The following is a 142,227-nucleotide window of genomic DNA, read 5'->3' on the forward strand; positions in this document are numbered from 1 at the left end:
CTCCACGCGGCTAAGATCCCTCCGCGTTCTCTCACCGCTTTCCTCCTCCTCCTCCTCTAAACCGAACACTCCCCCCGCCCTCCCGCACGGTCCGTCTCGTGCGGCCTCCCCGACCACGTGACGTGACGAGGCGCCCTCTCTCTCTCTCTCTCTCTCTCCCTCCCTCTCTCTCCTCGCGCGCGCGCGCGCCGCCGCCGTTTCTTTCTCGTCACGTGGCCGCAGAGCTGCCGGCTGCCGGAACTACGTCACGCGCTCGGGCCTGGCTCCTTCTGAGTCCGCCCGCTCGGAACTTCGGTTCGAAACAAAACAAACCGCGGGGGTGGGAGCCGCCGGGGCCGCTGGGGGGAGGGGGCCGGTGAGTGACGGCGGGGCGAGGAGGTGGCGGCGGTGGCGGTTGCCAAACAGGCGGGGCCTGGCCGCCGGGGGAGGGGGGGAATGGTGAGAGGCTGGGGGAGGGCGGGGGCAGGTGAGGGGGCGGCGCCTGGGGCCCCGTAGGGAAGGGCCCCGCCGGGGGGCGGCGGGCGGGTCCCGAGTGGGTGAGGGTTGGGCTGCCTCATTCCTTGGCGTGGGTGTGCAGAGAAACCCTCCCCCCCCGCCGCCGCCCGCGGTGTTGATAACCGTGCTGGTTTGAGGAACTGTCACTGTGTATCGGTCCCCCCTCCCTTAAGTCCTCCCTTGGCCTGGGAACTTCGTGCCCCTTTTTACACAAAGGAGCCACAGTGGCTGTTCGGGGCCTGGTGTTAAAACCTGGTGGAATTCCTATTGTTTCCTTGCAGTAGTAGAAAAGAGCAAGAGTCCAGTAGCACCTTAAAGACTAACAAAACTATTTTCTGGTAGGGTAGGATCTTTCGTTTTGTTAGTCTTTAAGGTGCTACTGGACTCTTGCTCTTTTCTACTACTGCAGACAGACTAACACGGCTACCCAGTGAATTGTTTCCTTGCGTGCTTGCTTGTGCTTTTGTGTGCTTCACCTCGGGGCTTGACCTCTTGTGGTATCCTTCCCCCCCCCCCCATATCTTTCTGTGTAGACGGGCACACACCGATGCCTTGGCACAGATTGCTCTTGTCAAAAGGGTGTTCATGCATGTGCCAGCGAATTATGTTTGAATTTGAGTCGGGTCACCAGAGGAGCCTTTTCCCAGGGGCATGGGATAAAGTGTAACAGGCTGGTGATGTGCCTTTTTTAGGTTGTGGATGACACGTGGCTTACTGGAAGAGGACCGGGCAGGAACAAGGCTGGAGATGTAACCTCTGCTGTTCCTCCCAAATAAAAGTCTCCAGGAGCAGGTGGTAGATATTATTGTGGCATGTGGAGCAGGCCAAGTGCTGAGAAGTGGGAAGAGATCCTGAAGTGCGGGTAGCCAAGAGCTTGGTTAAGTCAGCACAGTGAAAATAGCATGGTGCAACTACTTATGCCGTGGCATGAGCTGAACTGAAGGCCAACTAGATGCCTAGAAGAACATGTGATAATGAATGGTGCCATAGTAATTTACATGAATTTGCAATTCATGCTGAAATTGACTTGCTTATCAAAATTGGCAAGCCCTTCTGGAAGGATGCTGTGGTAGGTAGGAGTGCTTATGCCTTTTCAGGTGGTGTAAGTTTTTGTTACTGCCTGTAATAAACAATCTGTTTGGCACACAGGCACCTGGAAGCAATTAATTATCATTTGTTTTATATAAACACTTCTAATCTGTTATCTCAGTAATCTTTAGAAGAAATCTGTGTAGTGGGCCAGGGTTCTAAAATTGCCATGTTTTGACTCTTGTTCTCTGTACTTGTGATCCTGCATGAAGCCTTTTCGTGAGTCAAGGTGGATGTTGTTGCACATGCTGTTTTTTTTAATCAAATGCAAAATGTTTCCAAAATTGACCTATTGTTCTAATTACCCCAGTGTTGATGGATAAAACTGGCTGCTTAATGCTTTTCCCCTTTCTTTCCTTAAAATGTTCGCTTTTATTGAAGTTATGTTGAACCTCGATGGTTTTGATTTATTAATTTTTGAAAAGATTATATCCTGCCTTCTCAACTGAGTTCAGAGTGGCTTCCAATATCATAGTTAAGGGTGTAATAAACTAAAATCAGTAATAAAATGGCAACAAAATGGAGCTGGATTCCCTTAATAAATTAATGCATTGGAGGCAGGTCAGGAAGTACAATACTTTTTCTCTAAACCACCTCTTCTCACTTTCTAATCTTGTATTCTGCTCCACTTCACTAGCTTCATTTATGTACACATAGACAGATAGGTATGGGATTTTTGATGACTGAAGGCATGTTGTTTGGAGATTGGACAGAACTTGCTGTCACATTTATGTATACATTGGTTCATATACTTTTTAGCAGTGAAAGGAATGCATGAGAGAGGGGTGCTGAACGTTCCCATGCTTAATGGAAAGGATGAAGAATGCCTGCCACAAACGACTGAACGGAGTTTAGTTGGGTGCAGTTTAGTTGGGTGCCCAGAGTCCCTCTCATATATTTACTGTTGAGGATCCCCCCCCCCATTCTTTCTTGAAAAGAAACATTTGCGTCACTTGGGCTGTGTTGTACTGAGAGGCAAATATTATATTCACATTTAGTAAGGAGTCTGTTTCTGTTCCTGTTTTATTTTTTGCCTTCCTTTGCAGTAGGTGGCTTGGCTTGCCTGAGTAGTCTGGCAGTATTTGCTCTGCAGACACCTTTGTGGCACACCCATTTTCTCATTGTGGCATGATGGGTCTTGGATTTCTAAGGCTGATCTGTGGAGAGATTATCCTTCCTTGGCAGGGGTTGAGCTGTACAATGTTTGAATTTTCTTCAGTGTGGATCTTAAGGAGGAGAGAGAAAATGGGAGGTGGAAGGATTTATGAAAGGTAAAATTTTGCATTTCCTGGGTGTATTGTAGCACCTGAAGTATTCCAGATAATAGGTGGGCTTCCTGAGCTAAGTGGCAAAAATTATTCCAGGTGTGTGGCAGAGGGCCATCTGAATGGGTGACAGTTCTGGGGGGGGGGAGTTCCATTCTCTCTGAGGTACTGGAAATCAAGACAAAGCAGTAGCGACCATGTGTAACTGCTGGCTATCAAAACACTGGGCTTCTGCTGATTAATTGCCTGTTCTGTGGCATCTGATGTCTGGCTTAGAAGAAGTAGAAGAGCTGAATGGGTGGTCCTGGCTGAAACTCTCGATGCTTCCTTTCCACTTCTGTCAGAACCGCTGCTGCTTTTTGAAGTCGATGCTGCTTTCAGTCAGGAGATCTGTGCTCACAAGTAAAAGCCAAATGCCGTCCCATGCTTCCTTTTTATTGCTGGTGCCGTCCCAGGCGTTGTGATGGCAGGAAGGGTGCAGTGAGGTTGTGCCCAGCCTCAGCCTGCAGTGCCCTCTTTGTTCTCAGACCAGGAGAGATTTACCCACTCCTCCCTTCTGCATCATGGCTGCTTCCTTAGATCCTATCATTTTGTGCAGCGTGCCAAGCCCTGAGTCTCAGGCTCCTTGTTGGGAGTAGCTTGGGCATGTTTAGTGCAGCATCCTTTCCCTCATGGAAGCCAATTAGGGCGCTCCAGGGAGCTTCCTTTAACTTGTCTCAAGGAGCAATTGTCTCTGATTTGTGTTTAGTCCGTTGGCTGTATTGAATTGGTCCGTCTAGACATTAGGAAGAATTTTCTAACAGAGCGGTTCCTCAGTGGAACAGGCTTCCTTGGGAGGTGGTGAGCTCTCCTTCCCTGGAGGTTTTTAAGCAGAGGCTAGATGGCCATCTGTCAGCAATGCTGATTCTATGATCGTAGGCAGATCATGAGAGGGAGGGCACCTTGGCCATCTTCTTGGCATGGAGTAGGGGTCACTGGGGCTGTGTGGGGGAGGTAGTTGTGAATTTCCTGCATTGTGCAGGGGGTTGGACTAGACCAGTAGTCGACAAACCACGGCTCGCGAGCCGCATGCGGCTCTTTGGCCCCTTGGGTGTGGCTCTGCCCCTGGGCGCTGTGCCTGCTGCTTAGTCTCCCCCGGGGCCCAGGTGGCCGCGGTTCCTGCCGGCGCTTCTCCTGTTGCTGTGACGGCCGGCTGGCGGCTGCCCCTCCCTCCTCTGAGACGCCTCTGCGCAGGCGGCGTCTCTCCCTCCCGGGGCTCCGCTCCCCCGCGCGTGTGCGGTCACAGCCCGCCCGCCCCCGGGCCGTCAAGCCCAACCCCAGTCCCAGCGCCAACCCACAGGGGAGGGGGGAAGAGCCCTCGGACCCCCACTTACCTGGAGAGAAGCCTGGAGAGGCGGCAAGCGGCAGCCGGCTAGAGCCGCCTCCCAGCACCCGGGGGGGTAGGCTCGAGGTCCCCACAACCTCCGACCGGCCCGCTCGTCAGCTGGCGAGCGGGAGAGCCGGTCCAGGCAGACCATGCCTGGCCGACGGGGCACTGCAGTGGCCGCGACGGGCCCCAGGCCCCAGGCTGACCCGCCAGCCAGGTCCCCAAGGAGAGGCTGAACAGCCCGCCCATCAGCTGGCAGGCGGAGGGGGGAGCGCGATGGCGGGGGGAGGCAGAGGGGTCGGCACGGCTCCAGTCCTAGCTCCCACTGGGAAACGGTTGGTGGGACGGTGGGGGGAACAGGCGTGGAGAGGAGACGCCTGAAGGAAAGACCCACCCCACGCAAGACGGGCTGAGGGTGGGCGGAAGAGCCTGGGGAGGGCAAGGACGAGGCCCCCGCCCTCTGAGACAACTCTCCTGGCAAGGAGAAGAAGAGGTGCGGGGGAAGGGATCTTTATAGTCTCGGGTTGAGGGGAAAGGGGGCGGAGCCTAGGTGGCTTCAAGGGAAATCTCAATCGTTGTGCTGTTGATGTTTGGCTCTGTTGACTGGTGAGTTTGCCGACCACTGGACTAGACGACCCTGATGGTCCCTTCCAACTCTATGATTCAATGTTCTTAATATCCCAGAAATCTTCTTGATGACAGGCTCTTCTGAATTCTCAGATCTTCCTGAAATGTTGGAAGACGGCACAGTTGACGTAATGTTAATCTTTGGGGTACCAGGCTGCCAAGACGAATCTGTGTGGAAGAATGAACTGTTCGTGGTGGCGTCCTTTAATTTGGGAAGAGTCTGGCAGAGTGTTGTTAATGGTTGGTGTCCAGACCTCACCATAGGGCTTTCTGTCATGAGGTGGTTGCATCTAGCGCACATCCCTGTCCTGAGTGTTACCATTTCCTAGTAATACTACCCATTCAGAAGAATGTCCACATAGACCGTTGCCCATGGATATCCACCAGGAGCAGCAGTGGGCAATGGTGGAAGCATGGCTGAGTGGTAGAGCATCTGCTTGGCATGCAGAAGGTCCCCGGTTCAATCCCTGGCATCTCCAGTTAAAGGGACTAGGCAAGCAGGTGATGTGAAAGACCTCAGCCTGAGACCCTGGAGAGCCGCTGCCAGTCTGAGTAGACAATACTGACTTTGATGGACCCAGGGTCTGATTCAGTATAAGGCAGCTTCATGTGTTCATGTGGTGATGGGATGAGAAGAGGCGATGGCTGAGTGAGTTGGTGGGAGAGCTTCAGAGGGCCTCAGAAGGCTGCCTTTTGAGAAACAGGACTTGTGAACACACATCTCTGGAGAGTGTGTACGTACCTGGTCGCTTACTTCAGAGGCCAGGTTTCTCGGGGAGGCTTTGTACATTGGTTGCCAGTGAGCCTTTCTGGTCCGTGTCACAGTCAGTCGGTGTCCAGTGTGCTCAAATCGCTTTTGTTCCCTTAAGTTCACAGACAGGTCAGAACCCTTCTTGAACTTGGGTGGCTTTTCCAAGTAAAAGTTCCCCGGCTTCATCTCCTGGCAGTAACTGTGGAGAAGTAGAAGAGTGAGTTGTGAGGCAGCCATGTTTAGAGCTCTTGGGAGCTGAACTGGCAGAGTATATAGCTGAAAAATAAAAAGCTCCCCCTCCCCATGGTGGTCTAAACCCTTCCTGGTTAAGACCAGATGCTGGAGAGTGAAATTGACACTTGGCTATGGGGAGCCCTGTGCCACGCTGAGAATATGCCAATCGATGTTCTGGCAGGGGGGAAGGTGCTGGCCCGTCTCTGCCTGGAGTGTAGCAGGAGGCCTGTGTTGCTCATCCTGGCAGGCTGTAGCAAGCTGGGGTGTCTCTGATTACCTCTTGAGGGAGCTGCTTTTTCTTTCAGCAGCGCAATGATGAATATTTTAAGGAGCGGCTAACCTTTTGAATCCATGGCGCTCAAAGGGGCAAGTAGCTGCAGGGCGTTGCCGGAATTTAGAAAGCGCCAAGGGCTGTCCATAACTTCAAGGAAGCTTTGTTGTCATCTGCCCCCATTAAAGGGCTCGCATTGATGTCTGATACGGCGGCGTCTGCAGCATCCTGCACAAAACCCAGCAGCTTTAGGCTAAGCTGCACTCTGTAATGCAAAGAAATTGAATAATAGCACCATCCACTCATTTTCTGCTAGCTCCTCACCAGGGCAGCTTTCTATGTTGGGTGAGAAATAGCTGGTTCAGGCTACCATTTTGTCCTTGGGCATGTCATGCAAGACTGTAAAACAAAGCTTCTGCCTGAAAATTCTTGTTTTCAGTGCTGTTCTTAAACTGATTAGAGCCTGACTGGGCAGTTCTGTCCCTTCCAGTTTAGTTGTCTTGACTTCCCCAGGAACATATACGGCTTGCTTGGCCTATCTGGTGGAAGTTTGCTGTTCCTGTTGAGCAGAGCACACAACAACCCACATGAACACATGAAGCTGCCTTATACTGAATCAGACCCCTGGTTCATCAAAGTCAGTATTGCCTACTCAGACCAGTAGCGGCTCTCCAGGGTCTCAGGCAGAGGTCTTTCACATCACCTACTTCCCTACTCCCTTTAACTGGAGATGCCAGGGATTGAACGTGGGACCTTCTGCATGCCACACAGATGCTGTGCCACTGAGCTACGGCCTTTCCTTCAGTTAGCCTTAGTCAAACTACCAGCAAAGAACTTAGCCCCTTCCACTGCCGTCCTTACGCCTTCCTCCGTTTGCTCCCAGGGCATTTGTTCCTTGCCAGAGTGATTGACCACAAAGAGTCGCCAAGATAGCTGGCCCAGGAAGAAAGCGTCGCACCCCTGACCCAGACTCCGTCACTGACCCCGGCGGGCCGTTTGTCTCGTCCAAACGGCTGAAAATGTCCAGCAGTGCCAGCGTCCCTGGCCAGAGGAGAACAGCCCGGGGGACTGAGGATGCCACCAACAAGAAGAAGCAGAAAGACCGAGCCAATCAGGAGAGTAAGGAAGGCGAGAGGCCGGCGGGCAGTGACTCAAAGAAAGGTAGGGCTTTGGGGAATAGCTGTTCTGTGTGTAAATTGGGAGCTGGTGAACTATTTGCACAAAACTGTGGTGGGGCTTGGAAAATCTCCGTTCATTTACAAATGTAATGCTGTGATTAGGGATGGAAAAACAATTCCAAGTCAACTCCTAGTGGGAACACGTTGAATGTACTGAAAGCGTTAAGTCACTGGCTGAACATTCTGACAAAGCGTCCTTGTTGTGAGTACAAAGAAGTATGTCGAGTTCATGAAGGAGTAGCTCATCTATATTGTGTGGTCTCAAGTATGTGTCAAAGAAAGATGGACCAGATTAAAACGTGGAAGTAGCAGCCGTGGCTCGATAAATTAAGGGTAAAGATTGGCCTGTTTTTGAAGACTTTCTTCAAAAAGCAATTTTGGCAGAGATAGGAAGGAGGATGGCAAAAGGCACAAAAGTGTAAATGAGGGGGGTAAGGAAGAAGGAGGGCCCATAACTGATGTGAGTGTGGGGGGAGCATAGAGCAAGAAGCCTGATCGAGGAGCGGGAAAGTCTTATGACAGGACAAGATAACTTAAGGTGGAATGTGGCAGGGAACTAATTCACAGACTTAAGGAGAGGGAAGTAAGTTCTTAGTGGCCATTTATGCATGGGAGGTTTTGCCTGGCATTTGCTACTCTCTAGAACCACATTTTCCCCATCCGAATCCTCAAAACTCAAAAATAAGCCCCCATGCAGAGTTTTGAGAATTTGGATTGGGATAATGTGCATCTAAAGAGCAGCAATTCCCAGGCAAAACCTCCCATGCATAAATGGCCAGTGACAGGAGTTAACTGCGTATGGCTGTGACTCTCTTGGCATGGTCAGGTGTCCCTGGCATGGAGCGTTTGTTGTCCAGGTTTGGTATCCTCTACTAATTTTGGCTCTGTATCTGGGCTTCCGAAGTTTTGGAAATAGCAATGGGGTGTGTCTAAATTTCTTTGCCTCCTGGATGTTATGTCCACAGTGGCAGCTTTTTCCCTCTTTTCCTTGTGGTGAGCGGTACTTGTAAGTCACGCCAACAGGGGCCAGATGCCATAGAGGCCAAAACAGCGCTTAAGCATTCTCTCTCTCTCTCTCTCTCTCTCTCTCTCTCTCTCTCTCTCTCTCTCTCTTTCTCTCTTTCGACAGGACAGTTGCTTTGCAAGGGATAGGACAGGGAATTTGTGTAATTCAAAAGCCTGCCTTTGCATCCTGGCCTCAGTGCAAACTGCAGTTCTCAGGGCTGTTCCCTGCTTGACTCTTTTTCCTACACAAATTCTTGCAAATTGTGGGAGGCTCTTAACACTGACATCTTGTAGGCATGTGTTTTTCTGTGCTCTCTAAGCCTTCTTAGGAGAGAGAGGAGTATCTCCAGTCTAATCACTGTCCCTATAGGGTAATTCACTGTCACTCATTCCAGGTGGGTGGGGGGGAAGTACCAGTGGCATTAGCATCCAGGAGAACTAAGCAGAGAACTATAATTTCATGAGGTTTACAGTAGTTCAATTACCACTGACTCTCTCCCCTATATACATTATGCTGATTGTGTTTGATTGTATCTAGGGCTGCTCTTACCTCTTGTGGTATGGCCTGAAACCATTCGCTGCAGCGGCGAACACTGCTGCTAATTGCTGCGGCACTGACAGGCGTCTGGGAGGATTGTGACACTGTTAGTTGCAGTTAGGTTTTCTAGATAGAGATTACTTAACAAGAACATTATACTAATAATGTGTTCTGTCAGCGGAGGGGCAGATTAGAATGGGACCACAAAGGAACTCTTAGTAATGATTCATTAATTCCTCTGGCAGCAAATCTTGTTACCGGGCTATTACTGCAATTGGATGAGCAGCAAGCTTGGGGTGGGTTTCATGATTGTTCTGTTCTTAAGTTTGCAGTTTGCGTTGCAATTTTTTAAATTTTTGTGTAGCTTGGCCTTCCTTTGAGGAGAATGTAAAGTATCCATTGGTGGTTTGCCTGGAACTCCTTAATTACTTAAACTTTCAGAATGCAGATAGCAGTAGCTTTGTTGTTTCTGGGGTGAAACAAACAAACAAGAAATATGGGCACAGCACACTGTTTTATCGAGCCCACTTCTGTTGGTATTGGGGAGTGTAAAAGAGGAATGGTTTGGGAAGGTTGGAGCCCCAGAAGAGGAAATCTTCACTGATCGCTTCTAGATTCTTTCCATCCCCAAAGATCTTTTTTAAAAAAAAACAGAATTGCTGCATATAGCAACTTCTGAGAGCTAACTAGGGTGTGTTTAATTAAATAGGACAACACAGCGGCCTTCCGAAATTCCACATCTTGAAGAGAAGTTGTGCAAATTTACTGTGTGCGGAAAGAATAATTCACGCTGTGCCAGTAGTACTTGGCATAAACTTTGTTCAGCCTCAGGGTGGCGGCCCTCCTCATTCAAGCTGAGGCAGCAGTTAGGTATTCTCTTCAGTTGCAGATGAGTATGCATAAAAAGAAAAAGGGTGATGGAAGACGGGGGAGAGAAGCAGGGGGCTTGGGACTCAGCCCCTTCTTGAGGGGCTGGACGGAAGAGAGCCACCAGGGTTTGCTGAGAACGGCACTCAGACTGCCTCACTGCCTTCACCTCTGTAAAGCAGCACCCACTGCCTAGAAAGCTTAGGATTCTCAATAAGACAACGCAGCTCTAAAGAAATGGCACTGCTGCTTGTTTCTCCGCATTACAAGCGGGTTGGTAGGTGTTGATCTGGATACCCCGTCATAATCCACTTTGCTCTTTTCTACCAGCGTACCCTGCCTTTACTGTGAAAAGTAGGTGGAGATTGTTCCCTGAGCATAGCCCTGCCTACTTTCTCTAATACCCCCCCCCCCCGGTACAGAGACATGATAATATAATTGCAGAATGGGCGGGAATGTCTGTGCAAGAGCGGGTGGCGACCCATAAAACCACAGGCACCACAGGGTTTGCTGAGAACGGCACTCAGACTGCCTCACTGCCTTCACCTCTGTAAAGCAGCACCCACTGCCTAGAAAGCTTAGGATTCTCAATAAGACAACGCAGCTCTAAAGAAATGACACTGCTGCTTGTTTCTCCGCATTACAAGACGGTTGGTAGGTGTTGATCTGGATACACCGTCATAATCCATTTTGCTCTTTTCTACCAGCGTACCCTGCCTTTACTGTGAAAAGTAGGTGGAGATTTTTCCCTGAGCGTAGCCCTTCCTACTTTCTCTAATACCCCCCCCCCCCGGTACAGAGACATGATAATATAATTGCAGAATGGGCGGGAATGTCTGTGCAAGAGCGGGTGGCGACCCATAAAACCACAGGCACCATGATCTATCCCCAGTACTGTTCTGTTCTACAGGGCAACATGTCTGCTTTGTCTCTCTGTTCTCATAATGCTTGAGCTGTTGATTCCAGCCCCAAAGTAGCAAACACCACACTTTCCAAAGGATCGCCTTCTCTCTTCGACTCGAGGGATGCAGGCCCCTCTGCCTGCGTGCGCTGTGGCTGTGTGGTGCTGTTGCCACGTGACCAAGAAGGAGGCAAGAGCTTCTGCTGCTCTTCCCCAGTTCAAGAAGTCGTGACCTGAATTTTGGGAGATGATATATAACGAAATAAGACTGATTTTACAACAAAATATTTCTAAAACACCTGAAATGATGCTGTTAAGTATGATACCGGACACTATTTATACCCATAGACTTTTTTTGATATATGCTACCACGGCTGCACGTTTAATATATGCAGCTAAATGGAAGACTGACGAGATACCGACAAAAAAAGACTGGATAAGTAAGAGGCTGGAACTGACGGAGATGGCTTACAGCTTTGATTAATCAAAATGATAATGTACAATTTTGGGGGGAATGGGAAGCGTGGAGAATTTACTGTGAAAATCAGTTTATGACGGGACCTTTTAAAGGATATTCATTGATTTAATCCCTTATAAATATATGTCAGTAAGATAAAATTAAGACATTGAATGAAAATGGTAAGATTAGATAATATGAGAATCTGCTAATTGAAATATAAGAGGATTAGTATTGTTAGCAAAGGTATACACAATTTATTTTAAGATAGAAGAGAGTGAGGGGGAAGTCACATTTTTATTTTCTTTTTGTTATTATTAATAATATTACATGTTTTTAATTGTTTTATAATCTTAGTATTACTTGCTTACTTACATGTTATTATATTAAATGAAAAACAATAAAATATTTTTTAAAAAAGAAGTCGTGACCTGATAGGGTACCTGCCATCCATTGCTGCCTCAGCATGCCAGTTCTCTGAGAGCCAGTGTGGTGTAGTGGTTAAGAGCGGTGGACTCTGATCTGGAGAACCCAGTTTGATTCCCCACTCCTCCTCATGAGCGGCAGAGGCTAATCTGGTGAACTGGATTTGTTTCCCCACTCCTACATGCGAAGCCAGCTGGGTGACCTTGGGCCAGTCACACTCTCTCAGCCTCGCCTACCTCACAGGGTGTCTGTTGTGGGGAGGGGGAATGGATTGTAAGCCAGTTTGATGCTTCCTTAAGTGGTAGAGAAAGTCGGCATATAAAAACCAACTCGTCTTCTCAAGGCTTGTTTGGCTTGTGGCCTTCCTTTCACAGCTTGTCACTGAGTACCATGTTTAGGTTGCAACCCAGGCAGCAATGGATTGTTCTGAAGGAAACCCAGCAGGGTATGTGCTGGTCAACAGCATGAGGTGTGACCCGTTCAGGACCCCGGTCCAATATTGGGAGCAGACAGGGCTTATGGGTTGGGGATAGCTGCTGCAGCAGGAAGGACCCCCCCCCCATTGTTTTCCTGTATTTCTTTGCTCACCAGAGCCTTTCCCTGACCTGGAGCTGGTAGGTTCCAGTGGGCAGAGGGACTGTGAGGAAGGTAAGTCAGAGAGGCACATGGCCAAGTACTGAACCGCTGCCCTTGCCCCCACATCTGCCTGCTTGCGTGGCTTTTCTTCTTTGGGCCCGAGGGTCGCTTTTTGCCTGCCTAGCAAGCCGTAGAAGTAGCATAACAGAGAAGCTGGGCCTTGAGTGTTGTAAAGAGTGTGACAGCTTGAGCGGGTAGGGAATATCCAGAGCACTTGCCCTTGCTCACAGCCAGCCCTGTAGTGGTGATTGCGGTCAAGGGCATGAACCCATGCAGCTGCCTTATACTGAATCAGACCCTTGGTCCATCAAAGTTAGTATTGTCTACTCAGACTGGCAGCGGCTCTCCAGGGTCTCAGGCAGAGGTCTTTCACATCACCTACTTGCCTAGTCTTTTTAATTGGAGATGCCAGGGATTGAACCTGGGACCTTCTGCATGCCAAGAAGATGCTCTACCGCTGAGCCATAGCCCTCCCCTTGTAGCCATGGCTTCTGGAATCACGTTTGGGTCCCTCCACAGGGAAGGAGAACATCCAGGCATCTGTGTCTGCTTCAGGGTTGGGGGAGAACCCACAAGCTCCTAACCTGTGTCACCCAGTGATCAGCGTAGCTCAGCCAGTGCTTCCAGACAGATGGGATTCAGGCACAGGGAGGGGCCACTGGTCAGTGGTCGAGCCTCTGCTTTGGCATGCAAAGGGTCTCGGGTTCAGTCCCTGGCATCTCCACTTAAGGATCAGGTAGTAGGTCGTGTGAAAGACCTTCGCCTGAAAACCTGGAGAGCTTCTGGCATTAACCTTGACGGACCAATGGTCTTATTCAGTGTAAGGCAGCTTCATGTGTTCAAGAGGGTTCACAAGTGGGACATGGCGGGGCGCTGTCCGTTCTCCCAGGACTGGTTAATCTACGATCCAATACTCAACTAACGTTATGTTTGTATCTTGCTTCAGAGTGTGCAGAGTGCTTCACAAACATAATCCAGTAATCCTTATGACAGTCCAGTCACCTTGGTGTCAAGGTTAACTCTGCTACACTTAACATGCTGTATCTGAGAATGGGTGTGTGTGGGGTGGGGGTTTCATGGCTAATAGCCATTGGTCACCCTGTTTGTATTTATCTAATCAGTTAAAAAGTTCTATTTGTTGTCCATGTATCCCTAAGTGGGTTTTTAATGCTTTCTCCCCCATTGTTACCAACTGTGACAGCATTTTTTTTTTTTTTGCTTTTAATATATTTTACTTAATCAAAGCCTCCTTGAGCAGGTTCTCTGGAGAGGCTACATGGAAATTTTCAAAATAAAAGCTGACAACGTGTGGTGATTAGTTTTATATAGCCTGGTTTGTTTTTTTTGCCATTTGCGCCAGGAGTCCACCCCACTTGCATCTTGTCACTAGCCATATTGCATGCTGTTTCAAGCCCCTCACTCCAGGCTGAAAAGCTGGTGATTCATTTAATTGCTTTTGCAATTCTGGCTTGGCAGAGGGTAAACACACCTTGCGTTCCCCCCCTTTCCCCCCTCCTAGACCTGCTGCTGGACTGGAAGCAGAATGCCCATGAGGTCATCGTGAAGCTGAACTTGGGCAGCGGGGCCCTGAAGACAGAGGAGGTGGAAACGTCTTTCACGGATACCAGCTGCGTTGTCAACTTACCTGGTGTGTGGTGCAGACTGACTCTTTCTCCTGTAGGTCTTAGGCATTGTGTTTGAGTAGGAGAATAGATTCTCTTTTTGCTGGGGGGCGGGGGGGTTAGAATTGCTTCCTTTGTTTTGTGGAACTCAAACGATGACCGCCAGCAGAAACGACATTCCAAGAGCACATGAGCTAATGAGTCGATGGAGCCATAAGAGCATGGACAAGTCCTTTCCAATTATGGTAAATTCAAAATCCTGCCTTGCCTAACCATAGAATAGAAGGATTAGCGTCTAATCTAGCTAGAAAGAAGGCTCTTGAGAGATGAGGAATTGTCAAGAAGTAGGTATAGGCAGACAAACCACGTGGTGGTGGTATTCCGAAAAACTGAGATGAGCAAATGCAATGAGCACGAAAAGATGTGCTGTCATAATCAATCTCTTTGATACGCTTTTTTATTATAGCGAAAGCTTCTGTTTTTCCATGATCTGATATCATGTTCCACGATATTCCTACAGCAAAATGCCAAGCAGGACAAAGTCGGTAGGAGGAATCAAGAGCAGTGGCAAGTTTTTGTGAGGCATGGACGTGTAGAGATTTGGGCCTCTTAGTCCTGCCATTGCCTGTCTTAACAGACATGAAAATTAGGCATTCTCCTGAAGGTGGATTGGGGACTTGGGGGGGTTCAGGTTTTCCAGTTTGTAGGTCTGTGCGTTGGGCAAAGAGAATGCATGCCAGGATGAATGTCGCCTTCCTCTGGTCTATTCCTGCCTTGAGGAAGACAGGGAAAGAACTCTTCACGTGCCTAGAAGAACTGTCTGCGGTAGAAAGCAGGTGGTAGAAGAGGGCGAGTGGGAATCAGGCTAGGCACTGATCTCTGGCTACTGTGGAAAGAAGCGCTACAAGTTTTTGCTCAGCTTGCCTCTTCAGCATTCACCTGTCGGAGACCCAAAGGTTACATCATCCCATCCCATTTTGGGAAGCAGCATTAACTGAGGTTAAGAATGAAAAGTTAATATGAACACTTGCTGAACGATTGCTGGAAAGAGGGACAGGGTAGATGTTTCTCAAGATGGAGAGGCCCCTGTGTTGTTCTGTGTCAGGTCATGTTGCTTTTTCAGTTCTCAGTCTAGGAATCCGAAATCCCTAAAGCCTCAATCAAGTTTTGTCAGATTGGCAGCTGCTTCGTGTCCCTGCTGGAATTTACTGTATGGGGGGACAAATAAAGAGGAAATGATTTCCTGAATTGGGTGGGAGGAGAGTCCAGCAGATGCCGCATATTATACCATGAAGTGCAAAATAGGTGCTTTATTTAGATGCTTGTATCCTGGTTTTCTCTCCAATGGGGATCCGAAGCAGCTTGCAGAATTATTCTTTCTCCATTTGATCCTCACAACAATACTGTGAGGTAAGCTAGGCTGAGTGTGTCTGACTGGCCCAGGGTCACCCAGTGAGCCTTGTGACAGAGTAGGGATTTAGAATCATAGAATCATAGAGTTGGAAGGGACCACCAGGGTCATCTACTCCAACCCCCTGCACAATGCAGGAAATTAACAACTACCTCCCCCCACATCCCCAGTGACCCCAAGCCTCCCCCTGCCATGCAGGATCCCACAATCAAAGCACTCCTGACAGATGGCCATCCAGCCTCTGCTTAAAGACCTCCAAAGATGGGGACTCCACCACCCTCAGAGGCAGCACATTCCACCGTCAATCAGCCCTCACCATCAGAAAGTTCTTCCTAATGTTTAGGTGGAATCGCTTTTCTGTTAGTTTAAATCCATTACTCTGTGTCCTAGTCTCTGGAGTAACAGAGAACAAGCTAGTTCCCTCATCAACGTGACATCTCTTCAAATATTTAAACATGGCTATCATGTCTCCCCTCAACCTTCTCTTCTCCACACTAAACAAACCCAACTCCCTAAGCCTCTCCTCATAGGGAATTTAAACTTGGTTCTCTCAATTCCTAGTGTGACATTTTAACCTCCATGCTACACTGAAGCCCAACAGCTTGTGCAGGATACTGGAAGGTTAAGCTTTAACTTAAAGACATTCTAGTCCACATTCTGCTTAGATGACCTTTAAAAAAAATTTTTTTATATTTTAAAAAAACAACCAAGCCCCTCATACAGGAAATACCATTGTATTCTGGTGCTTAACTGTGGCCCCTCCGTTGTGCCATACTGGAGAGGGAAAGTCAGTAGTGTGCCCTCCAAGCCTGTGGTCTTTTAATATGCTCCGTCTCTCCTCCGCTCCAGATGGTCGTCAGTGGAGCTGCCAGTTCTATGAGGAGATTGAGAGCTCCTGCAGCAAAGTCCAGTGGAAGAAGGGCAACATCCTCCATTTGGTGTTGCAGAAAAAGATCCCTCTGCATAACTGGACTTCACTCTTGGTAAGCTTCCCCCCTGCTACCCCGCACAATCCAGTTCTGTCCTTTTGCTTTTGAGACCTTGGCTCAGTAGAAGAAGAAGAGTTGGCTTTTATATATTGACTTTCTCTACCACTTAAGGGAGAATCAAACCAGCTTACAATCACCTTCCCTTCCCCTCCTCACAAGAGACACCCTGTGAGGTAGGTGGGGCTGAGAGTGTGTGGCTGGCCCAAGGTCGCCCAGCTGGCTTCATGTGGAGGAGTGGGGAAACAAATCCAGTTCACCAGATTAGCCTCTGCTGCTCATGAGGAGCAGTGGGGAATCAAACCCAGTTCTCCAGATCAGAGTCCACTGCTCCAAACCACTGCTCTTAACCACTACACCATTGATCCCGCTTTCTCACATTTTTCTCCAGAAGCGCAGCAAGGATGTCCCAAAGGAGCAGCCAAAGAGGACTGTCTGTAAGGATAACGGCAAGGAGAAGCCCGCTTCAACAGAGGTCGCTTCTGAGGAGCTCCACGCAGATGGGTCCGTGGAGCCACCCAGGGGCAAACGGGAGTCCTCCATCCCTAAGCGAGCCCCTGGGAGGAACGAGCTGGTGGGAGAGAAGAACCCAGCAGGCCCCGGGCTGCCAAGTGGCCCTTGTGCCAAGAGGGCCATATACGTCAAGGCCACTCTGTCGGAGAAGGAAAGGAACAGCGGTGATACGGGGAGCTCAGGGCTCAGTGAGATGATTGTTGGCAATCACAGGAACGGCCGGGAGGCCCAGGGGGATGCCCTGCTGGACCTGAAGGTGAGGAGCAAGGGAGAGAAAGGAGGGTCTGTTATCTCCTCTGGCTCAGTGCCAGAGGGGATGCTGCTCCTTGGTCTCCAAGCTCTATTCTGCTGCTTCATACTGGGAGCTTTGCTTGATTGTGTCCTTGGAGGAAGAGCATAGAATGCTTATCAGAAATACAGACCTGTCTCCCACAGATGCCCAGTTTTAGGCCTCTTATCCTCCTGTTTAGAGTCCAAGGACTAGCTTGCGGTATCCAAGTGATACAGCTCTCCCATCCATGTGTTGTCCTTTTGCTAGAAAAGAGTACAGGCTGAAGAAGAAGAAGAGTTGGTTTTTATATGCCAACTTTCTCTACCACTTAAGGAAGAATCAAACCGGCTTACAATCACCTTCCCTTCCCCACAACAGACACCCTGTGAAGTAGGCGGGGCTGAGGGAGCTGTGACTATCCCAAGGTCACCCAGCTGGCTTCGTGTGTAGGAGTGGGGAAACAAATCCAAAATCTTGTTGGGCAGTTTCAAAGCTGCAATTGATCTTTTTTTCAGGTGACTGTTCCTAAGAAGCACACGTGTGTATGAAGAAACATGCATGTGCATTAATAGTTGATACATACATATCATCTGTACATTATTATCTGTTCATCTGTGCAAGACTGTACATATATTTGAACATATGACTTGAAGAAATTTTGGATTTAGAAAATTTTCCTGTTCAAAACTTCCCAGAAAATTCCTGCCTCTGGTATGAAGCTACAATGGGGGTTGGACTTGATGTGGGTGGGACTTGATGACCCTGGTGATCCCTTCCAACTCTATGATTCTACTTCAAAAAAAAAAAACAGCAGCCTTGACTACAGTGGATGCCAACAACACTTGCCCCTCATTCAGCCTTGTTACGCCGTGGGCTGATCACTGCTTCCGGTGGTGGTGAGACTGTGAAGTTCTTTTGGGTGTTGGGCAAGTGTTGCTGTCACCTCCCCAAAGCATTGCCGTGCTCCACCCCATTTAGGCACAACTTGCACACTGACAGCTTTGACCTGCCGTGGCCCCCTGGCACTCTTGACTGCCACCCCTTGGCAGGAGTGGAGGTGGCTTAGAGATGAGAGGGGCTGAAGCATAAGGCCTTTTGTCACCATGCCTCTGGGTCTGATTGTGCCTCTTGTTCTCCCTGCATTGCCAGGCTGGCCACCTAGAGAAGGAATCGGTACCCATGGAAATGCAGCCGCCTGCAGCGCCTGTGGGTCCCTCGCCCCATCCACTTGGGCCCTGCCCAGAGGAGAGGATCATACCACCAGCCACTTCCTCTGAGGCTCCGCAGGGGCCAGAAGCTGCGTCTGCCTTCAGTGAAGGCCTCGGCTCCTCTCTGCAATCCCCGGACCCTGAGAAGAGAGGCTGGTCCCAGGAGAGCGATGCTTTAGAGGTGGTTTCTAACGGTGAGAAGACCTGTGCCTTGGAGTGGGGAAAGGGGAGTCTCCCAACACTGTCTATTCCAGGGCATTTTTAGCCCCATACTTCCTCCAAGGGGCTCAGGGTGGCATACGTGTCTTTCTCTTCCCTCTTTAATCCTCATGACAACGGTGTGGGGTAGGTTAGGCTGAGGGAGTGCAACAGGCCTGTGGTCTCCCAGCAGCTCAGAGGCCTTCACAGTGGCAAGGCAGGATCCACTCGAGGGGATTCTCTGATTTCTGCTATTCCCTTCCTGCTTATTTTTGTGGGTAGTAGAGGTCTGGGATTCTTCGTGGACCACAAACTGAATATGAGTCAACAGTGTGATATGGCAGCTAAGAAGGCCAATGCAATTCTGGGCTGCATCAATAGGAGTATTGTGTCTAGATCAAGGGAAGTAATACTACCACTGTATTCTGCATTGGTGAGACCTCACTTGGAATACTGTGTCCAGTTTTGGGCTCCACAATTTAAGAAGGATGTTGACAAGCTGGAGCGTGTCCAGAGGAGAGCGACCAGAATGGTCAAAGGTCTGGAATCCATCCCCTATGAGGAGAGACTTAAGGACCTGGTTTGTTTAGTCTGGAGAAGAGAAGGTTGAGGGGTGACATGATGGCCATGTTTAAATATTTGAAGGGATGCCATGTTAATGAGGGAACATGCTTGTTCTCTGTTGCTTCAGAGACTAAGACACGGAGTAATGGATTTAAACTAAGAGAAAAGTGATTCCACCTAAATATTGGGAAGAACTTTCTGATGGTGAGGGCTGTTCGACGGTGGAATGCGCTGCCTCTGTGGGTGGTGGAGTCCCAGTCTTTGGAGGTCTTTAAGCAGAGGTTCGATGGCCATCTGTTGGGAGCGTGTTGATGGTGGGATCCTGCATGGCAGGGGGTTGGACTTGATGGCCTTTGTGGTCTTTTCCAACCTTGTGTGATTTTGTGATTTGTGATTTTTGTGATCTCAATAAGTGTCATAACGCTATAGCGATATACCCACTACAGTGTTTTTTTAAGCTGGCAAAACACTCCAGCAGCTTCCCTACACTGTGTGTGTGTGTGTGTGTGTTGTTCTTTTTTACCGTATTTTTCGCTCTATAAAACGCACTTTTTTTCCTCCTCAAAAGTGAGGGGAAATGTCCTTGCGTCTTATGGAGCGAATGCCGGCTGGGCGTGTGCGCGTCGGGACGGCACAAGCCAGCGTTCCCCGCCCCGACGGCCAGCTGGGAGGCGGGCGGAGCCGCACAGAGCGAGCCCTCGGCACGCGCCCAGCCAGCTCTGTGCGGCCCCGCCCACCTCCCAGCTGGCCATCGGGGCGGGGAACGCCGGCTCACACCGTCCGGACTCGCACGGGCCAGCCAGCTCTGTACGCCCCGCCCGCCTCCCAGCTGGCCGTCGGGGCGGGGAACGCCGGCTTGCGCCGTCCTGACGCGCACGAGCCCAGCTGGCATTCGCTCCATAAGACAAGTTTTTAGAGGAGGAAAACAAGATTTTTTCTGTTAAGCTGCAGTACTGCAGTCAAAAGCTCTGCTCACGAACTGAGTTCGATCCCGACGGAAGTCGGTTTCAGGTAGCCGGCTCAAGGTTGACTCAGCCTTCCATCCTTCCGAGGTGGGTGAAATGAGTACCCAGCTTGCTGGGGGAAAAGGGAAGAGGACTGGGGAAGGCACTGGCAAACCACCCCGTAAAACAAAGTCTGCCTTGGAAACGTCGGGATGTGACGTCACCCCATGGGTTAGGAATGATCCGGTGCTTGCACTGGGGACCTTTTCCTTTAAGAAGTCTCAAAGCAGCTTATAGTAACCTTCCCTCCCCTCCCCACAACAGACACCTTGTGAGGTAGGTGGGGCTGAGAGAGTTCTGAGAGAACTGTGAGTAGCCCAAGGTCACCCAGCAGGCTGCATGTGGGCAATCTAATCTGATTCTCCAGATTAGAGTCTGTCGCTCTTAACCACTACACCATACTGGTACAGAAATATGCATCCTTTTTTGTCTACACAGTGACCAGATTTGCTTTGAGTGTGATCTTTCCAGAAACATTGTACTGAAGCTGGTTTGGGCAAAAACACAGTGAGGCAGGGTAAAACACAGAAGGTAGATATCTGCAGCACTAAGTCATGCAAAAGCTTTATTTTTAAAATGCTGCAGTTTGGGGGAACCTGATGAATCTGAAAGTCTGTGTGGAAGCAGCGAGGCAGGGGTGGTGGTCCAGAGGCATTTTTCATGGTTCCTCTACTATTACTTTTTTTTCTCCCCTTCCAGAACCAGAGCCTATCGTGAACCTGACATTCGTGAAGAATGACTCGTATGAAAAAGGGAACGATTCGATGGTGGTGCACATTTATGTGAAGGAGATTCACAAAGAGACTTTCAGGGTGCTTTTCCGGGAGCAGGACTTCACGCTGTTGTTCCAGACGAGGTACGGCGGTTTCCAGCGTGGGTAGGCCCAGGACTGGACGTTATCCCGTGGAACAGGCCATGGGTGCTGTATCACCGGCTTCCAATTAAATTCTGGCCTCTTTTTGCAGTGATGTCAACTTTCTGCGACTGCATCCGGACTGCAGCTCTCATACCATGTTCAGGTGGCAAGTGAAACTCAGGTATTGAACTCCCTTAGCATGATTAACGCCTAGTGTTTGACACACACACACCCATCTATATCTGTACTAATTTAACATGGGCTCTTTTCCTTTCTGAATGAATGTATGTACACTGCAGATTGATACGTGTAAAGCTGATTGGAAGAAAATAGATTCCTTTGAAATGTGGTGTTGGAGAGTGTTACTGATACTGTGGACTGCCAAAAAAACAAATCAGTGGGTTATAGATCAAATCAAGCCTGAACTGACCCTAGAAGCTAAAATGACTAAACTGAGGCTATCGTATTTTGGTCACATCATGAGACAGCAAGAGTCACTGGAAAAGACAGTCATGCTAGAAAAAGTTGAGGGCTGCGAGAAAAGAGGGAGACCCAACAAGAGATGGACTGACTCAATAAAGGAAGCCACAGCCCTCAATTTGCAAGATCTGAGCAAGGCTGTCAAAGACAGGACATTTTGGAGGACTTTGATTCATAGGGTTGCCATGAGTCGGAAGCGACTTGATGGCACGTAACACACACACAATTTTATCTCGGTCCCAGGAAGAGAGCATTAGTACCATGAGAGGGGCACAGTGTTTGCAAAGACTCACCATGATAAAACCTTAAACTCATTAAGTGGGGGCTGATGATGTTGCATTGAATAGCTGTAATAATAATAATATTTCACATACCACTTAAGTATATACCATATATTACCTGTGTGTAATCATAGCCTTTGTTGAGATAGGCTATTTACCGGATTGGAAAAAAACACATGAGAATGAAATTGAAATGTATTTTGAGCTGTTAGAGCCAGTTATTACCTTCTAACCTACAATTTTCATGTGCAGTAGTTATCACAATCAGAGATGCATAGAAGTCTCAGAAGAAGCTAGATATTGGTAATATGGAACACCATCAGCTATCCAGGGAAAACTGATTTCCTTTTGGTTATAGTGTACCTACATTCTGGGACAGAGCAGATGAGAATTTGTTTGGTCGGGAAGGAGTTAACACCCCCTCCACCACTTTGCAACTTTCCCATCCCTTTTCCTTCCCAGACAATCAAGGCAAAACCTGCTTGCATATTTTCTCTTGCACATTTTATCTTCTCAACAAAAAGAGCTAGAGACTTACTTTAAATATTTTTTAAAAAGGAAAGCTGACAATTTGGAGGTGGGGTTTGGCATGTTTAATTGGAGGGCCATTACCTCTCCTTCCCTGGAGGGGTTCAAGCAGAGGCTAGATGGCCATCTGTCAGCAATGCTGATTCTATGACCTTAGGCAGATTGTGAGAGGGAGGGCACCTTGGCCATCTTCTGGGCATGGTGTAGGGGGTCTGGGGGTGTGGGGGGGAGGTAGTTGTGGATTTCCTGCATTGTGCAGGGGGTTGGACTAGATGACCCTGGAGGTCCCTTCCAACTCTATGATTCTGTTAGCTCCAAATACCTCCTCTGCTCTCTGACCCTGCTCCAGGGTTGAACAAAAGAACCAGATAAATCCTTACTCTTTCTTTCATGGATAAATCCTTACTCTTTCACTCTTTTTAAAAAATTCTTTTTATTCTGAGTAATTGGTTTCTATAAGGCCATTATTTTCTTATTGCACATGAGCAGATGCAATAATATAGCCTGGCGGCAGTTGCTGCCACACTCAAACGCTCTTTACTTACCTCTCCTGTCTGTGGTACGAGCCCCAGCCTCTGCATTTATTGCACCTTGCTGGTTAGTCCGGGTGCTGAAGGTGTGTTGTGGGCCACGGGCAAGTGGGGTTCTTTCAGTTCCACCTCTGCTGCCTCCCCTGCCTCAGCTTATTATCCCGTGTAGGGGGGGTTGGGTTGGTATGCGTTTTTATTTATCCACCCCCCACTTTTCTCCCAAATGGGGACCCAAAACAGCTTGCTGCATCACACTTCCCTCACACACACGTTATCGAGGGCGAGGTCAGTTTGTCGGAAAGGTAAAGAGGTGGGGCAGCAAAGGGGCTTTCCTGTCTTAGAAGGTTCCTTTTTGTGCCCTTCCTCTTCGTAGACCGAGCAGGGTACGCCGGCGTTTAGCTCTTCAGCGTCGTGCATCGCCGCCCCTTTGTGCCCTGTGTGTCGATGATCTGCCGTCCCACCCCTGTTGTGCTGTCTTTCAGGAACCTCATAGACCCCGACCAGTGCACGTACCACTTCACCACTGCTCGTATCGACATCTGCTTGAAGAAGCGGCACAGCCAGCGCTGGGGGGGCTTGGAGGCTCCCGCCACACGAGGTCTGCACCTTGGCTTTTTGGAGCTTGCCCCGCTGGGGTTCCTCGGGGGCCCAGAGGAGGCTGGGGGAAGGCCAGCCGGGCAGAAAATTTTGAACTTGGGGAACTACAGTGGGAGTCTGGGCTGCTTTCATGACGGGATCAACGTTCAAGTTGGGGGGGGGACAAAGGAAAGAGGCTTGGTCTGTGGGGGTTTATTAGGAATCCAGCTGTAAGGATGTTAGAGTGTTCCTTGTAGCCCCTCTGTGGCGCCTCACTGAAGCAAGGAAGGGGTGCCGTGCCACTGGCCAGCAACAGTCTTGGGAGCCTGACGGTTAATGGTGGTGAGTGGCATGCCCCTGGAGCATGTGGTGCTGCTAACCACAAGCCCATTTCTCCCCCCTTTTTAAGGTGCAGTGGGTGGTGCAAAGGTTGCCATGCCAACCGGCCCTACTCCTCTGGATAAAAGCCAACCCGGGAGTAACCAGCACCCACTGTCCACCAAGGAGGAGGCACGCACAGGGGAGAAGGAGAAGCCACGGGCAGAGGACGCTGGCCTCGATGGCATGGCTGCTCGGACGGTGTCGGAGCACGTGCCGGTGAAGCAGGAGCCACACGTACCCTCGGTGAGAACTCCTGCGCAGTGCTGGGACCTCTTTCCTAATCTGCTGGGCTGTGATGTAGCCAGGAAAATTGTGTGTGTGCGGGGGGAGTTCATATGAACACGTCTGCCTTATACTGAATCAGACTCTTGGTCCATCAGAGTCAGTATTGTCTACTTCGACCGGCAGCAGCTCTCCAGGGTCTCAGGCAGAGGTCTTTCACATCACCTACTTGCCTAGTCCCTTTAACTGGAGATGCTGGGGATTGAACCAAGGGCCTTATGCACGCCAAGCAGATGCTCTACCACTGAGTAACAGCCCCTCCCTCGTTTGTACCTCTGTTGCCCCTGAATGGGACCCAAAGGAGCCTACAGCCACAAAGAAACTATACTCACAAATCAGTAAGCAACCAAACAGCAGAATACATCTTGGGGTGGTCCCGGACTCACATGCTGGGTCCTCTGAAAGCCCGGATTGCGAGACACAGGCTAATAGCTATTTAGCTCATGCCTCTGGCAACAGCCAAGCCTGTATACCTGAACAGGAAAGGAGAATCATCTTCAAAAAGATGGCGCAGCTGATAAAGATGTTCTTCTAGTCTTTCCCTCCCTGGGCCAAGGTTAGGATTGTTAATGGGACCTGCATTTTGCAAGAGCATTGATAATGGATAGTCATAGTTGGTTGTGATAAGCCATGAGATTCAGATCCCCGCCAGGGAAAGTGATCCTCCGGATTTGGAGTTAACGTGAAACAAATGTAAGAATCTCTGGACTGGGTCAGACAGAGTGCTTGTCTAGTCTGGTGCCTGGGTTTCTGGCAGCAACTGCCTAGATCCGTGTTGGCGAACCTATGGCACGCGTGCCACAAGCGGCACGCCGAGCCCTTTCTATGGGCACGCGTGGAGCCGCCGCCCCCCCGCCGGTCCCCCGCCCCCTCCTTGCGGCCTCGACGCCACCTGCCTCCGTTGCCCCACTCCGCCTTAGCAGCAGCAGCAGCGCCGCCGCCCCACCCAGGCGCCGCTCCAGATCCGCCGCCGCCCGCTCATACTCGGCCCCGAGGGCTGCCCTGCCGGCCCCACCGCTATGCCCGCCGAGTCGCCCCCGCCCCCTCCTCTGCCCCCTTGGCTGCCCGTCCCCCTCCTCCGCCCCTCCTCTCGGCCTCGGCGCATGTTTCCGCCGCGCCGCAGCCAACTTTGTCGAGGGGTGGGGGCGACTCGGCGGGTGGAGCGGGGCGGCCGGCAGGGCAGCCCTCGGGGCCGAGCATGAGCGGCCGGTGGCGGCGGCGGGTCCAGAGCAGCGCCTGGGTGGGGCGGCGGCGCTGCTGCTAAGGCGGAGCGGGGCGGTGGGAGGCTTGCGGCGGGCGGCTCTTTCGCTTGGACTTGCCAATGAGATGCACATTTACCCCATCCAGATTCTCAAAACTGCATGGGGGGAGTTTGTTGTCTATTTGTGAAAGAGAGGTTTTGCCTTGGACTTGCCACTGAGATGCACATTTACCCCATCCAGATTCTCAGAACTGCATGGGGGATGTCTATTTGTGAAAGAGAGGTTTTGCCTTGGACTTGCCACTGAGATGCACATTTACCCCATCCAGATTCTCAAAACTGCATGGGGGGTGTCTATTTGTGAAAGAGAGGTTTTGCCTTGGACTTGCCACTGAGATGCACATTTACCCCATCCAGATTCTCAAAACTGCATGGGGGGGGGGGTTGTTGTTTATTTGTGAAAGAGAGGTTTTGCCTTGGACTTGCCACTGAGATGCACATTTACCCCATCCAGATTCTCAAAACTGCATGGGGGGGGGTTGTTGTCTATTTGTGAAAGAGAGGTTTTGCCTTGGACTTGCCACTGAGATGCACATTTACCCCATCCAGATTCTCAAAACTGCATGGGGTTTTTTTGTCCATTTGTGAATGGGAGGTTTTGCCTTGGACTTGCCACTCAGATGCACAACTCAACAATAAGCCCCCCTGCAGAGTTTTGAGAATGCAGATGGGGAAAATGGTGTTTGTCAGTCATTGCCATGATTTAATTTTATGGATGACAAAGGATAGTACAGTTAGTTCTGAAAATGAAATCCTTAAAGTGTGGAATTCTCTGCCAAATAATTTTAAATCAATGAAAGCACTTAGGATTGCTTTCCTTACTTTGTTTGGATCATTTTATGCTTGTGAGCATAAGATGTTAACGTATGAGTTGTTTTTTCTAAACTAAAACCTCAGTATTCAGGTTAAATTGCCGTGCTGGCACTTTACAATGAATAAGTGGGTTTTGGGTTGCAGTTTGGGCACTCGGTCTCTAAAAGGTTCGCCATCACTGGCCTAGATGCTTCCAGGAAGCTTATGAGAAGGTCCAGCATGGACAACACCTAATCCAGTGTTCAGTGCTGGGAGCAATGGGAGCTCTGCAGCTAATAGGACCAACCCTCCCCGAACGGACATGACTCTTCCTAGTTACGGCAGTGATCAAATCCTTGTAATTGGAGTGAGACCACTGTTTATGGTATAAGGACAAGGAATCGAATGCTGGGTGAGAAGGAGGGGAGGCATATTGTTGGCAGTAGGTCCGTTGGGGGCTGAAGACTCGTAGGGGAGCCAAAGAGTCTGGAAGCCCACACTGTCTGAAAGCAAGAAGCCCCTTTCCCTTCCAGCCCAAGCCGACATGCATGGTCCCACCGATGACTCACAGCCCGGTCAGCAGTGAAAGCGTGGAGGAAGAGGAAGAGGAGGAGGACAAGAAGGTCTGCCTGCCGGGCTTCACAGGGCTGGTGAACCTGGGCAACACCTGCTTCATGAACAGCGTTATCCAGTCTCTTTCCAACACCCGGGAGCTGCGAGACTACTTCCACGGTAAGCTTTGGGTGTGTCTGGCGGGGGGGGGGAGGGGCTCCTTTCTCGGTGTGCCTCTAGTTTGGCTTCCCACCCCTGCCTTCTCTGGCCAGAGCTGTGGTTACAGAAAGGTGCCCTGAACTTGTCGTATGCCTCCTAGATCGCTCCTTCAAATCCGAAATAAACTACAGCAACCCCCTGGGGACCGGGGGGCGCCTGGCGATCGGCTTTGCCGTGCTGCTGAGGGCGCTCTGGAAAGGGACGCATCATGCCTTCCAGCCTTCGAAGCTGAAGGTAAGGCGCACAGCCAAAGCATGTGTCAACTGAGAGGAGCGCTGTGTGTGTGTGTGGAGTTTCATGCAGCAGAACTAGAGTGTGAAGCTGGTTCCCAACCATCCATCATCCAGGATGAAGTTGTGTGAGTGAATAGGGGTGGGGCTATGCAGAGAGAAGAAAAAGAAGAGTTGCTTTTTATATGCCAACTTTCTCTACCACTTAAGGAAGAATCAAACCGGTTTACAATCACCTTCCCTTCCCCTCCTCTGTACGGTAGGTGGGGCTGAGAGAGCTCTCAAGAGAACTGTAACTAGCCCAAGATCACCCAGCTGGCTTTGTGTGTAGGAGTGGGGAAACAAATCCAGTTCACCAGATTAGCCTCCGCCGCTCATGTGGAGGAGTGGGGGAAACAAACCCGGTTCTCCAGATCAGAGTCTACCGCTCCAAACCACCGCTCTTAACCAGCTTGATTCTTAAGGGCAGGAAACAAGTTCCATTCATACCTATAGTGTCCAGGACTTGTGCAGTTTATTTTCTCCCATATCAGTCAGTGATTGCCAGGGACTGTGAGCAAAGGGCTCTTCACAAAGACAATTTGCAGAGGTCAAAATCTGCCCCCTCTTTCTGAATTTGGAGGGGTGTTGTATTCATTGGCAGCCTGAAATGTTAAGAGTGCCTTCTAGCGAAAAATAAATAAATAAACAATCCAGATTCCCAGTTGTGGACAGCAAATGCTTGAGCAGCAAGCCTGTGGGATATGTTCAGCCTTGGATCTGGGACTGCCGCAACTGGTAATTCTGGCTTCCTCCAGTATCCCTAAGTCTTCAAACCTGTGTTCGCTGTGCTTGGCATTCCCGCTCTCCCTTATTGGCTTGGGAGAAGTTTTCCCGCTACGCAAACCACCGGCTCCTGTTCACACTCAGCTCTTCTCTGCAGGCGATTGTGGCCAGCAAAGCCAGCCAGTTCACAGGCTACGCTCAGCACGATGCCCAGGAATTCATGGCTTTCCTGCTGGATGGGCTCCACGAGGACCTGAACCGCATCCAGATCAAGCCCTACACGGAGACGGTGGACTCGGACGGGCGGCCCGACGAAGTGAGTCCTCCCTCGGGAGAGGCCGTGCGGGGGGGGGGGGGGCAGCGGAGGGAGGGCTGGGGAAGACGGGCGGTTCACCTCTCACTTCCGTTCTCTGGCTGCCAGGTGGTTGCGGAGGAGGCCTGGCAGCGGCACAAGATGAGGAACGATTCCTTCATCGTGGACCTGTTTCAGGGCCAATACAAGTCCAAGCTTGTGTGCCCCGTGTGCTCAAAGGTAGGATTCAAGCTTTACACTATCTAATATATAACAACCAATAAATCTATTTTTATTATATATTGTGCACAATTATATTTAAAAATACAGGGCCTAAAATACAGAGGCCTCCTAAAAAGCACGAACATGGTAATATTTGTAACTAACACATAACAGTTGATGTTAGTACATAAAATGACCAAAATCTGACCAGTCTCGTTTCTGCCTTTTACAGGCCTTCCTCAGTGGTCATTTATACACAGTTTCACAATACACATCCTGACATATACACAAACATTGTACAAGGTAAAATATATATACAAGCCTTTTGCAAGGAGAAAAAAGGGGTGAAAAATCCACTTAGCATTACCTTAATAAATAATATAACCAGATTTTTTTTTAGGTTGAGTTTCTTTCTTCCCCTTTCTCGTCAGTCGTTTCTTAACGGTTGGATGCCAAGAGCCTCTGAGCATCCGGCAGAGGGCCACAGGTCTGCCTCCAGTGATGCTGCCTCTGAGGGCGGGGTGTGGGGTGTGTTTTGCCCATTGCGGCAGCTCTCAAGCTCACTGTCTTGCAGTTCTGCCATATCTTCCCCTGGCCCATTGCTCCTGCCTGGTCTGCTCCACTGCTCCGGTGGCCTGCGGTTGAGGACTTGGGTGCTCCTTTCCTCCTGTTCACCCACCTCACCAAGTCCCCACTCTGTTCAGGGCGGTGTCCTCACTGTTTATCTGGGGCTGCCAGAGCTTCCCAGCGCAGTGTGTTATAACCCACAAGTGCTGACGGCTGGCTTCTGTTGGTTTGCAGGTGTCTATCACGTTCGATCCCTTCCTGTATTTACCTGTCCCCCTCCCCCAGAAGCAGAAGGTGCTGACGGTGTATTACTTTGCAAAAGAGCCCCACAAGAAACCTGTCAAGGTAAGAAGAGTCTCTCACTGTCTTGACTGTTCAGTATGACTCATTCTGTGTTTCCTGCAGTATGAGCTGATTTGAAACAGTTTGAATTTGTGTCAGTCTTGGCTATGTTAGCTTCAGAGATCCCTGAAAATGTTCAGTGGGGCAGTTCAGGGACAAACAAGATGTTTGAGTGGCAGACACCCAGATCGGTCTCAGTCCCCATAGAAAGCAAGAACGGAGACTCCAATTTTTAAATCACTTTCTACAGTATTTGTATCCTTGCTGCTTGTTCTCTTGAGGCATGTTAGAATGAAGGGGAGGGGGCGGGTTAAAGCATATGATAAAAATCAAGATCATTCAGATTTCAATATAAAACAACCCAGACTGCAGCAAAGATCTACAGAATATCAGTGCCGCAGCTTGAACTTTTTAAACAAATCTAAAAGCTTGCCCAGGCCAGACAGATCTACCAGTCGCCTGAATATTGGAGGGGAGGGGAGCCATAGGAACCTCCCAAGGCAGGGCATTCTATTTCCTTGGTATCACTGCTGAAAAGACCCTGTTTACTCCTTTCTATCGAGAAAAGGGCACCAGGTGGCAAACAACACTGCTGCTGCTGCCACTTAGACATCCAGAGGCAGCTCTGAGCCAGCGTGGTATAGTGGTTAAGAGCGGCAGACTCTGGTCTGGAGAACCGGGTTGTTTTCCCCCACTCCTTCACATGCAGTTTGCCGAGTGACCTTGGGCCAGTCACAGTTTTCTCCGAACAGTTCTCTCGGCCCCACCTACCTGACAAGGTGTCTGTTGTGGGGAGGTGAAGGGAAGGCGATTGTAAGCCGCTTTGAGTCTCCTTCAAAGTAGTGAAAAGCGGGATATAAAAACCAACTCTCATTCTTCTGAATCCAAAAGTATTCCCAGACTATGTACCTGTGTCTTCGGTGGAAGTTCAATCCTGTCTAGCACAGGGATAAATTAATCATTATCAGTCATGTTTCTGTCTTAACAATTCCCTCCATGTTTTCTGGATTAAACTTCTCTTTGTTCTTACCATCTGGTGTATCGTCGCCCTCGTAAACTGGTTCAGAATCTAAATTGCTCCTCTAGATTGTGATGGAAAAGTGAGTGATTGGTTGTCCAGAGATACATACTTAGCATCCTGTAGGTTTTAAATAGCACCGACGATGAGATGTAACTTTGAGGCACGGGGGGTGGAACACCGTCTCCCAGCACAGCCCTCTGCAGCCTGCCCTCCTATGGAAGGCTCAGAGCCACTGCAAGGCAGTGACCTCTTAAATCCATCCCAGGCACAGCAATCCCGAGGCTGTGGCTCAGTGGTAGAGCATCTGCTTGGCATTCAGAAGGTCCCAGGTTCAATCCCCAGCATCTCCAGTTAAAGGGACAAGGCAAGTAGGTGATGTGAAGGTCCCCTGGTTTCATAGCCTCACAGTGGTTCAGACACCTGATGACGGCAGCCCCATATCTGATGACACAGGAGGTGAACAAATTTAGAAGGGCTTTCACATTAGCCAGATGTGGAGCTTTTTCATCGGCCATCCTAGAAGGCAGATATTAAAAAAAAATCCTCTTTCCAAGAGAGTCTGCCTGTGCAATGGTGAAGAAATTGAGACCCGTGAACACGTCTTCTTATACTGCCCTCTCCATCATGAGTTTAGATCTGAGACTATTCAAGAAACTCTAAGAAATAATACAGGGCTACCTGATAAAATCTGTATCCAACGACTACTGGAAGATAGTAACACACAAACTTCGAGATATGTGGCCGAATTCTGTGCTGCTATCTATAAGGCCCGAAAGGATGTAATGTACAAATAGGTACAATTTGATAGCTAAACGTTTTAGAAGCTAGTTTGCTTACCTTTTTAGATATGGGATTTTATTGATATATTTTATTCTGTGGACTTTTCGATTGTCTGATAATTGTTTTATTACAAATTTATGTTGCTGTTGATTAGATGTTCTACTTTTGGTCAAATGACCGTAAAATAAAGATTGAATTGAATTGAAGTAGGTGATGTGAAAGAGCTCTGCCTGAGACCCTGGAGAGCCGCTGCTGGTCTGAGTAGACAATACTGACCTTGATGGCCCAAGGGTCTGATTCAGTATAAGGCAGCTTTATGTGTTCATGTGATATCCTGGCCCAATGGTTATCAACAGCTGTTGAGTGGTTTCAGAAGAACCAACACAAAGAGTCTCCCTCTGAGCACAGGTTTGTCAGCTAGAGAAGAAGAAGAAGAGGAGTTGGTTTTTATATGCCGACTTTCTCTACCACTTAAGCAAAATCAAACTGGCTTACAATCACCTTCCCCTCCCACAACAGACACCCTGTGAGATAGGTGGGGCTGAAAGAGCACTTAACAGAACTGTGACTAATCCAAGGTCACCCTTGTCTCTCCGGACAACCAATCACTCACTTTTCCATCACAATCTAGAGGAACAATTTAGATTCTGAACCAGTGTACGAGGGCAGCTTCATGTGTAGGAATGGGGAAACCAACCTGATTCACCAGATTAGCGTCCGCCGCTCATATGGAGGAGTGGGGAAGTGAACCCGGTTCTTCAGATCAGAGTCCACCACTCCGAACCACTGCTGTTAACCATCATACCACGCTGGCTGTCTGGAGTGGTCTTGGTTCCGGAACCAGTCTGCGATCCAGAGAGAACGGTCAAGGTCACCTGATAATCTCTGGGCCTGTGATGCTAGCATTAAGTAAAGGGTTTCTTTTAGTCTCCATCATAGCTTCTTTAAAGGCCATAGGAAGCATCCACTCCTACAGTGAGACCTTCACCGCCTCAAGCACCCAACAGGTCAGTTCCTTTCTAGCTGGCTGTAATAGTCAGAATGTGCAAGAATCCCTGTGCACACATTTGGCTTCAATTCCCCCAAGAGCCTTGTCAGCATCCTCAGGTTGGGTAAACTGAAAAGTGTTCATCCAATACAGATAAGCAGGATCCCTGGGGGCATCCAGTGCACCAGTAGCGGTAATAGCGGTGTCCAAGCTAGACTAGATGTGAGCAACTTCAGCTGAGCACTTTGCAGGTTACAGTGGAATACCACAGCTTGCCCTTCCTCCCCTTTGGAGTCGAGGTGTAATATATGCCCTCACAACTTGGAAAAGCTCTGCTGAGAAGATGCTGTAGTAGCAGAGAAATATTGGGGGGGGGGGGTTTTGCTGCCGCTGCCACAGAATGGGCTCTAAAATGGGCTCTAACTTAGGACCTGCTTGAATTCGGTGTCAGCGACGTTCTAGCGGCTATCTGAGACATTTCATTGCCCCTGGTTTTCCTCCAAAGGTCAGAGACCCAGTTGAGAGAAAGGCACCCCAGGGTGATTGTATTGGGTAGGAAGCAGCCAGATTCTCCAGTCTTGCCTAGTTCTCTTCCGTGCTGCAGCCCCCATCCCACGTGGCCTTTTGTCCATGCAGGTCCCATAACCCCCAGCATAGCCTTTGTGACCGCCAAAGGGGACCCCCCCCTCCTCCATCAGTGGAAATGCTGGCTGGATCCAGTCCACTGACTGCTCAAGGCATTTCCATGTTCAGTAGATTAACTAGGGTTTCAACAGGCCCACTAGATATCATGGCAAGATTTCAAAGGCCAGTTGGACTTAGGGGGTGGGCTATTCAAAGACTCCATGGATCATGTAAGCCAACATTTGATGAGCAAAAGGGAAACGTGGCAAAAGGAGCTTAACCCTCCTGCCTCAGGCAATTTTATCTCCTGATGTTTGGTTGCTCAAGCCCCCCCACACCCACAGTCTCCAAACTGGACTCCTGTCACCCAAGCACTTCTTTTGCATGGGTGACTGGAGCCAGCAGGGTGTAGTGGTTAGGAGCGGCAGACTCTAATCTGGAGAACCAGGCTGGTTTCCCCACTCCTACACATGAAGCCTGCTGGGTGACCTTGCAGCTTAGAGCTCTCTCAGCCCCACCTACCTCACAGGGTGTCTGTTGTGGAGAGAGGAAGGGAAGGCAATTGTAAGCCGGTTTGACTCTCCTTAAAAGGGAGAGAAAATGGCATATAAAAACCAACTCTTTTTCTTCTTAAAATAACTCCCGTTCCCGCACTGCATTAATTGTTCTGCATAACTGTGGCAGACTCATCTGCCACAGTGGTGTCTTGCTTGGCCCTTGATCAGCTCCGTTTAAGGCAGATGAGCTCAGCAATAGGACACGGGTCTTTGTGTATTGTTTATGAATGCGGACAGGGAAAAGAAACCACAATCTTGCCTGCGCTCTGGGATTCGGCTAAGGAGTTTCAAGGCCAGAGGCTACCCGGCAGGCTTGAGCCTTGGCCATTCCACCTGACGACTGGGACCTCAGAGTTGAAATGGAGGCAAGAATCTAGCCCAGACGTCTGCACAGAAGACCCGCTGTTGTCCTGTCACGATAGCTGAGAATTACTTCTATGGAGAATTACTTCTAAATGATCAGGGGGGCTAGAGCAACTGCCCTATGAGGAGCGGTTGAAACATTTAGGGCTGTTTAGCTTGGAAAAAAGGTGGTTGAGGGGAGACATGATAGAGGTCTAAAAAATTATGCATGGTATGGAGAGAGTGGACAGGGAGAGGTTTATCTCCCTTTCTCATAATACTAGGACATGGGATCATTAGCTGAAGCTGGAGGGTGAGAGATTCAAAACAGATAAAAGGAAGTATTTCTTCACACAATGCATAATTAAATTGTGGAACTCCCTGCCCCAGGATGTGGTGATGGCTGCCACCTTGGAAGGCTTGAAGAGGGGAGTAGACATGTTCATGGAGGAGAGGGGTATTCATGGCTACTAATAAAAATGGATACTAGTCATGATGCATACCTATTATCTCCAGAATCAGAGGAGCATGCCTAATATATTAGGTGCTGTGGAACACAGGCAGGATGGTGCTGCCGCAGTCATCTTGTTTGTGGGCTTCCTAGAGGTACCTGGTTGTCCTCTCTGTGAACAGACTGCTGGACTTGATGGACCTTGGTCTGATCCAGCATGGCCTTTCTTACGTTCTTAGCACTATGATTACTTGGTACTTAGTGTCATATACTCAGTGCTGTACAGATCCTAGAACTGGGGCAGCTCCACTGAGGCTGGGCGGGGGGGCCTTGAAGCGACCGACTGTGCGTTGATTAGAGGAGAGGCAGGGTCATAGTACAGGAGCAGGTGAAGCAGAGAGCATCTGTGGTTCAAGGATGGCATGACTTGATGAGGGGCGCGGGGGGGGGGGGACTGGTGGTGTGGCCGTTGACCCTGGCGCACCCAATTTTGCATTCTCTCTCCCGACAGTTCCTGGTGAGCATCAGCAAAGAGAACTCCACTGCCATGGAGGTGCTGGAGTCAATATCTCACAGCATGCGGGTGAATCCTGAGAACTTGCGCCTGGCTGAAGTGAGTGTTGCTTCTGTATATGCCGCGATGAGGGCTGAGCGTTGTCCCAAACGGCCCGGTTAAGCCTCTTGTTTCTGAGTGTCTTGAGAATTACTGCTTGCCCTGGGTGTTCTTGCTTAAAGTAACAGAAGGGGATATGTGTGTGTGGGGGGGTGTCTCTTACCAGTCAGATAGTGAAAGCAGAAGAGGTTTCCTGTGGATGGATTGTCAGGAATCTGTTTTTTTTTTTTTTAAATAAAAATAAAAAATAGGTGCAGAAAAAAGCAATCAAAATGATCAGGGGGCTAGAGCAACTGCCCTACGAGGAGCAGTTAAAACATTTAGGGCTGTTTAGATTGGAAAGAAGGCAGTTCAGGGGAGACATGATAGAGGTCTATAAAATTATGCATGGTATGGAGAGATTGGACAGGCCTTTCTTATGTTCAGTAATAATTCCCCTCTCCTTTCCAGCTGTGTGTGTGTTTGCTTTTATGCCAGTATTCCTATCCCTCATGTGTGCTTTTTTTTTTTGTCCCGTTTTTGATGCCACCATGGCCTCCTGTGACCACGGCTTCCTTGGGGTTTTACTACCTGTATTGTGAGTATCTGTCACAAAAGCCTTTGCTTCCCTTCTTCCTCGGGTTAGGTGACCAAGAACCACTTCCACCGCATGTACCTGCCTTCTCACTCGCTGGACTGTGTCTCCCCTACGGACCTTCTGCTGTGCTTCGAGGTCCTGTCTCCTGACCTGGCCAAGGAGCGGGTGGTGGAGCTGCAGGTTCAACAGGTAGAGAGGCCTGGAGCTGTGCTGGCAGCCCCCTGCAGAGGGAGGCGGAGCTGGAAAGGGCGGCCCTGGAGCTGGCAAGGGGGGGAGAGGGAAAGCTCTCTTTGGCGTAAGGGCAGGCACTCTGGGTTCTCACCCCACAGCCTCTCCTGACCCATGGGAGAGAGCAGCAGCAGGTGGTTCCGGCCCAGCGGCCCTCACGTGCACCCCGTCTCCCTTCTCAGCGCCCTCAGGTGCCCAGCGGGCCCATCACCAAATGTGCCGCCTGCCAGAAGAAGCAGCAGTCGGAGGAGGAGAAGCTGAAGCGCTGCACTCGGTGCTACCGTGTCGGTTATTGCAACGTGTAAGTTGGGCGTCTTTGCCCGAGCCAAAGGCCGAAGTAGAACCGCTTCTTGGCCAGCCCTTCTCCTGGGGAAGGCCATTCCCAGGCATTGTGGGGAGGAGGAGTCCCTCCAGTGCTGGCTCGTAGAATCATAGAGTTGGAAGGGACCACCAGGGACATCTAGTCCAACCCCCTGCACAATGCAGGAAATTCCAAACTATCTTCCCCCCACACACCCAGTGACCCCCACTCCATGCCCAGAAGATGGACAAGGTGCCCTCCCTCTCATGATCTGCCTAAGGTCACAGAATCAGCATTGCTGACAGATGGCCATCTAGCCTCTGCTTAGAAACCTCCAGAGAAGGAGAGCTAGGTGCATGTGATGGTGTTTCTCACGAAAGAGAAGGCTGCTGGTTCTCACCGCGTTGCGAGGAGAAGAGCAGGCAGCTGTATCTCTAGGGGATGGACTCAGGCAGATCACCCCCTTTGTCTGCCTCTGGAAAGTCCCAGCTTCAATCCCCACCATCTGCAGTTTAAAGGGATCTTGGACAGAAGGTGTTCTGAAACACCTTTTTCTGCCCCGGGCCCTACAGAGCTGCTGTTGGGAAGAGGAGGAAGAGTTGGGTTTTATACCCTGCTTTTCTCCACCTTTACAGAGTCCCAAAATGGCTTACGATCAGTTTCCCTTCCCCTCCTCACATCAGACACCTTGAGAAGTAGGTGGGGCTGAGAGAGCTCTAAGAGAACTGTGACTGGCCCACGGTCACCCAGCAGGCTGCATGTGTAGGAGCGAGGAAACAAACCCGGTTCACCAGATTAGAGTCTGCTGCTCTTAACCACTACGCCGTGCTGGCTAGATGGACCAGTGCTCTGACTCTGTGTAAAGGGGGAGGGGAGGTATACGCAGACCACACGAGAGACTGTTTTGTGTCTCTTTCAGAGATTGCCAGAGAAAACACTGGCATGACCACAAATCCTCGTGCCGCCCTGAGAACATCGGCTTCCCCTTCCTCATCAGCGTGCCGGAGTCACGCCTCACCTATGCACGGCTGGCTCAGCTCTTGGAGGGTTATGCCAGGTAAGGCGGGTGGCTGACACCAACCAGATGCCTCCTAAGCCTCAGCTGGTCACTGAAGGCGCTCTTTTCTCTCATGGATGTTTGCAGCATGTATAGTGCCGGCAGTGCAGGGATCATGTGATGGTTTGCTTCCCCCCCCTTTGTCTTGTCTGTCCCATCCCCTGGCTAGGTACTCAGTCAGTGTATTCCAGCCACCTTTCCAGATGGGCCGGATGTCACCCGAGCAGAGCTTGCAGCCCCAGCTGCCCGAGAAACAGGACCCTACTGCTCGGAGCAGCTGCGCCACAGTGGTCTCGGCAGCTGCCGCCTCAGCGACCAGCGCCGCCATGGAGTCGGGAGACGGTGCCAGAGCTCCCCACCTCTCGCAGGAATCCCAGGCGTCTCCCTCGGCCCCTGAACTGCAGCCCGAGCTGGGGGACGGCGGCGCCGTGAGGAGCAAGGTTCCTATGGGAAGGAGCTCCTTGCTTAGCTTGGATTCGGGCTTCTCCGAGCCCCCGCTGGATGCGCAGGCTGAAGGCTGCGTGGAGAAGGAGCTTCTTTTCGAGAGGACCCCCAAGCCGGAAGGTTAGTGGCCCGTCCTGGACCGGAGCCAGCGGTTTCGGTTTTTGGAGTCTGCGTTCCGGTGGGTTCCATGCCGTTTTCCAGTTTATCCCAGCATCCTTTAGTGCAGTTTGGGTCCACCAAGGTACTACTCCAGAAACTGTAAAAAAGATAAAGGTAGTCAGTTCCCTGTGCAAGCACCAGGTCATTACTGATCCATGGGGAGACATCACATCCCGACGTTTACTGGACAGACTTTGTTTTGCGGGGTGGTTTGCCATTGCCATCCCCCAGTTGTCTACACTTTACCCCCAGCAAGCTGGGTACTCATTTTACCGACCTCGGAAGGATGGAAGGCTGAGTCAACCTTGAGCTGGCTACCTGAAACCAACTTCCGTCGAGATCGAACTCAGGTCGTGAGCACAGCAGCTTACCATTCTGCGCCATGGGGTGCCTAAACCAGAAACTGTAGGCAGAGGCTAAATACCTATGCAACCCTCCCAATCCCAGAATCGCACAACCAAAAAAAAAATGCCAAAATTCACTTTGTATAGCTTCTTCGCTTTTCTCAGTCTCCCTCCCCCACTTCCACCCACACATACGGCCTGCCCAAAACATGGTAAATTTGGGGTTAGGAACATTTCTTAATCCAGGCAGTTTCCCAATGCCATGAGGGGTGTGCAGCTGTTGAGAAGCAGATGTTATCCCGAGGCCAACTTTGGTGTGGCTCTTTTGAAAGACCACGTCTGCCTTGATGTCCAAGGCATGTCGTGATATATAAAGTGTCCCAGCTGTTTCATCCATGTGGGAAGATTGCGGGGCGGGGGCTGCTGCTGCTGACTGTGTTACCACTGATCCTTCCCTCCCCTGCTTGCCTGTAGCCGCCATCCCTGGTTACCAGCACCCAGCTGAGGGTCCTGGTTCCCACACTACCCAGTTCTACATCAACAAGATCGATGCTGCCAACAAAGAGCAGAAGCTGGAGGATAAGGGTGAGTCTTGTGGTGGTGGAGCTCGGAGTTTTCCGACCGGCAGTGTCTTGAAGCTTTGAGGCTTGGCCGCTTTTGGCGAGGAACCGGGAGAGTCACACAGCCTTAGGGAAACGTGGTACAGGCCAGGTCCAGTCAATTAAGTCCATGAAAGGCAGGGAGGATACTGCTTGAAGAAGAAGAGTTGGTTTTTATATGCTGACTTTCTCTACCACTTAAGGGAGACTCAACCCGGCTCACAATCACCTTCTCTTCCCCTCCCCACAACAGACACCCTGTGAAGTAGGTGGGGCTGAGAGAGTGTGACTGGCCCAAGGTCACCCAGCTGGCTTCATGTGTAGGAGTGGGGAAACAAATCCAGCTCACCAGATTAGCCTCCGCTGCTCATGCGGAGGAGGGGGGAATCAAACCCGGTTCTCCAGATCAGAGTCCACCGCTCCAAACCACTGCTCTTAACCACTACACCACGCTGGCTCTCCTTGACTGGCTATATGTATTTTGTTCTGAAATCATGGCAGCTGTTCACTAAAAGTTGAAACTTGAGAGCTTGCGTGTTTTGTGCAACTCTTGCATAGACAGAGAGCCAGCATTGTGTGGTGTTAGAAGTCGGATCTGGGAGATCGCAGGTTCAGAGATCCCAGCTCGGCCACGGAAGTACGCCGGGTGACCTTGGGCCCAGTCGCACACTCTCTCGGTCTACCTCAGAGGGGCATTGTGAAAATGAAACGGCGGAGAGGAGAATGTCGTCAGCTGCTTTGGCTCCCCGGCAGGGAGAATGGTGGGGAATATAAACAAAGAGAACAGCGAAACAGCATAAATACTGTGTGTTGCATATTTCTGCTAGGTATGGGCAGGGGCAGTTTTTAAAGGACCGTGCGGTAGAAAGAAGCTCTTGCAGGGGGGCCCTGGCAAGCTGCTGCCAGCCATTGTTCTTGAGAAGCGAGGCTTCCCAACCGTTCCTCCTGCGCAGCAGATGTTGCCCTGTGCTACACAGTTGCAGAAACAGACAATGGGGACCATCATGAGCTGCATTCCAGAGAGCTGCCTGCCTGTCTCTTTCTCTCTCTTTCTGCCCCCCCACTTTCCAGTCAGCATCTTTTTCTTCCGTTGCTTGCAGCCTGGCTGGCTTTCCCATCCATTAACCCAAGGGGGCCTTTTGTCCTTTTGTGGGTCGGATGTTGATTGGGAGCTCAAGTGGGTGGTTTGGGACGGGACAGATCTGCTACTTTGAACCTCCGCTTTTCCCATGTATCAAGAAACTGGGTTTAATAACGGCTTGCCTTTTGCAGGGCCATAGAATCATAGAGTTGGAAGGGACCATTAGGGTCATCTAGTCCAACCCCCTGCACAATGCAGGAAATTCCAAACTACCTCCCCCCCACACACACACACACCCAGTGACCCCCACTCCATGCCCAGAAGATGGCCAAGATGCCCTCCCTCTCATGAACTGCCTAAGGTCATAGAATCAGCATTGCTGACAGATGGCCATCTAGCCTCTGCTTAGAAACCTCTAGGGAAGGAGAGCTTGAAGATGGTTATCATATCCCCTCTCAGTCTTCTCCTCTTTGTGAGATAGAATCTCATTTAAGGCTTCTACATGGTTGTTGACAAAACCCTATTTAAATGGTAATCAGTAACAAAGGCTTTTTGTTTGTTTCTGCTTCCTCTCACGCTTCTCATTCCACTCTCCCTTAAGCTAGGCTGTCCAAACAGGAGTCCCAGACAGTCCGCATCTACTTGGCGTTTCTTGGGCGCCAATGGGAAGGAACGGGGTGGTGCACTCACCTGCAAACGTCTTGTCCTTACAGGGGAGACCCCGCTAGATCTGACTGATGACTGTTCCCTGGCTCTGGTCTGGAAGAACAACGAGAGGCTGAAGGAATTTGTGCTGGTGGAGTCCAAGGAGCTGGAATGTGTGGAGGATCCAGGCTCAGCCAGCGAGGCAGCCAGGGCGGGCCACTTCACCCTTGAGCAATGCCTCAACCTCTTTACCAAGCCGGAGGTGCTGGCCCCAGAGGAGGCCTGGTAAGGAAATGTGTCTGTAGGTTGATCAATCTCACGAGTGGGATGCAAAAGCATGCTGGAAAAACAATTAAAATTCTTGAATTAGCACAAAAACAGACGTTTTGAATATGCAACTAAATTTGGGGTTTCAGATGCTTCGTGTTTGATTTTTGTGAGCCTAGGGAAGGGTTGCCACTAAGAATATTGGATTGCAGTAGGTGTGAAGAGCGCTAGGGAATGTACGTGGGTTGAGGGGTTGGGAGTGAGACTTGAGAAGCCGTACTAAATAATGTGAACTGGGATTCTTGCCAAAGACATTCCCCTGTGCCCGTGCACCCATTCACATCCCTGCTCTTCTCTGAAACCATATGCTGTAGAGACCTTATTCTGAATTAAACTGCTCAGATATCAAAAGTCCACATCAGCCACCAAATTCAGAACCCTGCAGAGCAATCCTGGTCGGTCCCTAGATCCCTTGATCTCAGAAATCCAACCACCACTCTCCTGGGGCCCCCATCAGCAAGAGCGGTGAAACAAAGGGCAGTTTGCTTGGCCAGTAGCAGCTGGGAATATGAACACCCCATTGCTGGGGGAGGGGGAGGAACTGTGGCTCAGCAGCAAAACCCGTGCTTTGCATTCACAAGAGCCCAGTTCCTGACAACTCAGGTTAAAGGATCTCGAGTCACAGGTATTGGGTAAAGACCTTTCCCTGCTGTCAAGAGTAGCCAGGAGCCAAGCTAGGAAGACCAGTTAAGAAGAAGAGTTGGTTTTTATAGGCCGACTTTCTCAACCTTTTAAGGAGAATCAAACCAGCTTACAATCACCCTCCCTGCAACAGACACCCTGTGAGGTAGGTGAGGCTGAGAGAGCTCTAAGAGAGCTGTGACTAGCACAAGGTCACCCAGCTGGCTTCATGTGCAAGTGTGGGGAAACCAGCACGGTTCACCAGATTAGAGTCCACTGCTCATGTGGAGTGGGGAATCAAACCCGGTTCTCCAGATTAGCGTCCGCCACTCTTAACCACTACACGTTGGAGCAAGGCTGGTCCCAAATAGCCCATGCTCTCTGTCTTTCCCGCCGCCTTCTCCGCAGGTACTGCCCAAAGTGTAAGCAGCACCGTGAGGCATCCAAGCAGCTCATGTTGTGGCGCCTGCCCAACGTCCTCATCATCCAGCTCAAGCGCTTCTCCTTCCGCAGCTTTATCTGGAGGGACAAGATCAACGATATGGTGGATTTCCCCGTCAGGTAAATAAGGGTGCTGCGGGTGGGCAGTGCCCTGCCACCCATATTGGATTGGTGCCGCTTGGGCAGAGCGGTGTCTCTGTAGAACAGACTTCTAGCCTGTATCAGGCACGCACACACGTAAGTGTGTGTGTGTGCCTTGTACAGGCCATAAGTCTTTTATACAGAGATGTGGGCGGGTGTGCACGCGCTCACGTTGCGGTGTTCCCTCCGATTCCACTCTGGTGTCATTCAATCCAGACCTTTTAGTGAATTGCTGCCACCATGATCTTTACCTTCGGTTCTGTTAGATGTGGCAGGATGGATGCTGCAGGTGGCCCATTTGAGTACCCTTTTTTTGTCATCTTGAGTGGAGGAAGGAAGTTGAAACGGAAGAAACAGCCACATGGTTCCTTGATTTTAGAGTCTTATTTTCATGAGAAGAGCTTACTTCCAACAGATGCTCCAATGGGGAATTAGACATCAGATCTCTGCTGGTTGTGTGTAGATGTAGATATAATCTAGCACATTTTATTGACGGTTTTGTGCCCAGGCTCTTGTGAACACAGGTGTGATACAGATCTCTTTCTCATCTTGCTGTAACCTGGCTGTTCTTTTGAGTTCTGTTCCATGTTTTGAAAGGAAATTCACGTTTGATGAGCATCACCTTACATTCCTCTCTACCCTTTTTGGGAACATGAAACTGATTCCCAGGCCTTAAAACAAATCATCATAGGAGTCTTTTCTGTGCCCCCCTGTCCCTTCTGGGCACTTTGGGCCGTGCCCATATTTGAACATGGCTCAAATGATAGCCAGTTTATTTAGAGAAAGTGTATTCTGTCTTCTCATAACTAAAAAAAGTAAAAATAAGTCAACAAAAAAAAAATGGGTTCACGTTTGACTGATGGCCAGACTGTCTGTGCGGTATCCAAAGAAGTACAGATGAGATCAATTTCATGTATTAGTACCATAGAGTCTCCTCTGGGTTGCTTCGGTTCCAATAATAGTATTGCCTGTCCTAGCTTGTGGTTAGAATAGGCTCCAAATCTAATGAAACAAGCGTGGAGGATTGCCATCCTGTTGAATAGTCAAATGACAAATTGGGCAGTCTCTTAAGGACGGGACAGCGAACAGGGCCCCCGCGTTTGTCTCGTCTAAAAGTTGGGAAGCCCTCCTCACTCGCACAGTCTCTCTCCTCAGGAGCTTGGACCTGAGCAAGTTTTGCATCGGCCAGAAGGATGAGCAGCAGCTGCCCATGTACGACCTGTACGCAGTTATCAATCACTACGGGGGCATGATCGGGGGACACTACACAGCCTACGCCCGGCTGCCCAGCGACAAGAACAGTCAACGCAGCGATGTGGGTGAGTTACATAGGAACATAAGAAGAGCCCTGCTGGATCAGACCAAGGTCCATCAAGTCCAGCAGTCTGTTCACACAGTGGGCAACCAGGTGCCTCTAGGAAGCCCCCAAACAAGACGACTGCAGCAGGAGCATCCTGCCTGTGTTCCACAGCACCTAAGATAATAGGCATGCTCCTCTGATCCTGGAGAGAATAGGTATGCATCATGACGAGTATCCATTTTTACTAACAGCCATGAGTACCCCTCTCCTCCACGAACATGTCCACTCCCCTCTTAAAGCCTTCCAAGTTGGCAGCCATCACCACATTTTGGGGCAGGGAGTTCCACAATTTAACTATGCGTTGTGTGAAATAATACTTCCTTTTATCTGTTTTGAATATCTCACCCTCCAACTTCAGCAGATGGCCCCACGTTCTGGCATTATGGGAGGGAGAAAAACCTCTCCCTGTCCACTCTCTCCAAACCATGCATAATTTATAGACCTCTATCATGTCTCCCCTCAACCGCCTTCTTTCCAAGTTAAACAGAGTTAGGGGGAGAGGTTTGTGAGTGTGTGGGTGGGGTGGCCGTTGGTAGGCTAAGCCAGCCCCCCCATGTAAGAGAGTTGGGGCTCGACGCAGGCTAGGCACCAGATGAGTGAAGTCTTGACTAGAATACCGTCACAGCCACATGGCAACAGTGACAACTGGGAAGGCTTTCATCTGGTTGGCTGCAATGGGAGACAAGTGATCTTGATCCGTCAGAGATCTTCTAAGGAAAAGGGCTAGGGGCGGGGAGAGATCTTCCTGCTTTGTTCAGGGTGGTGCAAGGGAGAGAAACACTTTCTTCACATGGCAGTTCTCAGAGCAGAAAATCTTTGCCCTTCAGTGCAGCTTAGCCTCTCCCCCCACCCCAGTTTGAGAAAACAATGGCTCCCGCTGGCCTTTATCGTTCGCGTAATATTGGTGCACCAGTGACCTTTCTCTGCTACAGCCAAAAGCAGGAGGTCCCCAAAGTCTGCCTAGTAAATATCAGGATGTGACATCACCCCATGGGTTAGGAGGAACGGGATTTCATTCTTCTCCGTTCTTAACAGTAACATAGGGTCTGTCTTAGAGAGGAGCGTGAAAGAGAGTTTGGGGGTGTCTTTCTGGACACTTGACACATTGCTAATCGGTTCTTCAAGTCTGTTCCTGTTGCCGCAGCAAACGGCACCTGTGAAAACAGGTGTGACGGCAAGGTGAGGCTATAGCAGGCGACCCCCTTTGCTAAACTAGGTGGGCATGCTAAGCACAAGACGTTTTTCACTCGCTATGGATGCCTGTGGGGGGTACAGCCAGGAGGTTGAGTTTCCCTTGTGTGATACCAAGGAGGGATTGGTAACTGGACAGGTGGACCTCCCCTCTGGGTTTGAGCTGGAGAGAGGTCGTGCACATCGGTGAGATTCTGCACTCACGTTTTCCAATCTCCCCCCGACGTAGGTTGGCGGCTCTTCGACGACAGCACCGTCACTACAGTGGACGAGAGCCAGGTGGTGACCCGATATGCCTATGTGCTTTTCTACCGCCGGCGGAACTCTCCCGTAGAGAGACCTCCCCGAGGGCCACCTCATCCCACGGATCCTCGGGCGGAACTGGCCCCGTCCGCTGAGGCAGCAGCCAATCAGGTGAGAGCTCGGGTGGGAGGGGATATTAGATTTTGTTTGTTTAAGGTCAGTATTGAGTTTGGTGCACCCCATTAGTTTGGGAGTCTTCATGCTGCTGATGAAGGCGAGCTGCTGTTTGTGGCTTACACCTCTGAAGGGCGGTGGTGGGCTTTGGTTGCTATGGGCCTTGTTATGGGCGAAGAAAGGGGCTCTTGGGAAGATCGCCTTCTCTGGAACTGGAGGACTGCTGTGGCTTGTAAGAGTGGAGAAGGCAGGGTTGGCTGGGACAGAAGGGTGCTTCCGGTTGCACGGCTTGAGTGGCAGCACCAAGTCCTGTGCCAAATGAGCTGAAGGGTGTCCTTGAGCTTGCCGAGTGATGACAAGCAAGGGCGAGGGGGTCCCCCAAGCAGCCAGGGCAGCAGAGGTTGTAATGAGACGAGCTGTGGGCTGGTCTACTGTGCATTCAGTGCGGCTGCTATTTTAGACACCTCTCTCCTCCTCCTGCACATTATCATGTTGGAGATGGGGCACACAGCATGCCAGTGGTGCACACTCGCACACATCCACTGCCAACAACCCTGGCACAGTCTCGGACAAGATCCTTTCCCGGATGCGAATCTGATGGGGTCTACTGGCACATCTTTCTCCTACTCACATGCACTAAGTGGCTTCATGGGGGGCACCGAAGGTCAAACTGTGCTTGTCTCCAAGACTGTCCGAGGCAGGGCCGCTTTGCTCTTGTGTCCCGTTCACTGAAGCTGGGCATTCTGGCTTTTTCCGGGCCTGGTGTCTGGCAGCAGTCTTCATCGGCCTGGACGCCTGGTGCGTCCCGATCAATTGGGAACCTGTTACCCTGTGGGGGTGGGGGAGAGCAGGCTCAGCAGACGTCAGTTCAGAGAAGCTGCCCAAGAGAGGCCTACCGTGCTTAAGCCAAGATTCCCTTCGTGCCGGTGGACCCTGGCAGCCAGCCTCCCATGGAGAGACTGTGGCGCTTCGTGCCTGTTTCGGCATCACCCTCTCTGTGGGAGCCTGGGGAAATGGCAAGGCCCTCTTATCTGCCAGTCCCTGGGTGGATGGAGGAGGGGAGATGGCCTGTGGATTCCGCCTGCCTCGACGGACCTCACGTAGGAAGAATTAATCTCTGTGATTGGCTGACTGGGCTGAATGAGGCACCTGTACGCGGAAGAGCTGGTCTGAATGGTTGCCCCTCGTGACTAATTCTTCCTTTTGCACCTGTTTTAATTTTTAAAAAAATTAAAAAGAGTGAGCGGTGATTGTCATGTCGTCCCTTGAATGTTCCTCGTGGCTTCCCACTCGCCGAAAGCTGAGCTTGTTGGTTGGCTGTTGTCTTTTGATGAAAGATCCTCCTGTGCTGTACCTGCAAACACTTGGATGTGACTGGCGGCCGTCATCGAGATCCTCACATTCTCACCGGCAAAAGTTCGGCTGTGATTGGCTGTTTGTGAATGAATCCTCCGTGTTCTCTCACCCGTTGTGACTGGTCGGTCTGCTGGATAATTTCTGGGGGCCTGTGCTTTACTCGGTTTCCAGGGTCTGTTGGAAGGACTGAGCTGGCCACTGGCTCTCGAGCCCCAGGAAGGAGGAACAAAAACCTATTCCCATCACTGAGCCCAAGTCAGCATGGATGCCTCACTCTCCGTCATCCCACGGCTTGCGTTGCTCTGTCCCTAGGAGGCCCCTGAGGATCGAACAGGGCCTGCTGCCGGAGCTGTAGGCGGGAAGGGGGGGGAGCCCGTGAGGCGGTGGCACAGAAACTGCTCCAGTGAAGGGGTGTGTGGGGGTGGGTCAGGGGCAGAGCAGGGGTGCTTTGGATGTGTTGCCGCTGTGTTTCTCCCCAAAGTGCTGACGCAGGTTTCCACATCGCAGGCTTCTCTGCTCTGGCAGGAACTGGAGGCCGAAGAGGAAGCTGCCAGGAGGCTGGCGAGGGACCCTTGGCGGCCTCACAGCCGAAGAACGAAGCGCCTCACCTCGGAGTGTCCCGACGAAGGCCACGTCCGCTATTTTGTCTTGGGCACCATGGCGGCCATTGTGGCGCTCTTCTTGAATGTCTTCTACCCGCTCATCTACCAGACTCGCTGGAGGTAGCAGCCAACCGCAGCAAGTCACACAGGGCAGAGGAGGGCAGCCAGCTTGCTCACCACTGGGCTGTCTCCTCCTCTTACGTCTTTGTGGTGAGGGGCTGGGAAGCTCCTTGCCAGGTAGGTTGTAGGAAGAAGTCTTCGCGCCGGTATCTCCCTGTGGAGAAGATGCCCAGCCCCAGGCCTGCTCTGTCCCACTTGGCCGACTACACGAATTTGTAATCTGGGAAGAGTCCTTATGGCTCATTGCCTGGGGAATCTCAGTTGGACTGACTTCTCTCGTAGGTGGCTCTTGTAGACTTCGGACCTTGCACAACGAAGCACTGGCAAATATGTATATGTATTCTGGCAGGAGCTGCAGATCTACGACTGTCCCTGTAACTGGATGGAATGTATTTGTCTTGGTCACTCTCTCTCTGCCTTGGCTCAATCTGTCCCCTCACTAGTGCCTAGTGTTTAAAGGTTGTCCCAGCTTTTCCCAGCTGGGCGTTATCCCTGCGCTTGGAGCTGGAGGAAGAGAGATCTCCGGCCTGCCATTTTGAATGGATGTCTGCTTCGGAGGGGGGGCGGGCGGGTGTTAGGGAAGCGGCCGTTGCTGACTCTACCATGCATTGGCAGATTGGATTGGGTTCCTTCTCCACGATGGTGAGGTTGGCTTGCAGCCTGATCGGTCTCACCCCCCCCCCCCCCGGCTCCCGTGTTTTCTATCTAGGCATGATGCTAGACGGGGATGTAGAGTGTAAATGGAAGTTTCTCTTCTCATCATCCTTGTCCCTCAAACAAGGCCTGTATTATGCAAAGTGGTCTGTGGCAAAGGGCTATGGCAGAACAGAAGATGCAACTTTGATTTTATTTGTTGGCTCCTGTACGTGTCTCTGGGAGTGCGTGTGCCTCTGCACATGCAGTAGTGAAAGAGGGTGTTCTTGTAGTTGCAGGTCCATGTTCTTAATCTAGCCCTGCAGGCCAAGGGTTCCTCACATGTAATGCAGCATCCCTCTTGTGCCTCCAGACCACAGATTAACCTTTTGCTTTCCTAACGTAGGCCTTGGCTGAGTCCAGATAAGCAAGAGCTGTCTTGAAAATTTACTCTTCAGGGGAAGTGATTCTTTGCAATACCCTCCTTTTGGTTTGTGTATGATTTGACTGTTCCTATTATCCATATGTATTATAAGAAATCTAATGGAAGCTCTTAAAAAACACTTCTCAGCACTTTCAGAGAGGCTTTTTCCCCTCTCTGCCAGGGCCTGGAGGTAAGGTTAACTGCTACCCATAGCTGCTGTGCCCCAGGCAGTATTCACCCGTGCCAAAGAGCACAGCCTGATCCATGTGTAAGTATGGTGGGGAGCATTTCCCAAGCTGCAAAGGAAAGGGCCCCTGCTTTGTTGATGGGAAGAAGGGCATTGCGTTGTGAAAAAGCTTTCACTGTATTTATTTATTGTATTTAATAAAACTTGAGCTGTTCCAAATATATGGTCGGACTCCGTTCTTTCCTCATCTGTCGGCCTGACCGTTAAGCCCCTGCGGTGTACAGTTATCAGGAGGGTCCCGTCTGGCTCCTACTCTCCCTCTCCCATCATAGTGTGTCTCCGCTCCGGGCTTGGTGGGGACCAAGGAATTGGTTGGCTGTCGGGAACTGAGCGTTCGGTGAATTGCAGCAAAATGTTTACCAAAGAAGGGCCACACTATGTAGATGGAAGGGATGTCCAGAAGCGGAAGGGGTGGGGCAGAGCTCTGTGGGCGTGTCGTGCAGGGGCAGAATTTGCGAATAGATGGGACATTCGGCGGTCTTTTGTCACTCACATAACATAAGCACAAGTTCTGTGCCTCGTGACTGCAAAGAATTTAGAAGCTTATGGCTGATATCTGGTGAAATTTTAAAGGAGGGATTTGGGAGAGTTTTCAGTGGTAAGAAGTGAGCTGTGACTCACATAATTTCATAACCCTGCCAGTAATTTTGTTAGTCTTTAAGGTGCTACTGGACTCTTGCTCTTTTCTGCTTCTAAAGACAGACTAACACGGCTATCCATCGTGATCTGCCTTCACTGGGAAGAGTTTCAGCACTTCCTTAGCCCACAGTAGCCAAAGCAGCAAGCAAAATACAGTGTGCACAATAAGCAGGCGAAAACAAATTTGCAGAAACTAGAGGTTCCAAATTAATTTTCCTTGGTGTGGAATGTAGGTTACCTTGGCAAAGAATATTTATTTTTAGTGCAGAGTGTATCTAGACTTAGATTGGCAGATGACGATTCAGGGCTTCAGTAGAACTGCAGGGCATTGTATCGCAATCAGTATTTTATTACAGTCATGAACCAGCAGAGTAAAACATACATTAGCAGAGTGGTTATAAGAACATGTATATATTTATAGATAATCTTCCATTAAGAGGTATAAAAAAGCAAGTATGAGATACTAAATCGACACTACCTCAGAAGGCAATGTATAGTTTTAATCACCTAGAATTTTCTTAAATGTTGAAAACATTCTAAAGACAGTAGCTACCCTGTTCCATAACAGCATGGATATTTGATTGCTTACCTATCAAGCACCATAACTGTGCTGCCAAATTGAGGGCATAGAATAGCTGTAAGGGGGAAGAAGGGCCACTCTGCCAATACTCAAAATGCGCTAACATAAAAATAATTTTACTTTTCAGAATCTGGTTCTGCATCTTCAAACTTCAGTGTGTCAAATTATCTTAGATGTTCCAGACAAGCAGATGAACCTCTTCCGGGGCTTCTGCCAGGGCGGGAGGAGACTGGGTGGGGTGGGGGATCTGTGCGTGGCGGGCCCTGTGCCTCTTCTCCCTTCTCCCCACTGACTGATGCTTTGTTCTGCTTGTAGGGAATTAGCTCGCCATCCTTCGGAACCAGCCTGGCCCCCGAAGTCGCTCCCCTGCTGGCGCCCGAGGGGGTGACCGAACACCCCACTCCATCCTACAGCAACATGGAGGAAGTTGACTAAGGCGTCCTGCACTGGAGGGGGGAGGGTGTACATAAGGCTTTGTTTTTTTTGTGTGTGTGACTCCCCTCTCTTTAAACAACCCCTACCCAGCATACACCCCTCCCCGCAGTGGGAAGGAGGAGGAGCTGCTGTGACCTTTTCTTGAGCACACAAGCACTTTCCGCTCCACCCCTTCCTCCTCCCCTGCAATTTTGGAAAGGTTCGTTTTTTGGCGGGGTTTTTGTATGTGTCCCCTGCCACGAGGCTGCTTCGCGCCAGTATGCAGAGGGAAGTCCCTCCCCCCATTCAGCCTCTGACGCAGTCCCCTGTTGCTCCTGCACCCATCCCAGATCCGTCTCCTGGCATTGAGTCAAGAGAGCCCTAGCAAGCCCTGCGTCCTCTCACATACCCAGCCTGTCCTACTTGGGAGAGGCGGTGGGGGGGGGGGTCACCAGCATCTGCCCCTAAGGGGCCTCCTCCCAGTTTGCCATACCATGGGTGCCTGCTTCACAATCCTCTGCCGCCCCCTCTTCGCCTGCTCCTTACCCCACCCCGCGCCCCTTCTCTGTAGCCAAAGCTCGGGACGTCTTGGCTGCAAAATGGGGAGGACGCGTCCCCTTTGCTGTCTCCTTGATCTTGTGTGCCCCTTGACCAGCATTGCTTAGACCAGCAGGGGAAAAGGGGCTGGAGACTCGGCCCCTGCCACGACCTTCTCTTGCTCTGCCCAGAAGGCACAGGACTGCGGCTCGCCCTCCCCCTTGGCTGCCTCTCCTCGAGCGTTTCGGGAATTTCCTCGGTCCCCTCGTGTGTGACTTCTCTGGGATTGGGAAGCTGTTCCCATCTCTATTTAAACCGTTGGCTCCCCCGGCCTCCATCACCCGCTCTTGGAATTGCTGTAACCAAACGAGGCTGCCCTGGGCCCATTCCCAGGAAGTCTCTCCGTCTTGCTCTCTCTTTGTATATAGTCAGTGTTTTGTCTTGGGTTCTGAGTCATTAAATTCTACTCAAATGCTGCTTGTTCCTGTGTTTTGTGTGTTCTGTCTGCTGCCGTTCCACCTTGACACGGGCTTCCAGCATAGGCGCTGCCTCGGATATAAAGGGTCGACGCAGACGGCAGGAGCGGGTCCACTGCAACCACCGAAAAGCAATATGTACACATGGACGATAGCCATTGGGGGTGGGGGCTGTGATAAGGAAGGGGGCATTGGGTGACAGTGGCCAAAACTCACTGGCTCCAACCCCAAACTTGCCCTTTGAATTAGAAACTTCATTCTGTGCTGCCTCCTTGCCAGTGCGTTCTGGGCATTGGGAAGGAGAGGGGCTGTGTGGGTTGGCACAGTTGGCTAGCGTGGTGTAGTGGTTAAGAGTGGTGGTTTGGAGCAGTGGACTCTGATCTGGAAAACCGGGTTTGATTCCCCACATGAGCGGCGGAGGCGAATCTGGTGAACTGGATTTGTTCCCCCACTCCTGCACACGAAGCCAGCTGGGTGACCTTGGGCAAGTTACAGCTCAGAGCTCTCTCTGCCCCACCTACCTCACAGGGTGTCTGTTGTGGGGAGGGGGAGCAGATTGTAAGCCGGTTTGAGTCTCCCTTAAGTGGTAGAGAAAGTCGGCATATAAAAACCAACTCCTTTCTGTATAGAAATTACTGTTGTGCTACCCTGATTTTTAGCTATAGGAAAGGGCTCCTGAATAAATCAGTCTGTAAAGTATGTCCTTTCTTGCTTGTGCACCATTTGTTAGTGTGCATTAAGTGTATGCCCATTACTTGAAACATATGTGCTATGTGAATCTCTTTGAGCAATAGCATACCCAGAAATCTAAAAACGTGCAACATGCAATCTGGTCGACATCCTGAATATTATAGTGCTTGCTAATTTCTCAGTCACTGGAAAACATTCATTACCTATACCTAACAGAGACTCAATTGTGCCAAGCTTTGACTGGGTTACTTTGTCCACACCTCCAACATGTTGCTGAAGTCTGATTTGTTTTTCAAATTGAGATGATAAAGTCAGCATATAATGCCTCTGCCATGTGAAAAAACCCAACAGTTGCAAAGTCAGACAAAATATTTGAAAACTAGCCTTTTCTCCTATGTGGTAACTGTTGAGATTTCAGGACAGCGAGGTGTTTGTGGGAAATGACCACCGTATCTTGATAGGTGGGAGGAAATGGACACTAACTGTGAGCAGAAGTTTCCACTTGACAAAACAAACTTGATTCAGACAGAACAAATTAGGGGTAGCATAGATAACAGTGGCCACTCTTGTCCTGGTTGCAAAACAAAGATACTGATAAGGCTTTAAAGGTTTGGCAAAAAATTACTGTGTTTACTCGAAAGGAAGATGACCCCCCCCCAAATGTCATACACAATCCTTTCTTTTTATGGCATACCTGGAAAATTCCTCATCTTGCATTTGAGTCAATTCAGTAAGAATGGCTCACTCCAATAATTTTTTACCACTTAAAGTGGGGTGGGATGAGCGTTAGATTTGGCATCCTATTCCTGGGCTAGCTAGGAATACTTGTTTCTTTATTAGATTTATAGCCCACCCTCCCCGACAGAAGCCGGGCTCAGGGTGGCTCACACAACAGTGAATATACAATAAAAGATCCTAGGCTTATAAAGCCAATTAATTAAAACAGCCGTATAAAATGATAAAAAAATCAGCTATCTCCAATGGCGCTTGGATTGCGACATAAGGCCACAGTAGGGCCTGCAGATGGTTCATGTAAGGCGCAGAGCCTGTAGATGGAACGGTCGCTTTCAGGCAGGGTGGAGTAAGGGAGGCCAGCATTAATAGAGAAAACCATAGCTGGCCTCAACCATAATCCTGGAGGAATAGTTCTGTCTTACAGGCCCCTGCAGCACACCAGAAGGTCCCGCAGAGCCCTGGTCTCATTGGAGAGGCTATTCCACCAGGCAGGGGCCAGGGCAAAAAAAGCCCTGGCCCTGATCAAGGCCAGCTGGACACTCTTTGGGCCAGAGACCACCAGCAAATTAGTATTTGAAGGTCTTAACATTCTCTGGGGAACATACCGGGAAGGCTTGGGGAGACCCTTGTGAGATAAATTTAAGGGTGTGTGCTCAGTTCACACTGAGCAAAGAGGATGTCTGACAGACTTGGCCAGGTGTGTGATGCAGAAAGTACCATCAAGTTGTAGTTGACTTGTGACCCCGTAGTTTTTTCAAGGCCAGGGATGTTCAGAGGTGGTTTGCCATTGCCTGCTTCTGCATAGAGACCCTGGTATTCCTTGGTAATCCATCCAAATACTAAACAGGGATGACCCTGCTTAGCTTCCGACAACTGACAACATTGGGCTAGCCTGGGCCATCCAGTTCAGGGCAACAGACCAGAGATAGTAGTAATAGGCCTGTTTTGTTGAAAGTCAGGTCTGCCCCTGTTAGGGGTGGCTCTGATGTTTATAGCAAATTGTGGGCAAGTGGGAGAAAAGGGCTTGAACCGTTTGTACTCCTACTAGGGTTGCCAACCTCCAGGTACTAGCTGGAGATCTCCTGCTACTACAACTGATCTCCAGCCGATAAGAGATGAGTTCCTCTGGATAAAATGGCTGCATTGGCAATGGGGCTCTAAGGCACTGAAGTCCCTCCCCAACCCCCCCCCTCCTCAGGCTCTGCCCCAAAAGCCTCCCACTGGTGGCAAAGAGGGATCTGGCAACCCTAACGCCTACTGGCTCTCCTCCCCCCCCACCCCGGTCTCTGGCCTGAAGCACTGTAAAGTGTGTTCACTATTGGTGCTGGCATTTGATAAGAGAGCAAAAGCACTTGGGGGGAGAGACTGCAGTGGGGTAAACAAAATGAGGGATTAATGTCCCCATCTCTGTGTTCTTTTGATTTAGGGAAGAAAAAAAATTTCTGCTCCATTTCATATAGGGTTGTAGCACCACACTACTTTGTGTATAACCTCCAGGTAGTAGCAGGAGATCTCCTGCTATTACAACGGATCTCCAGCCGATAGAGATCAGTTCACCTGGAGAAAATGACCGCTTTGGCAATTGGACTCTATGGCATTGAAGTCCCTCCTCTCCCCAAACCCCGCCCTCCTCAGGCTCCGCCCCAAAAACCTCCTGGCGGTGGAGAAGGAGGACCTGACAACCCTAGCCTCATATATTATTGGGCTGGCCTAGGTTTAAGTTAGGGTTGCCAGGTCCCTCTTCACCACTGGTGGGAAGTTTTTGGGGCGGAGCCTGAGGAGGGTGGAGTTTGAGGAGGGGAGGGACTTCAATGTCATAGAGTCCAATTGCCAAGGCAGCCATTTTCTCCAGGGGAACTAATCTCGTATCGGCTGGAGATCAGTTGTAATAGCAGGAGATCTCCAGCTATTACCTGGAGGTGGGCAACCCTAGTTTAAGTATGCAAAGCAAGTTGCCTTCACATTTAATCTGACCCTGAATTCTGACGGTCTGGAGTCCTCTGTCCCACCCAGGGGTTCCTTGGCTACTCCGTGTAGACAAGAGTTCTCTGACGTCTGGAAGCTTGCAAAGGGCCTGCCTGCACCCGCCGGCCTTGCGGCTCAGACAAAGGGGCCAGGGGCTGAGCAGGGTGTGAAGGAGAAACCCTTCGGCTTTGCTCGCCTGCTCTGAGTCCATGAAGACTCGGCCTGTTTCCAGTGGGCGAGGGGGGGGGGAGAACAAGCCCAGAAGCATCCTTGGCTTCTTTTTTGCAGGCGGACAAAAGGAGCAGGTTGAGGGCCTACCTCCGCCGAATGGTCTGAGGCATTAACCCTCCCCAGGTTAGAAAAGGGGGCCCTGAGAAAACCGGTTGCTGCCTGCTGCAGGGAGACGCCGCTGCGGCGTGGAATTGTTTGCTCGCTGGGTGCCATGGCAACAGGGCTTGCTGTCCATGGGAATGTGTTCCTGATCTTAATTCTCATGAGTTTTGGGAGGAGGGAACTGACGAGAAAAGCAAGGGTTGGAAGCAGCCATGCTTTGTCACATGTGTAGAGAAACCATAATAGTGCTAAGGCAGTTAGCACTTCCCCCTTAAAATCCCCCATATACTTCACGTGTATAGCATCAGAAATCTTTGGAACAAAACTGTAGGATAGGTTTGTATTTATATGCCAGTATTACTTTTTAAATGCCATGTTCTAAGAAGCTCAGAGTGGCATTTGCAGTACTCCCCCCCCCCCCGTTTTAACTTCACAACAATCCAGTGAGTAGGGTTGCCAGGTCCTTCTTTGCCACCGGCAGGAGGGTTTTGGGGTGGAGCCCGAGGAGGGCGAGGTTCGAGGAGGGACTTCAATGCCATAGAGTCCAATTGCCAAAGCGGCCCTTTTCTCCAGGTGAACGGATTGCTGTCGGCTGGAGATCAGTTGTAATAGCAGGAGATCTCCTGCTAGTACCTGGAGGTTGCTGTACAAAGAGGCAGCACGTGGCTCAAAATAATAAACATCGATATCAAAAAACAACAACTGTGTTTGTCTTACTGTCAAATGTATTGAAAATAGACCACCAAAACAAATGAATGTATTGAAAATAGACCACCAAAACAAATGAAAAGTGTGTCAAAAAACACACACAATAGCCTCGCAGGGCTAGCCTCGCAGGGCTTAAGGCAGTGCCAATAGGCTGAAAATATAGGAAAGCCAAAGAGCTAAACAAAAATAAAGCCTCCTGGGCTGAATATAAACCAAAAAAGATATGGTTATAAGCAATACACAACAATAGTGGTGGTTGTAAGCAATACACAACAATGGTGGTATTATAATCACAATAGTAACAAAACAACAATGCGGTCCAAGGTGGGTCTGTCGCAAAGACGCGTTTCGAATCTTCTTCAGTTTGCCGACCCAACCACTTTTAGAGAAGGAATTAGAACTTAGTAGAATAGTTCGTCACATGTATAACCCCATCTAATACTACAAGATGTTAAGGTTTTTTCATGAAAATTTTCAATCCAGCCTCGGCCTTTGCTGCTTGATGAATTGTGATTGTAATATTGTGATTGTAATACCACTATTGTGATTGTAATACCAGCTGTCATTTTCTCCAGGTGATCTGATCTCTATTGGCTGGAGATCAATTGTAATAGCAGGAGATCTCCAGCTATTAGCTGGAGGATGCATACAGCCTGGCTCCTTTCAGCCTCCTGGATTCACTCCCCTCCTTTAAAAGTACAGCAAACATAAGTAAATATTAACACTGCAGCCTCATGAATTTAAGTTACAAGGTGGTAGGTCCAGGTAAAAGAATTTCAAACAGAGATCCCAGTTGTAAAAGATGCTGAATTAATAGCTTCAACCATATTAAGTAAAGGTAGTCCCCTGTGCCAGCACCAAGTCATTACTGACCCATAGGGTGATGTCACATCCTGACGTTTCCTAGGCAGACTATGTTTAAGGGGTGGTTTGTCATTGCCTTCCCCAGTCGTCTACACTTTACCCCCAGCAAGCCGGGTACTAATTTTACCGACCAACCATATTAACCAGCACTTAAACATAGTACTTTTCTGAGGCACCTAGGGTATTAAATTGCTTAATATATCTAAGTAGTCTGCATGATCACCATTTAGAGCGGTTGTGACTGGCCACACTGTTTATCTCGTATACTTTTGAGTTTTACAATACAGACAGCGGTCACAGATGGTCTTTCTTCTTTGCATGTTATGACCTTTCTCTCGGTATGTTATAGACTGAAGGGAAGGCGATTCGCATTTCCCTCCCCCTTCCTTTCAGTCTACACGTAGATGTACCCCCCCCAACTAGGAATTAAGGTGACACTAGAGCTTTTATTTTTCTTCCCTGCAGGGGAAAATTTCAAGAACATTTTAGCCAGGCATTGATCCAGGATCATAGAATCATAGAGTTGGAAGGGACCACAAGGGTCATCTAGTCCAACCCCGTGCACAATGCCGGAAATCCACAACTACCTCCCCCCCACACCCCCAGTGACCCCTACTCCATGCTGTAGTTATGTTAGTTTAGATCCTGTTTCAGGTCAAAGGTCACAATAAAATGCTTTTTTTAGTCCCTTCTGCACTGTATCTGATATGTATATTCCTGCATGGCAGGCAGAGACCTGCCAAAAAAGGAGGCGCCCCTCTCTCTCCTTTTATTCTCCTGTGCAATGTAGTGTGGGACCTTGGCACCTTCTGTCATTTAGTTATGGACATGGAGGCCTTACTCCCTGCGTCTCAAGAGGCTACCAGGCTGCTGTGCACCTGCCTCTCTCCATCCACCAGCATCTCCATGGTACCCAGCCACGAGGCGGACTCCAATTACCAGAATGCAACAGGCAAGGCTGGTGCCAGCATCCCTGGCCAATGAGGTGCGAGCTGGGAGGGGAGCCGGAGCAGATGCGGTGCCTTTCTCTGCCCGTTCTCCTCCGAGTGGCAGAGCTCGGTGCTGGAGCTGAGGGATGGAGCATCTGCTCAGCCCTGTCCGCGCTGCGTGGTTTTGAGCTCCAGGCCCTGCCCAGCCTCTCGCCCACTGCCAATTTTCCTGGTGTAAATCCCCATCAATGAGGTTCTTTCGTCTCACCTTCAAGTGCTTTGTGGATTGCTTCTGAGCCTGTCCCCAGATCCCCTCCCAGACCCGGAGCCAGCTTCCCGACCCAACACCTGTCTCAGTCTTCTGCCACGGAGCCCTGTCGCCAGCCCAGTGCCATGGCACCCATGCCCGCCGAAACATGTTCAGGTAAGGACTTAGTGCTGCACTGCCTCTCCGGGAAGGGAGCAGTGCCGGATCCAGTGTGGGAAATGTGGGGCAGGTCTGGGCTATCTCGCATCTCTCTTCTGCTTAAGTAAGTAACAGTTCTTGTGTAAGAAGCAGCCATTTGACACCTGTGTGCCCTCAAAGAGGTCAGTTTGGCACCTCTGCTGTTCTGCCGGGGCCTCCTGATTCAGGCTGATAACCACACTGTGCCCAGCCTTTGCCTGGCAGCAAAGTTATTCAATACCCCCCTGTCCTTTCTGAACACTCTCAACAGAATGCTTCCTGGGACTCGCTGATTCAGGCCACAGAGCCATCAAGCGCAAGCCACACTCTTCTCTTCCAGCATATCAGCAGAATACCTTTCCTTCCTTTGCCCGTTGTTTCTCACAGCCAAGATTTCTCTGACCTTCACGCTGCGATTTGTTCTTTCCCTCACCTTTCATGCCTTTTATTTCCCCCCATCTCGTTCATGGCTCCCCTCCCCTTCTTGCCTTTCCGAAAGGGCTGGTTGAGTTTCCAGTCTGAGCTGGTGAGGGTTGAACGCAGAAACCAGGCTGGTGGTCGGTGGTACAGTAGTAGTTCTTCCCACTTCATTCAGCCGGCGCCAACAAGTGTGAAGTTGTGTACGTGGTGCCAGTGTGATAGGGCAGCGGTTGGAATCTGGTAGCCCCTTGCTCATGGGCATGGCCCGCTCAGATGCCGGTAGGTGCTGGCGATGCCTTTATAGCGAAGGCCAGGGCTTCCAGTCATGGGGAGCTGGCACGGCCAAGAGTTTTGTTGGGTTCTGAGCAACAGCCCCTTATAAGGAAACAACTCGGAAAGAGCAGCAGTTGTGGCTGCCTGGCAGGGGACAAAACATTGCGGGCAGGATTGTATTAATCACACAAACGCATCGTTCACCAGCCATCTTCTCCTCTCTGCACCGTCCCCTGGGTCTTTTATCTCTCTTGGTTGAAAGCAAACCAACCAAAAATAATCAGCATGTGCTATTGGTAGTATTGGCCCAACAGAATGCCCGTTGGCAGTGCCAGGCCAAGAGGCCGACCTGAAGCCAGAAGGGGCTTCCGGCAAGCCTCAGCCCCACAAGTGGGGGATTAGCTCAGTCACATGCCAGTGCCTTGGCCGCATGTTGGCTGTGGGGGGGAGGGGAGCCAGACAGGGAAAAGGGGCTTTTGTGTCTGGGCTCAAGTGTGGCTCGGCTCTGCCCACAACTCTGCCTTTGGTATTTGCCCATCTTCCCGGGCTTCGTGGCAGCCCACTAGTACGAAGGCGATTCATAAGGCTGCTTCTGGGGCTAGGTTGTTTCCATGGATGGATTTGGGGTATGGAGGAAAAGAGGCTGATGACGGGAGGCAGGACCGTTAGAGGCTTGCTTTGGGCTAGGATGCTACTGGATTGGAAGAGGAGGGTTTTTGGGTTTTTTTTATTCCTCGCAGGGCCTATCTTTTTCTACGAGCTTTGTGTCTCCTATGGTACTTTCATGGCCGGGGAATTGGAGCTCGGCGGGGGTGTCCTTATTTCATCGGGTTCCGAAAAAGCGAGCTTGAATAAGGGACGGCTGACTTCACCTCCTCGCTGTCTACCCCCAAGTCTCGGGGTGGGTTGGGGAATCACAAATCAGCATGCGTGGCGATTCAGCGTGCCCTCCTATGTGCAAGCCCATTATGAGAGCGGTTGCCGCTGTGTGCGTTCATGTGACTGTGTGTGTGTTTGAGCGTGTGGATTCAGAGTCGCTGCCTAGTGAGTGACTCACCACCCCGCATTGTGACGTGGAAACTAGGACTCCAGAATGAGAGGAGTAGGTTGTGTTTGTGTGTGTGTTTTTTTTAAAAGCTTTCCTTATTATATAAAATGTTGCCTGGAAAATTCCTCCATTTGTCAGGCTGGCAAAGTGTTCTTAAAGTGTGTGGCAGGAAAGAAAAAATGAGGAAGCAGAGATGGGCCTCGGCAGGCTACAGTCTCTTTGGTTGGCGAGCAGAGAAAGACCGAGGCGTGGATTTATTTATTTTTTGTCCTGGAAAGTACTACTCTAGATCCAGCAGGGAAACAATCGCGTACAGACCAAGCCTCTAGCTTTGGAGAGAGTCCAAGATGAACTCTTCACTTCCCCTTCTGTCTCCACTGATGTATGACCCCTCCAGACACAAGCCCTGCCCAAACAGGTGTGTGTGTGTGTGTGATACCCTCCAGCACTTCCTACCCACAAGCCCATCTTTGTACTCGGGGTCAATCTAGAACAGTGATGGCGAACCTTTTAGAGACCGAGTGCCCAAACTGCAACCCAAAACCCACTTATTCATCGTAAAGTGCCAGCACGGCAATTTAACCTGAATACTGAGGTTTTAGTTTAGAAAAAACAACTCATACGTTAACATGCTCACAAGCATAAAATGATCCAAACAAAGTAAGGAAAGCAATCCCAAGTGCTTTCATTGATTTAAAATTATTTGGCAGAGAATTCCACACTTTAAGGATTTCATTTTCAGAACTAACTGTACTATCCTTTGTCATCCATAAAATTAAATCATGGCAATGACTGACAAACACCATTTTCCCCATCTGCATTCTCAAAACTCTGCAGGGGGGCTTATTGTTGAGTTGTGCATCTGAGTGGCAAGTCCAAGGCAAAACCTCCCATTCACAAATGGACAACAACCCCCCCCCCATGCAGTTTTGAGAATCTGGATGGGGTAAATGTGCATCTCAGTGGCAAGTCCAAGGCAAAACCTCTCTTTCACAAATAGACAACAACCCCCCCCCCCATGCAGTTTTGAGAATCTGGATGGGGTAAATGTGCATCTTAGTGGCAAGTCCAAGGCAAAACCTCTCTTTCACAAATAGACAAACCCCCCCCCCCCATGCAGTTTTGAGAATCTGGATGGGATAAATGTGCATCTGAGTGGCAAGTCAAAGCGAAAGAGCCGCCCGCCGCAAGCCTCCCGCCGCCCCGCCCCGCCTCAGCAGCAGCGCTGCCGCCCCACCCAGGCGCCGCTCTGGACCCGCCGCCGCCACCAGCCGCTCATGCTCAGCCCCGAGGGCTGCCCTGCCGGCCGCACCACTACGCCCACCGAGTCACCCCCGCCCCTCGACAAAGTTGGCTGCGGCGCGGCGGAAACGTGCGCCGAGGCCGCGAGGAGGGGCGGAGGAGGGGGACGGGCAGCCAAAGGGGCGGAGGAGGGGCGGGGGCGACTCGGTGGGCGTAGCGGTGCGGCCGGCAGGGCAGCCCTCGGGGCCGAGCATGAGCGGGCGGCGACGGATCTGGAGCGGCGCCTGGGTGGGGCGGAGGTGCTGCTGCTGCTGCTGCTAAGGCGGAGCGGGGCGGCAGGAGGCAGATGGCATCGAGGCCGCAAGGAGGGGGCGGGGGACGGGCGGGGGGGCCCGGCGGCTCCACGCGTGCCCATAGAAAGGGTTCGGCGTGCCGCTTGTGGCACGCGTGCCATAGGTTCGCCATCACGGATCTAGAATGACTCTCTGCGCTCTGCTTACATACAGGAAACCACCGACTCAGAACTCTTGCTTCACCTGTAGTGAAAAGATGGGAAAGAAAGGCAGTGTTGCAAGCACAAGCTATTGTCAAGCTATTTTGCCTCCCCAAACAGGGAGAGAGGGCAGCAGATGGGCTGGTTTTGGAGAGGGCAATGCCTCTAGTCAGCTTGCCAACCTCCAGGTGGTGGCTGGAGATCTCTCACTATTACAACTGATCTCCAGATGACCGAAATCAGTTCCCCTGGAGAAAATGGCCGCTTTGGCAATTGGGCTCCATGGAATTGACGTCCCTTCCCTCCCCAAACCCCGTCCTCCTCAGACTCCACCCCCAAAATCTCCAGGTATTTCCCAATCCAGAGCTGGCAACCATAGCCACTAGACGTTTCTGTTACTTTCTCCCACAATATTGGCTGGGATCAAGACTATTCTATTATACTACACTGGTAGGGTTGCCAGGTCCCTCTTCACCTCCGGCGGTAGATTTTGGGGGCGGAGCCTGAGGAGGGTGGGGTTTGGGGAGGGGAGGGATTTCAATTCCCATAGAGTCCAATTGCCAAAGCGGCCATTTTCTCCAGGGGAACTGATCTCTATCGGCTGGAGATCAGTTGTAATAGCTGGAGGTCTCCAGCTAGTACCTGGCAGTTGGCAACCCTACCAAGAGGGCCAGTTATGGGGTGGGCCTAGAGCACTGGTTCCCAACCGGGGGTCCGCGGACCTCCAGGGGTCCGCGAGAACTAAATTAAGGTCCGTGAAACAAAGTTATAAACCCATAATAAATTAATATTTTCAATTAAAAGTTCTCTATTATAAAAAAAACATATTCAAATATTATTCTAAGTTTAATGTTTAACTAACAGTTATGATTAAAGTTTATTTTCAAATTCTCTGAATTTTTATTTTGAACCTCGGGGTCCCTGCACCGAACAAAAAAGTCCTAGTGGTCCCTGGTCAAAAAAAGGTTGGGAACCACTGGCCTAATGAGAGTGGATGTGGAGTTGTGTGTTCTAGAAGCAGTGGCGGTGGGTCAGGACGTTTTTTGTGCCTGGGACGAGAAAAGTCTGAAACGGAAAAGATGGCAGCCCTGTAGTAGTAAAGCATATAAGAACTATGTGAGCAAATCCTTGCCCTTCGATGCTTCCACAGAATCTGCAGGCTGCCTCACCTTGACTTAGGGAAGGGCCATCCCTACCCAGAATCCCATGTATGTAACATCATGGAGAATACTGTAACATCTTTAACAGTGCATGCAGTTGCTTCTGAAGAAGCAGCACGTTCTCTGAGAGCTTTGATCTAGGATCATTAGCACCAGAGGCTGCTCGTAGAGCAAGAGTTACGCACACACCCCACCCTGTGCATAGGCATCGCATCAATAGTACACAACCTTTGCTGTGCTCTTGCGCCACCAAGTTTGCAGCATGCCCCACCAATCACAGCCAGAACCGCCTTCCAGACTGTGTCCTCTGCCCATTTGTGGGTATGTTTGCTGGAAGTAGGGCCAGCCATGCCCAGCAGGCAGAGATTGATGGATTTCCCAAATGAACCTGGAAACTAAGGGCATGTGCAGTGTTTCTCTTGTGTTCATTGGCACACGCAGCATTCAGATCCCGCCATGAATGTCAAGGCCCTCTCTCAAAGCTGTGGGAGTCATATCAGCAAACCCAGACAAGGGCATCTCCTCATGAGGAATATGTCCCATATTTTTTTCTTGCCACTGTTTTTGAGCCACAAGCCGGCAGAGGCTTTTTCAGTGCACTACTAATTTAAGCAGGCACCTTATACCTAAGTAACGTTGCAAAGAATCATGGGAGCACCCAGATCATCCATTGTAGCCATTTGGGGGGGGGGGAAATATATATATATATATATATATATATATATATATATATATATATATATATATATATATATATATATATATATATATATATATATATATATATATATCAGGGTCTACCTCTGTTGAAGGGTGTTAATGGATTGCTAATCCATATTAAGTGATCTTCAATAAAACCTTGGAAAAGAGATAATCCATTCTCTTTCACCCTATTATTAGGTCCCCTCCTTAAAGAATTTCTTCCTGAAAAGCAACATCTCTTATTAATTCCTGTGGTGTCTCCCCAAAAAATTTCAGTTTCTAGCCCTCGTGGTGAGTGGAAGAGAAATCTAGAAATGAGATGGCAAAAAAAAAAAAAAAAACCAGCAGAAGATCAGAATAAAAGATAAAGGAGAGCCCATATTTATTGTCCCTCTTCAGGGTAGCTTTTTTAGTCTGTCAATAGCAGCAGAAAAGAGCAAGAGCCCAGTAGCACCTTAAAGACAAACAAAATTTCTGGCAGGGTAGGAGCTTTCGAGAGTCACAGCTCACTTCTTCAGATATCACAAGTTCCCCATATCGGTTACATTTTGCATACTTGAGGCTCAGTCGGGTGGATCTTTACAGTATCCAAAGCATTGCCTACGCACTGCTCCTCTGAGATAGATCACGATGCGTAGCCGCGTTAGTCTGTCTGTAGCAGTAGAAAAGAGCAAGAGTCCAGTAGCACCTTAAAGACTAACAAAATTTTTCTGAAGAAGGGAGCTGTGGCTCACGGAAGCTCATAACCTGCCAGAAATTTTGTTAGCAACAAAATTTCTACAGGGTATGAGCTTTCATGAGCCACAGCTCCCTTCTCCAGAGCGATTTATAATAATTGGGAGGGGCTATGGCTCAGTTTGTAGAGCACCTGCTTGGCACACAGAAGGTCCCAGGTTCAATCCCCGGCATCTCCAGTTAAAGGGACTAGAGGCAACTAGGTGATGTGAAAGGCCTCTGCCCTGAGACCCTGGAGAGCCGCTGCTGGTCTGAGTAGACAATACTGACTTTGATGGACCAGGGGTCTGATTCAGTATCAGGTAGCTTAATGTGTTCAATTTAGCAGCCCCTGTTCAAGATTTTTGTCAAGAATTGTCTCCCCTTCCCTTCTCCCGGACCCCCTTCCTGGCTAACCCTGTTGTCCTTGCCTCCACAGAGGGCAGCGCGTGCTCAGAGGTGGCTGAGGCAGAGAGTGCCGAGCCAGTCAGCGGCACGGGGGAGCCCACCCTTGACGAGAGAGCCATCACTGCCCCCTTGGTGGTATCCGTGGGCCCCGGGAAGCTGCCCGTCCCTGAACGGGAGACCTGGACCCGGCAGATGGATTTCATCATGTCCTGTGTTGGCTTCGCTGTGGGGCTGGGCAACGTCTGGCGCTTCCCGTACCTCTGCTACAAGAATGGAGGAGGTGAGGGGTGGCCGTGGAGTGGGGGGGGGAAGGGGATGTTGGCTTGGTGGCTGTGGGGTGAGGTGAGATATAATAGTGGCTGCGGGTGTGTGTGTCTTGCAGAGCCCAGTTCTGAGCGGGCCCCAATTGAGTGGAAGGGATGCAGACGAGAAGCAGGAGGATGAGGTTGAAATTAATTCAGAAGAGTTTCCGTCTAGACATTAGGAAGAACTTTCTAACAGTTAGAGTTGTTCCTCAGTGGAACAGGCTTCCTCAGGAGGTGGTAAGCTCTCCTTCCCTGGAGGTTTTTAAGAAGAGGCTAGATGGCCATCTGTCAGCAATACTGATTCTATGACCTTAAGCAGATGATGAGAGGGAGGGCACCTTGGCCATCTTCTGGGCGTGGAGTAGGGGTCACTGGGGGTGTGTGGGGGGGAGGTAGTTGTGAATGTCCTGCATTGTGCAGGGGGTTGGACTAGATGACCATGGTGGTCCCTTCCAACGCTATGATTCTGTGAGGGAAATCCCTTCCTAAAATGGAACAGCTTTAGAGACTTTTCTGCCTTGCCATTTACTGTACAGTGCCTGTCCCGTCCCCCCCCCCCCCCCAGTACTGAGGCTCAAAACATCTCCGGGTGGGACCGTTGATCAGAGAAATTACACCCGGGAAAAAAGTGTTACCTCCCTAGCCCCCTTTGTGAGCCTGATGTCCCTGATTCTGAGCCCCCGAACCATGCAGCTGTTATTTAAGGCCATAACATATGTTTGGATTTTCAGCTGTGAACCTCCAGGATCACATGTAAGTTAGGGTTGCCAACCTCCAGGTAGTAGCTGGAGATCTCCTGTTATTACAACTGATCTCCAGCTGATAGAGATTGGTTCACCTGGAGAAAATGGCCTCTTTGGCACTTGGACTCTATGGCACAGAAGTTCCTCCCCTCCCCAAACCCCGCCCTCCTCTGGCTCTGACACAAAATCTCCAGAGCTGGCAACCCTAATGTAAGTTCCCCTTGATTCTAGTCTGGTACAACTTTGATTCCAGGTGACCTTATTTCTTCATCCAGACAGAGAAGGTTTGGTCGCGTTCACCCAGTGTTGAGGGAAAAGCACTCTGCATGTGCTCAGAGAGGTAGTCATTTCCACAATTATTTCCTCCAGAGCTGAGATAAACACGGATTCTGGTCTGGATTCTCAACGGAAGGCCACGATTCTGAACGACAGCAACAATTCTCCCTCCTCCCACCTCCTTTAAGCTGTTCTTTTCTTCCTCCTTGGGTCTGCAGTGGTTAAACCTCACCCTTAGTCCCCTCCTGTCCCCACTGCAAAAAGAACAACCCAGCTACAGAGTGGAGAAGGAATATGCAGCATCACATGCTGGGGGTGGGGGAGTGGAGAGGAAGGGCTGCAGGCTCTTCGCTGATTGGCTCTTCAGACCCTAAGTGGGCAGGGAGAATCGTTTCCCGGCAGATCAGAGGCAGGAGCCCACCTGACTCCTTCTGCATGACATCTGTGCATTTTGCCGAGGCAATTCTGTTTATGCTGGAGGAATGGCTGCCAAGCGGAAATGGGACGCGTCTTCTGAGGCTTTTAACATACACACACAGAGAGAGAGGTTCTGATAGTAGTAGTAGAAGAAGATGAGTTGGTTTTTGGATGCAGACTTTCTCTCCCTTTTAAGGAGAATCAAACCGGCCTTCCCTTCCTCTCCCCGCATCAGACACCTTGTGAGACAGGTGAAGCTGAGAGAGTTCAGAGAGAGCTGTGACTAGCCCAAGGTCACCCAGCTGGCTTTATGTGTAGGAATGGGGAAACCAACCCAGTTCACCAAATCAGCAACCGCCACTCACGTGAAGGAGTGGGGAATCAAACCCAGTTTTCCAGATTAGAGTCCACCACACTTAACCACTTCACCACGCTGGTTCTCTTAGCTGTGGCAGCCATGTCTCTGGATCACTCCAGGGCTGTTGTGGAAATGATCAGGTGACTCCTCCTACAAACTCCAGCTCACTGTGCCCCAATTTGAAATTATTCCTGTGGAGAGAACACTGCATTATGCAGACCCCCACCCCTGTCTGAATGAGCATAGAATCATAGAGTTGGAAAGGACCACTAGGGTTATCTAGTCCAACCCCCTGCACAATGCAGGAAATTCATAACATAAAAACATAAGAAAAGCCCTGCTGGATGAGACCAAGGCCCATCAAGTCCAGCAGTCTGTTCACACAGTGGCCAACCAGGTGCCTCTAGGAAGCCCCCAAACAAGACGACTGCAGCAGCACCATCCTGCCTGCGTTCCACAGCACCCAAGATAACCGGCATGCTCCTCTGATCCTGGAGAGACAACCTCCCCCCCACACACAGTGACCCCACCTTACACCATGCCCAGAAGATGGCCAAGTTGCCCTCCCTCTCATCATCTGCTTAAGGTCATAGAATCAGCATTGCTGAATGAGCAGTATGGAAAACACGTAGCAGATTGAATCAAAGGGAGCCACAAACTCTGCTGCAACGGAATTAGCATAGTGAAAGGGGATCAAGTGAAAGCCCTGTCCTACAGGGCCAGTGGGTGCAAGGCAGACACAAGGAAGATGCTTGAAATGCCACCCACCCATGCTGCTAGAGGGATTGCGTGCTTCAGTCAACACATGCGGGATTCAGCTTTCCCGTGTCTGTCTCCACACTGTGGTGGCCTGCACTGCCTATGAGCCCGTCACGAAAGCTGTTGAAAACTGGTCAATCGAGATAAGTAAAACATGGTGGCACTGGCAGGTGGCCGCAACCTAGCAGCTAGGAGCTGACGTGTCCCATTTCACAACCGGCCCATTGGTAACACCTTTGTTCTCACAGCAAGGCTTACCACCCGTTAAGCATTGCTGAATGCCCTCTCCTCAGTGTGTGAGAGGCTGTATTCCTCTACTCTGCAACAGTCTGCCCTGTGGTGTTTTAAAGCCTAGCAGTTGTTTGCTCGTCTCTGTGGCTTCTGTTGCAGCCCCACATTGGGACAGCGCAGGCCAGGGGTGTGCCTGCACAGAAATCTACTTCATAAACAGCAGGTTGATAAACAGTAAGTGTGAGAGATCCCCCTCTCTGAGTCTATTCTCCAAATCAATTGCTCAGACGTTGATACAGAAACAAAGGATTTATTGAAGACATCAGGAGATGAGACAGGCACAGGTAGAAAGTTGCAAGTGAGGGGCTTATCGGGTTTACAGAATATATTGACTCCAGGGCACTGGGGCACTGGGGTTCACACTTATTGTTATGGGAAGTTACAAGCTTGGCATAATACAAAACATCAAACGAGTCCCAGGAAGTCTGCTGAAGCTATCACACTTCCAAGGCCGCATCGGCCTGAGGGAGTACAGACAGGAAGAACAGCGGGGGGGAGATACTTGGGGCAATCAGGCCAGGCGCCTGGGACCAGAAGGTGTGAACTGCTTTTATGAGTTCACTGATAACACAGCAGGTGATGGAAAGCAGAGACACAGAGTCAGAGACACAGAGACCCTCACATTCTGCCCCCCTTAAGGCCCCCCTCCCGCGTCCTCGAAAGGACGAGGCTTATCAGGATAAGCGAGGTGGAATTCTCGGACCAAGCGAGGGGCCGCCATGTGGGGTGCGGCCACCCACTCGTCGTGCGCGGACCCAAGGTTTTTCCAATGAACAAAGTAATACAGTTTCCCTTTCTTCCATTTGGAATCTAAAACCTTGGACACTTCCAAATGGGTATCCCCTCCCACCACGGTAGGAATCTCGTGTTCGGGAGGGGGGTGGAACTGGGGAGCTGCCACATAGGGTTTGAGGAGGCTTATATGAAAGACAGGGTGGACTCCCTTGAGGGTCTTTGGGAGCTCTAGTTCCACGGTAACCTCGTTGATCACCCTGGTAATGGGGAAAGGTCCCACATAACGGTCGCTGAGTTTTTTGCAGGGACGAAGAGAGCGGAGGTTTTTGGTGGACAGATAAACTTGCTCCCCCACTTTAAGTTCCCACCCCGGAGACCGGTGTTTGTCTGCCTGTTCCTTGTACTTGCTTTTTGCCTTCTCAAGGTTTTTGAGCAGCCACGGCCAGGTAGATTTAACTACCTGAATCCACTCCTGAAGGTTGGGGGTGGACTGGAGCTCTGGCGTGACGGGGGCGGAACCGAAAGGACCAAATTCCGTCCCGTATACTACTTGGAAGGGACTAAAGCCGGTAGAGGAATGGGGCGCATTGTTGTACGCATATTCGGCAAAAGGCAGCAGGTCGACCCAGTCGTCTTGGTGGAAATTCACATAGCAATGCAAATAACATTCTACCACCGCGTTTACACGTTCAGTTTGACCATCAGTCTGGGGGTGATAGGCGGAAGAGAGGCCCTGTTCCTCCACCCCCATCAATTTTAGGAAGGCTCGCCAGAATTTGGCTACAAACTGGACCCCCCGGTCGGAGAGGACCTTCCTAGGGATCGAGTGTAGTCTGAGGACGTGCGTGACAAACAGTTTAGCCAAGCCTTGGGCCGAAGGAAGACCCGCACATGGAACGAAATGGACCTGTTTGGAAAAAAGGTCCGTGATTACCCAAAGGACCGTCTTTCCCCGACTGGGAGGTAGGTCGGTGATAAAATCCATGGCTATGACTTCCCAGGGACGGGAGGGGTTCTCAAGCGGTTTGAGAAGCCCGGGGGGTTTTCCCATTCGTTTCTTGGCTGTGGCGCAAGTGGGGCAGCTGCGCACATACAGCTCCACATCGGACCTCATACCGGGCCACCAGAACTGCCTCCTAACCAGGTGAAGAGTTTTTATGAAGCCGAAATGACCCGCCAACCTGGCACCGTGTACAAGTCCCAACACCTCTTTGCGAAGGGAAGATGGGACATATAGTTTTCCCCCTTGTACCCACCAGGTGTTCGTTCGTTCCATGCCAGTGGGGAGGAGATGGTGCTCTTCCTCCTGTAAGGAGGCGTTCCGGAGCCGCTGTTGGAAGGCTTCCGGGATACCCTTGAGCGTAGGGGGGGTCTCTGGTTGACGGGCTTGGGACCGGGTTGTGACGGCCAAGCTTGGGACCTCCCCTCGCTGCTCGGGAGTGAACAGGGAGTCGACCGGGCGATCGAAATCGTTGCGATACTGGGGAAGTCGCGATAGAGCATCGGCTAGGGCATTTTCTTTGCCAGGAACATGTTTGAGGGTGAACCGGAATTTGGCGAAAAATTGGGCCCACCGAATTTGTTTGGCGTTGAGTTTTCTAGCTCCCTTGAGAGCCTCAAGATTCTTGTGATCGGTACACACCTCAAATGGCAGTTCGGCCCCTTCTAAGAAGTGCCTCCATATGGTGAGGGCATGTTTGACCGCTGCCGCCTCCTTCTCCCAAATAGCCCAGTTGATTTCGGACTGGGAAAACTTTTTGGAGAAGTAGGCACACGGCCGCAACCGCCCCCCATCATCCCTCTGCAATAGGGCCCCGCCCATGGCCACATCCGAGGCATCTACTTGCACCACAAAAGGTTTAGTGCAATCAGGGTGAGCCAACACGGGTTCGGACGAAAAAAGTAGTTTTAAACGTTCAAAAGCCTGTTGGCACTGGGGGGACCATTGCAAACGGGCTGAGGGAAGCGCGGCGTTAGCCCCCTTGTCTTTGGTACGCAACAGGGCAGTGAGGGGAAGCGCAACTTGGGCAAAGTTAGGAATGAAGTTGCGGTAAAAGTTGGCGAACCCCAAAAATTGCTGGAGTTGGCGGCGGGTGGTGGGGGTTTCCCAATCCCGCACCGCTTGGACCTTAGCGGGGTCCATTTCCAAACCCTGGTGGGAGATCACGTACCCAAGGAAAGTAATGGAAGGTTGGTGGAATTCACATTTGGACACTTTAGCATACAGTTTGTGCTCCCGCAGCCGCTGGAGCACGTCTCGAACCAGACGCACATGTTCTTCCATGGTTTCAGAGTAAATAAGGATGTCATCGAGAAATACTACCACCCCCCGAAACAGCAAATCATGTAAAACCTCATTAATCAATTGCATAAAAACACTGGGAGCCCCCGAAAGTCCGAACGGCATGACTAGGTATTCAAACATTCCAAAACAGCTGGAAAAGGCCGTTTTGGGTTCGTCTCCTTCTTTAATGCGAATGCGGTGGTATGCTTCCACCAAGTCCAGTTTGGTGAAGATTCGGCCCTCCTTTAATTGTGCTAGAAGGTCGGGAATAAGAGGGAGAGGGTAAGCGTTAGACTGGGTGACCGCGTTTAGCCTACGAAAGTCAATACACAGTCTTAGATCTCCCGTTTTTTTCTTCACAAAGAAGGCTGGGGCCGAATAAGGAGCTTTGGAAGGGCGTATGAAACCCCTCGCCAAGTTGGCATCCAGATAGTCCCGTAACACCGCCTTCTCACTAGGGCTCATGGGATAGACCTTCCCTTTAGACAGCTTGCCTTCCCCCACAATTTCGATGGCACAGTCCGTCTCTCTGTGGGGAGGTAGTTCGTCACATTCTCTAACATCAAAGACATCCGCAAACTGCGAGTATTCTGTGGGCAGTTGAGGAGGAACGGAGGTTGGGGTGGGGGCCCCTACCAACGCGGCGGCCGGAGTCCTGGCGGCCGGAGTCCTGAGTACCCGTTCCTTGTCATGCACCCCACAGGGGCTTTCGGGAAACGAGAGCACCCGTTTAACCCAGTCGATGGAGGGATTGTGTCCTCGTAGCCAGTTCATCCCTAACACCACTGGGGTTACAATAGGGGCGATGGTAAAATACAAGCGTTCCCAATGTTCCCCCACAGACATAATCACGGCTGCAGTTCTGTGGGTCACTGGGCCCCGTTTAAAATCGCTCCCGTCCATTTGGGAAAAGCGGAGGGGTCCCGGAAGCCGCTTGCACCGGACTCCCAGTTTCTTGGCAGCTTCCTCACTAATCATGGTGCGGGCACACCCCGAGTCAACCAAAGCGGGGAATTCTAAACTGGGACCCCCTTTGGGTAGGGACAGGTGAACACGCACATACACATTGTCCTCTTGGGCGCTTACCATCAGTGGAGCTCCTTGCACAACGATAGGGGCGGTCTGCTGCGGAGCCCCCTCTACAGCAGACCGACGGCGTTTTTTGCCGGCTGTTCCCACTCTTCCTCCTCGCTGGAAGAGGGGGACGGGGTGGTGGCGTTCGGGGACCCGTCCGAATCAAAAGTAGTATTTGTAATCCGGGACCCCGTTGGGACCGTGGAGGTGGAGACCACATCCTGGGGGCGAGCATGGAGTGCGGAGGGTGCGCCGGAACGTCGGCCCGGTGGTCCGCTCCTGCGGCGGGGCTGGTCCTCAGCAGCCGTCTTCTGCGGTTCGGTCGGGGCTTGGCGAGGAGGGTTGGGACGACCCGCACGAGAGGGGCATTGCGACGCAAAGTGTCCCTTTCCCCCGCAGGTCAGGCAGACACCAGTCTCAAAACGCTTGCGGCGTTCAGCGGCCGAGGGACCCCCGCTCCCTCCCGGTCGGAAGTCTCGGCCCCGGTCGCTCCGGGGTCTCGGGTCACGTCCGATGCGCTGCTTAGACAAATTCAGGAGTTGTTTACGATTCTCAATGTCCGCAGCGTGGCGAACCCAGCCTTCCACATCTGGGGGGTTCCCTTGCATGAAGGCCCAATGTTGGAGGTCCGGGTTGAGACCCTCCCTGAAACACTGTACCAGAGTGGCCTCACTCCAGTCCAGAATACGGCTAGCCAACGACTGGAACTCACTTGCATACTGCGCCACCGACTTGGTCCCTTGGCGCAGTTGCATCAGGGAGGCTTTGGCCCGCTCGCCCAGAGTCGGGTCCTCAAAGCGGTTTCGGAGTGCTACCATAAACTCGTCCAGGGTCCGCAGCACCGGCGAGCGGAGTTCATACTGCAACACCATCCAGGCGGCCGCCTCCCCTTGCAGTAAGGAAGCCACATACTGCACCCGGGACTTAATGTGAGAGATCAATGCATAGTTAAACTGTGGAACTCTCTGCCCCAGGATGTGGTGATAGCTGCCAACTTGGAAGGCTTTAAGAGGGGAGTGGACATTTTCATGGAGGAGAGGGCTATTCATGGCTACTAGTTAAAATGGATACTAGTCATGATGCATACCTATTCTTTCCATGATCAGAGGAGCATGCCTGTTATCTTAGGTGCTGTGGAACACAGGCAGGATGGTGCTGCTGCAGTCGTCTTATTTGTGGGCTTCCTAGAGGCACCTGGTTGGCCACTGTGTGAACAGACTGCTGGACTTGATGGTCACTGGACTGATCCAGCATGGCTTTTCTTATGTTCTTAAGTGCAACCATTTATTTAAAGATACGCCTAGGAAACATAATAAGCCCCCTTTTTGGTTTACAGAAGGCCCTTCCTCCCCCTGAAGGAGGGTTTTTTTGTTGTTGATTCTGCCCTTCCACAACAGTCACCCTTGCTTTTGCCCCCTGTGATGTTTCTGGAGGTCTCTCGACATGTTAGGACACAATTTGGGGGTGGGGGATGCAACAGACTGAAGTGAGAGAGACTTCTTCCTCTTTGTTTACTATTGGCACCATTTGCATTCAATGGCGCCCAATAAAAACTAACAGAATCTTAAAGGGATGGTTCTGTGATTCCAGATTCCTCAGGTTGTGGCAATACCCTCCCCCCAACAGAAGTGTACGTAAGGTTTTTGATTGTCTTTTTTTTCCCAGTCCAAGATTGCACATGAAGGAACTGTTGTATCCAGTCACAATGAAAAGGAAAGAAATGTGCTAGGGCTGGACTGCTCTGGACAATGGTCATGGGTGGAGCTGTCCTCTGAGCATTTGCCCTTTTGTGACCGGACTCCTTCTTTGTACATTGTACACTACTAATCGTCAAGGCAAAAGCACAGACTCTTCCCAGTTTTCTCACAAAACAACTTGTTTCAATTTTTATTTAGCACTCACAGAGCGTTAGGTGCTGTACAGGTCATCTCCAAGGTCTAAAGAGCTATTTTTGTGGCTTTGGGGGAATATCTGACTGGGATATCTGACTGTCATTCTTCAAAGAGCAGAGCCCCAGTGCCCAGGTCACAACCAAATTCTGAAAGCTTCCTCCTTTTCAGAATTAATTTGCCATGCGAGATGGGAGGCTGCTGTTTGAAAAATGCAAACTCCAAACCCCTTCGGCATGAGCACATAAAGCTGCCTTATACTGAGTCAGACCCTTGGTCTATCAAGGTCAGTGTTGTCTACTCAGACTGGCAGCACCTCTCCAGGGTCTCAGGCAGAGGTCTTTTATATCACCTACTTACTATCTGTAGAAAAGAGCAAGAGTCCAGTAGCACCTTAACAAAATTTCTGGCAGGGAATGAGCTTTTGGGAATCACTGTGAAGAAGTGATCTGTGGCTCACGAAAGCTCATACCCTGCCAGAAATTTGGTTAGTCTTTACAGAATTATAGAATCATAGAGTTGGAAGGGACCACCAGGGTTAACCAGTCCAACTCCCTGCACAATGCAGGAACTTCACAACTACCTCCCCCACACAGCCCCAGTGACCCTACTCCGTGCCTAGAAGATGGCCAAGATGCCCTCCCTCTCATCATCTGCTTAAGGTCATCGAATCAGCATTGCTGACAGATGGCCATCTAGGCTCTGCTTAAAAACTTCCAGGGAAGGAGAGCTTACCACCTCCTGAGGAAGCCTGTTCCACTGAGGAACCGCTCTGTTACAAAATTCTTCCTAATGTCTAGATGGAAACTCTTTAGATTTAATTTCAACCCCTTGGTTCTGGCCTGACCTTCTGGTGCCTCTGGACTCTTGCTCTTTTTTGCTGCTAGAGACAGACTAACATGACTACCCATCATGATCTACTTACTATCTGATTCTGTTAATCGGACGTGAAAGGGATTGAACCTGGGATCTTCTGTATGTAAAGCAGATGCTCTACCACTGAGCCACAGCCCCTGATGGAAAGCATAGTACCTGGCACCAAAATGTGGGAGGACGTTTCAGCAGATGCAGCTAGCCTTGCTTCAGAGGAAACAGGAGAAGCTGCCCCTACCAAAAATTCCCTCCTGCACTGCAATTAAGGGTACAAACTTAACTAGCAGAGGGAAAAGAAAGGGAAGGATCAGCCTCCCCACCCTCTTGAGCAGGAAGGGCCCATGCCCGGCGCAGGCGGCAGGAATCTGCTCACGTCCAGTACCTAAGGCTCCAGTGTTACAATTTTTAATGTGTAGTTATCTGGGTTTCCCTGACCCAACTTTGACACAGACAGTCACTACCTCAGGTGTGAGGGAATTTGTTTTTCACAGTTGGATCAAGACTACAGTGCAGGGGGGAAATGGGGTTTCAGCCTTTTCCCCTTCACCCCCCTTGCTCTGGTTTTGAGCCAAATAGGGCTCCGTGCTAGGGTTGCCAAGCTCCAGGTAGTATCTGGAGATCTCCTGCTGTTACAACTGATCTCCAGCCGAGAAGAGATCAGTTCCCCTGGAGAAAATGGCCACTTTGTCAATTGGACTCTGTGGAAGGGAAGTCCCTCCCCAACCCCACCCTCCTCAGGCTCCACTCCAAAAACCTCCCATTGGTGGCGAAGAGGGACCTGGCAACCCAACTCCACGCGCTTGGGAGAAACGTTCCCTCGTGGGTGACGGTCAAAATCATGCTCCCAGTTGTGAAGTGTGATTTGGCCCCTAGCATCTTTAGCTATCTGCTGAACGAGGCCTGCTGTTCTCCCCCCCTTTGCTGACCCCTCCCCTTGTCTGTGCAGGTGTCTTCCTAATTCCTTACTTGCTGATCGTCTTTGTTGGGGGGATCCCCGTCTTCTTCCTGGAGGTGGCCCTGGGGCAGTTCATGAAGCAAGGTGGGATTGCTGCCTGGAACATCGCTCCCCTCTTCAAAGGTAACCTCATCCACCATCTCCTCTTCAGCTTTAGGGCACCGGTCCTTCTGGGACTGCACGCCTAGGGTTGCCAGCCTCCAGGTGGTAAAGAAGGCAGTGCAGGATAGGCTGATAATAAACGGACAACACAATAGTGTAACAAAAGTGTCTAAGGTGCACAATTAACATATAACAAACAAGATATATACAAAACTCCTTCAAAGTCCAAAGTACAAAATGCTAGTTTTAGAGCAAGGCAAAAAGGTATTCTTCATGTAGAAGTTGCTAAGAAGACGATCGTTTCTATTTCTTCATCAGTTCCATTTCTTCAAAGTTCCGTTGTTATTATTTCTTAATAGTCTAATTTTCATGAACTCCCTATGGGTAGTAACAGTTACATCTTATCTGCCTTCCACCGGCTAGTCAGATTTCATGAGAGTTTAGGATTCCTCTTCAGGATACCAGGTGGTGGCTGGAAATCTGCTATTGCAACTGAACTCCAGGCGATGGAGATCAGTTCCGCTGGAGAAAACAACGGCTTTGGCAATTGGACTCTATGGCATTGAAGAGGAAGAGGAAGAGGAAGAAGAGTTGGTTTTTATATGCCGACTTTCACTTCCACTTAAGGGAGACTCAGACCGGCTTACAATCACCTTCCCTTCCCCTCCCCACAATAGACACCTTGTGAGGTAGGTGGGGCTGAGAGAGCTGAGACTAGCCCAAGGTCACCCAGCTGGCTTCATGTGTAAGAGTGGGGAAACAAATCCAGTTCACCAGATTAGCCTCCACCGCTCATGTGGAAGAGTGGGTAATCAAACCCGGTTCTCCAGATCAGAGTCCACCGCTCCAAATCACCGCTCTTAACCACTACACCACACTGGTTCTCCTCTCTCCAAACCCCACCTTCCTCAGGCTCCGTCCCCAAAATCTCCAGGTATTTCCCCACATGGAGCCGGCAACCCTATGCATGCCACATAAATTGGTCTGGGTCTTGGGCACTTCAAGGGGATTGTGAGAGATTATTTCATCAGAGCAGTGGTTTTCACACTGCCTTCCAAGGAATCTGGTGCCAGGGATTTCTCAATGAGAAGATCAAAAACGCCAAACGAGCTCCTGTTGTTAAAACTCGCTTGCCACTGGCATTCTTCCCCAGCAATAAGTCTAATGCAGGAAAGTGTTAGGGATTTTTAGGGTACACTCTGGGGTCATGTGGGCATGACAGAAGGGCCCAATAGGCTTGGCCCTAGAAAATGCTCGCCCCTAGAAAATGCTAAAGAATCCTCACAATGCACAGGAATTCCCTGGCAGGTACTCAGGAGTTCCTTGGCAGCTGTCAGCAGGGAATGTGTTCCCTATAGGTACGAAAATTCTGAAAACCTGCTGTAGTGGAAGGACTTGCACTGGCCGTGGCTGAGTGTCCAGTTGCAAAGGAACAACTTATGGAACTCCCTGCCCCAGGATGTGGTGAAGGCTGCCAACTTGGAAGGCTTTAAGAGGGGAGTGGACATGTTCTACTGGCTGATCATTTAACTGGCGATGCCGGGGATTGAACCTGGGACCTTCTGTATGCAAGGCAGAGGCTCTTCCAATGAGCTACAGCTTGGGCCGAGGGGGGTAAGTTTGCTTTGACCCTGCAACCATGTTGTCGGTCACTTGGTGGGTCTTTGTGGCTATGACTGCAGCTGGTCAACAGAGTCAGCTAGAAGGGGATACACATGGATTCAGGGACAGATCAGCCTCCAGAGGTCCTCAGGATGTGAGGAGTCCTGGTTCACTACCTAACCCAGTGGTTCCCAAAGTGGGCAGTACCACCCCCTGGGAAGCGGTGGGATTACCTAGGGGGGCACTAAGAGGCAAGGGGGCAGCAGGGGGGGTGCTAGAGGCAGGCCCCTCCAACTGTGTTGTTCACTAATTTACAAGAGATCAAGCTATGGCACCATGCTGGCAAATTTGGTGGAAACCATCAGGATTTTCCCCCAGACTTTGAAGAGCTGGTACCACTGGATCAAGTTCATCAGTTCTGTTGAATAAATTCCAACTAAAAAGTTTTAATTTGATTTTGAATAGATGTACAATTAATTGTCACTGTTTTGAAATGTTATTGTTATTATCTTCTTTAGTGAGTCATACAAACCCCTATTTTGAATAATACTTTGTATAGGATAGGGGGCGATGGGGTTGAGTTTTTGGAACGAAGGGGGCGGTGGCCCGAAACGTTTGGGAACCACTGACCGAATCGGAGCCTCCTGCACCAGTAGGGTTGCCGGGTCCCTCTTTGCAACCGGTGGGAGGTTTTTGGGGTGCAGCCTGAGGAGGGCTGATTTCACTGTAACTGATAAGATTTTTGTAAATGTATTCATGAAATGTGAGTCTTACTAAGTTTCTTGTGGGCCTTTCGGCTGCAAGGTATCTCCCCACCACCACCCAACCATCTTTGATTTACCTCACAAGTTTAAACCTGAACCATTTTATACTGATGTGTCCCGACACATACAAGGGTCCACAAATCAAGCTGCCTCAATGCCTCCATCCGAAATGCCTTTTTTTAAAAACGTCATGAGGTGATTGACTAAAACCAAAGCATCTTATTGTGTCATATGTAAAGTTTCACCGTATTTTAGGTGGGCTTTCTCCAGGCAGATTGCCCTGTTCTTACAAAAAGCCCTTCACTTCCGTCATAAGCTGTGGTAAACTGAAAAAGGTGTGGGCGCGTAGTAGGAAATGGGCAGGCAGTTGCAGATTTTTTAAATAACATCCACGAACATTTTGTCAGTCTGAGGTATCACGAGACTTTTTTTCACACAAAAAGGAGGGGATGGACTTCAATGCCCATAGAGTCCAATTGCCAAAGTGGTCATTTTCTCCAGGGGAACTGATGTCTATCGGCTGGAGATCCGTTACAATAGCAGGAGATCTCCAGCTATTACCTGGTATAGTTGGCAACTCTACAACCAGGCACCATGGTTTTCCTAATGCAGAAATGCCTGTGCATCTTCAAATGTAAGCTATATTCATCATCAAAAAGGACAGCTCTTCCAGGCATGGGTGAATTACCATGGGGGGGAATGAGTGGGTGATGCTTGAGGGTTGCATTCAATGGGGTTGCCATCAGTCAATGCAGGAGGGCTGACCTAAGGGTTTACTATAGGTCCCAAAAAACTTTTTAGCACAACTAGACATGTGTGACCGTGTTGGGCTTGTCTGTTAACCATTAGCAGGGCAGTGACTATTCCACTAAAGAAGTGAGCAGAGCCTACCTGATTCCAGGTGCAGAATTCAGAAATTTATCATTTTACAAAAAAGCATACCAGGTTCCTAGCCCTCAAGGCTAAGAGGCTTGAAAGTACAGGGCAACGTCTCATGGAATCTCAGAAACGATACTGGGATTGAGTAGGATTTCCAGTAGGGTTGCCAGCTCCGGATTGGGAAATACTTGGAGATTTTGGGGATGGAGCCTGAGGAGGGCGGGGTTTGGGGAAGGGAGGGACTCAAACAGAGTATAACACCACAGAGCCCACCTTCCAAAGTGGCTGTTTTCTCCAGGTGAACTGATCTCTCTGTCGCCTGGAGATCAGTTGTAATAGTGGGAGATCACCAGCCACCACCTGGAAATTGGCAATCCTAATTTCCGTTGGTCAGAAGTGGGAACTTTGCTATATTTATGCCGCTTCCTCTGACTTACAGATGCAGAATAAGTTAGGCAAAACAAGCAAGCATATACTTATTTTGCTAGGGTTGCCAACCTCCAGGTACTAGCTGGAGATCTCCCACTATTACAGTTGACCTCCAGCCGACAGAGATCAGTCCCCCTGGAGAAAATGGGCCGCTTTGGCAATTGGACTCTATGGCATTGGAGTCCCTCCCCTCCCCAAACCCCGCCCTTCTCAGGCTCCGCCGCAAAAACCTCTCGCCAGTGGAGAGGAAGGAGGACCTGGCAACACTATTATTTTGCATATATTATCTGGAGACAGAATTTGTATTCTCCTTGTGCAGAGTTGTCGTTGTCGGATGCACACACAGTCCTAGTTACCAGCTGTTCAGCTCAGTTTTGCAGTTCTGCTGGGGAAAAACTGGAGAGTGGGGCATGTGTGGGACACATGTTTTGGGGTGAGTGGGGCATGTGTGGGACGCATGTTTTGGGGAGAGTGCGGCAAGTGTGGGATGCATGTTTTGGGGGGAAAGCCTGGCCGAATCTGGATCTAACCAGCTCTTTCTCCCCAGGGCTGGGCCTGGCCTCCATGGTCATTGTCTTCTTCTGTAACTCCTACTACATCATGATCCTGGTCTGGGGCCTCTTCTACCTGGTGCACTCGCTGACGGAGACTCTGCCCTGGGCCACCTGTGGACACTCCTGGAACACCCCGGAGTGCACCGAGATGTTCGGTCACAATGTCTGCGGCAACGGCACCAACGGCACTGCCGGGAACTGCAGCAACCTGGCTGATCAGCGCTCTCCCGTCATCGAGTTCTGGGAGTGAGTGATGCGGCTCTCGGAAAGACTGCTATGGGCGTGGGTTAGGGTTGCCAACCTCCAGGTACTAGCTGGAGGTCTCCTGCTATTACAACTGATCTCCAGCCAATAGAGATTGGTTCCCCTGGAGAAAATGGCCGCTTTGGCATTGGACTCTATGGCATTGAAGTCCCTCCTCTCCCCAAACCACACCCTCCTCAGGCTCCACCCCAAAAACCTCCCACCGATGGCAAAGAGGGACCTGGCAACCCTGGTATGGGTCTCTGCAGAGGGAGGGTTTACAGTTTCCCAGATGGCCACTGTGGAGAGGAATGAGTGGACCAAGGTGGCTGAGAATTAGGGTTGTCAACCTCCAGGTGGTAGCTGGAGACCTCCTGCTATTACAACTGATCTCCAGCTGATAGAGGTCAGTTCACCTGGAGAAAATGGCCGCTTTGGCCATTGGACTCTATGGCATTGAAGTCCTTCCCCTCCCCAAACCCCGCCCTCCTCAGGCTCCGCCCCCAAAACCTCCCACTGGGGGCAAAGGGGGGACCTGGCAACCCTACTGAGAATGTGTGAGATGAGCGATTGAACGGGGCAAGGCCCAAGGAAGAAAATCCAAAAGTTGTGGTGAAAAAAAAATAACAATTATTGTTCATCTGCTGCCCCTTAATGGTACCTCAGAATCTGTCACTTGAGGTGAGTCACCATGCCCTGCCTAAATGGTAGGCCAGCCCTGTGTATGTACAGAGGTGAAGGCGTTTCCCTTGGTTCTGCTTCTCAAACTGTACCTTCAGTCTATTTCCCTCCCCAACTATCTTAGAAACAAGGTGCTGCGGATTTCAGGGGACCTTGCCGAACCAGGAGAGCTCAGCTGGCAGCTAATCCTCTGCCTGCTCACAACCTGGATCATTGTCTACTTCTGCATTTGGAAGGGTGTCAAGTCCACTGGGAAGGTAAAGGGCACTTCGGCAGGGGCCTGTCAATGTATATACATGTTGTGCGGTGGGAAGGAAGCTTATGGAAAGTGTAAACGCCTGAGGGCTAGTTCAAATGTAACATTGAACCATGGTGAAAACTATGGTTTGTGTTTCCCCTATAATCCAGGTTTCAAAGCACTCAAACCATGGTTTGCAAGTTTACCAGTAAAAGGGAAGCTATGTGCACTCAGCAGGAAGTAACTAATTGATAAGTTTGCCAGCCTCCAGGTGGTGGCTGGAGATCGCCTGCTATTACAACTAATCTCCAGGCGACAGAGATCAGTTCCCCTGTAGAAAATGGCCAACTCGGCAATTGGACTCTATGGCATTGAAGTCCCTCCCCTCCCCAAACCCTGCCCTCCTCAGGCCCCACCCCCAAAATCTCCAGGTATTTCCCAACTCGGAGCTGGCAGCCCTACTAATTGACTGGGGGGAGAGAAAGAAGGGAGGAGATGAAGTATGCGAACAGTGGTGTGTTTATGCCAAACTGTGGTTTGGAGTTAGGTTTGATAACAAAGAAGACAGAATACATCCCCCTAATGCAGAATCCCACCAGTATGTGAATGCCGCCGCCCAGCAGAAGGCGGGGTGGGATGGGGTGCGGGATGAAGAAACCGCCACCGCGCAGAAGGCGCGATCGGGCGGGGGGGAGAAGGTGGGACAGCCCGCCCATCAGCTGGCCGGCGGGAGCACGCTGGGAGAGGGCCCGGCAGACGAATTACCGTATTGACCCGAGTATAAGCCAAGGTGAGTTTTTTAAGCCAAAAATCATGGCTAAAAAACTCGGCTTATACTCGAGTATATACTGTAGATGGTTCTCCCTATCCTTCATTTTATCTTCAGAATAACCCTTGGAGGTAGGTTAGAGAGAGAGAGAAACTGGCCAAGGGTCAACTGTTGACCTTCAGGGCTGAGATGGGATTTGACTCTAGGTTCCCGAGTCCCAGTCTAACCATTATACTACATGGGCTGTTCAGTGAAGAGGCATCTGTTAGCCACAGACCACTATCTTTTGAACACATGAACACATGAAGCTGCCTTACAATGAATGAGACCCTTGGCCAATCAAAGTCAGTATTTTTCTACTCAGACTGGCAGCGGCTCTCCAGGGTCTCAGGCTGAGGTGTTTCGCATCACCTACTTGCCTAGTCCCTTAAACTGGAGATGCCGGGATTGAACCTGGGACCGTCTGCATGCCAAGCAGAGGCTCTATCACAGAGCCACGGCCCCTTCCCCTTTTGACAAAGTTGTTTCTATCTGTCCAGTACGTTTTTATCCCACCCTTCCTCCAACGATCTCAGGGTGGCGTCAGTCATTCTCCCTCATTTTACCCTCACACCAGTCTTGTGAGGTAGGTCCAGCTGAGTGAGTGGTCTGATGCCGCCCAGTGAGCTTCACAGCTGAGCAACAATTTGAACTCAAGTCTCCCAGATCCCACTCTGATGCTCTAGCCACTGTCCCTGGGACCTCCCACGAAGTCTTAGGGCGCTTCCACACATGCTGAATAATGCACTTTCAGCCCACTTTCAATCCACTTTATTATGTATTAGTATTATGGGAGAGGGAGAAGTTTTTCTCCCTCTCCCATAATACTAGAACACGGGGTCATCTGCTAAAGCTGGAGGGTGAGAGATTCAAAACAGATAAAAGGAAGTATTTTTTTCACACAACGCATAGTTAAATTGTGGAACTCCCTCCCCCAGGATGTGGTGATGGCTGCCAGCTTGGAGGGCTTTAAGAGGGGAGTGGACATATTCATGGAGGAGAGGGGTATTCATGGCTGTTAGTTAGAATGGATACTAGTCATGCTGCATACCTATTCTCTCTAGTATCAGAGGAGCATTCCTATTATTTTGGGTGTGGTGGAACACAGGCAGGATGGTGCTGCTGCACTCGTCTTGTTTGTGGCTTCCTGGAGGCACCTGGTTGGCCACTGTGTGAACAGACTGCTGGACTTGATGGGCCTTGGTCTGATCCAGCAGGGCCTTTCTTATGTTCTTATGTTTCTTATGTTCTTATGTTCACTTTAACAATAGTTTGCAAGTGGATTTTGCCGTATCACACAGTAAAATCCAGCTGCACAGTGCATTGAAAGTGGATTGAAAGTGCATTATTCGGCAAGTGTGAAAGTGCCCTTAGTCCCTTAACTTTTAACGTAAGACCCTGATTCTTTTAGAATCATAGAGTTGGAAGGGACCACCAGGGTCATCTAGTCCTACCCCCTGCACAATCCAGGAAATTCACAACTACCTCCCCACCACCACACCCCCAGTGACCAGAAGATGGCCATGATGCCCTCCCTCTCATGATCTGCCTAAGGTCATAGAATCAGCATTGCTGACAGATGGCCATCTAGCCTCTTCTTAAAAGCCTCCAGGGAAGGAGAGCTTACCCCCTCCCAAGGAAGCCTGTTCCACTGAGGAACCACTCTAACTTAGAAAATTCTTCCTAATGTCTAGACGTAAACTCTTTTGATTTAATTTCAACCTGTTGGTTCTGGTCCGACCTTCTTGGGCAACAGAAAACAACTCTGCACCATCCTCTATATGACAGCCCCTCAAGTACTTCCTTCCATGGTCCAGACATCCATATTTCATGAACTACCAAGCTGAACTTGGCCGCTGTGTGAACAGACTGCTGGACTTGATGGACCTGGGTCTGATCCAGCATGGCCTTTCTTGTGTTCTTATGTTAACTCTGTGTGTGTGTGTTAAGTGCCGTCAAGTCGCTTCCGACTCATGGCGACCCTATGAATGAAAGTCCTCCAAAATGTCCTATCTTTGCCAGCCTTGCTCAGGTCTTGCAGATTGAAGGCTGTGGCTTCCTTTATTGAGTCAGTCCATCTCTTGTTGGGTCTTCCTCTTTTCCTGCTGCCCTCAACTTTTCCCAGCATGACTGCCTTTTCCAGTGACTCTTGTCGTCTCATGATGTGACCAAAATATGATAGCCTCAGTTTAGTCTGTGTAGCAGCCATTTATGGCAGCCCACAAAGACAGTGTTGTGGTATTCTTATTGTATCATTTATATTTTTTGGCAGGTTGTCTATTTCACTGCGCTGTTCCCCTATGTGGTTCTGATCCTGTTGCTCTTACACGGGGTGACCTTGCCTGGTGCGCTTGATGGCATCGTCTTCTACCTGAAACCCGATTGGTCCAAGCTTGCTGTGGCACAGGTAAGGGGCCGGAAGCGCTAGACGGTGATGGAAAGAGGGTGAGGGAAGCTTTCTTTTGGTGGAAGTGACTGGGGAAGCCAAGAGGCTGAATGTAGCTGAGTTCTGTGCAGGGAACGAGGTCCTTGCATGTAACCACCACCGCCCTCTGGTGGCCAGATCTGGCCATGCAAACAGAGTTCTGCCCCCCCCCCACTCGGTGGGGTTCATACCATGGCTGTTCCCCTCATCTCAGGTATGGATTGATGCTGGTACCCAGATCTTCTTCTCATATGCTATCGGGCTGGGAGCCCTGACCGCCCTTGGCAGCTACAACCGCTTCCACAACAACTGCTACAGGTGAGGCCCCACCCACACATGGGTGTCTAGAGATTCCCCCATGGCTCCCAATACCATACCTTGGAATCTGCTGGCTTTGTCTGAATCCTGAGATGCTCAGCTCTTCGGTATCATTCAAACAGATTGTTTCCCAATTCGTTTTTTTTAAAGCTTTAAAATGTTCTTTCTAATGCACTTTCTTTAAAAAGTGGCATCTTCAGCCCTCTCCGCTCCTGGATCGTACCCTCTTCTTGCAGATTTATTTCCAAGCCTGTGTGTATTCTGCAGTTCTGTGCGAGTTTAGAATGCGATGCACAACCTGCAAAGCTTCCACTCTCATTTACTCAACACACAGTTTTCTAGGCCTAGTTATGACGACAGGATTGAAACTGTGAAATCTCAGAACTGGGTTGTTGTTGTTTTGAACCACTGTGAGCACACTGTGAAGGATTTCCTGTGGTCAAGAGGATGTCGCATACTCCCCATGTCTGGCAGAGAAGAGTAAATTATGTAACATGTGCAAATATGTGTAAATGCTGCCAATTTGCATAACCTTTACAGATGACAGACTCCGACTTGGCTTGATGCAGATCATGAGTTGTGTTTCTACAGAAGTCTGTTCCCCCCCTCCCCTTTTGCAATCCAGAGCACACACAGACCTGTGTTCCCTCCATTCCCTGCCTCATTTCCATCCCCGCCTTCCATACATAATCAAATGTCCAAATTCTATCATCCAAATAAGAAAAATAATGTTAACTTTTGCACAGTGTATTTTGATTGGACAATTGGAAGGGTGTTGTATGTGATGTTAGCACAGGAAGAAACAGAAATGCCTGGCCCTGCACCTTTAGTCTCTGACAGTGTATACATGAGTGCCCTAAAATGCCCCTCAGGCCCAGCCCAGGGTAGCAGTGAGATTGTTGCAGAGAAATGCTGAGCTGCAGGAAGAAAAGCTCCTTCTAGCTAAAGGAAGAAGAAGAGTTGGTTTTTATATGCCGACTTTCTCTACCACTTAAGGGAGACTCAAACCGGCTTACAATCACCTTCCCTTCCTCTCCCCACAATAGATACCCTGTGAAGTAGGCGTGGCTGAGAGACCTCTAAGAGGGCTGTGACTAGCCCAAGGTCACCCAGCTGGCTTCGTGTGTAGGAGTGGGGAAACAAATCCAGTTCACCAGATTAACCTCCATCGCACATGTGGAGGAGTGGGGAATCGTACCCGGTTCTCCAGATCAGACTCCACCGCTCTTAACCGCTACACCACGCTAGCTCAGGACAGGTAGCCACTGCTATGGCCTGACTGCTGCAACATCCAGCTTCTTGAGAGCCAGTGTGGTGTGGTGGTTAAGAGTGGCGGACTCTAATCCAGTGAACCAGGTTCGATTCCACACTCCTCCGCATGAAGCCTGCTGGGTGACCTTGGGCCTCAGCCCCACCTACCTCACAAGGTGTCTGCTGTGGGGAGAGGAAGGGAAGGCGATTGTAAGCCAGTTTGATTCTCCTTAAAAGGTAGGGGAAATCGGCATGTAAAAACCAACCCTTCTTCTTCTTCTTGAACTCATCACCCTGGGCATGGTGGAAGAAGTCTTTCCCATCCCGAAGCCTTGCCTTCAGTGGTGGGTAGCTGTAAATTTGAGTCTCCAAACCTGTTTTCATGCCAAGGTTCAGCCCAGAGTATGTGACATAATGCGAGAGTGCATTCAAACGTGTGCAGAGTGTGTTTCCTTCACCACATCCGGCACTTAGGTGGTTGGGACTAGGGGGAAGGACTTCCAAAAGATCCAAAAGCATAATCGTAGCTTGTGCCGTGGGGAGAGGGCTGGGGGCCTTGGAGATCCGCCGGTGTTGGTGGGCTTTTGCCTATTAACCTGAACACCCCTTACAGGGATGCCTACATCTTGGCTGTCATCAACAGTTCGACCAGCTTCTTTGCTGGCTTCGTGGTGTTTTCTGTGCTGGGCTTCATGGCGTCAGAGCAGGGTGTGGACATCTCCCAGGTGGCAGAGTCAGGTGAGTGCCAGCGAGGCCCCACGTCAGCCTGTCCGTGGCTTCCCCATTACCCAAGGCAGGCGGGCAGCTGGAGGCATTTTGCATGGGTGAAAATAGCTTGGCAGAAGAGCATGTGCTTTGCATGCAGGAAGGGCCCGGGTCTAGTCCCTTTTGGCTCCGTTCCAAAGGATCACAAAGCAGCTGGGCTGGGGAAGACCTTTGCCTAGACTCTGGATATCTGCTGCCTATCAGAACAGGACCAGGTGGGCCAGTGTCTGATTGGGGGGCTCCAGTTGGCTCCTTTAGATCCTCCCCAAAGAATTATCTGCAGCTGCAACTTGGAAGGCTTGAAGAGGGGGGTGGACATGTTCATGGAGGAGAGGGCTATCCATGGCTACTAGTAAAAATGGATACTAGTCGTGATGCACACCTATTCTCTCCAGGATCAGAGGAACATGCCTGTTATATTAGGTGCTGTGGAACACAGGCAGGATGGTGCTGCTGCAGTCGTCTTGTTTGTGGGCTTCCTAGAGGCCACTGGTTGGCCACTGTGTGAACAAACTGCTGGACTTAATGGGCCTTGGTCTGATCCAGCATGGTCTTTCTTGTGTTCTTAGCTCCTCTTAAGCCACATTCTCTCTTTCAGGTCCAGGCCTGGCTTTCATTGCCTACCCCAAAGCCGTGACCCTGATGCCGCTCTCTCCACTCTGGGCTACGCTGTTCTTCTTCATGCTTCTTGTTCTGGGGCTGGACAGCCAGGTAGCCGCTTGATGTGGGATAGGTTAAGGGCGGAAAGGGGTGGCAGGGCAGGGAGGGGCTGAGGCTCGGCGGCAGAACTTCCGCTTGGCATGCAGAAGGCCCCAGGTTCAATCCCTGGCATTCCCAGTTAAAAAGGATCAGGTAGCAGGTGGCATGAAAGACCTCTGCCTGAGACCTCGGAGAGCTACTGCCCGTCTGATGAGGCAAAACTGACTTTGATAGGCCAAGGGTCTGAAACTGTAGAAGGCAGCTTCACAGGTTCACGTCGTTGCTAACTGACCAGGAAGATTGTTCTGGCCAGACTCCTGTGCTGTAAATGGCTGCTTTATCTGTGCAGGTCAGCAAGCGATGCTTTTCTCGTACCTTGCTAAAAGGCAGGTTGCTGGCATCTACAGATAAAGCTACTTTTAAAAGGCCAGGCAGCAGGTTGGAAACAAAGGCAACCTTAGGGAGAGAGGCAATGCGCTGTCCAGAGCAAGTAGTGGGGTTGGGGGTGAAGATGGAAGTGGCATAATAGGAAAGAAAAGAGAATGCTGTACCAGCAGGGAAAGTCAAGGGGAGCCTGAGAGGTGACTAATCTGAGGTCTGCCTAAATGCAAACCTTTCCTTTCCTTTATCCCTTAGAAGCGCCTTGATCCATTGATCTTGAGCAGCATAAATCTAATGTTTGAGGGATATAAGGACTGAAATAAATCATGCCGCTGACAATGTAGCCTTGGGATCCCTGTCACTTAATTAAAATGGCATTATATCAGACACAGAGGCATTAGATTTATATGTTAAAATGGGAGGAAATGCAAACCAACATCATGTGTTTGCTGGGGCCGTCAAGGCATTGCTGAGCCTGTGAAGAGTGTCCTCTTTTCACTAAGAAGAGGTGATTCACACTATCACATTGCTTCCCCTCCACCCCCGCACATACCCCCTAGACCCAGTGCAACCGAAACAGGGTTGCCAGGTCCCTCTTTGCCACCAGCGGGAGGTTTTTGGGGCGGGGCCTGAAGAGGGTAGGGTTTGGGGAGGGGAGGGACTTCAATGCCATAGAGTCCAATTGCCAAAGCGGCCATTTTCTCCAGGTGAACTGATCTCTGTCGGGTGGAGATCAGTTGAAATAGCAGGGGATCTCCAGCTAGTACCTGGAGGTTTGCAACCCTAAACCGAAAGCAGCAGAACAGGTACTCAGTTGGCACCGCCAGCCCTGGCATACCTCAGCAGTATGGCTGCCTTGCTTGGCGCACAGGCTGAGAGGCATCTTAGGTCAAGGCTGAGAGCCACCAAGCGAGCCGGCATGAGCCACTGGCACACCGTTTGTCTTTTAAAAACACATTTAATCTTGGTAACGCAGAGCATTTGGTGGAAAATTCCCTTCTCCCTCTCTCTTTCTCTCTTCCATTTCTTCCCCGGGGCAGTTTGTGGGCGTGGAGGGTTTCATCACAGGCATCCTGGACCTGTTTCCGCCGCCAGCGGCAGGCTCTCGGCGCAGAGAGGTCACTGCCGCGATCTGCTGCCTCGTTTGCTGTATCATCGACCTCTCCATGGTGACCCAGGTGGGGCTGGAGCGGGGAGAAACCACGGGGTCTCTATAAAATGGACATGGGACTGAGCAGCCTTTTGTTGGAGGGGACGGGTATGCAGGAGCCTCAGCCCTTGGAATGGGTGTGTGTGTGAGGGGGGGAATCTGCCCAAGTACAGTGCAAGGAACACATTACACCCGGCACTCCGAGTTGTGTCCTGACAATTCCAGTCCCTGGTTGTCAAGAATCACGTCAAATGTAGTAGAAAAAGAGTAGCACCTTAAAGACGAACAAAATTTCTGGCAGGGTACAAGCTTTCATGAGCCACAGCTCACTTCTTCAGAAAGCTCATACCCTGCCAAAAATTTTGTTAGTCTTTCAGGTGCTACGGGACTCTTGCTCTTTTCTACTGCTACAGTCACACTAACACAGCTACCCACCGTGATCTATCTCAGAGGAGCTGTGTATAATGTCCCACACTAGGCAATGCTTTGAATACTGTAAAGATCCACCCAATTGAGCATTAAGTATGCAAAATGTTACCGTTATAAAGAATGGATATCTGAAGAAGGGAGCTGTGGTTGCCAGAAATTTTGTTAGTCTTTAAGGTGCTACTGGACTCTTGCTCTTTTCTACTGCTACAGGCAGACTAACACGGCTACCCATCGTGATCTCTCTCACTTCTAATGTAGTCAGTTAAAATAACTCGTCCCCAACTTGCTTTATGAACAGCAAGTCTAAAGAGTCTTAATATGGTTTGTGAGAGGTGCTCAGGCTTGGGTTTGGTGAACCTCCAGGGGAAGGGAATTCTCTGGATGGGGGCTGAGCATGAACCAAGGAGGGGTGGCCTGGGATGAGGGTTAGATTCTGATTGGCTTCACCTGCAGACGACCGAGGCTGCTTCTCCAGGTTCCCTTGATGCACAGCTCTGAGGAAAAGCTTTCCTCCACAATAAACCCGTCAAATCATTAAGAAGCCGTGAGGCACTTTATTGTTTTGGCTGCAACAGACTAACACAACTACCCCTCTTGAACGATGATGAGAGGTACTCTGATCCTAAGGACTGAGATGGGACCAAGGAATGAGACAGCCGTTATAGGTTGGTTGGTTGGTTGGTTGGTTGGTTGGTTGGACGGACGGACAGACAGTTTATTTACGGCCCTTGGCCAGATAAAACAAAATACATGGACTAAAATGGTCTTACAGACAAGGGTTTACAGTCCAAGTCTTAAATCACTTTAAAAAAATAAATAATAATAAAATAAATAACATCCAAGTTACATCTGCCATTTGGACTAAGAAACTACTCTATGGCAACGAATTTTCATTGCTGCAGTACAAAACTTTGCTACCTGAGAGGTGATTGAAAGATTATCTCCTTGTAGGAGCTTTTCGATCTTTTCTCTTTCCCTGTTGGGTCCCATTCTCAGTATGAGGGGCTCAATGAACTTAGAACGAGGTATTGTGTAAAAGTTACAATTCAGGAGAACATGTTCAGTGGTTTCTAAATCCCCGGATTTACAGGGGCAGAGTCTCTCCGCCCTGGGTATCTTCCTAAATTGTTATAGGTTAGGATTCTTCCCATTCCTCAGCTGGCATCCCCCTGGACAGCTGAGCTGCTATGGAAAGGCGATGATCACATCACATACACCTACCAGCTATCGATATAAAAGACAGGTCCTAGCATTCTGTCACTGCCAGGATGAGGCCGTGGCAGGCTTGATTGTTCAATAGTCAGGGTGATGTGACAAAAAGGAGATTTGCCCCCTCCCTCTGAACGCACCCCCCCTTTCCCATACAATTGCCATTTTCTCCTATGGGCAAGCTGTCACAAAGAGGGAGGAAACAGGGACTCTACGACAGGGTGGAGGAATGGGCCCTCTCTGTAGTGGTGGTGGAAAGTGCCGTCAAGTCGCATATGGGTTTCCAAGTCAAGAGACGAACAGAGGTGGTTTGCCCATTGCCTGTCTCTGCACAGCAACCCTGGACTTCCTTGGTGGTCTCCCATCCAAGTTCTAACCGTGACCGACACTGACAAGATTGGGCCAGCCTGGGCTATCCAGGTCAGAGCATTACACAGTGTTTTATGCCCTTTCTGTTAATACCCCTCAGCTCCCTGGGAATCCCCACACAGGCCTTTCCTCTGTAGGCCCTGACTCCATACCCAACCAGCCTGTCAAACTGAAAGGCCTTTCTCAAGTTAAGTAAAAGGTAAAGGTCCCCTGAGCAAGCACCAGGTCATTCCCGACCCATGGGAGTGACGTCACATCCCGATGTTTACTAGGCAGACTTTGTTCACGGGGTGGTTTGCCAGTGCCTTCCCCAGTCGTCTTCCCTTTACCCCCAGCAACAATCTGGGTACTCATTTTACCGACCTCGGAAGGACGGAAGGCTGAGCCAACCTTGAGCCGGCTACCTGAAACCGACTCCCGTCGGGATCGAACTCAGGTCATGAGCAGAGCTTTTGACTGCAGTACTGCAGCTGACCACTCTGTGCCACGGGGCTCCCTCCAGTTAAGAACAAACATTATTTGTGCCTATGAGTGGGTGAGTGACTGCTAACTGGTTCTTTTCCTTTCAGGGGGGCATGTACGTCTTTCAGCTCTTTGACAACTATTCAGCCAGTGGAATCACACTTCTGTGGCAGGCCTTCTGGGAGTGCGTGGTGGTCGCTTGGGTCTACGGTAAGGGTGGGGTTGCCGGCTCTGGGTTGAGAAATACCTGGAGATTTGCAGGGGGGGTGAAGCCTGAGGAGGGTGGGGTTTGGAGAGGGGAAGGACTTCAGTGCCCGAGGCCAATTGCCAAAGCGGCCATTTCCTCCAGGGGAACTGATCTCTGTCACCTGGAGATCAGTTGTCATAGCGGGAGATCTACAGCCACCACGTGGAGGTTGGAAACCCTGGGTAAGGGGCAATGAACAACAGGGGATTGGGGAACAAAGAAATTAAAGGAATGAGGTATGTCCCTGCCTGCTCAGTTTTCTTCCTAGATCTACTGTGTTCCCTGATGCTCTGGGAAATCCGGGTACTGAGGCTGGACACTCCGCCCTGCTGTGTCCTTTTCGAGCCACACGGGGGTAGGTGTGGATACCCCGTGCACAATGGTAGATTCTGACAGGTTGTTACCTGCAGGTGCTGATCGCTTCATGGATGACGTCGCCCGCATGATCGGCTACCGGCCTCTGCCCTACATGAAGTGGTGTTGGTCGTACATTACGCCGGCTGTGTGTGTGGTGAGTCACGGGAGCAAAGTGAAAGTTGAAGGGCTCTTCCCAACCCTGGGCTCATGTAGGCTGCTTCCATGTGGCGGTCCCGGGTAAAGCATGGAGGGGAAAGTGCTGATCGCCACACCTCCCCGCAACCACATCTGACACCATTTCTTCTCCCACCTACCCTAGGGAATAAGGTAGGTGGAAGCAGAAATAGTGCCGGATGTGGGCGGGGAGGTATGGCGATCAGCACTTTCCCCTTCATGCTTTACCCGGGACCTCCATGTGGAAGCAGCCTAGATATATATATGTGTGTGTGTGTGTGTGTGTGTGTGTTAAGTGCTGTCAAGGCGCTTCCGACTCATGGCAACCCTATGAATGAAAGTCCTCCAAAAATTTCACGTTAACAGATTTCACTTGTTAACAGATCACTTCAGGATACAATGGTTCCATATTAACATACCACACCCTCATTAGCACATTATCTTGATACTTACAGGACAATGATTAGCACATTACCTTGAATACTTTTTGCAGGACAATGATTCAGCTCAAACCCAACCCCTTTATGACTATATATTTTTCTTCCTATACACTTGACACTGAGAGAGGCTGTCCTTCAGTGTTACTCCTCTGAAGATGCCTGCCACAGGTGCTGGCGAAACGTCAGGAAAGAAAATACCAAGACCACGGTCACACAGCCCGGATAACCTACAAGAACCAATGAACTCTGGCCGTGAAAGCCTTCGACAATATTATGTCCTCCAAAAAGTTCTATCTTTGATAGCCTTGCTCAGGTCTTGCAAATTGAGGGCTCTGGCTTCCTTCATTGAATCAGTCCATCTCTTGTTGGGTCTTCCTCTTTTCCTGCTGCCCTCAACTTTTCCTATCATGATTGTCTTCTCCAGTGACTGTTGTCTTCTCATAATGTGACCAAAATACGATAGCCTCAGTTTAGTCATTTAAGCTTCTAGGGTCAGTTCAGGCTTGATTTGATCTATAACCCACTTGTTTTTTTTTTTTGGCCGTCCACAGTGTGTGTGTATGTACTAATTTATAGCAGTACACTAGGGTTGCCAACCTCCAGGTACTAGCTGGAGATGTCCTGCTATTACAACTGATCTGCAGCTGATAGAGATCATTCCCCCGGGAGAAATGGCAGCTTTGGCAATTGGACTCTATGGCATTGAAGTCCCTCCCCTCCCCAAACCCCGCCCTCCTCAGGCTCCTCCCCAAAACCTCCCGCCGATGGCGAAGAGGTACCTGGCAATGTTACGATACACACACCACTAATTAAAAAAAAACGTGACAAAGAGCATGCTTGAGGTGAGGGGGGACGACGACGGTGGGACAGAAAGGGGAATTGCCCTGTGTGGAATTTCCGTTGCCACTGAGCGTGCCTTTGCATTTGGCAGTGGCAATGAGACGAAGACAGCTCCTGTGTGGACCCCCCCCCCCCGAAACTGACTTTTCGGTAACCCCATGAGCAGCTTTACATTCCTTTGACTGTGTGGGTGTTGAACCTGTACTATTTTTTTTTGTCCTTACCCCCATTCCTGTGCAGTACCAATTGAGGATTTGCATGCATTTAAATAATACGACCCGCATGCAAATCCAGATCGGCCGTTCCCTCCCTTCTCCTGTCCCGTCCCCTAGCTAGTGCGAGAATGCCAGATGCCCTGTGGTTCAAGCGCCTCCCAAATCTCATCTGCTTTCCCTTATATGTTTGCCCTGGTGGCACCAGCTGGCATCAAGCTAGCACATGAGATTTTAAAGGTCAAAGCTCATAAGAAACCGCTGAACTCCCTTAAGCCTGAAGAAATTGCATTCCATTCAGTCTCCTGTCTTTAGCGGCCTTGACTGACACAGCCCAGGAGAATGCAGTTTTCCTGGCCTGTTTTTAACAATGCACGTGGGAAACCAGAAAACGGCAACAGGTACGCATCTTGGAGGAGTCAGAATCAAGAACCTTTGTGGGGTGGTGGTCAGAGCACGGGACCCGAAACAGAGTGTCGAGTTTGTGTCAAAACCCTGTTCTGCCTCTAGAGTCTGTCTCTATCTCCCCGCCCCCCAGACACCCAACCTACTTCCCAGAGTTGTAGTGAGGATTTAATGGAATTTAACTGTGTACTAACTTGAGCTCTGTGGGGGAAGGGCAGGATACAAATGTGCTTTTAAAAATATGGCACCCATTTTCATGCTGAGTTTGCATATCTTGCTCCCCAGACAGAAGGACAGGTCATCTTATACTTCATAGTTCTGCTAGGAGCCTATTCTCAATTGTAATGTGATTCAGGAGAAACTGTGGCTCGGTGGTACAGCATATCTGCTTTGTATGCAAATGATCCCAGGTTCAATCCCTGGCATCTCTCATTAAGAGGAGAAAAGCCGGAGATGCTCAGAGAGTGGCTACCAGTCAGAGTAGACAATAGGGGAGGGGCTGCGGCTCAATGGTAGAGCATTTGCTTGGTGTGCAGAAGGTCCCAGGTTTAATCCCCAGTATCTCCAGTTAAAGGAACTAGGCGAGTAGGTGATGAGAAAGACCTCTGCCTGAGACCTTGGAGAGCTGCTGCCGGTCTGAATAAACAATACTGGCTTTGATGGACCAAGGGTCTGGTTCAGTAGAAGGCAGCTTCATGTGTTCAATGCTGAAATCGAAAGTCCACTGCTCAAAGGAACCTCAAAGAAGTGTGTTGTGAACAAGAACTCTAAACCCGGACTTGGGTTTGCCTGTCTCTGCCATGGCTCCAAATCCTAAAAGACTCTCTGTGACCCCCTCCCTCCCCAGGGGATTTTCCTGTTCCACGTGGTAAACTACCAGCCGTTGACTTACAACAAGACCTACATCTACCCCTGGTGGGGAGAGGCTATCGGCTGGGCTCTGGCCCTTGCCTCCATGCTCTGCATCCCCTGCACGGTCGCCTACAAACTCCTGCGAAGCAAGGGCTCCTTGCAACAGGTAAGTGCGGCCAGTCTCTCCTCTCCCCCAGGCACCCTGGGTCCAGCCTGCCCACCTGCAAGGCCTGCCAAAAGTCCACCTGGGGATGCTGTTTCCAGCACAGTTCATTGTGGCGCTACCAGAGCCAGTGCTACCAGTAGGCGAACTAGGCGGTCGCCTAGGGCACAGACCTCAGAGGGGCACAGTTTTAAACAGATTCATTTCTTGAAAAAATGCAACTGACAATTTATATTATTTATTTTAAGATAAGTACCAAAACAGTAAAAAGAGCCCGGTGGCGTAGAGTGGTAAGCTGCAGTACTGCAGTTCAAGCTCTGCTCACGACCTGAGTTCGATCCCAGCGGAAGTCGGTTTCATGTAGCCGGCTCGAGGTTGACTTAGCCGTCCATCCTTCCGAGGTCGGTCAAATGAGTACCCAGCTTGCTGGGGGTAATGGAAAGATGACCGGGGAAGGCACTGGCAAACCACCCCATAAACAAAGTCTGCCTAGTAAACGTCGGGATGTGACATCACCCCATGGGTCAGGAATGATCCAGTGCTTGCACAGGGGACCTTTACCTTTACTACAACAGTGCTATGGAATATAATTAATTATAATGTCTTATAAAAAGTGTTGTGCTTTTATTTTTCTACAAGACATCTGTTTTTGAAATTTGGTTAGCAATGGGGGGGGCCACAAGCAGTTAGCCTTGCCTAGGGCGCAAAAATGACTGGCACCGGCCCTGGGTTCTACGTAGGTTGTGCGGAGTGACCTGTGTCTTTGTCCCTGCATGCTCTAGTGCCCTTCCTAGGATGGCCTTGCAAAGTCCCTGTTGTAGCAGCGTGACTCTTGCTGTGCATCTTTTGTGCGAGGTGGCTGTGAGTGCTGCTCAAGTGTCATGCAAGAGCTTTGGCTCCCTCGTCCCCGACAGGCTAGGCAACCCATCCCTGGCCAGACAAAATACATCCCAGGTTTTCCAGAATTCCTTAGAATGTCTAAGGTAGATCTGTACAGCAAACGCTCCAGTAGGTTTCCCCCAACACTGTACTCTGGTCTTTGCATGGGGTTTTTAACCCCATGTGGAAAGCACTTTTGGGTTACTCCTTAGGGTCTTCTGTGTAGGGCCCGATACAAATGACAGTGGCTGATGGCATTCAGGTTTCACTTCCCTAGACAGAAGAGAGACTCCCCTCCCTTTCTGGCACACTGTGGCACATTCTACTTCACAGCTTACTTGCCACTCCCAGAATCACGTCCTGTGCGCAGTCAGAATTGTATCTGTAATCATGCCCACAATGTGCCCCCCAATGTGGTCTCTGGGCCACGGGCTCTCAGGCACAACCATAACCCCTGCACTGAATCCCTGGTTGACTGGCTCTGGGGAAGGCTTTAACTTGGAGTGGACATGTTCATGGAGGATAGGGCTATCCATGGCTACTAGTCAAAATGGCTACTAGTCATGATGCATGCCTATTCTCTCCAGGATCAGAGGAGCATGCCTATTATAATAGCTGCTGCGGAACACAGGCAGGATGGTGCTGCTGCTGGTGCTGTAGTCTTGTTTGGGGGCTTCCTAGAGGCACCTGGTTGGCCACTGTGTGAACAGACTGCTGGACTTGATGGGCCTGGGCCTGATCCAGCATGGCCTTTCTTATGTTCTTAAGAAAGCCACTGGGATAGCCTAGTATCCAGGGGGCACAATATCCAGTCACCAGAATGGAAATGGGAGGGTTCTTTAGTTGCTAAGCTGTTGTGCTACACTTCCCATACCCTCATGGACTGACCCTTCTGCAGTGCATGCAAACTGCTCCCAGCCTTTTCAAATAGACGCAGATCTTTTCTGCATGATTCAGTTACTCCTGATTTTCTTGGGAGCCAATCGACAAGCGTTGGGATCAGTTTCGGCAGGTTTCTTTCTTCTTTTTAATGAAAGCCGGGAATTCAGAGAACCTGCTTAAACTATCACTGCAACACTGTGTGTGTGTAAAGTGCTGTCAAGTTGCAGCCAACTTATGGCGACCCCTTTTGGGGTTTTCATGGCAAGAGACTAACAGAGGTGGTTTGCCAGTGCCTTCCTCTGCACAGCAGTCCTGGTATTCCTTGGTGGTCTCCCATCCAAATACTAACCAGGGCTGACCCTGCTTAGCTTCTGAGATCTGACGAGATCAGGCTAGCCTGGGCCATCCAGGTCAGGGCAACTGCAACACTACAAGGTTGTATTGCTATATGAGGGCCATTTTTTTAAATGGAAATCACTGATCAGATGGGGGGGAGAGGGAGTGGTTAAATGATGATGACAGTCCAATCACTGAAAAGGGGAACGGAGGTGAGTTGGACAAAGAAAACCAATAGAGATATTATACACTAGGAAAAAGCTGGCTCAAAATCAGCTTCCAGAAAAACATTGGGGCGGGGGGCGGAGAGTGTTCTCAAAAGAGTTGGGGGAAAACCCAGGGTGGAGAAGTGAAAATTAAAGGCGAAAAATGCATGCCGAAATCAGGGGATAACCGAACTAGTATGGGATCAGAACCGATGAAAAAAACCATGCAGAAAAGCCCTCAATCTTTTGTCTCTTGGCAGTAAGGGAACTTTGGTATCTGATTGTGAAGGTACTTTTTCTGTTGTCTATCTCCTTTTTGGAATACCCTTCCTCGAGAGGCCTAGCTGGCTTGATTCTTCCCCATTTTGCACTAAACTTGTGAAGATTTCTTTTTTAGTAAGGAATTTGGGTCTCTGCAGGGGTCACTAAAGATGGCTTTATGGTGCTCTTTTGGCCTCGGGTTTTAAAAAGGTTAGTATGGTCTTTTATGCATGGTTGTTTCACTTGCCGTCACCCCTCCGATGACTTCGGGTCTTTATGCTGATTGAACATGCCGTTTCCGACTGTCAGAGGTCGCCTCGTTGTCCCCCTGCCTTTCCCCCGTGTTTTCAAATTCGAGATAAAACAGGTCTCTGAAAACGCAGTCAAAATGCGGTGAAACGCAGGGGGATGGCGAGGTGACCTCTGGCGGTCGGAAACAGCATGCATAATTAACACAAAGACCCGAAGTCGTCAGAGGGGTGACGGCAAGTGAAACACTCATGCATAAAAGACCTGAGTTTAGATTTTGGGAGGGGGGAGGGAGGTGCAGTTTTTACTATATCTGTATTGATTTAAGCTGCTTCAAGAGTCCAGCTAAAGGCAATAGAAACCAGTAAAACATTCCGAGGCTGTCCCTTGAATTGCTGATTGATGCTGCTTTTTCATTTCTCCCTCAGCGCTGGCACGTGCTCACCACACCTGTCTGGGGTCACCACCACCTGGAGTACATGACACCCGAAGCAGAGGCAAAGCTCCTGCCCCCGGACGACCTTGCTGCAGCCCCCTTGGAGAAGGCCACGCTTTTCGAGACTGTGATCTAAGGGCTCATCCTCTTCCCTGTAGCAGTAGCACGTGATACCAAGATCGGTTTGGGGTGGGGGGGAAGAGGGTGGCATGGAATCAGGACAGAGAATCAACCTTTTACTGAATGCTAGAGAGCAAAAAAAAAAAAACCACCCTCAAGAACTGTGCTGCCCATCCTTTTGGTTGTGATCAACACCCTGTGCGCTTCAGGAAAGCCATCTTGAGTGAGGCTCATGTGACCGCCCACGAGACTGACAAGCTCGAAATCAGATCTGAGAGAGTCCACATTGTAAGACGGAGGTGCTAATAGCAACAGTGGGCAAACCCCACCACCCCACACACCCCCTTCTTCTGGACGAAGACCAAGCCTCTCCCCTCCATGGAAGGACAGGTGATCGATCACCTGGTCCAACTGCTGTCAGTATTCGCTTTCAAGCATTATGCAAGAGCATTGGCTCCCTCATTCCCCGACAGGCTAGGCCACCCATCCCTGGTCAGACAAAATACATCCCAGGTTTTCCAGAATTCCTTAGAATGTCTAAGGTAGATCTGTACAGCAAACGCTCCAGTAGGTTTCCCCCAACACTGGTCTTTGCATGGGGTTTTTAACCCCATGTGGAAAGCACTTTTGGGTTACTCCTTAGGGTCTTCTGTGTAGGGCCCGATACAAATGACAGTGGCTGATGGCATTCAGGTTTCACTTCCCTAGTCAGAAGAGACAGACTCCCCTCCCTTCCTGGCATTCTGTGGCACATTCTACTTCATAGCTTACTTGCCATTCCCAGAATCATGTCCCATGCGCAGTCAGAATTGTATCTGTAATCATGACCACGTAGCCTTTTGGGTCCTCGGCTTCCTCCACGAGGTGACAATTTTCCAGGTTCCGTCCCTTGCTGCAGATGCAACATTTCTTGTCCCCTGTCACATCAAACTACCCAGTCATTCTCTAGCACGGCCCTTCCACCCTTCTTTCCTCTCAGCCCTTTCGGGGGCTCTTTTCCTGAGAGCCATGATCAAGGGCGTGCCAACGGCGCACCACTCCTGAAATTCAGGATGAAGTTCCCAACTCCTCCTCTCACTGGGGAAGAGAAGGGAGCCTCCGCAAATGGATGATCTGTGGGCCCTGGCAAAATATGGGGGGGGGGGGTAGGGCAGGAGTGTAAATGAGATGGGGAAGGGGGGGGCTTTTCCTTTCCTGAACAAGCTGCTTGCCTTCTGTGGCCTTCTTCCTTCCTAGCAGGGCTTCTGAGCTGTTAACATATGCATGAAAGATAGAAATCCAACAAGTATAGCCTTTTCTGGTATGCATTCTTGTTGCGATGAAGAAAACTCCACTTGTTGAATTCCTCCTGGTAATACAGCTGTTAAAAAGAGGAAGGAGCCCTGCGAGAATCCTACATCATAGCCTAGTGTGTTACCATTCCGCCCCTACAAACACACACATATTGTAGCTTCCAACCATGCTGCTGTATTCCTCAATGTATGTATTTGTAACATATGAATGTTTGTGCCAAATTGGGCTGCGCCCAACTCTTCTCCCGTCTCCTTTACAGGCTGTAATTGCTACCACTCACCGCTCCTACCTGACCTACTTCTCAGCTCTCTTCCCCCCACCCCCCGCAGTCACATACTCAATGTGATACAGATCCAACCATCTGACAGTAAATATGGGAGCGATTCTGGCTGTGTCGATGGCATCTTTGTCAAAACTGGGGGGGAGCAACAACCATCTGTTTGACAGATGAGTCACTGGAGGTTCTTGCATGATGCGACAAGTCTCTGATTGGGGTGAAGGGATATTGAACACATGAAGCTGCCTTCTACTGAGTCAGACCCTTGGTCCATCGAAGTCAGTATTGTCTCAGAGCGGCAGCGGCTCTCCAGGGTCTCCGGCAGGGGTCTTTCACATCACCTACTTGCCTGGTTCCTTTAACTGGAGATACCGAGGATTGAACCTGGGACCTTCTGAATGCCAAGCAGATGCTCTACTACTGAGCCAATGGAGGTTCCCTCCCGTAAATGGAGGTTCTTGCATGATGCGACAAGCATCTGATTGGGGTGAAGGGATATTCAACAACATTTTGGCTGAAGTGCTACCCCTTCTTAACCTTAATGGGTCTCTTCTCTCTCTCTCACTTCTCTCTGACCCCACTTTCTCACTTAGGGAGCCCATTGCTGGATTGCATAAAACATAATATTCAACACCTGCTGGTTCTGATCGCTAGAATTAAAGAGAAGTAGACATGTGCATGTGTGACAAATCGCTTCTAATGGAAGTCCCTCGGGTGTCTTGTGTCATTCATACTAGCTGAGGTATGGGCACAGAGAATAGCAATGGTCTGAGTGAGGAACACAAGAGAAAGGGTTGAGTGGTATCCCACTTTTGGTTCATCCCATGCAGGTGTAAGGGAGGCTGGCTGGGGCGAACAGAGCCAATTGCGGGGAGGAACTCTGCTGAGCAGGGAGGTAAAGGACTTTCTCCATCCAGGCAGAAGACTATTTGGGACTGCAGATGAGAAAGACCTGGCTAAGGGTTGGCCCATCAACAGAGCTAAACTGGGGTGCCAGCATTCCAGGGGCAGCAACTCTGTCTGTGTAAGAGCCATCAGATACATTTTTGAAAAGCGTACAAAGGTGGCTGAGCAGCTCATTGGCTGGGTGACCTCTCCTACTTTCCAGGGGCTAGAGGCAAGACAAGCAGCTCATTGGCTAGGTCGGTGTTTCCTACATGTGAGTCCTGACCCCAAAGAAGGTTGCATTCACAAAGCCTCTGAAAGTAGCCCCCTGGCTTTTTGCATGAACTGTGTGGTATGTTAAAAATGGGGAAGATATTATCCTGGTTAACTCTTGATCACTGAATGTGCTACCAGTATGATACAAGAGATCCCTGCAAATCCTAGCTCACCCTTCACACCCCACCTCTCTTCTCAGGACTACAGGATACATTTAGACAGCAACTTGATTCAGATCCATTTAAAACACAATTCCCAGGGGAGTTTCCTTCCCCTCCATCACACCGAGACGCTTGCCAGTGTGGGTTCTGCCCCTCACGACTGGGCAGGGAATAACCAGATGTACATGCTGGCCACCCTACCATCTTTTTGTTGTGGGAAGCAGGGGCAAGCAGCCTCACCACCCTGCTGGGGACTCCCTGAAAGGCCCTGCCCTTAGGTGTCAGAATGTGGCTCTCACAACCCTTGCCCCCACATGATCCAGAGAAGGGAAGTAACCCTCCAGCTTTAGACTATGCACCACGGCCTGTTTGGCCTAGCCCATGGATGAGCTGACTGCAATCTTTATATGCTCTATACCTTTTCCCTCTAGAATCCCCACACAAAACAGGGGTGCATATGTAGGACTGCTCTCTCTTTTTTTGCCACTATATTACAAGCGACTTATGGCAACCCGATAGGGTTTTCAAGGCAATAGACGTAACCTGGCTCCACATAGTGACCCTGGTTGCCCTTGGTGGTCTCCCATCCAAATTCCCACCAGGGCTGACCTTGCTTAGCTTCCAAGTCTGATGAGATCAGGATATCCTGGGCTATTTAGGGTTGCCAGGCCCCTCTTCACCACCGGCAGGTTTTTGGGGTGGAGCCTGAGTAGGGTTAGGGATTTGGGGCGGGGAGGGGACTTCCATGCCATAGCGTCCAATTGCCAAAGTGGCCATTTTCTCCAGGCGAACTGATCTCTATTGGCTGGAGATCAGTTGTAATAGCAGGAGATCTCCAGCTAGTACCTGGAGGTTGGCAACCCTGTGGGCTATCCAGGTAACTAATCCGTGTCCAGTGATTCCGAGAATGCGCTCTTAACGTGAAAAGCATCTTGCAGGATCAAACGACATCCAACATTTTTCGCTGTTGCAAGAGGGGCAGCAGCACACAGGCAGAAAGTGGTTCCCAAAGTTGCCAACTTTGGCCCTTAGCCAAAAGCTGAGAGTGAGCAGAGAAACCTGACCGGGGGGGGGGGGCTGTATTTTTATAGCAGTCGAGTTGGAAGAGAGAGGGACGGGGGGTGTAAGACAGAGTTCCACATATGAGTCAGGGTGCTGCGATGACCTATTTGAGAGGAGAGCCTTCCTTCCTTCCCTCTCTGCCACCCCCACTTCTTGATTTATGCAGGCAGAAACAGACCAGAGCTATGTGCGCAGTCTTCCCGATAGAGGTCTGGCTTCTGCCACGAGGTGGCTCCAAGCTTGTGCTTCAGCCTGTCCTGGCAGGCGGCTCTTGCTTGAGAGCAACATTTCACCCCTTTTTTGGGGGGTTTTCATGGCAAGAGACTAACAGAGGTGGTTTGCCAGTGCCTGCCTCTGCACAGCAACCCTGGTCTTCCTTGGTGGTCTCCCATCCAAATACTAACCAGGACTGACCCTGCTTACCTTCTGAGATCTGACCAGATCAGGCTAGCCAGGGCCATCCAGGTCAGGGCAACATTTCTTGCGGGGAGCCAAAAAGGCAATTCGGGGGCTGCCTTGAAGAAGGCCGGCAGCCGCCGATCTCTTTTGCTCCGCACTCACAGCATGGAAAAACGGGACAGTCCCTGGCATCAGTCCAGCTTGGTTTGAAACTCGGGTCTTCTGTCCCCGTCCCGTCCCCCTAGGGCTGCCAACCTCCAGGCACTAGCTGGAGATCTGCTATTACAACTCATCTCCAGCCGATACAGATCACCTGGCTGCTTTGGCCATTGGACTCTATGGCACTGAAGTCCCTCCCCAGGCTCCGCCCCAAAACCTCCCGCCAGTGGCAAAGAGGGACCTGGCAGCCCTGCATTACTGTCAGGGGAACAAAATCCCATTGGGGTGTGTGTGTGGAGGGGAGATCCCCCAAAACCTCCCGCGGCTGCTTACAACTTCTTCCTGCTGCAACGGGGAGCGACTTACTTACACGCAACTGCAAGGCAAACTCCTTTCCGCGGAGGCAGGACCCAGATTTCCGGGACCGGCGCCGTCTTACATAACGCCGAGCTCAACGAAGCAACACATCGAGCACCGCCGCTGGCTCTGAGATCTTCCTCGCATTTCATCCCATTTCCGAGGAGGGCTGGGCTATGCGGGGAGGCGTTGCAGGACTTGGCTGCTGCCGCACGCCATTGCAGTTCAGAGAGGAAGCCGGAGCAGCCCAAACAAATCCCTTCATCCCCTCCGCCTGCATTCCACTATCTTCAGGATTCCCAAGTGTCTCTTACTCCAACTAGGGGTGGGTGGGAAGGGAGAGTGGGATGATCACTGGCCATTTATGTAGTCACTGGCCATTTATGCTTGGTAATTAGACAATCATGCTAGGAAAAGTGGAGGGCAGCAGGAAAAGAGGAAGACCCAACAAGAGATGGATTGACTCAATCAAGGAAGCCACAGCCTTCAATTTGCAAGATCTGAACAAGGCTGTCAAATTGGTTCTCGTAGGTTATCCGGGCTGTGTGACCGTGGTCTTGGTATTTTCTTTCCTGACGTTTCACCAGCAGCTGTGGCAGGCATCTTCAGAGGAGTAACACTGAAGGACAGTGTCTCTCAGTGTCAAGTGTGTAGGAAGAGTATAGTCAGAAAGGGGTTGGGTTTGAGCTGTCAAAGATAGGACATTTTGGAGGACTTTCATTCATAGGGTCGCCATGAGTCGGAAGCGACTTGACGGCACTTAACACACACACACACACAATTAGCAGCGCGCTCCAGGCTGAACTTAAGTGCCCCGCATATATATTTTTTTGGAGTTTTTCACGCTGAACCATCATTTAGGAAGGGACTGTGAAGCCGGCGCATACCGGCTTTGCATTTCTAAGAGCCCCTTTAACGCGACCTTTTGTGTTTGCTCTGCCCCCGCCTCAAAGAATCTCCTCAAGGAAGCATGCAAAATCACAGCCGTGCGGTTGCTAATGGCTATGCAAAGGGAAAAACGAAGGAGAAGGCGAGTGGGGGTGGTGGAATTTCTTCTCGTGCGTCGGGACCATGAATAGTCATTTTAAAGGTCGCATTAAAAAAAGCTTTGACTGAGCATCAAAATTGACCTTGCATAAATGGCCACTGAGTAAGCCATTGTCTCTGCCTGTCCCCTACTGCCATCCCAGAACCACCTAGAAGGGGAGATCTCGGCCCTGGACCTTTTGGGAGGCTTCACCTCATCCTCAAACACCATCTTTTGTGGAGACATGACAGAAGGGCCAACCCAACTCCAAGCTGAGGGGAGGGCCAGCCACACATCTTCCTACCAGGCCTTGCCTGCCAGGATCCTTCTCTGCTACTCCAGATTCCTTCCCCTCCTTCACCTCATCACTGAGGTGGGCCAGCTGAAGGTTCAAGGCCCACCTTTGCCATGTGGCCATGGCACAGCCCATTCTGGACCTTGGAATGCATCAAGTGTCACTGGAATTTGCACACAGTGGTGAAACAGATGGGCATACCTGTGCCTGGCGAGTGACCATAGATGCATGCTGAAAGGATACTTTCCCATGTATGTTATTTCTGCACCAGAGGGAATCTACAATGAGTCCTTCTCACCTCCTTGAAGAGCTACTGTAAGTGGGGAGATTATATGGTTTGTAAAAACACATCCCTGACCTGGATAGCCCCAGGCTAGCCTGATCTCGTCAGATCTCAGAAGCTAAGCAGGGTTGGCCCTGGTCAGTATTTGGATGGGAGACCTCCAAGGAATACCAGGGTTGCTATGCAGAGGAAGGTGATGGCAAACCACCTGTTAGCCTCATGCCTTGAAAACCTTAATGGGATGCCATAAATCGGCTGCAACTTGACAGCACTGTGTGTGTGCGTGCGTGCCATCAAGTCACAGATGACTTATGGCCATCCCATAAGGTTTCCAAGGCAAGAGACATTTGAAAGTGGTTTGTCATCGCCTGCCTCCGCGTGAGCTGAGAGAGTTCGGAGAGAACTGTGACTGTCTTAAGGTCACCCAGCAGGCTTCATGTAGAGGAGTGGGGAATTCATACAATCATAGAGTTGGGTCCACCAGGGTCATCTAGTCCAACCCCCTGCACAACGCAGGATATTCACAACTACCTCCCCCCACCCCACCCCCGTGACTCCTACTCCATACCAAGAAGATGGCCAAGATGCCCTCCCTTTCATGATCTGCCTCAGGTAATACAATAAATTGAACTGAACTTTGTTCTCCAAATTTGAGCCCGCCGCTCATAACCATGACACCACGCTGGCTCCCTTTACAGCACTTTGTGTGTGTTAAGTGCTGTCAAGTCGCTTCCGACTCATGGCGACCCTATGAATGAAAGTCCTCCAAAATGTCCTATCTTTGATAGCCTTGCTCAGGTCTTGCAAATTGAGGACCGTGGCTTCCTTCATTGAGTCAATCCATTTCTTGTTGGGTCTTCCCCTTTTCTTGCTGCCCTCAACTTTTCCTAGCATGACTGTCTTTTCTAGTGACTCTTGCCTTCTCATAATGTGACCAAAATACGATAGCCTCAGTTTAGTCATTTTAGCTTCTAGGGTCAGTTCAGGCTTGATTTGATCTATAACCCACTGATTTGGTTGTTTTTTTTTTTGGCAGTCCACGGTATCCGTAACACTCTCCTCCAACACCACATTTCAAAGTAGTCTACTTTCTTCCTGTCAGCTTTCTTCACTGTCCCGCTTTTACACCCATACATAGTAATAGGGAATACGATGGCATGAATTAACCTAATCTTGGTGGCCAGTGACACATCCTTACACCTAAGAATCTTTTCTAGCTCCTTCATGGTTGCCCTTCTCAGTCTCAGTCTCCTTCTGATTTCTTGGTTGCAGTATCCCTTTTGGTTGATGGTGGAGCCAAGGAATAGAAAGTCTTCAACAATTTCAATTTCCTCATTGTCAACCTTAAAGTTGTGTAATTCTCCTGTACAGCACTTTACACACAACAAAACATTTTCTACACTCAAGGACTCTGGAAGCACAATAGCACTGTTCAGTGTCAGTGCTGCCCAGGGGAAGGAGAATGAACCTTCAATTCATTCAGGAAACCTATATGCCACCTCTCCAGAGCCCTGCTTGAGGCACCTTTACAAGTTAAAATCATACAAAAAATTAATAAAAACATAAATTATAAACATAAAAACAAAAATAACCTGCATAAACCTACATAAAACCAGCATAAAGTCACTGAACACCCTTAAAAAATCCACAGAACAGACTTTAGTGCAGAAGCAGACCATACAACAGCTGAAAAAGATTAAATCCCTTACATTAAAAACAAAAAGTAGGGTTTCCAGTTTCCAGGTGGCTGGAGATCTCCAGTCTCCCGGTTACAGAGATCAGTTCCCCTAGAGAAAATGGCTGCTTTGGGGGATGGGGTCTATGGCATTATACCCTCTCCTCCCCATGCTTCACCCCCCCCCCCCAAATCTCCAGGAATTTCCCAACCCAGAGCTGGCAACCCTAATAAAAATAAATATTTCGGCATGGTGTCCAACTGACAGTATGGTATGGCTGCCAACCTCCAGGTGGTAGCTGGAGATCTCCCGCTATTACAACTGATCTGGCGACAGCAGTCAGGTAACCTGGAGGAAATGACCTCTTTGGAGGGTGTACTCTCACTATACACCATCAAAGCCCTCCCCTCGTTAGGCTCCACCCCCAAAATCTCCTGTTATTTGCCAACCTGGAGTTGGCAAACATAACAGTAGGGTATGTGCCAGCAGAGTCTCAAGGCATATGCCACAGGTGAGGTGCCAACCTGTCTCTGGTTGCCACCCACCTCACTGCTGAAGGAAGGGGCACGGAGATATTAACTGGGAGGCTGGTCAGTGTGGTAGCAGACTGTCCTACCGGCACACTTGGCTTAATGGTAGGATTGCCAACCTCCAGGTAATAGCTGGAGATCTCCTGCTATTACAACTGATCTCCAGCCGATAGAGATCAGTTCACCTGGAGAAAAGGGCTGCTTTGGCAATTGGACTCTATGGCATTGAAGTCCCTCCCCTCCCCAAACCCCATCCTCCTCAGGTTCTGCCCCAAAAACCTCCCGCCGGTGGCAAAGAGGGACCTGGCAACCCTACTTAATGGCGTGGTCTTTCAGTTCTCGGTCAGGAATGTGGGAATAGTAGTAGTAGAAGAAGAAGAGTTGGCTTTTATATGCCGACTTTCTCTACCACTTAAGGGAGACTCAAACCGGCTTACAATCACCTTCCCTTCCCCACAACAGTCACTTTGTGAGGTGGGTGAGGCTGAGAGAGCTGTGACTAGCCCAAGGTCACCCAGCTGGCTTTGTGTGTGTGTGTGTGTAAAGTGCCGTCAAGTCGCAGCCGACTTATGGCGACCCCTTTTGGGGTTTTCATGGCAGGTGACTAACAGAGGTGGTTTGCCAGTGCGTTCAGGTGACTAACAGAGGTGGTTTGCCAGTGCCTTCCTCTGCACAGCAACCCTGGACTTCCTTGGTGGTCTCCCATCCAAATACTAACCAGGGCTGATCCTGCTTAGCTTCTGAGATCTGTTGAGATCAAGATAGCCTGGGCTATTCAGGTCAGGGCTTCGTGTGTAGGAGTAGGGAAACCAATTCAGTTCACCAGATTAGCCTCCGCTGCTCATGTGGAGGAGTGGGGAATCAAACCCGGTTCTCCAGATCAGAGTCCACCGTTCCATATCGGTATTATTAGGACCAACAATACAGGCATTTTAAAAACTCTGTTGGCTTTTGAGCTCATCAGGACCCTTCATCAGGTTAAGAGTTTGATGAACTTGGAATCTTTGGGCTTTGATGAACTTGAAAACTTGGTCACTTCTCAGTGTTTTTAACGGCTGCGTTCCCTCTGAAGTGCCCACCCCTTCCCTGAATCCCCAGTTCCTGCATTATTTCACTCTGATACCACTTGTAATACACACAACCACCAGTAAAGATGGTTTTATTTTAAACGCTGAAACCTAAGAGCGAGTGTTTATAGCTGAATTCCTATTACATAGTAATAAATAGCGCACTGCATATTTATTACTCTATGACTAAACTTTAAATTTTTTTAACATGCTCCAGAAGAGCATTCCTAGGAGATGGTGCAGCCCGGTCCTGGTCACTTTCAGCGGGACTTACTCCCAAGTTGCAGCCTTAGTAAAGTTCCCATAGCTATTTCCTGCAGGGCCGCAACACAGCTTTTTCGCTTCCCGTTCCCCAACGGGCACGGGCCGAGACGGAGCCTGTTTTCAACCGGGCAGTTGCACCGAGCGGACGCCAGGGAGCGCTCTGCGCGAGGAGCGGGGATATATTTGCACACCGCCGGCGGCAGCTTTTTGGTTTTCGCAGCCAGACCGCAATCTCCTCTCCAGGGCCATTTCTGCACGGGAGGTTTTGCCTTGGATTTTCCTCTCTCCAGATGCACATTTCCCCCCATCCGAATTCTCAAAACTCTGCAGGGGGGGCTTATCGTTGAGTCTGGGGAATTCGGATGGGGGAAACGGGCATCTAGAGAGCAGCAAACCCAAGGCAAAACCTCCCGGGCATAAAGAGAGTAGGCGATGCACGCTCCGCAAAATCGGCGGATAACCACCAGCGGCCCCTGTAGGCAGAGCTGGAGAATCAGTCGGACCTCCCCCCCCCCCGTTATGTATTTATGTTTCTATCCCGCCCTTTTCCCAGAGCGCCCGGTGCGGAGCACACCGTCGTTCCCTGCTCCCCCTTTCGCCACCGTGGCTGGCCCCGAAACGCTCACTCCGCATGGCCATTTAGGCACGGGAGGTTTTGCCCTGGATTTGCTGCTGTCTGCATGCGCATTTCCCCCATTCAAAACTAAAAAAGCCCCCATGCAGAGTTTTGAGTATTTGGATGGGGGGGGGGTGCGCATCTAGAGAGCAGCAACTGCAAGGCAAAACCGCCCGTGCACAGATGGCCTCTAGGGCGTGCCCTGGACCCCGGGCCTCCGTCGACCCACACAACCCCCTCCACCGCGTGACCCCTGCCACGCGCAGAGCAACCCGCACCGAGGCCGGGGCCGCCGAGCACGTGCCAAGCCCCTCCCACCGGCCGCGCGCCGTCCCGCCGCGGTCCTCGCGGCTCCTCCAGCTGCGCGGGAGAGGCGCGAGGCTCCTCCGCCGCGACGGCGCGTCGGGGTTCTTTCCAGCGGCGCGGCGCGGAGGGGGCCGTGCGCTCTTCCCCCCTCGCTCTCCTTGCCCGAGCGCGCAGGTTCCAGATGTGCGTGCAGGCAGGCCGCGGCGCGCGGCGCGGCCACGAGCCTGGCGCTGGCTGCACCGCCCGGGCCAGGAGGGAGAGAAGCCCGCCAAGCTGAAGGAGGGCGGCGCTGGGAGGAGGAGGGCGAGGGCGAGCGGGAGATGCCGCAGCCGGAGCCGCGCGCCCCTGGCCGCTGCTGAGACGCGCGCCGTCGGCCCCAGGTGAGTGCTCTCGCCTGAGCGCCCCCCTTGCTTTGGGGATGGGCGCCGGCGGCGGGAAGGCCCAGCTGGGCCAGGCCGGGGCTGCGACGGCGGCGGGTTCCCTTGTGCTCTGCGGGAGGCGAGCCTGGCGCCTCCCTCCCCTCTGCCCTCCGATGGATGGGCTTGGGGGTGGGGGGAGGCTTCGGGAGCAGGGCCGGTGCGCAAGTGTGTGTGTGTGTGGGGGGGGTACTTTCCGGGGTAGGAGTCCAGGGACACCTTCGAGACCAACATCCTTTCTTCCTGGGAACAAACCGTCTTCGTGTCTTTCTGGGGCCCAGAGGTGGCGGGGCTCGAGCCTGCTTGCAAGATTTGCCCCCTCGTTTAGAATCATCGAGGGACCCCCAGGGTCATCTAGTCCAACCTCCTGCCCAATGCAGGAAAGTCACAACTACCTCCCCCACCACCACCCCCAGTGACCCCTACTCCATGCACGTTCTGGGGGAGAGGCGTTCTGCACATGCCCCGAAGCGCTGTCGCCTTAGTTTGAACTTTGCGCTTGGAACCTAGGCGCAACTTCAGCCGCGTCCTTCCCCCACCTGCTCCTCGGCTGCCCAGCCGAGGCATCTCCCCCCCTCCCCTCCCCTCCCCTCCCCTGCCTTGCTTGGACGCTGCTTCGTTCCGGGCTGGCCTGCGCTGGAGGGTGGAGGGAGCAGCCGGGCCGGCGGCCTCCGTGGCGGGGAAGCGGCTCGCGTTGACCTTGGGAAGCGACCTGCGGCAACGCGGGCTGCGGCTTCTGCGCCGGCGAGGGCGGGCGGCGGGACCCGGGAGATACTTCGGGAGGAGGGTGGCCTGCACTGCGGGATCGTTTGGCTGGGAGGGGGCTAAAAGTGAGGGGCAGGGTTGCTTTGAGGCCGGGTGGCTCAGTGGCAGAGAAGAAGAAGAGTTGGTTTTTATATGCCGACTTTCTCTGCCACTTAAGGGAGAATCAAACCGGCTTGCAATCACCTTCCCCTCCCCACAACAGACACCCACCCTGTGAGGTAGGTGGGGCTGAGGGAGCTGTGACTATCCCAAGGTCACCCAACTGGCTTCATGTGGAGGAGTGGGGAAACAAACCCAGTTCACCCGATTAGCCTCTGTGGCTCAGGTGGAGGAGAAGTGGGGAATCAAACCCGGTTCTCCAGATAAGAATCCACTGCTCCGAATCACCGCTCTTAACCACTACACTACACTGGCTTGGCATGCAGAAGGTCCCAGGTTCAATCCCCAGCATCTCCAGTTCAAGGGACTAGGCAAGTAGGTGATGAGAGAGACCTTTCTCGGCCTGAGACCCTGGAGAGCTGCTGCTGGTAGGAGTAGACAATACGGACTTTGTCGGAACCAGGGTCTGATTCAGTATAAGGCAGCTTCATGTGTTCATGGCATTTCGGGGAGGTGGCAGGGTGAGTTTGGACGCCTGGGTTCCTTTTAAGAGAGACAAGTGTGGGTGTGGGCTTCCAGTCAGATCTCCAGCACACCTGGGGAGCAGGAGTCAGGACGCCAGGCTTCTCTGATAGGAGGGGGTGAGTTTCAAAGAGTCCTTCCTTCCAAGGTTGAGCAGTGTATTTGAGGAGGATATGGGGCAGAAGAGCCCTTGATCCAACAGGCTTGGATTAAGATGCTGGGGCTCCCGGGGTCGTTTGGGAAATTCAGAGCCCAGCCAACTTGGAGAACCCCAGCAAAAATCGGCTTCCCCTTCTCTCTGTTCCCCTCCTGGCATCCTAACTCCCTCCTTCCCAGGAGGTGCAAAAACTCTTACACTGTGCCTGGGGGCTTGTTCAAAGACCGCCAGAGAAAAGAAGGAAACCTAAGATAGAAAGGAGGCACACTCTTTTTCCTCTGCTGCAACTTGGGGCCTTTGCACATCGCCGTGATAGTTAACTGGCCTGCCACAGGCATGGATAAGAGTGGGGTATCCACAGGCAAGGGAGGGGGCTCTACATAACAGGAAAAGAGGACTTTGTAAACTGATATCAAGGGAAAACCCCCCCCCCCACACACACACACACACACTCAACATCCTGATGAGGACAGAAAATTTTTCAGAAGGGTTGGAGTGCTGAGAACAGCCAAGCATCAGTTAAAGGAAAGGGATGGTGAGTTGAGCAGGTGAGATCAGGCTGCTCAAATCCCACAAGAACTTAAAGAACCCAGAGTGGTACTAGGTGTGGGTGAGATGAGATTTTTAAACTGTCTCTTCTGCTTTAGCTCGTGGGTTCCTCATCCCGGCAAATTCTGCAATAGCAAAGTCCTGACCTCTATGTGACTAATGGAAACAGAACAACAGGGACGGATGTGAGAAAGACGGAATCTGTTGCATACCAGATGGAACCTCCAGGTGTGCAGAAAAATATGCTTTTTCCCAATATGCTCCCTCCCCCAAGCGGGATGGAAAATCCCTCCCACGAACTAGCAGATTGACTACTGTATATATGTAGTCTTTGTCGTACCCGTTGATGGGCTGAATGTTGCTTCCATTCAGCCTAAAAGGCAAGGAAATAAACTTTCCCTGTAGGGATGGAGAGGAGGGAATGCCCTGTCTCCTCCATCCTTTCCCAGCAATAGCACAAGAGGAGGGGGCTGGTTTGGTTCTCCACAGGCATGCAGAGGGCTGGTTTGGTTCTCCGGTGGCTCGAGAAGCAGACAACCAGATGTCCATTTAAAAGTGACCATCTGAGTTTCTGAAAACAAACTGCTTTTTAAAGCCTCAGAACTCAGCTTAGCATTTTTCAAAGGACATTTCCCCCATAAGGTTTATGTTGTAGAGTGGAGATTGTGAAAAGCAGTATATATATTGAGGGGCTGTCATATAGAGGATGGTGCTGAGTTGTTTTCTGTTGCCCCAGAAGGTCGGACCAGAACCAATGGGTTGAAATTGAATCAAAAGAGTTTCCGTCTAGGCATTAGAAAGAATTTTCTAACAGAGCTGTTCCTCAGTGGAACAGACTTCCTCGGGAGGTGGTAAGCTCTCCTTCCCTGGAGGTTTTTAAGCAGAGGCTAGATGGCCATCTGTCAGCAATGCTGCTGATTCTATAACCTTAGGCAGATCATGAGAGGGAGGGCACCTTGGCCATCTTCTGGGCATGGAATAGGGGGTCACTGGAGGTGTGGGGGGAGGCAGTTGTGAATGTCCTGCATTGCGCAGGGGGTTGGACTAGATGACCCTGGTGGTCACTTCCAACACACACATTATATGTATCTATATATGTACATATAGAGGTATAAAAATTAGATAGACACACACACGTAGATATAGAGGTATAAAGATATACTCTATATCTATATATAATGCCATGAACACATGAAGCTGCCTTATACTGAATCAGACCCTGGTTCCGTCAAAGACCGAATTGTCTACTCATACCGGCAGCGGCTCTCCAGGGTCTCAGGCAGAGAAAGGTCTCTCACATCACCTACTTGCCTAGTCCCTTGAACTGGAGATGCTGGGGATTGAACCTGGGACCTTCTGCATGCCAAGCCAGCGTAGTGTAGTGGTTAAGAGCGGTGGTTCGGAGCAGTGGATTCTTATCTGGAGAACCGGGTTTGATTCCCCACTCCTCCTCCACCTGAGCCACAGAGGCTAATCGGGTGAACTGGGTTTGTTTCCCCACTCCTCCACATGAAGCTAGTTGGGTGACCTTGGGATAGTCACAGCTCCCTCAGCCCCACCTACCTCACAAGGTGTCTGTTGTGGGGAGGGGAAAGGGAGGGTGATTGTAAACCGTTTTGAGTCTCCCTTAAGTGGTAGAGAAAGTCGGCATATAAAAACCAGCTCTTCTTCTAAAGAGGCAGGACCTTTTTTTCCCTCCAGGCTTGTTGGCAACCTTATCCCTCAGTACTACCTTGCTCGGCTTCTAGGGTGAACTGAACTCTTGTACTCCTAGTTACCCACTGTTAGTGTTTGTGCCGATCAAGCTGCTATTGCCATAGTGGTAGGTGAGGAGCAAGCTCTTTATCTTCCCTTTCCCCCAAGCATAGTCTTTGCATGGAAATGTCCCTCCTGTGGAAATTCTCCCTAAAAGGAGAACTCAGTTTTGAGAAGGTAGGTTCCGTCAGCGTTCTGCATGCTTTTCTTGATTGAACAAACTGTTTTTTGCATGCATTTTAGGATTGAAAACATGAATGTGACAAATGTATGCTTGCCAACTGCTTACCGTGAAGGAGCCAGTGTGGTATAGTGCTTAAGAGTGTGGCATTAGAATCTGGGAGATCTGGATTCAGATCCCAACTCTGCCATGGAAGATTGTTGGGTAGCCTTGGGCCAGAACACTCTCTCTCAGTCTAATCAGCCTCACAGGGTAGTTGCAGTGGGGATAAAAAGGAGGGTGCAAAACTGGTTTTGTAGGCTGTGTGGATCCCCACTGGAGACAAAAGCGTGGTATAAATATCTAAAGAAAACAAAGACATGATTTGCTGCAGCTTTCTGTTGAGTGTGTGCTTAGTGGAAAACCAAGGCTTGCCCTCTGAGTTATAGGCATGGTTTTGCTGGTGTTTAACTTCAAGAGCCACAAGAATGCAAAAGGCATCTCCAGCTATGAGGGCAGTCTACCTGCAGATTTCATCTTTTTTGTGGGCGTGCAAAAACTTCATGTGAAATGGATCTTTGGTTCTGTACGTTGAAGTTGGCCTTATGGTAAGTGCGAGTTCGTCGGGCAACTGCAGTCTCCTGAAAGTGAGGTTTATTGCACAGTTTGAGGAGCGGAAACCAGGTTATTTCCTTCCATTTTCACCTCTCAAAGCAACTGGATTCTCATGGACAAGGGATGAGGGGACTAATATCACCACCTTGCTTGAGTTCAGAATGTGTTGCAGCAGTTTTTGGTGTGTGTGGGGGGGCGGGGGGGGGCCTGGTGGAATATAGCGAAGAAGGGGATTAGGAGTAGCTTTTTTTTTTTTGGTCTTCTGAGGGCGGTGAGTATGGTCTGTTGAGATGCTGTATGTTTGCCTGGGAGCAGGATGCCTTTGATTTATTATTGCTTGCATCTCCAAAGCAGACTCATTTTCTGACTGTGGCCAAGTCAATCTCTCTCTCTCTCTGCCTCACTTATAAAATGAAGGTAATGATGTTCCTTTGCCAAGCTGCAGGGGTTGGGAGGACAGTGATTGGTTGCGAGGTCCCCGGATAGTATGTTAGCATCGATGTCGAGATCTGGTGGCTGAGAGACTCATAAGATATATTGTTGGCTAGGTGGTTCCTTCTCTTTGCAGCCTGCTGTGGTTTCAATCTGCATATTCACCGAGAAGGAGAATATGGGGGGGGGGGATCCTGCCTTGGGGCAGGACGTGATGATTCTTTGCTAATGGTTATAAGGCGGCACAATCCAAAATAAACAAGGAGTTTAGTGGTACATTATAACATTTTATTCCAGGACAAGCCTCCATGGATTGCATTGCAACTGGAGTCCTGTTTATTTTTTCTGCAATGGTCTTCCACAGCCACCTTCTGGAATAACAGTCACGGTTGTGGATATTTAGTGCTCTTGGAGCACTTAAAGAGAGCCTGTGTGGTGCAGTGGTTAAGAGCAGTGGTTTGGAGCGGTGGACTCTAATCTGGAGAACCAGGTTTGATTCCCCACTCCTCCACGTGAGCGGTGGAGGCTAATCTAGTGAACTGGGTTGGTTTCCCCACTCCTCCACATAAAGCCTGCTGGGTAACCTTGGGCTAGTCACAGTTCTCTCCAAACTCTCTCAGCCTCACCTACCTCACAGGGTGTCTGTTGTGGGGAAGGGGAGGTGATTGTAAGCCGGTTTGAGTCTCCCTTAAGTGGTAGAAAAAGTCGGCATATAAAAACCAACTCTTCTTCTTCTTCCAAAGGTAATACATGAATGACATTTTCCCCACCCTCTCAATTCAGTCAGAAACTAGGGATTCTAGTCCTCACTGGTGACTGGGAGGAGAGGTGAAAAGGTCCAGAATGACGTGGAATGCAGGGATGCAATTTTGTTTCGTGATGAATAAGATTCTGTGTGAGATTGTAGAGATGCTCCTTAATTTTACAGCCCCATCACTTTGACTCAGAAAGCCCCCTATTTCAATTTTGCTTCTCCTTTGTGCAAATCAGACTCTTTTTTCATCACAATGGGTTTTTTCATCAGTTGCATTTAAATGGAATAATAACGATGTAAAACCAATCAGGTATGCCAATGATAAAAATTAAAAGACTTATAATGGCAACAGATGAAAACACGTGCAAGTAAAAAAAAGGGGGGAGCATGTTGGTACATCTCTGTAAGATTCCCCATCTAGGGAAGGAGGTGTAATAGAATCACGACTCTGAATGGTGAAATTTTGAATTCTCTGATGAGAGACTGGTATAGGCTGGGCCAGAAGGGTAGATTACACTTGCAGCTCTATTTGCTTTGTATTAAATGCTGAGCCTTTGGGAAAGAGCAGAATAAAATTCAAAATAAATTAATCCTTTACTGGGAGCTGAGAGCCAGGACTCCTGGGTTCTGTTTCAAGTTTTGGAAATTTAATATCTGAAATGTGAGATGCTGCTGCTCAAACCAATTTAGAAATTATACCGTCTGATCTGGAAACACCTTATTCCTAATCTTATGTTTTAGTGTTTAGCTGTGCAGCAAAAGAAGTACACTTTATGCATGCTCAGGGATGCTCTTGTTTTTCACATTTGTACCTCACCTTTCTTCCAAGCAACTCATGGTGGTATACAGAATCAGTATGGTGCACTTGATAGTAGTGATGTGGACTAGAAGTAGGTGGCTCGAGTTCAGACTCGTGCTGAGATACAAAGCTCAGTGGGTACCTTGGGCCAATCACTCTCCGCCTAATCTATTTCCTAGGGTGGTTGTGAGGAAAAATCCCCAGGTTTGAGAAAAATCTGAGATCTTTAAAAAAAAAAATAGATTGGGGGATAATCTCCTAAAATAATAGAGGCAGCACCTGTTAGCTTTAAGAAAAGAATGCCCTCTTAGTGGATATTGTGGGGGTTGCTAGGCAGCCACAACAGCATTGCCAGCCTTCAGGCCTTTGTTTCTGTAAGGAAAAGGCAGGGGGAGAGGGCAGGGCTGTTTTGGCCTTTAATGGAGGACTCATCATGGCCAGGCCTGGCAGCAACCACTGGGCGACTTGACACCACACCATTTGCATAACTCATTCAGGCCCAGCTGCTCACTGCTGCTCAACAACAGCTACCGCATGAAAGCCAGTATAGTGTAACAGTTAGGGTTTTAAACTAGACTCGTGAGTCCCAGGTTCGAATCATAACTGCTGTGGAAGCTCACTGGGTGGTCTTGGACCAGCCCCGCATTCTCAACATAACCTGTTTCACAAGGTTGTTGTGAAGATAAAATGGAGGAGAGGCTGGTATGAACAGCTTTGGGTGCCCATTGTCGAGAAAGGCCGCACTTGTTCAGAAACAAAGTAAAGAAATAATATAGCTGAAGACTGGGGGGTGCGAATAGAAAGTAAGTTGTTTCGTGGGTGACAAGGAGAGAAGGAAGCAGAGAAAAGTGAGGATATGTGGGTTGCCAGGAGGAGGGAAAGAAGAAGTAGAGTGGGGACTGGGATACAGGGGTAACAAGGAGAGAAGGAAGCAGAGAAAAGTGAGGATATGTGGGTTGCCAGGAGGAGGGAAAGAAGTAGTAGAGTGGGGACTGGGATACAGGGGTGACAAGGAGAGAAGGAAGCTGAGAAAAGTGAGGATATGTGGGTTGCCAGGAGGAGGGAAAGAAGTAGTAGAGTGGGGACTGGGATACAGGGGTGACAAGGAGAGAAGGAAGATGAGAAAAGTGAGGATATGTGGGTTGCTAGGAGGAGGGAAAGAAGAAGTAGAGTGGGGACTGGGATACAGGGGTGACAAGGAGAGAAGGAAGATGAGAAAAGTGAGGATATGTGGGTTGCCAGGAGGAGGGAAAGAAGTAGTAGAGTGGGGACTGGGATACAGGGGTGACAAGGAGAGAAGGAAGATGAGAAAAGTGAGGATATGTGGGTTGCTAGGAGGAGGGAAAGAAGAAGTAGAGTGGGGACTGGGATACAGGGGTAACAAGGAGAGAAGGAAGCAGAGAAAAGTGAGGATATGTGGGTTGCCAGGAGGAGGGAAAGAAGTAGTAGAGTGGGGACTGGGATACAGGGGTGACAAGGAGAGAAGGAAGATGAGAAAAGTGAGGATATGTGGGTTGCTAGGAGGAGGGAAAGAAGAAGTAGAGTGGGGACTGGGATACAGGGGTGACAAGGAGAGAAGGAAGATGAGAAAAGTGAGGATATGTGGGTTGCCAGGAGGAGGGAAAGAAGTAGTAGAGTGGGGACTGGGATACAGGGGTGACAAGGAGAGAAGGAAGATGAGAAAAGTGAGGATATGTGGGTTGCTAGGAGGAGGGAAAGAAGAAGTAGAGTGGGGACTGGGATACAGGGGTGACAAGGAGAGAAGGAAGCAGAGAAAAGTGAGGATATGTGGGTTGCCAGGAGGAGGGAAAGAAGTAGTAGAGTGGGGACTGGGATACAGGGGTGACAAGGAGAGAAGGAAGATGAGAAAAGTGAGGATATGTGGGTTGCCAGGAGGAGGGAAAGAAGAAGTAGAGTGGGGACTGGGATACAGGGGTAACAAGGAGAGAAGGAAGCAGAGAAAAGTGAGGATATGTGGGTTGCCAGGAGGAGGGAAAGAAGTAGTAGAGTGGGGACTGGGATACAGGGGTGACAAGGAGAGAAGGAAGCTGAGAAAAGTGAGGATATGTGGGTTGCCAGGAGGAGGGAAAGAAGTAGTAGAGTGGGGACTGGGATACAGGGGTGACAAGGAGAGAAGGAAGATGAGAAAAGTGAGGATATGTGGGTTGCTAGGAGGAGGGAAAGAAGAAGTAGAGTGGGGACTGGGATACAGGGGTGACAAGGAGAGAAGGAAGCAGAGAAAAGTGAGGATATGTGGGTTGCCAGGAGGAGGGAAAGAAGAAGTAGAGTGGGGACTGGGATACAGGGGTGACAAGGAGAGAAGGAAGCAGAGAAAAGTGAGGATATGTGGGTTGCCAGGAGGAGGGAAAGAAGAAGTAGAGTGGGGACTGGGATACAGGGGAAAGGGTGGGTTTTCCATCATGCACCTGGGCCCAGCAGCTGGCACTGTACAACTAGGCCATAGTTTTCTTAGGGAGAAGCTGCTGTGGAATGGAAGGAGGGAAAGCTGAAGATGGGGGGGGCAGATAAATGTAGGTTGGCTGGTCGGTGGGAAGGAGAGAAGGAGGCAGAAAAGAGGGAGAGACGAAGGGGAGTTTTGGGGAAGGGAAAGAAGAAAAAACAGGGGAGGGGGAAATGAGATGCCCCCTGCAAATCCTTGCGGGTTCCCTGTATGTACAAGTGTAATGAATGTGGGGACAGTAAAAATCTGGAGACCTTAGATATGCTGACAAAATCTCTCATTCCAAGGTGTTCTTTAAGCTCTTGGGAGTGTGAGCTGGCTGATTTCCCCTCCTCTCTTATTTTATTTATTCTATTTATTCTATTTCTAACCCACCCTCCCTGGCGAAAACTCAGGGCTTCCCCTTTAACTAATGTTTAGTTGCTGTCAACATACAGTCCTTTCTGAGGCATTTTCAATCCTCAGACTTTTTTGGAAGCTTTTTTTTTTGGTCCATTTACAACAACAACAACAAAGCATTAAAATTTGGCATAAAAATAAGGTGTACAAAAGCAAATACATAAAACCATACTGTACAAGGATCTCCATCGTTTTTACAATAAAGTCAATTTAAGTGGATTACATAATTTTACAGTACTAGGCCAGCCTTACACAAGCGTTCACGTTCTTGGATTGCAAACTGTAGAAATCTTGCCACCAATTCAATTTTTATTGGGTCCTGAGTGGTCATAAGGAAAGACGCCTTAATTTTGGTGGGTAACCATTCCCTGTCCACAAATAACGGGTCTATAAATTGAGATCGACCCCTAGAATAAAACGAACAGTTAAGAAGGACGTGAGGAACTGATTCTGTTACGCCCTCTGCGCAAGGACAGGCCCTGTCCATATATGAGACCTTATTGAGCAGGGCGGAAGGAAGGGCATCAAATCTAGCGAGCATGTAAGCCCTTCTCTGTTGGAAGTCTGTTAAACATGTGAGGTAAAATGCCAAGGACTGATTGTATTGCCAGGGCTCCCAATGTATAGGGGAGCATCTACTGCATGCTGCTCTTCTAAGCTCCTGCAGATCTATGTCCAAAAGTCTATTCTTAATCAGCTCCAAAGCTGATTTCTCTGTAAGACAGAGAGTCCAAAGGGATTCCAATTGATCTAATTTTGCTTTCTATATAGTTTGTCCAAGTAGCTCGTTCAAATTCTGTTAGCATATGATGAGCAAAGCTGTTAAACTCTGATTTGAAATGCCAGCGTAACCAGAATTTGGTTGTCATGAGCCAGGCTCTGGTTTCCAAACGTATTTGGTTTGTTTGTAGACAGAGTGATGCGTAAGGGACACGGGATGGTAATTCTAGAATTTTCCTTAGGAATTTAGATTGTATTTTTTCAACATCCTGGTTTAGAGCATGGATCCAAATTGGAATTCCATATAAGAGCTGAGAAGATGACTTAGCATTAAAGACCATGACAGCTGCTGGGACATACTGATGGCCTTTGGTATAGTAAAACCGGGTGATTGCCGAGATGCTATTTAGAACCGCAGTTATAGCAAGTTTCCTGTGTGTCACCCAACTTGCTCTATAGTGAAAGTGAATACCTAGTTATTTAAACCATTTCACTTGTTCGATCTCATTTCCTCTTATCCTCCAATTAAGTGGGGGGGGGGTCCATGATTTAGTAAAGGCCATGATTTTAGTTTTTTCAAAATTCACTATTAGTCTATTTTGATCGCAGTACTCAAGGAATCGTGATAGCAGCCGTCTCAGCCCCACACTTGTAAGGGAAAGGACTACCACGTATAGGAGTAACGGGACATGTATCGAGCCCAGTTTAAAGCTATGGCAATCAGGAGCACTCAGAAAGGACGCAAAGTCATTTATAAACAAGTTAAAAGATGGGGTGCCAATAAGCAGCCTTGCTTTACCCCTTTGTTAATTAGGATTTTTTCTGTGAGCTCTCCTAAGTGGGAGTACCTAACTTGGCAGCTTGTGGAGGTGTGGAGCCTTCTTATCAAGAACAGCAATCTCCTATCTATCCCCATTTTTGAGAGTTTATCCCAGAGCAAATCTCTAGAGATAGAATCGAATGCTCCTTTTAAATCCAGAAAAGCCGCCAAAAGTTTAGAGCCCTTCCCACCACTGTATTTATTAACCAAGTGTGATAGGATGATACAGTGGTCCAGTGGCGATTTCCCTTTACAGAATCCAACTTGTTCAGGACCTAAGATTTTCTGCTCTGCCATCCATGCTGAGAGTTTATTTAGCAAGTGTCTGGCATATAGTTTTCCTATTATGGAAAGCAGACTTATAGGCCTGTAGTTATTGGGGAGCAAGCAGTTGCCCTTTTTGTATATTGGGACCAAGATTGCATTTGTCCAGGCATCTGGGGTATGGCCAGTCTTATCAACTGCTGTAAACAAGTCGGCCAAAAAAGTAGCCCACCAATCAGGGAAGGTTTTGATGATTTCAGTGGTAATTGCATCCGGTCCTGCTGCCTTTCTTGGTTTTAATTGGTCAATAAGGTATTTGACCTCATTTGTTGTAACTGGAGGCCACTCCACCACATCATCTAATCTTATTACAGGGCCCTCTGTCTCATTCACCATTTCCTCATAGAAAACCTTCATAAAATATTCTTGCCAAGACTGTTCTGTAATGACTGAATTAGGGAGGCGTCTCCCCCTGGTGTCTTCTGACACTAAAGCCCAAAATTTTCTAGAATCTCTCGAGTTCATGGCCTGGATAAACCTCTCCCACTGTTTTCCCAGGAAGGCTTTTTGTTTACGTTTATTAGGTTAAAATATTCTTCTGGAAGAGTCAAGGCCCTAGACTCCTTGTATTGATGGTAAATAGCTCGCAATTTTGATTTCATTTTGTGGCATTCACTATCAAACCAGCCACACTCAGCATTTGTCCTTACGTTGTTTTTTGTTCCTGGTTGTGTTCTAAGTACTAAAGAAATATTAGCTGTAGTGTTATCGTATTGTTTAATTAGATCTGTTACCTTCCTTGTATTCTTCATTAAGTCTCTGAGTATTAGTGGAGACACAGCTTTTAAACAGTAGTCAATTTTTTTCCTTTCCTCTTAAGGACCAACGGACATTGGGCAAACTGTTTGCATTAGATCTCGAGTTTAAGGTCTGCCCTGATGACCCCGGTCTAATTGGGAGTCTAAGAATCAAGGACAAAGATAGGTGATCACTATCAGAGTGCTCACTTACAGCAAATGCTTCAACAAAATCAATTAGACATGCAGGGATTAAAAGGTATCACACTTACCCCTCCTAGATACAAAGGTATATTCTCCAGGAAAATCATAATGGGCAGACCCATTCAGGACCGGCTTATCAAAACGAATGTAGAAATGGGCTAAACAGATGCCTGCCTCATTTATGGTGGAATCCTTGAAGGCTCTTGAACTGGAGCAACATATGGGCAAGGGGTCATCATGATCAAACCCTAGCCTACTTGCCAGAGCCATTCCATTGATTAGCCCCAAGCCTGGCATTGAAGTCGCCTGCCACCAACAATTCTGTGGCTGGAAACTTCAACTCCAGGTCCTCAATAAACAATGTTAGGAGTTCCCAATAAAGGTAGACTTTTTGGCAATCTGGACGGGGTGGGTGGGGGATATAAATGTTGACAATTATTAGGGCAAAATTCATGAATTCCAGCAACAGAGCCTGGGCAAATGATTCACATGTTTGCAGATAAGTCACTTTAAACCCAACTTTATATGAGCATAAGAAAGATAACCCTGCTTGGAAACGCCCCTTTGGATTTAACCTAAGGGCAGGGAGAGAAAACACCTCAAATCCCTTTAAATAGATCTCATGGGGTACCCATGTTTCCTATAGCAGTATCAGATCAAACTCACTGATAAAATCGGGGTCAGCGACCTTTTTCTTCCAACCAGCAATGTTCCATGATAAGATCTTAAAGGATGGGCCATTGTGGCCCATTTTAGTCCATTTATGAAGTCATGTGTTTTTCTCCACACATGGGGAATTGGTTAACTTGTCTATAGCTAGCATGGTATAAAAGGTAAAGGTCCCCTGTGCAAGCACCGGGTCATTCCTGACCCACGGGGTAACGTCACATCCCAACGTTTCCTAGTCAGACTTTGTTTACGGGGTGGTTTGCCAGTGCCTTCCCCGGTCATTTTCCCTTTATCCCCAGCAAGCTGGGTACTCATTTTACCGACCTTGGAAGGATGGGAGGCGGAGTCAACCTTGAGCCGGCTACCTGAAACCAACTTCCATTGGGATCGAACTCAGGTCGTGAACAGAGCTTGGACTGCAGTACTGCAGCTTACCGCTCTGCGCCACGGGGCTCCTAGCTGCTGCATTATCCACACAGGGGTGATGCTGTAATAAATCACACAAGAAACAATCTCACTTTTCCTCACATCAGCCCTAAGAGGTAGGTTAGGCTAAGAAAGTGGTCTTCAGCCTTTCCAGTCCCAGACCCACCTTTCATGCCCGTGCAGTGGCAGAGACCCACCAAACTGTGAGGGCATGACATCAGAGTCATGTGACAGGAAGAAGATCTACAGAACCTGCCTCTGCTAAAAAGGAGCCCTTTCCAGCACTGAGCGCGTCCTCATTGCCTGCTGGATCCTCTCTACATGTGTGCAAAGAAAGACGGTGGATGCTCTGTACAGATGGGAACAGTTCAAGAAATAGGGTTGCCACCCACTGGGTGCTAGCTGGAGATCTTCTGCTATTACAACTGATCTCCAGCTGATAGAGATCAGTTCCCCTAGATAAAATGGCTGCTTTGGCAACTGGACTCTATGGCACTGAAGTCCCTCCCCTCCCCAAACCCCACCCTTGGGCTCCGCCCCCAAAACCTCCCGCCGGTGGTGAAGAGGGACCTGGCAGCCCTATCAAGAAATGGTGGTGGTGGTGGTGGTGGTCTAACGGGATAGTTTCCATCGTTTGGTTCCTCTGCAGTGGATCGTCTTGTGTTGTGGTTTAGTTTATGATCCTCTGCTGGCAGCATGAAGGTTAATGAGCCATGCAGAACTGCGGTTGGCATCCTTCTTTTTTCCTCAAGTCTTTGCCTATGCCCAGGGGTCATTCAACACATTATCCAAGAGCCCATAAAAGAAAGCTTTTTTGTAGCCGAGAGATTTTCTGATGGCTTTAAGGCCTCTCTTCTTCGGTGGAGAGAGTGTGGGGGGGTCAAGGGGGAGTTCTGATGGGCTGGGCACTGTGTGGGATCTGCAGGAAGACATCAGCAGTATGACAAGGAATCCCTACAACAAAAGCCTAGGAAGAATGAATTCTGTGAAAGAGATTCTGCGATGTGATGCTCGATGTATCTGCAAGGGGAATGCTTTCCTTAAGGGGGTCATCTCACACACACACTCACAGCACTAGAGGATTTGTGAAACACACTTCTGTTGTTAAAACCCAGTGTTGTACAACTCGGCATGGTGAGTTACCTAGACCAGCCCCAATAAGTTAAGAAAGCTAGAATCGTTGCAGATCTGTACCTGTAATGCTCAGTCACTTGGAAACTGGTAGTGTTCTACAGTGGGGCGCTGAGTGGCGACCTTGTCTCTTCCAGGTTAGGTTGAGAGTGCTTAGCACCTAGAATCATAGAGTTGGAAGGGACCACCAGGGTTATCTAGTCCAACCCCCTGCATAATGCAGGAAATTCCAAACCACCTCTCCCCCACACACCTCCAGTGACCCCTACTCCATGCCCAGAAGGTGGCCAAGATGCCCTCCCTCTCATGAACTACCTACGGTCATAGAATCGGCATTGCTGACAGATGGCCATCTAGCCTCTGCTGAAAAACCTTCAGGGAAGGAGAGCTTACCACCTCCTGAGGAAGCCTGTTCCACTGAGGAACCGCTCTGACTGTTAGAAAATTCTTCCTAATGTCTAGACGGAAACTCTTTTGATTTAATTTCTACCCATTGGTTCTGGTCCGACCCTCTGGGGCAACAGAAAACAACTCGGCACCATCCTCTATATGGCAGCCCTTCAGGTACTTGAAGATGGTTATCATATCCCCTCTCAGTCTTCTCTTCAGGCTCAACATACCCAGCTCCTTCAACCTTTCCTCATAGGACTTGGTCTCCAGACCCCTCACCATCTTCAATTGCCCTCTTCTGGACACATTCCAGCTTGTCTATACCTCCTGTAGAAAGGTGAGGAGCACGCCCCCCCCTCCATTTCTCAAAATGCAGCTTGATGTGAAATATTTAAAAAGTAATAACTGATGAAATCTCTGTCCGTGTAATTATTTTAGTTGAATTAAAATAGCACTTTTTATTGCATTGCGCAGTTCCTGTCATGCTTGGTTATACAGTGTGAAAGGCAGAGAACGACAGATGTCCAGGAAGTTGAGAAAAGCAAAACGTTCAAATGCAGCAATCGGTATTATTCTTGTTAGTAACTTGAATGTTCTTTTCACTGGGAGAGTAGCGATGCCGTCTGCGGTAGCTGAGTCTGCACTGCTCACGAGGAAGCCACTTACCTGCCTGTTGCTAAATTGCAAATGTCAGCTTGGTTCCAGACCACACAATTCTGTAGGGAACTGAACTCGAGACAACCGAGTCCAAAGACTCTGACTGTATTCAGATGCCCGCTTTAACTACAGTTAAATATGCGCTAAGCAGGCTTGTGCCGGGATCACAGCATGCCTCTGTCTCTTCTCTTCTTTTTATGGGGTACAATGAAAGAATGACAACTGAGGACTGTTTCCGCTTATCCACAGTAGAAGCATGCAGATGTGCAGCTTGTGTGCGTGTGTTAAGTGCCGTCAAGTCTCTTCCGACTCATGGCGACCCTATGCATCAATGTCCTCCAAAACGTCCTACCTTTGACACACTTGCTCAGGTCTTGCAAATCGAGGACTGTGGCTTTCTTTATAGAGTCAATCCATCTCTTGTTGGGTCTTCCTCTTTCCTGCTGCCTTCCAGTTTTCCTAGCATGATTGTCTTTTCCAATTACTCTTGTCTTCTCATAATGTGACCTAAGTATGATAGCCTCAGTTTGTCATTTTCCTTCCAGTAGCTGGGATCCTAAGAAGAAGAAGAGTTGGTTTTTATATGTCGACTTTCTCTACCACTTAAGGCAGAATCAAACCGGTTTACAATCGCCTCTCTTCCCCTCCCCACAACAGACACCCTGTGAGGTAGGTGGGGCTGACAGAGCTGTGACTAGCCCAAGGTCACCCAGTTGGCTTCGTGTGTAGGAGTGGGGAAACAAACCCAGTTCAGCAGATTAGCCTCCGCTGCTCATGTGGAGGAGTGGGGAATCGAACCCGATTCTCCGGATCAGAGTCCACCGTTCCAAATCACTACACCACGCTGGCTAAAGCAGGATTGAAACCAGGTTAAGATTTTGGTTTTCTTTCTGCAGACTGCACTTCAGTTAAGCTACATGCCTGTATTTACATGCTGCAAAAGTAACTGGAGTTATGCATAAATTACAGTTCCTTCATTGTGCTTCAGACAAAAAGGAAAGGGAGAACACTGAGGAACCAGATGGGAATGTGAGCCTGATACAGGCTGGGTTCGTCATGCACATTATTTAGCAGAGGTTAAATGGGTTGTCTGAATATAACTATTCTGTCCACTGTTAGTATAGAGCAAAGCTTCTTAAATTGTGGGTCACGGGTCGCGTAACTGAATGTGGGGGTCACAAAAAATTGGCAATATAAAATAGGTATACAAATCAAACATTTACTGATATATATACCTATATATCTGGGGTCGCGTAAACATTTCTTGGGCGAAAAGGGGTCGGGAGTGGAAAAAGTTTAAGAAGCCCTGGTATAGAGGACAAAATGTTTAATGTAGGAGACCTGAGTTCAGTTCCTCCTCCAAGCCTAGACAGCTGAAGTGCCTGTTGCTTATGAGAATATAGCTATAGTTGGCATATGAGAAACCTGGCCCCACAGAGATGAACCCCAACGTGGCCCATGAGAACCAGGGTGCCTGTTAGTGTATTTATTGGTGCCCTCTTGCTTCTTCCCCAAAGTGCTTCTTTCCAAAAACACTTATTTCTCAACCCGGAGAGCCAGCGTGGTGTAGTGGTTAAGAGCAGTGGTTTGGAGCTGTGGACTCTGATCTGGAGCACTGGGTTTGATTCCCCACTCCTCCACATGAGTGGCGGAGGCTAATCTGGTGAACAGGGTTGGTTTCCCCACACCTCCACATGAAGCCTGCTGGGTGACCTTGGGCTAGTCACAGTTCTCTCTGAACTCTCTCAGCCTCACCTACCTCGCAGGGTGTCTGTTGTGGGGAGGGGAAGGGAAGGTGATTGTAAGTGGTAGATAAAGTCGGCATATAAAAATCAACTCTTCTTCTAATCCTGGCTGCCTCGTTGGAGCAAGAGGTGCTTCGGAAGACCACAGGAGACATTGCCTTTGGGTCTGCATGGAGTGCCCATTCAAAAACAGCTTCCCCCATCATAGGAGAATGCTTGGGTTGGAACCTCCCATCATTTTCTAAATGCTACCCCCATGGCAGTCATTTTGAGATGGCACCTTTTCTCAAAATTTCCAAAGTGCCCACAGGCTTAACGGTGGTTGGTTGATTTTGGGTTTTTTTTATATGCCGACTTTCTCTACCACTTAAGGGAGACTCAAACCGGCTTACAGTCACCTTCCTTTCCCCCCCCCCCCACAGCAGACACCCTGTGAGGTAGGCAGGGCTGAGAGAGCTGTGACTAGCCCAAGGTCACCCAGCTGGCTTCATGTGGAGTAGTGAGGAAACCAACCTGGTTCACCAGATTAGCCTCCGCCACTCATGTGGAGGAGTGGGGAATCACACCCGGTTCTCCAGATCAGAGTCATCCGCTCCAAACCACCGTTCTTAACTACTACACCTCGCTGGCTCTACTCCCCTGCTCTACAGAAAGGACAGGGAATGCCATATATGAGTTAGTGTTGCTCTGTATGTCAAAGAGGGCATAAAAACTCATAAACTAGAAATTTTAACAGGAATAAAGAATTCCTCTCCACAGAATTGCTGAGGGCAAAAATATCAATACTGGGGGGGGGGGAATATACTGTTGCCTCCTGTCTAAAACTGTGAGGGCGACCTTAAAATGGAATAAGAACAAGGAGGCAGCCTAAGAAGAAACTCTTGTACTAATGCGTGACTTAGGTTGTTCTCACATTGACAGTAAGCATCTTCAGCAGACAAAATATCTAGATATGGTAAGTGATTGGACTGTGGCGCCATTGGTAATGGAACCAACCAGGGTTAGGAGTGTCAAGAGCAGGGGTCCCCAATCCTTTTGATCCTGCAGACGCATTTGAAATTCAGATGCCACATGGTGGCCGCAGCAACAAAATGGTTGCCCAAAGAGGCGGAACCAGCCACCAAATGATAGCCACAGCTTAACTTCAGCAACACAGTTCAGATTCTTGTGGTGGCAGCGGCTGCCAAAGCAGTATTTTCTTTAAAAAATCTGCATAACCAATCAGAAGCCTTTCTGGGCAAAAGCCCTATCTGCCCCCATCCACTTCCTAAAAACATTCGCGGGCTCCAGAAAAGGTATTAAATTGGGGACCTCTGTTCAAGATAGTCAAAATCTAGACCTTTGGAGGTTATTTAAAACCACAATAATAGAAACCCATCTAGAATGTGTGGCACAGATTAGGAGAAGCTTGAGCATAACCAAGTTGATTCTAGTGTGGCTAATGAGGAAATTGAAGGAAAGTACAAAAGGGAAGATGTCTTATTTTAAAAAGTAGAAGTCGTGCTCAAATGACAAAAAGGATCACAAACTTTAGCAAAAAAAAAAAGTAACGCACGAAAAATCTTGGAGGGAACATGCAGCTAAAAATACAAAGGCAGACAATAAACATTTCTTTAAATACATCAGAAGCATGAAACTAGCCAGGGAGGCATTTGGACTGCTGGGCAATAAAGGAATGAAAGGGTTGAGAAAGAAGAAAAAGGAAATTGCAGAGAAGCTGAATTAATCCTTCATGCTGGTTTTTGCTGCAGAATATGTTAAAGATACGCATGCCAGAATCACTTTTTTCAGGGAGAATGTTTGAAGAACTAACAGTGCAGTGTTATGACCTAGACAGAGTTATGACCTTTCGAAGTCCATTGACTTCAATGTCAATGGTGTAGCTCTGTTTAGGATTACACTATCAAATAGGGGTGACAAAAAATAATGTTCCATGATTAACTAGTCACCTAATGGCCCAGCTGCCTTCTTAGCTAGCTGACTGGCAGCCAGTGTGGTATAGTGGTTAAGAGCAGTGGTTTGGAGCAGTGGAATCTGATCTGGGGAACTGGTTTTGATTCCCCACTCCTCCTCCACATGAGCTGCGGAGGCTAACCTGGTGAACTGGATTTGTTTCCCCACTCCTCCACATGAAGTCATCTGGGTGACCTTGGGCAAGTCACAGCTCTTAGAGCTCTCAACCCTGCCTACCTCACAGGGTGTCTGTTGTGGGGTGGGGAAGGGAAGGGAAGGCGATTATAAGCTGGTTTGAGCCTCCCTTAAGTGGTAGAGAAAGTCGGCATATAAAAACCAACTCTTCTTCTTCTTAAGGTAAAGGTGCAACCACTGTACTGACCCATGGAGTGACGTCACATCATGGCGTTTACTAGGCAGACTTTTTTTAAAGGGTGGTTTGCCATTGCCTTCCCCAGTCATCTACACTTTACCCCCAGCAAGCTGGGTACTCATTTTACCAACCTCAGAAGGATGAATGAAGAAGAATTGGTTTTTATATGCCAACTTTCTCTACCACTTAAGGGAGAATCAAACCGGCTTACAATCACCTTCCCTTCCCCTCCCCACAACAGATACCCTGTGAGGTAGGAAGGGCTGAGAGAGCTCTTAATAGAACTGTGACTAGCCCAAGGTCACCCAGCTGGCTTCATGTGGAGTAGTAGGGAAACCAACCTAGTTCACCAGATTAACATCTGCCGCTCATTTGGAGGAGCAGGGAATCAAACCTGGCTCTCCAGATTAGAGTCCCCCACTCCAAACCACCACTCTGTACCACTACACCATGCTGGCTCAGCTGGGAGGCTGAGTCAACCTTGAGCCGGCTATCTGAAACAGACCTCCATTGGTATCGAACTCAGATCATGAGCAGAGCTTTGACTGCAGGACTGCAGTTTAGCACTCTGCACCAAAGGGCACAGACTTAAAAACTCAAATGTGAAATTGCCGGTCTAATGAACTATGCAACTTGCCACTAAAATCGGCTTCCTTATCAGAGGGTTGGAAAGTAGCCAGTATAACACTATTTTAAAAAAAAGGATCCAGAGGAAGTAAAGAAATTACCCATCAGGACACAGAGGGTAAGGGCAAATGGGCAGTACTCACAACTGAGGGAAGCAAGAAATACGGTCCTCCAAATATCTGAATAGGGCAAACAAATGGAGGATAGGTAAGAGGTGACTGACATGTCTTAAGTGATCTTCGGTATCCAGGGGTGCATGAATAAGTCTTGACACTTTGTGTTTCTCTTTCTAATGGGTAATTTGAGTTCTATTGTAGGGCTACCCTGGGTTGTCTTGATACCATTTAAAAGTTGTTACTTAAGATGACACCTACCTTGTTTCAGAGGGTCAGGCTCCTCCCTGTCAGTAAGCTCCACTGTACCTGTCTTCCTCTTTAGTCCCCCTTCCCCCAATTTTACTGCCCACTGGGTCTGTCAGGAGTGAGCTCTGGGTGGGATTCTCTAGCACAACACGGTCCCTGATTCCTGGGGCACTTTCTACTCGTTTGCCGCTTCTACTACTAAAGAGCGCGAGAAGCTGTAGAAGTTTCTATGTCGAGGTTGTTGATACACTTTAGATTGCTTTTTTGTAATGTGTTTGGTTAGATGGCACTCTACTCTGCTGCTGGGGTAGAACAGAGGACAAGTACGAGTAGCGCTGTTCTTAATGATGCGATTGGACTAAAGCCGAAAGGACGTTCAGTGGTTGACATGAATAGATGTAAAAGGAAAGTCCGAAGCTGTTCGACGCATATAATCGGAACATGGAATGTGAGAAGCATGAATCAGGGTAAGCTTGAAATTGTTAAACAAGAAATGGAACGTATGGACATTTCCGACCTGGGAGTAAGTGAATTAAAGTGGACTGGATCAGGACAATTTCAATCAGAAAATTACAAAGTGCTTTATTCAGGGAATAACAAAAAGAGACGAAACGGGGTTGCTTTAATAGTGAGGCAAGATGTAGCAAAGGCAGTCAGGAGCTATAATGCAAAGTCTGACCGAATAATATCAATCAGACTTCAGGGAAAGCCTATCAACATAAGCATCATTCAAGTTTATGCCCCGACTACAGATGCGGATGAGGAAGAAATTGAAAGTTTTTATGCCAGTGTTCAGAAAGAAATTGATCACACACCTAAACAAGATATGCTGATAATCATAGGTGATTGGAATGCAAAAGTAGGAAACAAAGCAGAATGAAATGTTGTTGGCAGATTTGGGCTAGGAGCATGGAATGAAGCAGGAGAACGCCTCGTAGAATTCTGTGAAGGCAACAATCTGTTCATTGCAAACACATGTTTCAGGCAACCAAATAGACGATTGTATACACGGACATCACCAGACGACCAGTATAGAAATCAAATAGATTATATAATTGGAAGCAGAAGATGAAGAGGCTCTATTCTCTCGGCCAAAACAAGACCAGGAGCCGACTGCGGTACAGATCATGAATTGTTAATATCGAAAATCAAGATAAAGATTAAGAAAAACACCAAAACATTCATAGCACCAAAATACAATCTAAGCAATATTCCAGAAGAGTTTAAAGACCATGTAAGGAACAGATTTGCATTACTGAGTTCAAGTGAATGTAAACCTGAAGAACTGTGGGTGGAAACGAGAGATATTATCAAGGAAGAATGTGAAAAGACTATTCCTGTAGCCAAAAGAAAAGAAAAACCTCGATGGATGTCTGAGGAAACTCTTAAAATTGCCAGAGATAGATGAGAAGCAAAAGTAGAAGGTGACAGAAATAGAATCAAAAGTCTAAGTGCAACGTTCCAGCGACTCGCACATAGAGACAGAGACCTATTATAATAACCAGTGTAAAGAAATAGAAGAGAACAACAAAAAAGGAAGAACAAGAGATCTGTTCCACAAGATCCAAGAAATCAAAGGGAAATTTAAAGCACGGTTAGGCATACTGAAAGATCAGCATGGAAATACATTAACTGAACAGGACGAAATAAAGAAAAGGTGGGAACAATACACTGAAGAACTATACAGAAGAGATGAAAGCATATAAGATTCTTTCCAAGAAGAATCTTTTGAAGAAGAACCTACAGTTTTAGAAAGTGAAGTGAAAGCTGCATTGAGAGCAACCGGGAGAAACAAATCACCAGGAGCAGATGGGATATCAATAGAGCTATTCTAAGCCACAGAAACGGAGTCCATCAAAATCTTGACAAGAATATGCCAACAGATATGGAAAACAAAACAATGGCCCACAGACTGAAAACGATCTATTTACATTCCAATTTCCAAGAAAGGAGACATCAAAGATTGCAGCAACTATCGGACCATCGCATTAATTTCTCATGCAAGTAAGGTGATGCTCAAAATCTTACAGCAAAGGCTGTTACCATATATGGAACAAGAAATGCCTGATGTTCAAGCTGGTTTCAGAAAAGGAAGAGGCACTAGAGATCATATTGCAAATATATGCTGGTTACTGGAGAATTTCAGAAGAAAATCAGCTTGTGTTTCATAGATTACAGCAAAGCTTTTGACTGTGTGGATCACGAAAAGCTATGGCTGGTTTAAAGGAAATTGGTGTGCCACTACATCTGATCGTTTTGATGCGCAACCTGTACTCTGGACAAGAGGCCACAGTTAGAACAGAATATGGAGAAACAGAATGGCTTCCAATTGGCAAAGGTGTCAGACAAGAATGTATTTTATCTCCCTATCTCTTCAATCTATATGCAGAACATATAATTAGGAAAGCTGGATTAGATTTAGATGAAGGTGGAGTGAAAATTGGAGGAACATTAATAATTTGAGATATGCTGATGACACTACATTATTGGCAGAAAATAGTAAAGATTTGAAACGACTACTGCTGAAAGTTAAAAGAGAAAGTGCCAAAGCAGGACTACAGCTGAACATAAAAAAACAAAAAACAAAAGTAATGACTACAGGAGAATTACACAACTTTAAGGTTGACAATGAGGAAATTCAAATTGTTGAAGACTTTCTATTCCTTGGCTCCACCATCAACCAAAAGGGAGACTGCAGCCAAGAAATCAGAAGCAGATTGAGACTAGGAAGGGCAGCCATGAAGGAGGTAGAAAAGAGTTTGAAGTGTAAGGATGTGTCACTGACCACCAAGACTAGATTAATTCATGCCATCGTATTCCCTATTACTATGTATGGGTGTGAAAGCGGGACAGTGAAGAAAGCTGATAGGAAGAAAATAGATTCCTTTGAAATGTGGTGTTGGAGGAGAGTGTTGCGGATTCCGTGGACTGCCAAAAAAACAAATCAGTGGGTTATAGATCAAATCAAGCCTGAACTGACCCTAGAAGCTAAAATGACTAAACTGAGGCTATCGTATTTTGGTCAAATCATGAGATGACAAGAGTCACTGGAAAAGACAGTCATGCTAGGAAAGGTTGAGGGCAGCAGGAAAAGAGGAAGACCCAACAAGAGATGGACTGACTCAGTAAAGGAAGCCACAGCCCTCAATTTGCAAGATCTGAGCAAGGCTGTCAAAGATAGGACATTTTGGAGGACTTTGATTCATAGGGTCGCCATGAGTCGGAAGCGACTTGACGGCACTTAACACACACACACACAATGTGTTTGGTGCAATACGACTGCGAGTCCACCTTGTGGACACTATTTGTGGAAAGGCGGCATAGTAAAGTTTTTAAAAAATTAAAAAAATGAAAATTTATTGCTTTGCTATAATTCTTCCTACCATCTTCGAGTTGCAATCTATGACATCCCACTGTGTGTCGAGTCCTGTCAAGTCGCTTCCGACTCATGGCGACCCTATGAATCAATGTCCTCCAAAACGTCTTATCTTTAACAGCCTTGCTCAGGTCTTGCAAACTGAGAACCTTTATAAAGTCAATTCATCTCCTTTATAAAGGTTGGCTTCCTTTATAAAGTCAATCCATCTCTTGTTGGGTCTTCCTCTTTTCCTGCGGTCAGGGCTGAACATAGAAAGTAAATAGCCTCTGAGCATGTGCAGACTGGCTCTCCCTCCTCATTGTGAACCAAATCTAACCACACGTGTGCTGGCACTCCCATGCTTCTCCAGCTCTGTTGCTACGCTCAGTCCTACACCTTCTATCACAAAGGGCACCTGTTCACATGAACACACATGAAGCTGCCTTCTACTGAATCAGACCCTTGGTCCATCGAAGTCAGTATTGTCTACTCAGACCGGCGGTGGCTCTCCAGGGTCTCAGGCAGGGGTCTTTCACATCACCTGCTTGCCTATTCCCTTTAACTGGAGATGCTGGGGATTGAACCTGGGACCTTCTGCATGCCAAGCAGAGGCTCTACCACTGAGCCATGGTCCCTCCCCTGTTCTGTAGCGCATTCGGTTAATGGTTGCCATAGCTGTGCCCACCTCAGAATCACATTCCAGACTTTTAGTACAGATCTACTGAGCCCCCTTCTTCGCCATGTATCACCTGACTGAGAAGTCGACATCCCTTGTACCTCGCATGATAGTCCCACTGTTTGGGCAGCAGCTGTAGCTCAGAGGTGCTCATCCCAAATTCAGTCTCTGTTGCCTGCACTTAGGCAGTAGAGTAGGGAAGACCTTGGTCATTTATGCATGGGTACCTGAACTCACGTTCACCCCTTATCTGACTCAGTTGTTCCTTGGAGTTCTGCACATGTTTTCCATCCATTAGAAATGACCTCGCTGCCAGCCCTGGCAATGTCTGGGTCTTCCCATTTTTCTGTTAAGCTGACTTTTCCCTCTCCCCTGAGCTCAGCCCGGCTCAAAACTCCGTGCAGAAGGCAAAGCTCAGGCCACAGGAAGATTGGCATCTTTTACAGCCAATCACAAAGTAGCGTGTAACGAGGCGGGGATTCAAACGCTTTCTGCTTACTTGGGGCTCTTTCTGAGCAAAAGAAAGGCTTTTTAAAACCGAGGCTTGGATTTCTCCCCCCCCCTTTTCTTTTCAGATTGCTCCGTTTTTTGTTTATTATTCTTAAAATGCTTTTTTATGCGACAATTAGGTTTTAGGGTGGGGAATCTTCTCTCACAGGGAGCACTGTGAAGTAAGCCAATTACAAAGCAGCATTTAAAAGGGTGGGACTTGGTTTGAGCTTGGAGACAGCTTGGTGCAGAGATTCACAACTGGAAAGTGTGGATCCAGCAAGCAATGAACCTCAGGTAAAATTCCCATGCATAAATGACCCTTTATACTTACCCAAGCTACTGCCAAGCTCAGTAGATGCTTCTGAGGCAGATGGACCCAGTGGTCTGAGTTTGGATGTTTTCAGCGTTCAGTGTTTGCTCCAAGCCTCCTTGACCCAGATCACAAATTTCAGAGGAATAACCTCCAGTAATTAGGTCTGTCCTTACTGCAGAATTGCAGGCTACCCACAGCTCCAACATCTTTCCAAATTAAAGAGCATCTTCTGGAATTGCATTCTGCTTTCATGTCAGAAGCAGTAATTCTTCGTTGTTTTGGAAGTCAGCCGAGTTCTGTCATGGAACTCTGGAAAATCCTCAGGTGTTTCACCACTCGTGCTGACCTCTAACCACCCATGTATTAAATCTCACATCTGCCACTGTTTCTTAATCCGGATCTCTGTTTGCATTTTATGGGATGAAGTACACAAGATGGCAGAGTCCTGTGAATTTATTACCGAGGAAGAATTAACTCCCTCTTCTCCAGCATTGTACTCACAAGCGATATTGGTGCCCTTTGAGGCTGTTTTTCTTTTCCAAGGACCAAATAATGCATCTGGAGTTCCAGCAACACATTTTGATGCAAGTAATAAAACGTTCTGCTGAAACTAGCCTCAAGGGGGTAGGCTAACTTACTTCCATATGTCCATATGATTGGGATTTTTTTTTTTTATTGTGTAAAGTTTATCCGCTGCCTGAAGCTGCTGGTAGGCTGATCACTTGGAGAGAGCTGAGGATTTTTCAGGACTTGATGTCCTAAAGTGGGCAATCTTTTCCCAGGAGATGTGCACCGAATAAGGAAAGATTTCTTATTCTCTGAGAATCCTGCCTTATGTCCACCCTGCTTTCTGAGAGCCATTGTGGTGTAGTAGTTATGAGTGGCAGACTCTAATCTAGAGAGCCAGGTATGTTTCTCCACTCCTCCACATGCAGCCTGGGTGACCTTGGGCTAGTCACAGTTCTCTCAGAACTCTCTCAGCCCCACCTACCTCACAAATAGGATCACCAGGTCTCTCTTTGCTACCGACAGAAGATTTTGGGAGCAGAGCCTGAGGATGGCGGGGTTTGGGGAGGGACTTCAATGCCATAGAGTCCAATTGCCAAAACAGCCATTTTCTCCAGGTGAACTGATCTTTATCGGCTGGAGATCTTTTATAATAGCAGGAGATCGCCAGCTAGAACCTGGAGGTTGGCAACCCTACTCACAGGGTGTCTGTTGTGGGGAGGGAAGGGGAAGGGAAGGCGATTGTAAGCCGGTTTGAGACTCCTTAAAGGTGGAGGAAAAGCAGGGTACAAAAACCAACTCTTCTTCTTGTTCTTTGCCCAGCCCCCGAAATGTGTCTGTGTGTGTCTGCGTTGTGTGAGTGTGTGTCTCTCACAGTGGGCTGTCTTGTCTCAGGAGCGCCTGCAGAGCTCGTTATCCTTGGAACAGACACAGCCGACGACGTTGCTTCATTAGCCTCATTAGCAGGTTGCTGTGGTGCCGGGCTTTGATGGGCTCGTATTAATTTACATGCGCACACATATTTGCCATGGGGCCAGCAACAGAGGCTGGGAGGGTATGTGTGCGTGTCTGTGCATTGAGTTGCTGCCAGGTTATACGGGGGCTGGGTGTAGGAGAAGAGAAGAAGCAGCAGCGGCCGGGGCGTCTTTGACACTTAAGCAGAGGGGTCTGGCGTTCTGTGCCCAGGGATTGCAAATTCTATAGCCACAAAACCTTAAATTGCCATAGGAAGCAATTAGGCAAACTCCATTCATTTGAATGCATTTATTTAATGTACGTTCATAGTTCTGTTCTTTCACTTTTTGTATTCCCTTTTTAAAAAAAAAAATCAGTGGCAGGGACTTGTGGGAAAGCATGGGGATATGAGTTGTAAGGGTTGGCAGGGAGAGCTCCTTCCCAATTGCAGAAAATTATATCGAAGCCCTCTCTGGTTTCTCAGCCTCTAGCTTCTGGGATTGAAGGAGTTGGTTTTTATATGCCGACTTTCTCTACCACTTAAGGGAGACTCAAACCGGCTTACAATCACCTTCCCTTCCCCTCCCCACAACAGACACCCTATGAGATAGGTGAGGCTGAGAGAGCTGTGACTAGCCCAAGGTCACCCAGCTGGCTTCGTGCGTAGGAGTGGGGAAACAAATCCAGTTCACCAGATTAGCGTCCGCCGCGCATGTGGAGCAGTGTGGAATCAAACCTGGTTCTCCAGATCAGAGTCCACTGCTCCAAACCACCGCTCTTAACTACTACACTACCCTCTTGGACTTTTACCAGAAATTGTTCATGCTTGTCCCCTTTGCAGTCCTCTATAGAGTTACCCTAGTCTAAGTCTATTGATTCCAATGGGCTTTGATTTGAGTAAGTGCAGAATTGCACTGTTAGCGTTCAAAATGCTCTTACGATCCCTCTTCTCATCAGTTGGCCGCTGTGGTTCCACCCTACTGACAACTGATGTGACAAAGCGTTGCCTACTGACACAAGAACAGGCTTGGCTGCTTTTCTCTGGTCAGCCGGCAATCCCAACAAAAGCCCTGTGAGATGTTATTTGCGTGTTTCAGGCTGGAAACGTCAGCTGAGGGCGTGGGGGCTCTCTCAAGAGCACCCTGTAAATTCAGAGCTGAACCAGGATTCGAGCAACAGCTCTTTCTGCAGTTCATTGGGCCAAGGAGAGTTTCTTTTCGGATTTTGCACAAACCGCTTGAGATACCCTATCAAAGGCCGCATTCCATGCAGAGTCTGTTGGTTGCTTTTCCCCTTACAGAATTAGAACATGGGTGGCCGTGCAATTATTTCCCTCCTGTTCTTAAGAAGTGGGTCCTGGAGTTACACACCCTTTGCATCTTTGTGTTAGAGACCAAGAACTGTTCTTCCTGTACCTTTCCTGCAGAGAGAGATGGAGCTGGTACATGCTTGACTGTGGTGCCTCTGGATGTCAAATGACAATGTAGTGATGCTTTTTGAGGGTCTGACAGCGGTATAATGGTGCAGACGGGGACAGGACTTTTCACAGGGCTGAAAAATGTGCGTCATCCCTTCCAGACAGTATGCTGATGTACCTGGACTTCATTCTTCCCCTGATGATCAGAGTGAAGCAGGTTGGGAAAGGAGCATATTAAGGATGGGGAGAAACTGGGAACAGGAGGAATGGTGTGTGGAAGCGCCCCCCAAAAGTGATCCAGTTTGGAAGCCGAAGCAGGAAAAAACCCTTCATATAGAAGCTGCCAAGGATCTGGGAGACCCACCTTTAAATCCTCACTCTGCCAGGAAGCTTGAAGAAGAGTTGTTTTTTAATATGCCGACTTTTCCCACCACTTAAGAAAGACTCAAACTGGCTTACAATCACCTTCCCCTCCCCACAACAGACACCCTGTGAGGTAGGTAGAGATGAAAGAGCTGTGACTAGCCCAAGGTCACCCAGCTGGCTTCATGTGTAGAAGTGGGGAAACCAACCCAGTTCACCAGATTAGCCTCCGCCACTCATGTGGAGGAGGAATGGGGAATCAAACCCGGTTCTCCAGATCAGAGTCCACCCCTCCAAACCACTGCTCTTAACCACTACACCACACTGGCTTGCAGGGGTATCTTGGGCCAGTCACTCCTCGTCAGTTTAAGGTACCTCACGGGGTTGTTGTCAGGATACAGTGGGAAAGGAAGAACCTTCCTCAGCTCCTTGGAGGAAGGCCAGGACAAACATGCACTACAAAGAAAAGATCTACCTGGGAAGGGGTCAGAGCTCACCTCTAATCGCTTTTGTTTATTGTTTAACTCCACCAATTTTGATTGTTTTAATAGTTATTCTCTTTCCATTGGGAGCCCGGGGAACTGTCATTCTGTGAATGGGACAAAGATTTTTTAATGGGAAACTATCAGTACCCTCCCCAAAGTGCAGCCCCCAGGAGCCTGTGGAGGAAACCGCCACGGGTTATAAAGCTACATTAAGTGTGCCGTGTATCTGTGCCCTAAGGGTCCGTCTCTTCCATCTCCGCTGCACCTCCTTTCTCTTAGGACTTTACACAATTTCCTCTTATCACTTCTGTGGCTTTCTCACCCTTTCCTTAACACTTGGGATGCATGATGAGAAAGTGTTGCCCTTCTGTCTCATCCGCTCCCCTCCAAAAATATTGACTCCTCTTTTTAAGTTTGGAGCAGGCTTTGTTCATGTCCCTGACACCACCAGCCTACGCCACCTCCGTAATGAGTCACGCGGGACCCCGTGTTTCGTGCCATCCTTGACGGATGGGTCTGTTAGCAGCTGTGGCCCGCGTCCCCTCCTGCTGGCACCTTCTCTGTGGAGATTTATGCCTTTAATAACCGTAGCCTTCCTTGCAATGAAGCAGCCCCAGGACAAGTTGGTGTGTGGAACAACTCCCCCCCCCCCCAACACCAACGCCAAGAGTCTTGGTTATAGTCTGAGATACAGACAGTAAATGAGGTGGAGGAGGGAATGTAGTCTGTTTCATCGTTTTCCAGACGGATCCTACCTGGTTGTCCCACATGAAGACATGAAGCTGCCTTATACCAAATCAGACCCTTGGTCCATCAAGCTCAGTATTGCCTGCTCAGGCTGGCAGCAGCTCTCAAGGGTCTCAGGCTGAGGTCTTTCACATCACCTACTGCCTGGTCCTTTCAACTGGAGATGCTGGGGATTGAACTTGGGACCTTCTGCATGCCAAGCAGATGCTCTTCCACTGAGCCACAGTATTGAGTAGTGGTTAAAAGCCGTGGTTTGGAGCGGTGGACTCTGATCTGGAGAACCAGGTTTGATTCCCCACTCTTCCACATGAGTGGCGGACGCTAATCTGGTGAACTGGATTTGTTTCCCCACTCCTACACATGAAGCCAGCTGGGTGACCTTGGGCTAGTCACAGTTCTGTTAGAGCTCTCTCATTCCCACCTACCTGACAGGGTGTCTGTTGTGGGGAGGGGAAGGGAAGGTGATTGTAAGCCGGTTTGATTCTTCCTTAAGTGGTAGAGAAAGTCGGCATACAAAAACCAACTCTTCTCCTCCTCCTCCCTGAAAAGTGAATATACTATCATATGCAATGAATATGTATGTTACTCAGCCTTTCGTCCATACCTTTATCTAATCCTTCTCAAAGGTGTGAGCAGCAGCTATCTTACAATGCTTGGGAGGGGTGTAATTCTGCATTGTCAGTACAAGTACTTCTCTTTAAGGCCCTAAAGGGCTTGGGATACTTGAAGAATTTCCTCCTCCCATACGTTCCAGCCCACCTATTAAGATCCTTTTTCCTAGCTCTGCCCTCTCTGCTGCCACCTACATAGGTGAAGTGGGCAGCAACCACATGCAGGGCTTTTTCAGTGGTGGCACCTCGTCTTAAAATCTCTCCCTATTGAGGCTTGCCTGGAACCTACTTTATTGCCTTTAAAGAGCCAAGGCAAAATATTTCTCTTTATCCAAGTTTTTAATTGGAGGGTTCTCTTTGTTTTTAGCTGATTTCGTAGTCTTTTTCTAGTCTAGGGAGTGTTTATTTATTTTATTTACTTCATTTACTTCACCACCTTTATCCCCAGTGGGGATCTAAACTGGCTTACATTGTTCTTTCCTCCATCTTATCTTTACAACAACCCTGTGAAGTTGTTAGGTTAGGCTGAGAGTGAATGACCATAGTCACCCAGCAAACTTCCATAGCGGACTTGGATCTGGGACACCCGGTTCGAATCCCCACTCTAGCCCCTTCACCACAGCCTGGGTAGTGCTGTTTTTATGCCCCTTGAGGGCTCACGCCTTGTTTTAGTATGGTTCATTTTCAATCATTGTTTTTATGAATTTAATTGAATTGTTTTTTTACTTTACAAGCTGCCTCAAGCAGGTCTCTGGAGAGGCGGCGTAGACACTTATATAGGGGTCAGTGGTTATCCCTGCTGCTTCCCAAGCTCCTTAGATGACCCCTTATCTAATCATTATGCAGTTCAGTTAAGGATAATATCCTCATACAGCGGACGAAGTGGGCTCTAGACTCTGCATGCTTATGACATAATATACTTGCAGGCTTTTTAGGTTCCAGGTGGAGCCCTTGTTGTTTTCACCAACTACTAGGACATGCTTGAGATCAGGAATCCAGCTGTGGAGTTCGGATCCTGGTACAGACGAGGAAGCAGACAATACTGCCTTCCGCATCACTGTCCCCGAACCTGGAAAAGCCACAGCTGGCTTTTGCTCACCTAGCCCAGTGCTTGGAGTGTGCAGGCTTGGCTAAGCGACAAGGTCTGTTCCTGTGGCAGTTATGCTGGTAGCTGTTGCCTGATGCAGCATCTGCCAGCTGTGCCCACAGCACATTCAGATGAAGCATCGGTAGTTGGTGCGCCCCACACACACACATTACCAGGAGACACGTGGTATGGCATCCCTGCCCTTTTCCTGGAAAAAATTTCACACAACAACAAGCATCAGCGCTGATGATACACAAGGGGCAGATCCCAGGAATAGACAACGTGGGCCCATCTGTGCCCCTCTTTCGGAGTTGGTACCTTCCTTTCCTGGTGATCCAAGAGGATGAGGCTGTGCTAGTGTGCTGGAACAGAATCCCAAGTGAATGCAAATAACTTGGAAATGTGCGACCCAGTTTTGTGAGCTTTACTTTCGAAAGGGGCAGGGAATTGCAAAGAGAGTGGTGGGGGAGGGCGTTGGCGTGAGGTTACAGAGTGAGCGAGGATGCGGCGACTCAATCTGCTTGTCTGGAAATGCTCGCAGACGAGCTATTAGCAACCCTTGTGGGAACTAACCTGGTATCGCTCGCAGCCCTTGCCCAGGCTTTCTCGCATCCCCTCCGCGGGATTGAAGCTGGATCAGAAGAGTTCCTTGTGCAGCCATTTTATGAACCAGGGCCACTTTGATCCTTTGGCTGAGTTTGATTGCCGACTTCTAACAATGGGGCCTGTCTCCCCTGATGACGCTGGTTAAACATCTGCCCCATCTGCAGAGCTCTTCGCAGCGAGCCGCCTTGAGAATTGCGTTTTTCGTTCTTGCCAAGTATACCAAATCACCTGCATCCCCTTTCGTCCTTCTGCACGCTTTGCAGGGGTGGCATAATCAGGATGCCTGCGATTCCGGCATGCCTCTGTAGCATTTATCTGTTGAACAGGATCCTCGTCTGGCTTCCACTCAATGGCTTGCAGTGCTGTTTTGCTTGTCCAAGCATATCACCTGCCCGTGTTTGCGGTGTTGCATTTTTAATCTCGCTTTCTAGCTGTTGCTCAGTGCATCAGCTCCTACATTACACGGATAACTCCGCCGGGGTTCTGGCAGATTGGAGACTGCAGGCAGTCCTGCCGTGTGTCACGTCGATCCTACCAAGTGCCCAGAGTCCAGAGGGAGCCTAGCCAACATATAACCCACCTGTTGTGCCGGGCGATCTTTCCCCTCCATTTTGTTGAAAGGGAAGGCTCCTGGCCAGGGCCACAAGATGAGCCTGTGTTACTCACAGCTGGGGATTGGGGTGGGGGAATCACTCCATCATAGCAGTCAGAGCAGTGGATGGAGGTCTGGACCACGGCTGCTTAGTAGCAGCAGGCAAGTCTATTATTAAATCTTTCTGTAGGTTTGGTGCAGTTTTTGTAGGTCAGGCAAGGGGGTATCGCGGCCAGAACTGAAGAGACAACTCCAAGTAAAGCAGGAAACAGCTAAGGGAGAGCTAAGGGTGGAAAATGGAGAGCTCAGAGTTAGTTCTCCTGCTGCACTGTGAGCTGCTGAGCTTTCTTCCAGTTTTGTAACGTGTGTACTGGTGAATATCATATGCCGACTCATCTTTCAGACTCTAGCCCCTTCCCCCCACCCCATTCTTCAGGAGCTCTGTCTGTCTGACTTTGGGGGCAGGATTTCCTTGCGACATCAGCACCATGATGCAGGACTTGGATTTCAGTGCTCTTTCCTGGAGAACAGGAGTAGGTTTGGAGTGAATGCAGTGAGAGTTTTCCCAGAGCAGTCCTGCTGCTCTAAAAAAAAAAGTTGCATGCATCTTAGAATAATAGAATCATAGAGTTGGAAGGGGCCAGACAGGCCATCTAGTCCAACCCCCTGCTCAATGCAGGATCAGCCTAGAGCATCCCTGACAAGTTCTTGTCCAGCCTCTGCGTAAAGACTGCCAGTGAGGGGGAGCTCACCACCTCCCTAGGTAGCTGATTCCACTGTCAAA

The 142,227-nt window shown here is 49.5% G+C and overlaps 2 protein-coding genes across 2 annotated transcripts; both read left to right on the forward strand.

Annotated features, from left to right (window-relative positions):
• The first annotated feature begins 227 nt into the window (after positions 1–227).
• Positions 228–46,431, forward strand: USP19 (ubiquitin specific peptidase 19). The gene is made up of 26 exons (XM_056854440.1): positions 228–355; positions 6,982–7,259; positions 13,626–13,754; positions 15,989–16,122; positions 16,517–16,894; positions 18,059–18,311; positions 20,583–20,739; positions 20,849–20,920; positions 23,041–23,156; positions 23,544–23,758; positions 26,384–26,582; positions 26,722–26,855; positions 27,774–27,932; positions 28,038–28,148; positions 28,932–29,042; positions 34,314–34,415; positions 35,041–35,181; positions 35,403–35,521; positions 36,441–36,578; positions 36,748–37,142; positions 38,000–38,110; positions 39,919–40,135; positions 41,207–41,359; positions 42,536–42,699; positions 44,161–44,345; positions 46,212–46,431. The coding sequence occupies exons 2-26, from the start codon at positions 7,118–7,120 to the stop codon at positions 46,428–46,430; spliced, it is 4,254 nt and encodes a 1,417-aa protein (XP_056710418.1). The 5' UTR covers positions 228–355; positions 6,982–7,117; the 3' UTR covers position 46,431.
• Positions 46,432–56,718: 10,287 nt separating this feature from the next.
• Positions 56,719–97,334, forward strand: LOC130483578 (sodium- and chloride-dependent creatine transporter 1-like). The gene is made up of 14 exons (XM_056856371.1): positions 56,719–57,024; positions 63,537–63,785; positions 74,456–74,587; positions 78,788–79,040; positions 79,843–79,975; positions 83,037–83,171; positions 83,404–83,507; positions 85,372–85,496; positions 86,122–86,234; positions 87,644–87,781; positions 90,330–90,432; positions 90,880–90,980; positions 93,745–93,915; positions 97,154–97,334. The coding sequence occupies exons 1-14, from the start codon at positions 56,994–56,996 to the stop codon at positions 97,295–97,297; spliced, it is 1,932 nt and encodes a 643-aa protein (XP_056712349.1). The 5' UTR covers positions 56,719–56,993; the 3' UTR covers positions 97,298–97,334.
• The last annotated feature ends 44,893 nt before the right edge of the window (positions 97,335–142,227 follow it).

This window comes from Euleptes europaea, chromosome 1 (assembly GCF_029931775.1).
Source record: "Euleptes europaea isolate rEulEur1 chromosome 1, rEulEur1.hap1, whole genome shotgun sequence".
Taxonomy (NCBI): domain Eukaryota; kingdom Metazoa; phylum Chordata; class Lepidosauria; order Squamata; family Sphaerodactylidae; genus Euleptes; species Euleptes europaea.

What these genes read in the sequence shown, in the direction of transcription:
- USP19 (XM_056854440.1), top strand. Translation starts at nt 7,118, where the DNA reads ATGTCCAGCAGTGCCAGCGTCCCTGGCCAGAGGAGAACAGCCCGGGGG. An exon ending in CTGCGTTGTCAACTTACCTG is followed by an intron (nt 13,755 to 15,988) that starts GTGTGTGGTGCA and finishes CCTCCGCTCCAG; the next exon opens with ATGGTCGTCAGTGGAGCTGC. An exon ending in ATAACTGGACTTCACTCTTG is followed by an intron (nt 16,123 to 16,516) that starts GTAAGCTTCCCC and finishes ATTTTTCTCCAG; the next exon opens with AAGCGCAGCAAGGATGTCCC.
- LOC130483578 (XM_056856371.1), top strand. Translation starts at nt 56,994, where the DNA reads ATGGCACCCATGCCCGCCGAAACATGTTCAG. An exon ending in GCCCGCCGAAACATGTTCAG is followed by an intron (nt 57,025 to 63,536) that starts GTAAGGACTTAG and finishes TTGCCTCCACAG; the next exon opens with AGGGCAGCGCGTGCTCAGAG. An exon ending in CTCCCAGGTGGCAGAGTCAG is followed by an intron (nt 85,497 to 86,121) that starts GTGAGTGCCAGC and finishes TCTCTCTTTCAG; the next exon opens with GTCCAGGCCTGGCTTTCATT.